This window comes from Felis catus, chromosome X (assembly GCF_018350175.1).
Source record: "Felis catus isolate Fca126 chromosome X, F.catus_Fca126_mat1.0, whole genome shotgun sequence".
In the NCBI taxonomy this organism is placed as follows: domain Eukaryota; kingdom Metazoa; phylum Chordata; class Mammalia; order Carnivora; family Felidae; genus Felis; species Felis catus.
This window is the reverse complement of record NC_058386.1, coordinates 97,268,743-97,390,638: the sequence shown is the minus strand read 5'-3', so window position 1 is coordinate 97,390,638 and position 121,896 is coordinate 97,268,743. Positions and strand designations below refer to the sequence as shown.

Sequence of the window (121,896 nt, the reverse complement as noted above, 5' to 3'; positions counted from 1 at the left end):
CCGCTCACCCACTCTGCCCACCCCTCCCCCCCTTACAGGGTCTCTCTCAAAATATTAAAAAAAATAATCAAGTTTATGGTTAAGAACCACAGGATTAGGAAAGATGGCTACATAGTAACCACAGGAAAGATGGCTACATAGTAACCACAAGATTAGGAAAGATGGCTACATAGTACTTTTTGGAGAAAGTGCATTCAGTTAGCACCATCCACAGGCAAGGGACCAGTGGTGTTTGGATACAGTGTGCCTGAATTTCATTTTGCTACTGGCTTGGGAAAATGGATGGGTTACACCACACCAAGCTGCTCTGAGAAGTGAATGGCCAGCCGCTGCCTGGAAAAGAAAACTCATCTCAAGAGATCCTGTAGCATTTATGAAACACGGAACATGTGCTCAAACGTAGCATTTCCTAAAGTACGAGAAGTCACAAACAAAAATATGTTTCGGATAGTGTTTATTTCTTCAAATTTATTTATCAGGAGTGACTGAAATAAAAAATATAATTGAGTCCCGTCATCGTGGAAATAGCTTTGAGAGAAAACTGGTCAGATGAACATTATTGCTTCCCATTTTCAACCAGTCAATAGTTGCCGTTGATAAATAGACAGCCAACAGTCTGTCGAGAATGCTCAAGATGTGTTATATAATACAACATGCCTGTTCCCAGGGGAAGAAACTAGGAAATAACTTATGTGAACTTCTTGATTTCATCATACAAGACAAGCACGAAGGCACCACCCATGCCTCTGAGAACATTGGACCACGCCCCCTTGAAAAAAGCTTTGGCCCCTTCGTCACGAGCAATCTTCCTCCAGCAGTCAAGCGTGCCTGTGTACATGATGTCGGCTGCAAAGAATAAAGACATGGAGTTGGTGGCCAAAGTCCTCCCCGAGACTTACGACACTAAACCAGGGGCGCCCGAGGGGCTCTGTCAGTTGAGCGTCCGGACTCAGGTCATGATCTCACGGTTCGGGAGTTGGAGCCCCACATCGGGCTCCGAGCTGCCTGTGTGGAGAGCCTGCTTTGGACTCTGTCCCTCCCCTGCTCGCAGTCCCACCTCTAAGAGCTAATCGCACTTTTGGAATATCCAAGGGTTACACGCTTGTGTGGGCGATACTGAAATATTAATGCCGTGACTAAGACAACAGGGATAGGTACACTACCCATTGGTCTTAACCTCTAATACCATTTAAGCGCCCTCACTCATAGGCATGCAAAGGGCCCGCTCAAAGGCAGATACAATCAACCCCATCCCTTGACCAGAACAGACTGCATTCCTCATTTTAGAGAATCTTAAGCAGGCTTCACGCTTAGCACGGAGCCTGACTCGGGTCTCCGTCCCACGACCCTGGGATCATGACCCGAGCCGGAATCAAGAGTCGCACGCTCAGCTGCCTGAGCCCCCCAGGCGCCCCTCGACTGCATTTGTAAAGTCGGGCATCGCTGGCTTGTGGCCACACGTTGTCCCGTGCCCGCATCTCTTTCTCTTTTGCTCAAGTGGAACTTACTTCCTTTGCGCCCCGACTGCATCATCATTCGGCGACGAACAGTGTCAAAGGGATAGGAAGTCAACCCGGCAACCGCTGTGACGGACTGTGCGATCATCCAGCTGATGAAGATGTGAGTGTTCTTGGGATCCGGAAGCATGCCTGGTAACAGGAAAGGGACACTTTGACCAGAGAGCAGAGTTTTAGTGGCTTGTTGTTTTCTACACCCCACCCCCAGCCCCTCGCGCGTCCAGTTTGTACTAGACACCCACGGCTTCCTCTAGCAATCACAGCCAATCTCGGGCTCCGGAAAATTAGGGTGGCATTACTGATCTTTTAGATGAAAAGAACACAGCTTCAAAGCACACAGCGGACTTACCCTTTGCGGTATCATAGATACCGAAGTAGGCAGCTCGGTAGATGATAATGCCCTGCACAGACACATTAAAGCCTTGGTACAGGCCCTTAATCCCATCAGATTTGTAGATCTTAACCAGGCAGTCACCAAGGCCTCGGAATTCCCTTTCCGCTCCGGCTTTGCCCACATCGGCCGCTAGACGGGTACGGGCAAAATCCAGAGGATACACAAAACACAAGGATGTGGCCCCAGCGGCGCCACCCGATGCCAGATTCCCTGCAAAGTAGCGCCAAAACTGGGTTCTCTTGTCCACGCCACCCAGGAAGATCTGCTTGTATTTATCTTTGAAGGCGAAGTTGAGGGCCTGGGTGGGGAAGTATCTGATGACATTGGCCAGGTTACCGCGCCAGAAGGACAGGACTCCCTGCTCCTTGGGGATACGAACCACGCAGTCTATGATGCCCTTGTATTGCTTATCTGCGGTGATTTGCTTGCTGGCATGCTGCACCTGATAGACAAGGAGGCCAACAGGGAGAGTTACAACCGCGGAGGAGGGAAAAAGGAAGACAATACACGCTCCCGATCACTGAGGGCGCTGTAAGGTTAGTTACTTCCTAAATCTAGTCTTCTAGGTCACACAGGATGGACCCTCCTAACCCTGAGGTTGTCACCAGCGGAAGGGAGGTCGGCACCCTCAGAAGGCACTAAGCCTCCACCCCTTTGGGTGGGGAGGGGGCGCCCTCAGGTGGACCCGTGCCCTTTAGACCCGGGAGAAAGGTCACTCACTACCTCAGATCCAGGTTCGGAGGCATTAGGTAGGGCCTGTCCTACGCAGGGCGCGGTCACCTTGGTGACCGTGGCCTCCGCCTCAGGTCTCCGGGGCTGCTTCCCTCTCCCGCTCCGCCCCCACTCCTCTCCTAGAGGTGACCCGCGGGCCACCACCCCTATGCCCGACCGGGAGCGCCCTCTAGAGCCGCAGCGGGAGAGCGCGGCGCGAGGAGGCAGGCGGCGGGGACACGCCGGCGGCTGCGCGGGGGCGGACGCAGTAGTCACACGCGCTTCCCGGCGCCGGCTTCCGGCCCGGCGAGGCGAGAGCGCGTCCGCGGGCGGCGCGGTCCCTCGACCTGCCGCGTGGCCTCCGCAAGGCTGTTATCTCCTTGCCGCGACCTTGAGGCCCTCGCCACGGCCACGCGTTCCTGCGTCCAGCGCCGGCTTCCAGGCTTCGCCCTTGACCTCCAGGCCCCGGGGAGACTGCCACTCCCGGAAAGCCCCCTCCGAGCTCGCCGCCTCCGGGATGCCAAGGCCCTGGTCTCCCTCGCCTCCCTCCGCCCCGACCCCTTCCTAGATCCACAACTTCAGGTCACTAAAGCACCTCCCTCGAGTTTGCCTGTGGGTCGGCCGCTGCGGCCACCCCAGCCCGCACGCGGCCACTTCCCCCGACCGGCCTGAAGAGTTGGCTCCCCTCCACCCCTGGCGCAAGGCTTTCCGCGCCTCCCCCGCCCCCCACCCGCCGCCACTTCCTGGTCGGGTTCTCCAACCCCCGGACCTACCTGCAGCAGCAGCTTGACCCGCTCGATGGGCGCGACCGCGGTCTTGGAGATGGCCGCCGCCACTCCACCCGCCAGGAAGTCCTTGGCGAAGGACACAGCGGCATCTGTCATTTTGAAAGGAAAGAGGAGCCGGGCGACTGCGGGACTGCGGTAGGAACCGGCTGGGACTCCGGGAGTGCGGGGCGGAGCGAGGCAAATGGCCGATTTATATAGGGCGAGCCGGAGCCCGGGCGGCCGGCGTCGGGGGCGGGCCTTGGGCGGGCACTGAGCCCCGGCGCGCGGGCCCGCGGGGCGGCTGAGTGGCTCAGCGCGCGGGGGGCGGAGCCGCGGAGTGGGGCCCGGGGCCGCCCCCCGCGCCTCGCCGCTCTCCCGCCGCACCTGCCCTGGCGGGAGGAAGGGGCGACCCCAGGGAATACCTAGGCCCGGGGCCGCTGGACTCTTGGGAAAAGCGCGCGAGTGGGGAGGGCGAGTGAGCTCACGGAGTGCCTGGTTAGAAACTTCCCGAGTATCAAAAAAAAAAAAAAAAAAAAAAAATCCCTATAATCAAGATAAATATTCAGTGCAATATTAAAAAAAAAAGTAATACGGGCAAACTACGGCCCGTTGGCCCGGTCGCCTGTTTTTGTAAATAAAGTTGAATCGGAGCCCCAGGGTTGGGATTAGGGGAAGCAGGATGAGGCAGGGTCATGGAAGTGCAGGGTGGAATCCTGTCTTTATTCTAAGTTTGGATAATTTGTTCATCATAGACTTTTGCATTACTTTGGCCTTTTTAAAAATAGTGCATTACAGATCGTTGGTCTTGATTACTGAGTTGTTTGGCGCCCCTTAAGCGAGGGCGGGTGCCTCGTTCCTCGCAGCTAGGCCTGGCTCTGCTCTGGAGCTGCCCGGGTGAAGCCAGAGGAAATTGGGGGAACAGCAGAGTCGGGACACTGTCAGCGTGCCCCGGACTCTGGTTTGCAAAACCGACTTAACAAAGATCTTGCTGGGAATTGGCAGAAGAGACTCCAAAGAACTCGGCTGGGGGTAGGGAAATTAGTTTAGCCAGGGGTCAAATAAAGAGGTTGTACCAGGAAGGTTGAGAGGCTGTGTGAACTAGGTTGGCATTTGGCTCCTCGGATGCAAAGTAAAGTACTCTTGGATTGAGTAGATTCCTCACTCCAGAAGCTTTCAGAGGAATCAATTGAGTTAGGTTGACAGCCATTGTGTCAATGGACAAGTGCTTACTGAGTCCCTTAATCCCTGCTCTGGGTAAGCATTTGCCAGACAAGTCCTTAAAAACCTACTTGCTAGCTTGAGTGGGCTCTCGGGTTCAGAACGGGACAGGAGAGTATGAAAACATATCATACGTCTAAGTAATCACAGGAATGTTGACAAAAATGATCATTGTAAATTGTAACTGCTGCTGATCCAAAGCTCCCAGCACACTGAAGGGCCCAATTCTCGGGGTTCCTCCAGGATTGTCAGGTCCTTCATTTAAGTATACTTTGCAATCCATTAAGTCTTCCCAGGAAGAGGTGTTCCTGGGACACCTTAGAGGTGTTCAAAGAAGAGCAGGTTTTTTGTTGTTGTTGTTGTTGTTTTCAAATGTATGTCTTTATTTTGAGAGAGAGCGCGCGCACGTGCGTGAGAGAACGTGAGTGGGGGAGGGGCAGAGACAGAATCCCAAGCAGGCCCCACGCTGTCAGTGCAGAGCCCAACTCCAGGCTTGATTTCCACCAAGCGGGAGATCATGACCTCAGCTGAAATCAAGAATCAGAGGCATAACCGCCCGAGCCACCCCGGTGCCCCCAAAGAAGAGAAGTTTTGAATCCAGCTTTGTTGATCCTGGGTGACAGCTCTGACCTGTGTTCTTGGAAGCTGCTCCACTTCTCATTAGTTGATTATAACAGTGACGCAGCTGGATACCGAAATGACCTTACTGTAGAGTTTAAGTGATGAAGTATATTCTCTGAAAGCGATGGCCACTCCTCTCACCTTTACTGGTGAGAGAATTAACAGCTAAAACAAAAATCTACGGAGCATTTTATTTAGAGGGAGGTGGTTTTTAGAGTGCATTTCAAAATAATATACAGGGGGCGGGCGCCTGGGTGGCTCGGTCGGTTGAGCGTCCGACTCTTGATTTCAGTTCAGGTCTGTGATTTCGAGCCCTGCATCGGGCTCTGCATTGACAGTGCAGAGCCTGCTTGGGATTCCCTCTCTCCCTCTCTCTCTCTGCCCCTTGCCTGAGTGCTCGTTCTTTCACTCTCTCTCAAATAAACTTTAAGACTAAATAAATTATAGTAAAAAAAAAAAAAGACAAAAAACCAGGGGCGCCTGGGTGGCTCTGTCGGTTGAGCATCCTACTTCGGCTCAGGTCATGATCTCAGGGTTTGTGAGTTTCAGCCCCGCTCTGGGCTCTACGCTTCCTCTCCCTCTCTCTCCCCCTTTCTCTCTGCACTTCCTGGGATTCTCTCTCTCTCCCTGTCTCTGCCCCTTACTCACTTGTGCTCTCTCTCAAAAATAAATAATAAAGAAAAATAAAACAACAACAACAACAACAACAAAACACACAAAAACTAATTCATCCAGTGAAGCCTTAGTGGGGGCTCTGTGTTAGTAACTACTGTGAGTTCTGGAAGCTCTTTACAATACACGTATAATTAAGAAAAAGGAGCTAAAGCTAAGGCCGTGCCTAGTAATTCTCAAGAAAAAACTAGGAAGAAGGTCAGAAATGATACTTAAGGCCTCAGTTACCTATGTCCCAACACACCCAGAATCTAGGTCATAAAGTGAATGTAAAATGCTGATACAAGCAAGAAAACTCAAGTTTGCAGGCATTGTTCAAACTTGGTAGAGTAGGACTTCTGACTGTCATTTGGAAAAGGAAGGGGAAACCTGGTTCACAGAGATACTATGTAGAAGGACAGCCGAGTAGTAACAATGCAGCAACAATGTATCAGTAATTCATTGGCTGGAGGGTGAAAATGAAATGAAAGGGAGAAATGAAAGTGATTGTAGTTGTGGAAGGATACAAGGAACTGCCTGGTTAGATAACAGCTGTGAATAATACTTCATAAAACCATCACATAGGTGAGAGATGGTGACCAGAGGCATAAACCATCTGAACACCTGCTGGTAGTCTCATTATTCTGATAGCAACACATTGGATACATTCTTGACTCTCTGGTTGGTAATTACAGTTCTCAGAAGTCTAAAGAATCAGTGAGGTAAATTGCTAAATGGGGCTTCATCCTGGTAAGAAATAAGGAAGATCTGGTTAGCAAAGTGAAAGTGACAAGAATATTGGGGAAACTGACCATGCCAGTGCCACCTGGATCTGTTCAGCAAAAGAATGCTGGGCATGGTCAGATAGGTTAACTAATGTGTGTGTGTGTGTGTGTGTGTGTGTGTGTGTGTGTGTGTGTGTAGGGGATAGACTTCACAGGGAAAAGATTAATAGATGTCCTGGCAAAATACCAAAAGAGAAAGATCGCTCCAGGGGGCAAAAGATTCCAAAGATAAAGTTCAAACCTGTACAATTTACAAAAATTCCAATGTGAAACTATAAAGGGAGAGATACTTATAAATGTAAATGTCCTTCCAGATTATTCTCTGATAAGCTCAGATTTTAGAAGTGCATATATAGACGACAGGAGGGCTGGACTTCCGAGGACAAAGACCAAAGAGCATCACAGACCTCTAGGAGCTGAGTCAGAAGGGCTGAAGTCCAGAATAAACCCGGCTTATAAAATGGGATGGACCACAATGTAGGGTTCCAATGTTCTATTTATTGGAGGACATTTAAGGATGAGGAGTTAGAGTGGGCAGCAGGTTGGCTCGGTTGGTTAAGCGTCTGACTCTTGGTTTCAACTCAGGTCATGATCTTAGGACTCGTGAGTTCAAGCCCTGCATCAGGCTCTGCGCTGACAGCCCAGAGTCTGCTTGGGATTCTCTGTCTCCCTCTCTTTCTGCCCCCCACTCTCAAAGATAAATAAACATTTTTTAAAAAAAGGATGAGGAGTTAAACGGCAGCATGTATGATAAAGAACTGGGGGGTCCTCACTGTGCGTTGGCAATGCAAAACAGGGCCAATGAGTCTTTATGAGCTTTATGCTCACTTCTGGATGCCATGTTTAAGAGGAAATTGACAAACTGGAACATATTCAAAGAAGGCATCAGGAAGGTGAAGTTCCCGTAAATCATGTCATTTGAGAAATGGCTGAATGAATGAGAGATACTAGGGAAGAGCTTTGGGTGAAGGAGGGACATCATAACTGTGTTCATGGGGGTGCCCGGCTGGCTCAGTCCGAGGGGCATGAAACTCTTGATGTCAGGTTTGGGAGTTCAAGCCCCACATTGGGCATGGAGCTTGCATTAAAAAAAAAAAAAAAAAAAAAAAAAGGTAAAAAGTATCCGAAGGCAAATATTAGGTTACATTGACCAACTCTTGAGTTTTAATGGACAAATCACTCCGCCCTTACTTAAGCAAGGTGGTAAGCCAGTTCTCAGCACCAGGTTGAGGACCCTACCTATAATCTGGCAACCCTATCAGTGACCACTGAACCTGGATTTGAGTGTCTAAGAGGTACCCAGGAAAAGCACTCTGTGTGCCGACCTGGCGTGCACCACGGAAGACTGTAACATCACACCAGGGTTTGTCCTGCAGCTACTGAGGAGAAAACAATGCTGATCTTAGGCGGCAATCTTCTTGTCTCTAGTCTCCCATTACCCCTTCAGCTTCTGGAACAGTCTTGCTTACCTCCAGTTTTCACCACGGTCCCTTGGGTTGCTCAAGAAACAAGTGATCCCTCCCTCTTTGCTTGGTTGGTCAAACTAAAACTCCTCAGCTTAGCATTTGAAGCCCTTTTTTCTCCCATCCCCACCAAGGATTTTATTTCTGGCCCCTCCGGGTGTGTTTAGAAAGCATTTGATGGATTCCAGCCCGGGAGCCGCTGCCTTTAAAACAAAAAGCAAAAAACAATCTTATTGAGGTTTAATTATCATACAATCAAACTGTAAGTATGTAAAGTTTACAATTTGGTAAGTTTTTTATGTATGTATAACATCTGTGAAGCCATCACAATTAAGATAGGGAATATTTCCATCACCACACTAAATGTTCTCCCTCTTGCCCCAAACAACCACTGACCGGCTTTCTGTCACCTTAGTTCCCATTTTCTTAGAATTTTGTGTCAGTGGAATTCTACAGGGGTGCCTGGCTGGCTCTGTCAGAAGAGCATGCGACTCTTGATCTTGGGGTTGTGGGTTCAAGCCCCCTGTTGGGGGTAGAGATCACTAAATAAAATAAACTTAAAAAAAATAAATGAAACCATACAACATGTTACCCTTTTGGGGGGGTTTCCTTCTCTCACTTGATATATATATCTATGTAAATCAATATATCAGTATCTATCACTTTTGGCCTATTATGAGTGATGCTGCTCTAAACATTCCTGTGCAAGTCTTTGTGTGGGCCTGTTTTCATTTCTCTGGTTTTTTTTTTTTTTTTCAACGTTTATTTATTTTTTGGGACAGAGAGAGACAGAGCATGAACGGGGGAGGGGCAGAGAGAGAGGGAGACACAGAATCAGAAACAGGCTCCAGGCTCCGAGCCATCAGCCCAGAGCCCGACGCGGGGCTCGAACTCCCGGACCGCGAGATCGTGACCTGGCTGAAGTCGGACGCTTAACTGACTGCGCCACCCAGGCGCCCCTTTTCTCTGGGGTTTAAACCTAGAAAGTGGCATTATCAGACTGTTTTCCCAAATGATTATACCTTTTCACATCCCCAACGGGAGAGTCCAACATTTCCAGTCTGAGCCACCCAGGAGCCCCCCAGTCTCTTGGCTTTAAAAGCCGTCTATTTGCTGATAACACCCAGATTTCTGTCTCCAGCCATCACTCTCCCCTGAACTCCAGACTTGTCCGGGTTCGCCCAGGACAGTCCTGATTTCTGTGTATTATTCGGACATAATTCTTAGCAGCGTTCCGGTGTGTGACTTTCCTGTCGTAGCTGTAACAAATGACCGCAAACTCAGTGGCTTAAGCAGCACAAATTTATTACCTCACAGTTCTGTGGGTCAGAAGTCTGACACGGTACTCCACTGAGCTATTCTCAGCTTCTAGGGGCCACCTACCCCTTGGCTCGCGGGCACCTTTGTCGTCAAAGTCAGCAAAAATGAGTTAAGTCCTTCTCATGCCCCATTTCTTCTGCCTCTTGTTCCATTCTTGAGTGTCTGTGACCCACTCTTCCACTTGTAAGGACTCCTGTCATTAGATTGGCCCTCCCTGGATAGGCTATGATAACCTGTCCATCTCGACGTCCTTAACCTTAATCACATCTGCGAAGTCCCCTTTGCCATATAAGGTAGAGTCACAGGTTCTAGGGATAAGGGTGTGGATACCCTTGGGGGTGGGGGGATCATTATTCTGTCCATCGCAACCGGTTTGGACAGTTACATGGCCAGGTTATGCTTCGGTATTTCATGTGCACTTCGAATTTAAACATGTCCAAAAGAGAACTTTTAATTCCTTCCCCACCAAAAGTCTTTTTTTTTTTTTAAGATTTTATTTTAGGGGTGCCTGGGTGGCTCAGTCAGTTAAGCAACTGACTCTTGATATCGGCTCAGGTCATGATCTCGAGGCTGTGGGATCGAGCCCCGAGACAGGCTCCACACTCAGCGTGCGTATGCTTGCTCCCTCTCAAAATAAATAAATAAACATTGAAAGATTTTATTTTGTTTGATATTTTTAATTTTGTCATGTTTATCTATTTTGAGAGAGAGAGAATGAGTGGGGAGGGGCAGAGAGTGAGGAGAGAGAACGAACCTCAAGCATTGGGCTCCTTGCTGTCAGAACAGAGCCTGACTCAGGGCTTGAACTCATGAACTAGGAGATCGTGACCTGAACAGCAATCAAGAGTCAGACACTCAACCAACTGAGCCACCCACGCACCCCTAAAGATTTTATTTTTAAGTAATCTCTACACCTAACATGGGGCTCGAACTTACTACCTGATATCAAGAGTCACATACTCTACCGACTGAGCCAGCCAGGGGCCCCATTCCCTACCAAAAGTCTGCTCTACGTCATCAAATGGCAACATTATCTACCTTGTTATTCAAATCAAAAGTGAAAAACCTAGGCACCGTCTTTGATTGCATCGTTTTCTTTTTTATTGTATTTATTTTTCTAATGTTTATGTTTATTTGAGAGAGTGACAGAGCACGGAAGGGGAGGGGCAAGAGAGCGAGGGAGACACAGAACCGGAAGCAGGCTCCGGGCTCGGAGCTGTCAGCACAGAGCCCGACGTGGGGCTCGAACTCACCAGCCGTGAGATCATGAGTTGAGCCGAAGTTGAATGCTCAAGCAACTGAGCCACCCACGTGCCCTCGATTCCACCCTTTTGTTGCCTACATTCAATTGTTCAGCACATCCTGCTGGGTTCAACTCCAAAATTTGTCTTGAACCCATTCTGTCCTCTCCATCACAGCCTTGCGGCCCTCTAATCTATTATCCACGTAGCAAACAGAGGAATATATTTTTTTATAAGTGTTTATTTATTTATTTTGAGAGAGAGAGAGAGTGTGTGCGTGTGTGCACGCACGAGTGGGGGAGGGACAGAGGGAGAGGGAGACCGAGAATCCCAAGCAGGCTGCACGGGGTCAGTGCAGGGCCCGACTTGGGGCTCAAACTCGCGCACCGTGAGATGGTGACCTGAGCTGATGTCAGGAGTCGGACCCTTGACTGACTGAGCCACCCAGGCATCCCCAGAGGGATATTTTAAAAAGAAAATCAGATTATATCGTTTGTGTACATAAAAACCTTCAATGGCCTCCACCTGCATTTAGAATAAAAGCCAACTGAGGGGCACCCGCGTGGCCCAGTTGGTTGAGCGTCCTCCTCCTGATTTTGGCTCTGGTCATGATCTCACGGTTTGCTTTGTGGGTTGGAGCCCCGCATCGGAGCCCGCTTGGGATCCTCTCTCTCCCTCTCTCTGCCCCTCTCTCTCTCTTTCAACATAAATAAAACATAAAAAAAAAAAAGTATAAAATCTAACTTCTCATTATGGCCCCAACGGCCACATATCCGGCCCTCTGTCCAACCTCAGCTCTTAACGCTCTCGCTCACACAGCCCACTCAGGCCACGCTCACCTCTCCGCGGTTCGCCAGTCTTTTTCCACTACCGCTTTAGCACCTTCTGTTCCCTCTGCCAGAATGCTCTTCCTTCAGGCCTCATCTCAAATGTCAGCTCTCAGAGCAGCCTTCCCTGAGTCTGTGATGCAACATTATTTCCCTGGCCCCCTCATAATTCTCTGATGAAGCTCCCTGTTTATCCCCTTCATAACATTACAATCTGTAATTACCTGACTTGCAGGTTACTTTTTTATGGCCTGTGACCCTTACTAGAAAGCCCCAGAGGGCAAGGACCTTGTCCGCCTTGCGTTACCGCTGTGGCCAGGGGGTCCGACGGCCGTTGCATCGACGTGTGGAAGTCAGTCTTCCTACTCTACCCCACTGTTTGCTTACTTCCATTCTTTGCGATACCACATGGGCCTCCCCTTCCGCCGGTAACCTATCCTTGACCTACCTCCAACCTGTTCTTCACCCCCCAATGTCCTCTCCCTTCCTTCAAGACTCATTACTGGCTCCTCTCATCTATGATGATTCCTTTAATCATTGATTCGGTGGCTATACAGGGAGCCCCCTGGCAGTCTTATACACGGCTGCTACCACATTAATTTTTAAAAATCTTTTATTTACTTTTGAGAGGGAGAGAGACAGGGACAGAGCATGGGCGGGGGAGGGGCAGAGAGAGGGAGACACAGAATCCGAAGCAGACTCCGGGCTCGGAGCTGTCGGCACAGAGCCCGACGCGGGACTCGAACTCACGAACCACGAGATCATGACCTGAGCTGAAGTCGGACGTTTAACCAACCCAGTTTGGTGCACCCTGCCAGCCATAAAGCAGAAAAGCAGAATGCTCCCTTCACACCCCTGAGAAAATGAAAATAAGCTGGAAGTTTCTTTTAGGACAAAACTAGGGGGATTTACAAAAATGTATTTTTAGCAGTCTCTGCGTCCAGCAAGGGGCTCGTACTCATGATCTCGAGATCAAGAGTCACATGCTCTTCTGACTGAGCCAGCCAGGCGCCCGGCCCCCAAACTAGAGTTTTAAGAGTGGTCCCGAAATTAGAAAAATGAGGCATTCCTTTTCCCCACGTAACTTTATTGAAAAAGTCAACCCTATGGAAAAATACACAGAGGATATTAACATGATGTAAGTACCCTGAGGTTAGGATTTTAGATCGAGTAAAAAAAATAATTTCTTTTTGTAGATTTTACAGCTGAAAACAAAATTGTTCACCTCCAGGAAAACGAAGAGTAATAAATGTGACGCCTCACGGTGGGGAAAGAATTTGCCACCCTCCAAACTGTAACAAACAGACCGGGCTACAGTTACAACTCACATTAGTAACAAATGACCACACATTTTTCTTTGGGAAATAAATTTAACAGGGTAAAATACTTTTTATTTATTTATTTTTTAATGTTTATTTATTTTTGAGACAGAGACAGACAGAGCATGAGCGGGGGAGGGTCAGAGAGAGAGGGAGACACAGAATCCGAAACAGGCTCCGAGCTGTCGGCACGGAGCCTGACGCGGGGCTCGAACTCACGGACCGCGAGATCATGACCTGGGCCGAAGTCGGACGCTTAACCAATGGAGCCATCCAGGCGCCCCCCCCCCCCCAAATACTTTCAACATACCAAAAGCCTGTGTGTGTGTGTGTGTGTGTGTGTGTGTGTGTGTGTGTTTATGCATGTGTAAATTAACAATTTTACTGTTTTTTAATGCATACATAGGCACTATTGGAAAGTACAGCTATAGAAACTTGACATGGAGTCCTTCAGGTGGAATAATCTGAAATGTGATTTTTAAAAAATCTAGTAGAGATGATTAGCCTGAAGCATTTTTGTTCAGTTATGTATGTATTTCTGATATGTGTGTCAAATGTTCTATTTGATCCTTTTTAGGCAACGGGGACATCTTGTGAGAATAACGTGACTAATTTATTTCCAGGGTAAGCTTGCAAGTTAAAGCAAGTTAAAAAGGTGGAGAATTCAGGCCCCTTCACCGGCACATGACTTCAACTGGAAGAAGCTTTTTTGGGGTATAATTAAGCGGTCACAGTAAAAACTGCCTTCTTGAAACAAGATTCCTGAAATTCCTCAGCTTGAGATACTTTAAATTAAAAAAAAAATTTTTAGTGTTTTTTTTTTTTTAACATTTATTTATTATTGAGAGACAGAGCATAAGCATGAGCATGGGAGGGGCAGAGAGAGGAGGAGACACAGAATCCAAAGCAGGCGCTGGGTTCCGAGCCGTCAGCACAGAGCCCCACGTGGGGCTCAAACTCACAAACCGTGAGATCATGACCTGAGCCTAAGTCGGACGCTTAACCAACGGAGCCACCCAGGTGCCCCTAAAAAATTTTTTTTAATGTTTATTTTTGAGAGAGACAGAGAGAGACAGAGTGCGAGCAGGGGAGGGGCAGAGAGAGAGGGAGACACAGAATCCGAAGCAGGCTCCGGGCTCTGAGCTGTCAGCACAGAGCCCGACGTGGGGCTTGAACTCGTGAACTGCAAGATCATGACCTGGGCCGAAGTCAGATGCTCAAGCGATTGAGCCACCCGGGCGCCCCGAGATACTTCAAATTTAAATAGAGAAGGATGCTTCTACTACAGCAGTGATAATTTTTAAATGTTAAACGTTTTAATTTAGTTTCTGAGAAGGTGTAATTTACGCTATAGCGTGTGCGCTCCGGAGTCAGCAAGGATTAGGAGTTTCAGAGCAGCTATGTTGGGAAGTCTCGGGTCAAATGGAGCAAAGCTAGGCCAGTGTGGCTTAGTGCAAGCTGTGACCCTGCGGCTGTGACCCTGCGGCTAAGCTCACGGTGTGGTATGTATCCGCTCAGCCACTCCAACTACACGTCGCTTTGAGGTCGCGGCGGTGCCATTTCTTTGGTGTCGTGTAAGTTGCACGTGTACGTTGCACATTTCGCTACAGCCACGTTTTGTTATGAAATCGGGTGGAATGCTGCCACAAAACAGTCACGTTGGGAAACTTCCCCTGGCACAGGTGTTCACCAGGACATCAGATCGGATCTCGGAGGTGATACGCGGCTCAACCTTCTCATTTCCGAGAGCAGCAGACAGGAGGCCTGCTTGTCGCTCCACGCACACGCAATTCCGAGGCTACCTCTTTTCTGTGATTGTAACACGCCTTCAGTCAGTGCCCTTCTTGCTCCATTCGGTTTTAAAGAGTTGGCTTCTTAGACTTCAGCTGTCTGGTTTTGAAGAACTTTTTAAATTCCCGTAATTCCTGGGGCTTCAAACTCTGATCCACCCCTGGGGTCAGCTGATAGCTCAGAGGAGACACAGTGTAACCGTTTTGGTAGAGACAGATTCTCTTGCAGAACTCAAAGGTGCCAAACATAACTCCAAAATACGGAACTATCTGTGTAAAAAGAAATGGAAAGCATGTTCAAATTTTAAGCGGAAAACAGCCAGTGTGTCTGCGGTCAACCTGACGCGATTCTCGGAATCAGGGAAGATGACGGAATGAAAGCTGGCGACGTATGCTGGTCTTGGTTGGAATCATTTAAGTGTCAGCTCACGCAAGATCAGTCCGGAGTTCTTTGCCTTCTTCGGTGGTGGTGGTGGTGGGGAGGGTCATGAGCTACTTTGGGAATACGATGAACGCTTGGGATCCTCTCCCCAGAGAGATGCACGCGGGCACATCGTACGCTTTTTTGCAAACGATGTTAGGCGGGGGGGGGGGGGGGGGGGGGGGGGGGGGGGGGGGGGGGGGGGGGGGGGGGGGGGGGGGGGGGTTAGGTTCCCCTTAGGAGGCCATGAGCCCCCATGGGAGGAGCCTCTACACTCAGTGCTCAGCTGCTTGGGGGTGGGGTGTCAGATGCCCCAACGCCGCACAGGGTCCCCTCTCTCGGGGCTGACTGCCAGCCTCCACGCCTGGGTCTCGTGCGACCGTCGGCACAAGACAGGGTGTCTCCATACATCCTGTCGGGCAGCGGCAAGGGAACGGGCTAGAATTGGAAGAGGTGGGGAAGAAGAGACTGACCGCCCTTCTCACCTTTAGCAAGTTGGGTGTCAGTCCGTTCCAGAGCGCCAGGACCCCTTGGGCCTTGACTATCTGCCGGAAGCAGTCCACCGCTCCTGAGAAATGGACGTCCACTCCTCCACGGTGCGGAAGGCACGGGCTCTGAGCCTGGCGGGAAATCGAGAAGATGGGATGAGGTGACGCCAGAGAAGCCAGCGTCTCCAGTCCGGGCCCCGGTTGCTATGCTCCTGGCCAAGAGGCTGGCCAAGAACGGCTGTCACAGGCCTCTTGTTCGACGGGCTCAGGATGAACATCAACACGCAGTAAAGTCACGACGCCCCGTTCACATTTTTTGCGGCTTGTTTTGCTCGGAAGGAAGCAACCATTCAGGACAAAGGAAACGTCATACTTAACCTGGCTTCCCTACCTATGCCCTCTGGACGTGATTAACATTCTCCCAGGCCCTTAACCTTTAAATGCCTCCCTCCTCTGGCTCCCTGTCTTTTTTTTTTTCTTTATGTTTATTTTTGAGAGAGAGAGAGGGGGGCCAGAATCCGAAGCAGTCAGCACAGAGCCCGATGCGGGGCTCGAACCCACGAGCCGTGAGGTCGTGACCTGAGCCGAAGTTGGACGCTCAACTGCCTGAGCCACCCAGGCGCCCCTCCGTCTCCCTGTCTTAACTGAGGCCTCCCTTGTGAAGCTCTCAATTTCTCCACGTCACAGACGTCCCCGGTTGAGGAGCAGATCCGTCTCGCCGTCCCCGGACCCTGACTCCTTGGCTCTAAGGCCACAAGTTCTCGGCCGGGGCTCGTGTCCCTGAACCACACTCCTTGCTGCTGCTCCCGTCTCTTGACCTCCTGAAGGTCTGCCATGTTCACTGAAGACCGTGCCCCCTGGGGGCTCCCCCTCTTCCAGATTCAACACCATCTCAGGGAACTTCGGCATCCGTAAGACAACCCCTCCCGCACCCAGTTTCTGGACCTCGACTTCGGCCATCCTTACTTTTACACCACTTTTGGCCACGTTCACGGACTTCACCACTACTCCGAGGACTGTCCGGGCCGATCACCAAAATGCTCCCTCCCTGCAAGTCACATTTTTGTCCTTTAGTAAAACAGTTTCAGGGACCAGATGAAAGGACTTCTCAGTATACCATCTGCATACGCACGTGACAGCTCTGGGCCACCGTGAGGGGGACGGCCCCTTACAGCTGGCGTTCAGAAATGGTGTCAGGGTCACGCTGAGCGTCGCGCATACTTTGGTTTGTTTCCGAAATGTCTCGTTGAGGCTAGCATGGCATTCTTGTGAAGTGCAATCCAGATCTGCCAGGCGGGAGGGGCGCGCCCCGCTGGCTCGGTCAGAAGAGCACGTGCCTCTTGATCTCAGGGTCATGAGTTCGAGCCCCAACTTGGCTGTAGGGATTACTTAAAAATAAATAAGCAAATAGATAAACACACAACAAAAACGATCTTCCACGCGGGCGAGGCAATAGAGTCTCACAGTCAGAAGAGCAGAACCTCCGGAGTCAGACAAGTCAGGTTCTATCCCGGCCGCCTCACCTGCTGGCCATGTGACCCTGGGCACTTACCTAGCCCCCCCCGAGCCTTGGCTTCCTTATTCATAGTACCCACTTCATGGGACTTTCGTGAGAATTAAACGAGGGGTGCATGGAAGGCACTCAGCAGCGTCCTGCACATGGGAAGGGTCAATAAATATGGGCCAGCGTTGCTATTTACTATTACATAGAAAGTTCGCTTCAGGGCGCCTGGGTGGCTCGGTGGGTTAAGCGTCTGACTCTCGCTTTCGCTCAGGTCATGATCTCGCGGTTCACGGGTTTGAGCCCTGTGTTGGGCTTTGTGCTGTCAGCGCGGAGCCTGCTTTGGGTGCTCTCTCTCTCTCCCTCTCTCCCTCTCTCCCTCTCAACCTGTCTCTGCCCCTCCCCCACTCATGCTGCCTCTCTCTCTCTCAGAAATAAATCAACATTAAAAAAAGAAAAAAACGTTCTCTTAAGGAAAAAAGACAACAACTCCTTCCTCCGTAGAGCTTCGTGTGACCATCAGCACCGTCAGGCCACAGAAGTGCCCCTCTGCCCCCGCGATGCTCTTGCGCTGCCCCTTTCCCGTCAGGGCCTCCCCGATTCCCAGTCCTGGGCGGCCGCCCATCTTTTCTCTGGCCTTCTAGTTTTGCCTTTTGAGCATGTCACATACATGGAAGCGTCCAGCCGGTAACCTTTTGAGACGGGCTTCTTCCACTGGCCCTGATGCTTCTGAGATCCATCCCTGTTCTGGTGTTCCTCGGTACTTTGTTCTTTTTATTGCTGAGTCGTGTTTTCCGTTGTGCGGCCCCACCACAGGGTTTACCCACTCGTCTGTTAACGGACGTCCCTTTCCCTTTTCATTTGTACTTTTTTTGCAAGTTTATTTACTTTGTATGAGAGAGAGAGGGAGCACGCAGAGGAGGGCAAACACAGGGAGAGAGATTCCCAAGCAGACTTTGCACCATCAGTGTGAACCCTGATGCGGGGTTTGAACCCATGACCTCACGTGATATCATGAAGCGTGATATGACCTGAGCCAAACTCTAGAGTCGGACACTTAACCGACCGAGCCACCCAGGCGTCCCTTATTTCTTTTCTTATTTGTCTGTTCCTCTCAACTAGAATTTTAGTTCTGGGGCAAAGGGGATTTTTGCCTGTTTGGTTCACCATGGTATCTTCTGTATCCTTGACACAGAGCAAATGTTCAAGAAATATTTGAATAAATGAATATATTCACTTAGGGCCTCCTCACTGCCAAATTCAGTAGGATTTTTAAAAATATCTTTTTAAGTTTATTTTGAGAGAGAGAGAGAGAGAGAGAGAGAGCTGGGGAAGGGCAGAGAGAGAATCCTAAGCAGGTTCCTCGAAGCGTGGAGCTCAAGAACCATGAGATCATGACCTGAGATGAAACCAAGAGTCAAACACTTAACTGACTGAGCCACCCGGGCACCCTTGGTATTTTCTTACTGGATTTTGGAGCAGTATTTGGCATTAATAACCAGTAACGTTTTGCCCTCCTCAATTTATACGACTTCTCTAGGAAATTCTACCATAGCCATGGCTTTAAACACCATCTACAGCTATATGACTTTCAAATTTTTCTCTTTGGCTCTGACCTCCCACCCTGAGCTCCCAAACCAAGCACTCAGCTGCCTACTGGACATCTCCACCTGGACAGCACACAGGTTTTCAAAACTTGACACTCTTAGAACCCATTATTGCCTTTCACCTTGACCACATGAAATTTATTTTCTTTTTTTAAGTTTATTTATTTATTTTGACAGAGAGAGAGAGAGAGAGAGAGAGGTTGAGCGCAGGGGAGGGGCAGAGAGAGAGGGAGAGAGAACATTCTAAGCAGGCTCCGTACACGGTCAGGGCAGAGCCCAAAACGTGGGGCTTGATTTTCACCAACCGTGAGATCATGACCTGAGCCAAAATCAAGAGTTGGATGCTTAACTGACTGAGCCACCCAGGTGCCCCATGAAATTTATTCTCTCTTCTGTATTTCTTTTTAATTAATTAATTAATTAATTTTGAGAGACAGAGAGAGAGAAAACGCATGCGTAAGTTGGGGAGGGGCAGAGAAAGAGGGAGAGACAGAATCCCAAGCAGGGTCTGCACTCTCACCACAAAGCCCGATGTGGGGCTCGATCTCACGAACTGTGAGTTCATGACGTGAGCCGAACTCAAGAGTCCGACACTCAACTGCCTGAACCACTCAGCCACTCTTGTATTTCTTTTTTGTTTTTTTTAATTTATTTTTGAGAGAGAGAGAGAGAGAGAGAGAGAGAGAGAGAGAGAACAAGCATGCTAGTGGGGGAGGGGCAGAGAGGGAGAGAGGGAGACAGAGGATCCAAAGCAGGCTCTGTGCTGACAGCAGGCAGCCTGATGTGGGGCTCAAACTCATGAACCGCAAGCCCATTACCTGAGCCAAAGTCAGATGCTTCACTGACTGAACCACCCAGGCGCCCGGCCTCTTCTGTATTTCTTAACTCCGTGAATGTCACCACCATTCAACCTGCTGCCCCAAGTCAGGAACCTGGGATTCCTGGGAAATCCAAGCTCCTTAGAATGACGTACAAGGCCCTTAAATAACAATTTTCCTGGCATTAAAAGCATCATTCAACCCCTGCACTCCTCAGCAATATTTCTGTGCTTCCATTAGCTCTCATTATCCCCTCTGAAGACTTTTCATTTATTCAGATGCTTATTTCATACCCACTAGGTGCCAGGTGCTGAGGATACAGCAGTGAACAAACAGATGAAAGTCCCTGTTCCCACAGAGCTGAAATTCTAGTTGGGGGAGGGGAATAGACAAAGAAGGTAAATAATTATACCAAATATTAAAAGGCACGGGATGCTCTGAAGAAAATAGGGGCAGGGAAAAGATACAGGGAGTGCCTAGAGGGTGTTGAAGTCTTATTTGGGTGGTCAAGGGAGACTCACCAAGCAAGACCTTTGAGGAAAGATCTGAAGGACTTGAATTGTGCAGCTATCTGCAAAGGCCCTGGGGCAGGAGCATGCCTAGGGCGTTAGAGAGACAAAAAGGAGGCCAATGTGGTGAGAATGGAATGAACAAGACAGTAACAATGGCTGGTAGGCCATTGTAAGTATTTTGGCTTTTACTGAGTGAGAATGGGAGTCGCTGGGGGGGTTCTCAATAGGAGAGTGACATAAAAATGTTTATTTTGAGAGGGGGGGAGTGGGAAAGGGCAGAGAGAGGGGGAGAGAATCCCAAGCAGGCTCCACACCGTCAATGCAGAGCCCGACGTGGGACCCGATCCCACGAACTGTGAGATCATGACCTGAGCCGAAACCAAGAGCTGGCCACACAAGTCTGGAGCTCAGGAGAGAGGGTCAGGGCTGGAGATAGAATTTGGGAGTCCTCAACACCTGGATGGTATTTAAAGCCAGGAGACCGGATGAGATCACTTAGGGCCCGAGTCCGGGGACACCCCCGCATTTAGAAGTCACGCAAAGAAGACCGAGAAGGGGCTGTCGGTGTTGAGAAGGGACAGCAGGCCAGGGTGGCGTCTCAGAAGCCAAGTGCAGGCAGTGAGCAAATCAGAGGGAGCCGAGAAGATGAGGCCTGAGTACCGACCGCTGGATTTAGAGACACGGAGGTCACTGCTTGCCTTAAGAAGTTTGTGTTGGGTGGCGAGGGCCAAAGTCTGGTGGGCATCATTCAAGAGAGATGGGAAGAGAAAGACTGGAGACAGTGAATACAAACAACTCTTTCGCATGTCCGTTTTTCGGAGGGGGCTGTGCACTCCGTAGGGACTGGCCTTGTTCAGTTCTGTATCACATGGCCGGGGCTCGGTGAACGGTTTGCTGAACAAATGCCTGAAATGCTCAGGACGGGAGTGGTCTGGAGTTTTTAAAGCGTTTTGGCATAACGTTAGGCACGAGTTACAAAGACGGTGGCTAAAAAACTGTCCAATATGATACGGAGAAAACCAGGATCAACTTTCACGCGGTTTCATTTCTCCCTTTGCAACACTGTGAAGATAGTTCTATTTTGCTAAGCACACCCGTCGCCCATAATAATAGTCGTAGTCCTATTACCAATCCACAGGCATTTGTTGACCGCGTAGGCACCTGTTTCAGGTGAGGAAACTGAGGCCTGGGGACAGGTTCAGTGATTTGATCGAGGTCACACGGCTAGTCAATAAGACATTTTATTCTATTTTCTGTTCGTTCGTTGTTTCGTGTTCTTCCCCCGGAGACCGTAATTCCTGATGGCTGAGACCACGTCTTACTCTCCTCTTTCCGCCATCCTCCATAAATCTCCGTAGAATGTACGAGCAAATTACAGCCAGAGAAGCAGCGCTCAAACTCAAGTTTAATCACTGAAACAAACTACCAAGAAGGTCAGGCCTCGGGGACTGTAGATTTCTGTTGTCTCTGACCACAAAGCCTGGCCCTGTCTTGCTCTCTTGCTGGTTCCCAGATCTTCATTACTCTGGGCCCCGATAACCCCGAATCCCCAAACCACAGACTCAGATCTGAAAGGGACTTTAAGATATTCTAGTCCAACGGAGGCGCCCGGCTGGCTCATTCAGTGGAACGTGTGACTCTTGATCTTGGGGTTGTGAGTTGGAGCCCCACCTTGGGTGGAGAGATGACTTAAAAATAAAATCTTCAGAAAATGATATTCCGGGGCGCCCGGGTGGCTCGATTGGTTAAGCGTCTGACTCCTGATCTTGGCTCACGTCATGATCTCGCGGTTCGTGAGATCGAGCCCCGCATCGGGCTCTGCGCTGTCAATGCTTGGGATTCTCTCTCCCCCCTCTCTCTGCCTTCCCCAAATAAATAAACTTAAAAAAAATGATATTCCTCTCCAATGACTTCATTTGACAGATGAAAACTCAAGATCTTGAACGGAAGAGTGACCACGACGAAAGCCAGGTGCTCTGCCTCCTGGGTCACTGTGGCCTGCCCTCCAGGACCTGCCTCCCAGGGACTCCCTGACCTTGGCCTCTAAGTTCCAAGACATGGGGGCACCTGGGCGGCTCAGTCGGCTAAGCGTCCGACTTCGGCTCAGGTCATGATCTCGTGGCTTGTGGGTTTGAGCCCCGCATCAGGCTCGAAGCTGTCTCGTGGAGCCCGCTTTGGATCCTCTGTCCCCCTCTCTCTGCCCCTGCCCTGCTCGCGCTCTCTCTCAAAAATAAATAAAGCATTAAGTTCCAAGACATAAAATGACAACGTGTGCTGCACCCAACATGTACCTCACTTGTGTCCTTGCAGGGCACCCCACCCCGTTCCTTGTCGCAACCCCCCTGGCGATGGCAGCAGTCCTCTATATCATTAGACTTTAGCCTCTCTCGTGAACCCCCACCACAAGGGCATATAATACACAATACAGAAAAACGTCACTAATTCCGACGTGTTACGTGTGTGTGTGGCGGGCGGGGGGGGGGGAGTGGGGGGGTTCGTTTAAATTAGTGACACCTAAATTACGAAATTTTAGAAGGATATTCTGTTTTATTATATATGACTGAAAGTAGGTTAACGAAGGACAGCCTAGTAGAGAAACTTTCCGGGCCCTACAATCGCAGACAGCTGAGCCGTTTGGGGAAGTCCAAGTGGGGCACAAAGGTCACGTGCATGGGTTTTACCGTCACACAGACCTGGATTCCAACCCTTCTCTCTGCCGGTCACCAGCTGTGTGATCGCAAGCAAGTTCCTTAATTTCTCTGAACTTCAATTTCCTCATTTCAAAAATGGGATTTATTTATTTTTTTTAAGTTTATTTGGGGGGAGACAGAGAGAGTGTGAGTGTGAGCAGGGGAGGGGCAGAGAGAGAGAGAGGGAGAATCCCAAGCAGTCTTTGCACTGTCAACGCGGAACCCAACACGGGGCTCGAATCCACAAGACTTGTGGGATCACGACCTGAGCTGAGATCAAGAGCCAGGCACTTAACGGACTGCACCACCCGGGCGCCCTATGCTATTTATATTATTATTTTCCTTACCGAGTCCTGGGTTGTTAGTATAATTTGAATGCCATGCAAATTAATAAGGTTCCATAGTTCTTCATTTTATATGAGACATCGTTGTCTCTTTCCTCTTTAATCCAGCCTGATCAACTTTTTAAAAAAGATTTTATTGTTTTTTAAAGTTTATTTATTTATTTTGAAAGAGAGAGAGAGAGAGAGAGAGAGAGAGAGAGAGAGAGAGAGTCAGTCCCAGGCAGGTTCCACACTGCCAGAAAAGAGCCCCATGAGGGGCTTGAACCCACAGATCATGAGATTGTGACACGAGCTGAAGTCTGATGCTTAACCGACTGAGCCACCCAGGCGCCCCAAAGATTTTAAGTAATCTCTACATCCAACGTCGCTGGGGCACCTGGGTGGCTCCGTCGGTGGAGCGTCCGACTTCAGCTCAGGTCACGATCTCATAGTTCGTGAGTTCAGGCCCCACACTGGGCTCTGTGCTGTCAGGGAAGAGCCTGCTTCGGGTCCCCTGTCTCCCTGTCTCTCCATCCCTCCCCTGCTTGTGCTCTCTTTCTCTCTCAAAAATAAACGTTAAAAAAAAAAAAAAAAAAGGACTCTTGCTAGATACTAAAAGACTCCTTTCCCCGGGGGTGCCTGGGTGGCTTAGTCGGTTGAGCATCTGACTCCTGATTTCGGCTCAGGTCAAGATCTCACAGGTTTGTGAGACTGAGCCGCGCAGTGGGCTCTGGGCTGACAGCACGGAGCCTGCTTGGGATTCTGTCAGTCCCTCCCCCACTTGTGCTCTCTCTCTCTCTCTCAAAATAAATAAATGAACTTAATTTAAAAAATTGTAAATTCCCTAATTGGAACTGTTTCCCAGCTCCTTCTTCCCTCTCTCTCTTCTTTTCTTAAACTTTACCTTTCTTTTTTTTTTTGAGGATTAAAAAAAATTTATTTATTTAAGTAATCTCTACGCCCAATGTGGGACTTGAACTCACAACCCTGAGATCAAGAGTCATATGCTGTGGGGGCGCCTGGGTGGCTCCGTCGGTTGAGCGTCCGCCTTCGGCTCAGGTCATGATCTCGTGGTCCGTGAGTTCAAGCCCCGCGTCGGGCTCTGGGCTGACTGCTCAGAGCCTGGAGCCTGTTCCAGATTCTGTGTCTCCCTCTCTCTCTGACCCTCCCCCGTTCATGCTCTGTCTCTCTCTCTCTCTCTCTCTCTCTGTCAAAAATAAATAAACATTAAAAAAAATTAAAAAAAAAAAAGAGTCGTATGCTCTCCTGACTGAGCCAGCCAGGCACCCCTACCTGTCTTTTTAAAAAACGTTGGGGGCGCCTGGGTGGCTCAGTTGGTTAAGCATCCGACTCTTGATTTAGACTCAGCTCATGATCTCATGGTCATGGGATCAAGTCCTGAGTCGGGCTCAGTGCTGAGCACGGAGCCTGCTTGGGATTCTCTCTCTCTCTCTCTCTCTCTCTCTCTCTCTGTCTCTCTCTCTGTCTCTCTCTGTCTCTCTCTGTCTCAAAAATAAATAAATAAACATTAAAAAACCCCACAACCTTGTATTGTAGAGGTGGGATCTTGATTTCAGGGTGAGGAGTTGAAGCCCCACGTTGGGCCTCGAGCTTACTTAAACACACACACACACACACACACACACACACACACACACACACACACACCCATCTCTGCCACTGTTCAGGCTGCTGCTTTCGCCCGCAGAGACCTCCCCCTCCCCCGCTTTTACTGCCAGGTAAACTCCTGGTGACCCTTCAGGACCCAGCTGAAATGTGTCCTCTCCGGCACCTTCCCAGGTGCCAACCCACCTCCCTCACCTCCCGCTCCAATATATGACCCTCTGGAGACTGTAAAAAGATCAGTGCTTGCAGGAGTTTGGGGGGGGGGGGGTAGCAATGAATAGGCAGAGCCCAGAGGATTTTTAGGGTAGTGCAAATACTCTGGATACTATAATGATACATCATTATACATTTGTCCAAACCCATAGGATGTACCACAGCGAGAGTGAGCCCTAAGGTAAAGTCCAAACTTTGGGTGATTATGATGTCCCCGCAGAGTTCCATCGATTGTAACAAGTGTATCATTCGGGTGGGGGTGGTGAGAATGGGAGAGACGGGCATGTGTGGGGGCGGGGGACGTGTGGGAAAACTCTGTACCTTTCTTTCAACTTTGCTCTGAACCTAAGACTGCTCTAAAAAAATAAATTCTTGGTTTAAAAAAAGAATATTTAAATGAGGTGCCTGGGTGGCTCAGTCAGTTGAGCGGCCCGACTCTTGATTTCAGCTCAGATCGTGATCCCCGGGTCGTGGCATCGAGCCCCGGGTCGGACTCTGCACTGAGCGTGGGGTCTGCTTAAGATTCTCACTCTCTCTCTTGGGGCGCCTGGGTGGCTCAGTCGGTTGAGCGTCCGACTTCGGCTCAGGTCATGATCTCGCGGTTCGTGAGTTCAAGCCCCGCGTCGGGCTCTGTGCTGACAGATCAGAGCCTGGAACCTGCTTCAGATTCTGTGTCTCCCTCTCTCTCTGACGCTCCCCCATTCATGCTCTGTCTCTCTCTGTCTCAAAAATAAATGTTAAAAAAAAAAAAACCTTAAAAAAAAAAAAAGATTCTCACTCTCCCTCTGCCTCTCGCCCCTGCTCACGCACACACACTCTCTCTCTCAAATAAAATTTTAAAAAAATTATAAAAAAGAGGGGCACCTGGGTGGCTCAGTTGGTTAAGCATCCAACTCTTGATTTCAGTTCAGGTCGTGATGTCACGGTTTGTGAGTCTGAGCCCCACGTGGGGCTCTGTGCTAACAGTGTGGAGCCTGCCTGGGATTCTCTCTCTCGCTCTCGCTCTCGCTCTCTCTGCCCCTCCCCCACGTGTGCGAGGGCCCTCTCTCTCTCTCTCTCTCTCTCTCTCAAAAATAAATCAACTTTTAAAAAACTATAAAAAAAAGAGTACGTAAAAGGAGGGACAAAAGAAAGAAAAGGAAGAAAGAAGAAGGGTCTTGTACTTGGAGCAAACGGGAGCTCAGAACCTTTGGCCTGTTACTGGAAACAACTTTTATCTTCCGTGGACACGTTAAGACACGACCTGAAGACCAAGCCGTCCCGTCCCCACACCGTCTGAGGACGGATAGACGCGGAAGGCAGTCGTGGTAGGAAGCTTTTGTCTTCTGGCCCGTCTCCAATAACCGAGCGACAAAAGAAGCCCACCGTATGGGCGTAAAAGGACCTTCGTGGTCCTGTGAACCACGTGGCCCAGGTTGCTCTTGGCAGACCTTGACCCCCAAGGGCCGTCCACATACGGCTGGGGAACGCCCGGCTCTGCCGTGGGGAGGTCCGCACAGTGGGTGTGGGCAGCTGGCCTCATCACGGCCGCCGACAAGCTACCCTCCACCCCTACCCGCACGCCTCGCCTCTCAGCAGACCAGGGGGGCCACTAGCAGTCCAGAAAGCCCGAGGTAACGGGAATGGCGGGGAAGCCGGCAAAGGGACCGCAGGTTAGTATTGTGCTTGGCAAGAGAGAAGAGAAACCGTGAGTTCCTGGGTGCGGGGTCGGGAGGGGGGGGTGGGGAAACCAGAGGTGCGGCTGGGCCCGACTCGCGGGGACTCGAGGAAGCAGCGACTGAGATGCAGGGGGGTGGAGCCGGCTGAGGCCTTGGGAGCAGCGCCCGGAGCAGCCGTGGCCCCGAAGAGCCAAATTTGGCGTCACCCCGATGGGGCTGAGGGGAAAGATCAAGAAAGCAGTTTTTCGGAGGGCTGGGAGTATACGGATTTGTGCCCTGCTGGCTCACGGTGGCCTCTAGGTAAATGCCTGTCAAGCTCACCCAACCCGATGAATCATTAACCCTCCTACCGTCCCCGCTCCCCATTCTCTCTCGAGATCGAGGGTCCTTTCCTTTGAGGTTTTGTGAGGCTAGCTGGCCCTTTTGTGCGTGTATGACAATCACAGAGCACACGGAAACACACCTGGACAGGCTTTTACAGCTCGAATCGGGCCTCCAACGCCACGCATAGGTTCTGAAGAGATGCTTCAAGAACAATAACAAATAGCCCCTCAGTTTTATTGAGGATCTGTCGCGTGCCCGGCTCTGTATCTGCATTAACCCAATTCTGTGTTCTCTGCGGGTGTATGAGTCAGGCACTACGCTTATCCCCATGTTTTACGGACGAGGAAGACGAGGCTCAGAGAGGCCGCAGGCCTTACGCAAGTTCACAGAGGGGTAAGGGGCAGGGCCGGCATCCAGACCCCACGCTCTGAATTTTTTTTTTTTAATTTTAATATTTGAGAGAGAGAGAGTGCGTGAGCAGGGGAGGGGCGGAGAGAGGGGGAGACGGAGGACCCCAAGCGAGCTCTGTGCTGACAGCAGACAGCCCAATGCGGGGCTCGAACTCTCAGACCACGAGGTCACGCCCTGAGCCGACGTCAGGTGCTTAACTGACTGAGCCACCCAGGTGCCCCCAAAGCCCATACTCTTGACCACTGAGCGAGTCTGCCCATTACGGCTTTAAGAGGAACGTAGCTGTCAAAGCCAAACAAGCAACAGCTCCGTGGGGGGAGGGGGTGACCACCAGGGGTGTGTGCGTTTCCCAGCTGGCTGGAGCCCAGCAGAGGGGTCAGCAAGCTGTGGTCTTGGTCTCCTCCTGACAGCAGGGGCTGCGGTCTTTCCTGGCTGAGAGCAGGCCTTCTCTGGGACCTCTCTTTCTCTCTCTCTCCCCTACCTCCTTCTTCACCCCTGCGGTGGAGATGGGGACCTCGCTCTCTCCCCTACCTCCTCCTTCACCCCTTTTGTGGAGGGGGGGGGTCAGCGCCTATCAGAGCCGCTGTTACTGTTGAGCTGGAGCTCAGAGAAGCCTGCTTAGCACAGGGCGGCCATTTTGATTCCCAGAGTAAGCCAGCTCTAGGGCCAGTCTTGTTTCCATGACCAACAACTGCCATCCCTAAAGTATTTAGGGCACTCTACACCTTTTGGGAAAACCCAGGGGAGAGTTCTCCTTCCCCTACACCGGCACAACTGATGCTCAACCAAAGCCATCTTGCCTAAGGGATGTCCGGACATCCACCTGGATCCGAAAAGTGTCTTCTTCTTTTTTTTTTTTGGGCAGACTGCCAAGGTAACGCTACTGACTTAGGCAGAAGTTACTCCCCAAAGGGGCCAGACCCCAGAGTAAGCCGGGCACACAGCCAGGAGCGGAAAAAGGCAACAGAGTAAAGGCTACGTTCGCGTCCTCTCCCACTACCCGGAGAGCTTTAGAACTCAGCAGTGTTTGCACCGCTGGATAGGTGAGGTGGCTCTACCGAGCTCTGTTCCAGCTCTGTTCCTGCTGGGAAGAGACGCTATGTCAAGCAAGGAGTGTTGAACTAGACAGAAGACCCGAAACCCTGCTCGCCTGTGCCTGCCTGGTCAGTTTGTGGCCCGCCAGAGGTCTTGGCTACTGAACCATCTGTGTTCCTCATTCCGATCTGCTGGCTTCAAGCCTTCCATTGTCAGGCTGCCAGGGACTAAAAGAGAGCCTTTGGGCAGCCCGGTTTTTCTAAAGACTCCCCTCCCGCCCTTTTAACTTGAGTTAACCATTCCCTGGCCCAAACCACGCTCTTGTCTGTCCGTTTCTGAGCGTGTACGTTATTGTTTTTTTGTTTGTTGGTTTCAACTGCTCTGGCACTGAGACCGTGAGCTCCCAGTTGTCAAGGTCAGGTCTCCGCCCTCATCCTCTACTCCTGCCTCCAGGGCAAGGGAACGCAAAGACACAGACAGATTACCTGGTGTCTAGGCACAAGCGCCCCGTACTCCGTCCTGGAAGATAGAGCACGGGCCGGAGGAAGGAGAGGCCTGCGTTCAATCCCAGCCCCACCACTTGCTGGCTGTGTGACTGTTGGGCAAGTAACTTACCCTCTCTGCACCTCCTTTCCTCAGCTAGAAAACAGGACTAGTACCCAGCACTTATTTCAAAGGGTCGAGAAGGAGGATGGAGTGGGATAATAAACTGCCTCGTCCCTGCTGCATGACCAATAAATGGTAGTTCTTATCAGATTATAATTTATTAATCCCAGGCAAGACTCTCCTCTCATTCCCTCCTCCTGACCTACTTTTGTCCCCACCCTTGCCCCTGACAAAAGCCCCCCCCCCCCCGTCACGAGCACAGATTGAGACCCCCCCGTTCGTTCACCTTGGGCCACAGTTACTGAAATCAACAAACTAACAAATACAAATTCTCCGACGCTGGCCTTTCAGCATATTCACCTGTCTTCAGATGGGAACAGCTGGGGAGGGACGGGCACAGGACTTGGAGCTCCCCCCATGGCAGCTAAGGCTCAATTCTGTGTGCTCGCGGGCAGTGAGATCTCATAAACCGGCCCTGAACTTCATTCATTTTTCAGCAAGTATCGAGTGCCTGCCACATGAGGCCACGTGCGGTGGGGACACACAAATGTGTGAGCCCTACTTCCCGAAGGCAAAGAGCTTGCAGTCTCGAGGGGATGGAGGGGCTCGTGACACGGAAGGTTATAACACAAGGAAGCAGGGGACTTCGAGCCAGGAGAGAGCCATAAGGAGAGTTGAGCTATGGGGTGACAGAAGGCTTGAGGAGGTGGCCCTGAGAGGGGGGAGGCGGAGACACAGACGTGGGAGAGGGTGGGGCATGTAGAGAAACGCTACGGAAATTCAACTGGCTGGCTCAGAGGGCACATACAGACTAACGGCGTCATTTAAAAGGGATCACTTGGCGGGGGGGACGCCTGGGTGGCTCAGTGGGTTGAGCGTGCGACTTGGGCTCAGGTCATGACCTCATGGTTCGTGGGTTCGAGCCTGGTATCAGGCTCTCTGCTGTCAGCACAGAGCCTGTTTGGAATTCTCTGTCTCCCTCTCCCTCTCTCTGACCCTCCCTTGCTTGATCGCACTCTCGCTCAAAAATAATAACATTAAAAAAACGGAGCGGGGGGAGGTGTTACCCACTAAGCTCTTGAAACAAATAAGTATGCCCTCAGGGGTGGGGTGGGGGTGAAAATGAAAACATAGTATCTGCAATTGTTTTTTTTTTTTTAATGTTTATTCTTTTTTTTTTTTAATTTTTTTTTTAATGTTTATTTATTTTTGAGACAGAGAGAGACAGAGCATGAAGGGGGGAGGGGCAGAGAGAGAAGGAGACACAGAATCCGAAGCAGGCTCCAGGCTCTGAGCCATCAGCCCAGAGCCTGACGCGGGGCTCGAACTCACGGACCGCGAGATCGTGACCTGAGCTGAAGTCGGACGCTTAACCGACTGCGCCACCCAGGCGCCCCTAATATTTATTCTTGAGAGAGGGCGAGAGAAAGAGCATGAGCAGGGGTGGGACAGAGAGAGAGAGAGAGAGAGAGAGAGAGAGACAGGAGACACAGAATCTGAAGCAGGCCCCAGGCTCTGAGCCATCAGCACAGAACCCGACGTGGGGCTTGAACTCACGAACCGTGAGATCATGACCTGAGCCGAAGTCGGACGCTTAACCGACTGAGCCACCCAAGCAACCTTGGCTTCCAGTGCTTTCCAATCTGCAATTGTTGGTAAAGCACATTGTTCGTGAACTCTGCCTCTCCTGCCCCACAATCCCCTCCTCGTGGTGGTCTGGAACACCCTCATTGTGAGGTGAAACACCTCAGTTGAGCCTTCAAGAGGCAGGTAGATGGTCCAGGCAGAGGTGACAGGAATGTGAAATACATTCATTCATTCTCTAGGGGGCCCGGGGGGCGGGGACTAAGATCATTCTGACGGAACTGGAGGCTTGAATAGAGCAGAGGTTATAAAAAGGCAGGGCTTATTTAGCCCACGCAAGATTCAACCGTTTTTATTTGCCAACATTGGAACACTGGGAGATTTTGACATAAAAATCTGGAGTGTAGCCTCCCCTGAAAAACTGGGCCCACGTTTCAAAATGGCATCCAACCCTTGGAGAAGGGGAACTCGCCTTGGCCTCCACCGGCTTCCTTTATTCCCTCCCGCGACCCGTATTGAGATGCTAATCACGTTTTGTGAGCACAGAACCAGTTAGCTCTCCAAAATGCTTGCAAGCCAAAAAGACTGTGATGGCTCAGAAAGCCTTTGAAAGCCGTCTTTAGTGGGTGAGTGCCTGTTATCTGGGTTTCCCTGCGTCGGTTTTTTTTTTTTTTTTTTTTTCCTCCATGTTACTTCCAAGTTGCTGCTGGCATTTGATTTTGCAACTCCGAATATAGGACCTCTGTGTAATGCGGTGGCAAAGTGGGTACAGGCAGCAGGCCAGGCCAAGGGGCTCAACTTCAGCTTGTGTTCTCTACGGGCAATAAAGAAGGACAGAACACAGGCAGATCTTAAGGAAATGGGGCTGGCAGGAGCCAGGGGCTGGGCTGGGCTGGAGGGACTGAAATGAGTACTGACCCTGGAGACAAGCTACCTCTACCTGGTCTTTTTTTGAGGGGTGGGGGGGTGCGCAAGTGAGCCAGGGGCGGAGAGAGAGAGAGAGAGAGAGAGAGAGAGAGAGGAAGAGGGAAGTAGGGCTTGTGGTTTTTTTTTTTTTTTTCCCCCAAAGCGGGGAGTGAACCGTGAGATCATGACCTGAGCGAAAGTCAGGTGCTTCACGACTGAGCCACTCCAGGCTACCTGGTCTTCAATCACAGCTCAGTTACTTGGGCAGGCTGCAGGACCTTTCTTTCTTTCTTTTTTTTAAAAGTTTATTTATTTTGAGAGAGAGAGAGAGAGAGAGAGAGAACATGCAGGGGAGGGGCAGAGAGAGAAGGGGACAGAGGATCTGAAGCAGGCTCTGTGTGGACAGCAGAGAGCCCAATGCGGAGCTTGAACTCATGAACTGAACCGTGAGATCATGACCGCAGCCAAAGTCGGACGCTTAACCAACTGAGCCACCCAGGTGCCCTGGGACCTTTCAGTGCCTCTGTTTTCTCATCTGTCAAATGGGCTTCATATGAACAGTACCCACCTCGTAGGGTCGTTGTTAAGGATGAAATGAGATAATGAGCATGAAGTACTTTTGGCACAGTGCCTGCTACGTTAGTGTTCGATGCTTATGATCATTTTTAGATTAAACATTTTTTTAATGTTTATTTTTGAGAGAGAGAGAGAGAGAGAGAGAGCGTGAGCAGCGGAGGGGCAGAGGGAGGAGATACAGAATCTGAAGCAGGCTCCAGGCCGTCAGCACAGAGCCCGACTCGGGGCTCGAACTCATGAGCTACGAGATCATGACCTGAGCCAAAGTCAGCCGCCCAACCGACCGAGCCACCCAGGCGCGCTCCCATGTTTGGATTTAATCCTGGAGCCCAGTTAGAGGATTTACTGCCATAGCCTGGGCAGGAGCTGACAAGGTCCTAGGTTAGGGCAGGGACCGCGACAAAAAGACCAGGGTGGGAGCAGCAGGCACGAAGAACCAACTGGACTCAAGGTTGCCTGGGGGAGGGGAAGAGGAAGCGTGAACAGCAACTTCTGGAATTCCAGTCTGGGTGACTGGGGGTGGGGGGTGGGGGGACAAAATGGAAAGCCCTGGGCACAAAGTTGCAGGGGAAGGAGAGGTCGGTCTGATACAGATTACATTAGAGGCGACAGTGTATACAGGTGATAACCACGCGCAGCGGGCAGCGAGGAGCGTGGGTCGGGGCTGAACACGTGGAGTTGGGTGTGAGACCCAGGAGGACAGGGCTGTGCCGGGAGGGGACGGACCAAGTGACAGCGCGCCCCGTTTGGTAAAGGCAGCCTGAGGTGCTAAGCATCTCGGGTGGGTTCAGCGTCTCTGTTTGAACAGCCCGGGGCCTCTCTTCGCTCAGGGACCCTGTGTATTCTGCTCGGTCAGCTGTGCCGCTCGGATACCACCTTTGTCCTTCAGTTTATGTACTTGCAGTTCAAATGCTGACCTGGCCCAATCCTGCTTGCCTTGTGAGCCTTGATGGGGTCAAAGTCCCCTGGGGTACAGAGCAACAGGCAGGCACTCGGTTTTATATTTGATGAAATGGAGACACCTAACATGGGCCGCGGGGGAGGGCGTCAGAGATTCTGGGCTGGGTGTGGGGCGGGAGGGGAGGGGGGGCGACACCAAGCTGGTGCCCGGTGCCTCCCACCTGACCCTCTCAGAGGGCCCGCCAGGTTCCAAGGCTCCCATGTTCTCAGCTGCTCCCTCGAGTGTCAGGGCAGCGGTCTCCCTCTCTCTTCCACATGCACCTGTCCAGAGAACCTTTTGCTTAGGACTCCGTCCCCGGCCTTTATTAAGGGCCCACAGATTAATTAGACGGATTAGTCTCCGTCAATATCTTCCCTGTGCCACTTATTCTCTCAGTACACTCAGTGCTGCCTTGAAATACACATTTCAGGCCCACGTTCTGGGCCACGTGAGGGAGGATGAAGATGAAAAGGACAGGCTGTGCCTGCAAGAGCTTGAGCCATGATGCACTGAAGGGCGGCCAAGGCGATTTCAGGCGGCACACCGGGTGGGGGACACCTCCTGCCATTTGTGCACAGGGCTGACCCACCCCCCGCTCCCCACCGGAAACCACTGCATCAAAACATGCACATTCATAATTTATTTACCTCCCCATTTCCCTAGCATGCCAGCCAGGAGCCAGGGCGAGAAAAAGAGAAAGGAATAAAAATGAGTGGAAGCATGGTGAAGGAAGGGTCCAGCTGGTTAAATGAGACTTCTGATCATTCTCATTAATGTTCGAGAGCGTTCCAACCTGATATGGCATTAGATGGGCAGACTGTGTGTGTGTGTGTGTGTCTGTGCGCGTGTATCTGGACAAAAGCATATTAGGAGAACGAGACATTCAGATAAAGTGGCCAGTCAGTGTGGGAGTTGAGAAAATTCCCCGCCCAGCTGGTTATCTAACAGACACCTGACGTGGATTCGCTTCCTGACAGGCAGCCCGAGGAGAAAAGCCAGCGGAATGCAAACATTGCCATTAAGTGTCCTCAGTTCAGGGCAGCCTGGCTCCCAGGCAAAGTCCCCTGGTTACAAATTCCACTGGCAAAACTGGCAGGCTCCCGCGGGGTGGGGGGGGGGGGGGCTGCTACCGAAGCTTCGTCTTGGAGAATGTGGATCGTGTGCCTTGCAGGAAAAAAACCCACCACAACAGAGTTTCGAGTTAGCCTGTTGTTCCTAGGCTCCCTACCCTCCAAACTGAAGGTGGATTTCAAGCAGGGATTAGGAGGTTGTTAACTGGACGGAGATCGCTACCTGCAAGGCTAAGATCCTGAGTGCTCAGAAATGCCCCGTTTACTGCAGCGACATCTAATGGCCAGAGGAAGCAATGCATGTTGCCATGGAACAGCAGCCTGTGGTTCTGTCTCGGGAGTGAATTTTTTTTTTTAAGTAGGGTGGACCGGGTATTATTATGTTTATTAATGCCTGTAAAATAAAACTTTGACCGCAACCCTAAGAATTCACTTCCTATATCTTTGGGTGATATTTATGATGTTATTCATAACTGGATGCTGATCATACTTTATGAAACCCATGCAATTACCTCTTTGGGATTTTTTTTTTTTTTTCCAATAACCATCATGACTTTGCGTATATTTTAAAGCTTCTTGTTGAAGCTCTGTGCATCTGTTATCAAGAAGGTTTCCATACCAGGGAAAAAGATAATCAGGTTTACCCCCGAATACCTACTTCTAGTGCATCTTACCCTGATTTATAGTATAAAAAAATAAAAATAATTTTAAAAATAAAATAAATAAACAAACAAACTTAAAAGGGGGGGCACCTGGGTGGCTCAGTTGGTTAAACATCTGACTCTTGGTTTCAGCTCAGGTCATGATCTCATAGTTCGTCAGTTCAAGCCCCACATAAGGCTCCTCTGGCCGTGTGGAGCCCGCTTAGGATGCTCCCTCCCCGTCTTCCCCCCCCCCCCACAATAAACAAACTAACAAACTTAAAAAAGCAAAAGAGCCTTACAATTATTTTTATCGTGAGACCTGTAAGTCGATTTGTAGGAATAGAGCTGAAGGGTGTCATCACGGATGTGAAAAAAAATACAAAGGTTTTCACTGTAACGTTATCACCCGGAAAAATTAGAAATAGCCTAAATATTTAAAAACCAAGAAATTGTTATTTATGGCACAATGGAGGCAGAGATTGAATCATGCAGCCACAGACCAAGGAATAAGCGACCAGAGGCTGGAAGAGACAAGGAAGGATCCACCCCAAAGCCTTCAAATGGGGCCTGGCCCTGGCATCAACCTGATATTAAAATTCTAGCCTCAAGAACTTTGCAAGAATAAGCCATCATTAAAAAAAAAAAAATCTATGGCACATCCACATGATGGAATATTTTTACATTTTATTTACTTTTGAGAGAGAGAGAGAGAGCGAGAGCACAAGTGGGGGGGGGGGCAGAGAGAGGAAAACACAGAATCCAAAGCGGGCTCCAGGCTCTGAGCTGTCAGCACAGAGCCTGATGCGGGGCTCGAACCCATGAAACATGAGATCATGACCTGAGCCGAAGTCCGACGCTCAACCGACTGAGCCACCCAGGCGCTCCCATATAATGGAATATTATGTGAAAATTTAAAAAGGCATTTTCAATAGCTGATGGCCTGGGGCAATATCCATTATATAATAAGTGAACAAAGTAGGATATTAATTTTTATATGTGGTAGGGACACAAGTTTGTAAAAAAAACCCAACTTTCCATATACATGTATCATATACATTTATGCATACGCACACATGTATACATGCACACACACAAACATGCAGGAAAACTATTAATCATAGTGCATAGGTGCTGGGTTTATAGGTAATTATTGTTTTCTTTTTTATACTTTTCTGTATTTCCCAAATTTTCTTTTTTTTTTAAGTTTATTTATTTATTCTGAGAGAGAGAGAGAGAGAGAGAGAGCAGAGAGTGAGTGCAAGAGAATCCCAAACCATGAGATCATGACCTGAGCCAAAGTTGGATGCTTAACCAACTGAACCACCCAGGCGCCCCTCCCAAATTTTCTATAATCCATGTGCATTATTATAGATAAACGAAACTAAACTGATTTTGTTCTTTCCAGTCTCCCTCACTGAGGCAGCTTTGAGGAAGAGAGGAAAGAAAAGTGGGCCTCATCTGGAGGCTTTGACCAGGACCTACAAAAGCAGAGTATGGGAACAGGGAGGTGACCTGGCTCGGGCCACTAGCCCTGAGGTTAGTAGCAGAAATGCCGGGAGGAGGGTGCGTGGGGTTGCACAGGATTTTCGTGAGTGGTCACGAGCGCCCTGGAGACCCGGCATCACTCAGGGTCAGTGTTCTTTGCAGCCCACGTCAAGGCGCCCCTTCGTACGCGACGCGCCCCCAACATCACCCCTCACCTGCATGTTTCTCTTCACTGTGTCGAAAGGAAAGGAGAGGGTCTGGGTTACTGCAGCGGCCAGGCAGACATTGGCAAAGTTCTGGAGGAGAGAGAACCGATCTCGGGGTCCATTCCAGATTCTCTCCAGGTTCATGTAAACGAGAAGGGAGCCGGCAGAGAACGGGAGAGCACCTGCAACACGAGGCCAGGAAGAGGCTGCTTCTGTCTCTGGCAACACTGGGCTTGTTAAAATCCCTCCCACCAGGGGCGCCTGGCTGGCTCGGTTGGTTAAGTGTCCGACTTTCAGCTCAGATGACGGAGGAGGATCTCAAGGTTCGTGCGTTCCAGCCCCATGTCGGGTTCGGTGCTGACAGCAGGCCTGGAGCCTGCTTCGGATTGTGTGTCTCCCCCTCTCTCTGCCCCACTTGCCCTCTCTCTCTCTCTCTCTCTCAAAAATGAACATTAAAAATTTTTTTTAAATAAACAAATAAAATCCCTTCCACCAGAGCAATAGGAAGGAACTTTTCTTGGGTGGTTGATAATGTGCTACATTTTGATAGGGGCTGTGTTATTTGTCAAAACACAGGGGATGGTTCACTAAAGGTTTGCGCCCTTTACGTAAATTTTACGTTACGAGGAACCACAAACGAATATTGAACTCTAGATAATGATTACACAATGTTGAACGGGTTGAGGGGTGAAGTGCCTCGATGTTTGGAAATTACATGGAAATCATCAGAAATTATGGAAGATGGACTGGTGAATGGCCAGAGGGATGGACAGATAGATGATAAAGCAAAAAAGTTAATTGTAGCATCTGGATGGTTGGGTGTTAGAAATGTTTAAAAATAAAATCTTGGGGGAAAAAAAATCACTCCCATAAAGAAAAAGTCAGTGAGTGGCACTTAATCAGGTTTTGGAAGTGGTTAGGAGGGACTGGTCTTCCAGAAACTTTGGGAGCTATCTTAAGTTTACAGAGGTACTACATTTCCTTCAAATGAGATTTAAAAGAGGGGATAGCATCAGTGGGGTTGCTTGCCTTTAGGAAGATGCAATAATATTTATTTAATAAACACATTAAACATGAAGCACCAACCCCGCATTTACCTTCATTCAGAAAATATTTGTGGACTTTATGTCATATGCTGGGCCCTGTGTCAGCTGCTGGGAATACAAAGAGGAGTAAACACAAAGAGTAGGCTAATTCCTAGAGATACTCACCCTCTAGTGGAGGGGACAGGCAGCGGATATGTGCCATAATTGGATGGGGCGGGGGGGGGGTGGGCTATACAAAGTTCTTTAGGCACATGACGATCCTCGTAATTTTGCCTAGGGGGATCAGGAAGGATTTCACAGAAGAGAGAACTTTTCCACTGGGTCTTGAGGATTGAGTAGGAGTTCGCCAGACATCGGGAGAGAGGACAGGCAGTCCGGGCAGAAGGAACAGCAGGTACAGAGGGAGTGGGGTCTCCAGGAAACTGCAGGTTTTTCTGTATGGTTGGAGAGTGAGTGCAGGTGGAGGTGGGGCAGGAGAGGAGGTGGGATGGGCCGTGGGGGCCACGTGTGTGAAGGATCTGATGGTGTGCCATAAGGAATTTGGGCTTTCCCCTGTAGCTCAGAAGTCAGTGAAGGCTTTATCTGTTTATTTGAGAGGGGGTGGGGCGCAAGTGAGCGAGGGGCAGAGAGAGACAGACAGAGAAGCAGGGCTCACCTGAAGTGGGGTTCGAGCTCACCCGATGTGCTACTCGAACCCACGAACTGTGAGATGGTGACCTGAGCCGAAGTCAGGTGCTTAACGACTGAGCCACCCAGGGGCCCATCAGTGAAGGCTCTAAAGGAGGACAGCGGCATGGGGGTGGTGAAAGGGCTAATTTTAGTGTAGGCAGGAGAGACCGGGGCCTGGGACCAGGTGGGAGCATCTTGCTCATGTCTGCGGGGAAGGGAGGATGAGCGCAGTGGGTGCAGGGAAGGAGGGGGCGACAGACTGAGAGTGGAGGGGTCGAGTGGACGGTATGCGCTGACTGAAGCCACAGCGGTGAGAGGAGCGGAGCTGAGGCGATTGTAAATTTCTTCGATTGTAAATTTCTTCCCGCTTGAGCCACAGGAAGCAGCAGGGGAACCGTTAGTTTCTGTTATTACAGAGGTGACATTGGGGGGTCATTAGAGTATCATGATGCCTGTTTAAGCCACTGGCTTAGCTGAGGCCACCCGGGGAGGGGATGGAGGGTGGAAAGAAAGGTAAGGAAGGAGCCCCGGGGAGAGTGTCAGGTGAGCCAGAAAGATGGGGAAGACACCCAGAAGCCGGTAGGGTCCTAGAAGCCAAGTTTCCGGAAGAAGGGGTGGCCAGTCTCCTCGAATGCTGCAACAAAGGTCACATAATGGGTGAAAGTCCGCTGCGTCTGGCAACTGGGGGACACTGGTGACTCGTGCGTCTGTAGCCCTGGCAAAGGTTCCCAAGACCACAGAAGCTCCAGGTGTTGCCCTGGTTGTGCGCGCCCATGGGTGCAGGCTGAGACGCCTCCCTGCAGTCAGATGGGGTCCGTGGGGTTGCCTTCCTATCAGTTTGGGCTGAGCCACCTCCACTGTCTCCTCCTTCCCGCCCTGGGGTGTGACAGGCCAAAGTTGCAAGTGGGGCGTATGGCTATGGAATAGAACCAAGCTAACTGGCTCTACATGGATTGGATCCATGTGACCACGACCTCAAAAAGCTGCATTTAACTGGTTACGAGCAACGGTATACGGTACGTTCATACATATCACAGAACGCAGCCTTTTCTTGGACAAGGTGAAAAGTTCCATCTTACCTAGAACAGTAAGGGAAACCCCTCGGTAAAGGGCTAGGAACCCTTCTTGTTGATAGACAGTAGAAAAAGCATGGAAGATCCCTCGGTAAGATGGTTCCAGCAGGTTCTGCACAGTCAGCCGGGTTTTGATGAGGTCTGTAGGGTAGGTCACAACAGTGGAAACCATGCCTGCGAGACTCCCGGCCATGATAGATCTCCACTGGGAAATATGGCCCAGGTCATCCGTGAACAGCATGACAAACCTAGGAGACAATTTCTTGCATTATCTCCCAGCATTTGGAAAGGTTTTCCAAAGTGAAAAGTACTATACTAATGTATTAGGGTGAATGAATAGCACATTCGCTTCTACTATATCTGTGGAATTCTAGTTAGCTGCGAGCAGCCGTCCAAACTTCTTCTTGATGTCTACCCTAAGTTCTTCTCACTTCATTTTTTAAAAAAACATTTTATGTTTTGAAAGTTTCTTTCTTTATTTGGCAAGAGAGAGCCCGAGTTGGGACAGGGGCGGGGAGTGGGGAGGGAGGGAGAGGCACAGAGAATCCCAAGCAGACTCTGTGCTGTCAGCACCAAGCCCCGATGAGGGGCTCGGACTCACCAACTGCGAGATCATGACCTGAGCTGAAATCAAGAGTCAGATGCTCAACTGACTGAGCCCCCCCCCCCCCAGGTGCCCCTCTTCCCACTTGATTTTAAGCATTTCCCCCCTGTTATCTGCCTGTCAACCCCGGGTGTAAATGAATAGGAGTATTTGGTAAATACTGGAATGTGCCCCTTTGGTTCTGTTGCAACTTAAACGAATCCCTTGAAATGATAACTTGGGGCATCCCCAGTGGTTGATTTTTTTTTTTTTTTTAACTAAGCTCTGAGCCCAATGTGGGGCTTGAACTTCCAATGCCGAGATCAGGAGTCACACGCTCTACCGACTGAGCCTGCCAGGCGCCACCCCTGCGCCCCCTGTAGTTGAGTTTTAAAAATGTATTGGTTGAACAATTAGATGTGTTACCCCACTCACTGTCTGGGAAACGACAAGTAAAAACAAGGTACCATTTCTCCCCTCGCAGATTGGCAAAGATGAAATAGTCTGAGAATATGAAGTGATGGTGAGGACCTGGGGAAACAGGAATGTTCACCCACTGCTGGTAGAAATGTAAATTGGGGGGGGGGGGCGCCTGGGTGGCTCAGTCGGTTGAGCATCCCACTTCGGCTCAGGTCATGATCTGACGGTTCATGGGATCAAGCCCCACATCAGGCTCTGTGCTGACAGTGCAGAGCCTGCTTGGGATTCTCTTTGTCCCTCCTGGTGCCCCTCTCCCTCTTCTCTCTTGGAAAATAAATAAACATTTTTTAAAAAGGAATGTAAATTTGGTACGGCCCCTTTGTAGTATCTAGCACAACTGAAAGAAAGCCTTTCGCCCCAGAAATTCCGTTTCTAGGCGCATCCCCTGGGGAAACTCCTGCACATGTACATGTGAGGACACATACGACACTGTTGCTGTGAAAAGTCAGACAACCTACAAGTCCATTCATAGGGAGATAAATTGTAGCACGCTCATACAATGGATACTGTAGTTAAAATGACTTTGCAACTATGTATTCACGTGGATAATCCTGAAAGCATAAAGTTGAGTGCAGAAAGCCAGTCTCAGGCTGACTTCCAGTGTATGACAATTAAGAAACTATTTACACTGAAAAACACACCCATGAAAATCATACCTTGTATCATTCATTGAGAGGCGTAGATACATCTAAAAATGTGTAAAATAGACCTCCAGGAAGGTGGAGGGGGGGGAAGGGGCTGGGAATGAGAATGAACAGGACTCCAGCTTTCTCTGTAATAGTGTATTTTCTTGTATAAAAACAAAGAAGATACCTGAAGTATCTTTTATACTTTCATACTGTCGCTCGTACTGTTACTTCTGCGCGGCGGCGGGCACACGGGGTTTGTGTTTCTCTACAGTTTTATAATGGAGTCCAAAATGGCTTTGGGTGGACTTTTCCAAATGCCAACCAGAAAGCCACTGTGTTACAGTCTCTCTTTCTCTCCCCCCCCTTTATTTACTTGTTTGTTATTTAACTTCTTAAAGCTTATTTATTTATTTTGAGAGAGAGGAAGACAGCAGGAGGGAGAGAGAGAGAATCCCAAGCGCTGTCAGCACAGAGCCCGACGCGGGGCTTGAACCCACGAACCGCGAGATCACGACCCGAGCTGCAACCAAGAGGCAGAGACGCTCAACCGCCCGAGCCGCCCAGGTGCCCCTTTTTGGAAGCAGTGCATCCCCTAGTCATGAGGGCCTACCTTGGCAGAAATGGTTATAAAGGGACTTTCACACAGTACCCATTCCCTGGCCAGGAAGCAAAGGAATTTTATTCCTTGCTGATGAGGACAAAATCAAAAAGCGCTTGGAGACCAGGAAAAACAATATTCTCTGCCAGAGAATGGGGTAGGGGAGAGGGAGAGAAATATCAAGGGTTTGACTGAAAGGAAAGTGAACGGGGCTTGGCTAAAATAAAATTATTGTTATCTTTTTAACAACGAGAGCATCCTCAGTACTTTGGCTTTTAAATCTCCCGCAAAGAGGCATGTCCTGAAGTCACTGAAGAGGTTCCAGGAAGGTTTCCTTGGCGCCCAGGTAAACACTCATCGATTAAAAGCATCTCCTTCAAACTGTAGGAAAGTCTTAACTTCATTTTGTCAACCTGCCTTAACCGCACTAATGGAAAACGTAAAAAAGAAACACTCGTGAGTTAACCAGCTGCTTTTGTATAAAAAAATTTTTTTTAATGTTTATTCATTTTTGAGAGACAGAGAGAGACAGAGCATGAGCGGAGAAGGGGCAGACAGAGACGGAGACGCAGAATCCGAAGCAGGCTCCAGGCTCCGAGCTGTCAGCACAGAGCCCGACGCGGGGCTCGAACTCATGAACTGTGAGATCATGACCTGAGCCGAAGTCGGGTGCTCAACCGACGGAGCCACCCAGGCGCCCCAACCAGCTGCTTTTGAAAGTCGCAGTAACTACAGCAGGCATTCGCCAAGGGACCATTGACTTGTTTCATGGCGTGGACACTTCCTTGTTCCTCCCTTTTTTTTTTCCTCCCCAGGCTAGTCAGGTTGGAGGGGACCCTGAGGAGGGGCAGGGGGGACAGAGGAAATGAAAATGTTCGACCGGAAGGGCGGCCCACGGCAAGCTGGAACGGATCTAGACGAAGGTGGGAGTTTGAAATGCCAAAAGAAACACCATTCATTCTCATCGCCTCACTGTTTTCCCTATCCCACTTGGCCACGTCCGGGGCCTGAATTCATTCATTCCCCATTTATTGAACATCTACAACGTGCCAGACACGGTGCTAGCGCCCAGCATAGGTCCTAACAGAGCTCAAGAGTCCTGCCAAAGCAGTGACCCATGGGGCAACAGGAGGGGAAACAGGCCGTTGGTTCGCTGAATACCTTGATGGCCTAGGAATAGGAACCTTGTCTTTGATCAGTCTGGTTTACAAAGGAGGGTCTTCCTCTCAAATCTCCCAAATTAAAAGGAACCAGAGGAAGGAGTCCTTTCTTCTCAGGCTCTAACCATCTGAACAGGCAATGGCCACCAATCCTTCCCCTTTAGAATTGCAGGGTCAAGGCAGGCAACCCTGATAGGCCATCGATGACATCAGCTCAAGCTCTTGTCTGATTGCCTGGGGCGGCAATGGCCCCCTTTCTGCTCTCCTCCCCCAGCTCGCTTCCCACGCAAGCACAGAAGCTTTTCCCAGGGAGACTGGGTAAGCTAGTGAACAGCAGTGACCCTTGCCTTTCAGCCGCAATGATATTTCACACACCCTGGACATATGTAGGTAGAACTTCAACCTAACGTAGCTTAGCAGCCAGACCCAAGCTCATGACGTGGTTATACAATAAAGGGGTGGTGTTGGTTATGAACTATTTCAGTGTTGCAGGGACCCAGGCCAATGTTTATACAGCTAGGCGAGGAGTCGTGGCGTAAAGTTGGATGAGCATCTACTATTTGATGTATTTGAAAGCCATCTACTGTGTTACGTACTATTTATTGCAAGGACCTAGCTCCTAAAAGACTATGGAGTGGACTTTTGATCAGAAATCCAAGTGAGCAGACAGATGACGGTGGGCAGAGCCCTGGACTAAGGAGCCAGAAGACCCGGGTTCAAGCTCCAACTCTGCCATTAATTCTCTCTGGGGGCAAGTCAATTAACCACTCCATTTCCTGAACATTCTGGATGCTTACGCTTTGTTCAAACCCACGATCCTAGGCTATACCATTAACCTCCGCCAACTGTTTTCACAAACTCATGGCCAGGAAAGAGTAGAGATGAGTCAGTAGGATGCTGGGCCAAAGGTATCATCTTTATGTAGGAAGGATGGCACCATGATTAATCAACCACTTGGCTTTCTATGCCTAGCCACTCACTGAAACACTTCCTTTTAGTTCCCAGAAAGAAAATAATCGCGCAGGAAAAATTATTAGCAAACTTAGCCCGGGTAACTATCTCTTTCTTCCTCTCCCAGTCACCAGCCTGTCTCAGGTGCCCTCAGCGGCTACACGAACTAGTGCAACAGGTCCCTAACTGGTCCTGCCACCAGATGACAGTAATTCCCGTGGAGTTGCTTTCATCATCACACCCACCCCCCACCTCCTCAAACATCTCCCACGCCTAACCTTGGCCGTGTGGAACCAGACTTCTTAACCTGGCACTCTGAGGTCTCATTCTAACCTGTTTTTCTGGCTGTACTTCCCATTACTGCTGCAGACCCACCTTGTGTCCCAGCCATGCTACATGCCTCCCCGCCTCTGTGCCTTTGTTCTTGACATTACCTGCAACCTCCTTCTCCCCGTCTTTGCCAGCAGATTCCTCCTCGTTCTCCCAAGGCCAAACTCAGATGGCTTTCTTCCTCTGTGAAGTCTTCACATCTTCTCCTCATCAGAAGTGTGAATTTCTTTTTCTTTTTTCTACACCCCACGTGAGGCTGGAACTCACAACTCGGAGATCAAGAGTTGCACGCTCTACCGACTGCGCCAGCCAGGCGCCCCAGAAGCGTGAATTTCTATAGCATTTCAGCCACACGCTACAGACACACTAGTCTTACTCTTCTATCACTCTGTAAGCTCTGGTGCACAGGGACCGCGCCCCGTTCATCTTTGCGTGGCCCCAGCATTAGGCACACAGCGGGTACTTAATGAAGCCTGGCTAAATTAATGTCAGATGAATGCAGACAGAAAGGCAGCATGATGTAATACAGTAATAGATCTGGAGGCAGAAGGTCAGGCATAATGCTTCCCACCTTATGGACCTTACAGGGCAGGAGGCAGGAATTGCAGAAATCCAATGTGTGCGTCTACACGCACACACACAATGTAGAGGTGATGGATATATTGGTTAGCTTGATTGCGATCATTTCACAACGTCCATCAAAACATCAAGTCGTACACCTTAAACATACACACTTTTTATAGGTCAATATCTCAATGGTGCTGTTAAAAAAAATCCAATGATGTCTATACATACTAGGTGGTGCCAAGGCCAAGGGCAGGCTTCGTCATCTTCAGGAGCCTGCTTCAGGTTCTGTTCTCTCTCTGCCTCGCCCCCTCATGCTCTGTCGCTCAAAAATAAATAAATGCATAAAAAACTTTAAAAATAATAAAAAAAATTCCTAAGTCCCCTTGTTTCTGAGTGGCCCAGCAAACACTTGTTCACCAAACATTTTACTCTTAGTCCCAGACCCCTACACCTCCTTCTCCTTAGTTCGGAGTGACATCTCTACCTCATTTAGCCAGTCTTTGCAATCTGGTGTGTGTGTGTGTGTGTGTGTGTGTGTGTGTGTGTACTCCCGAACATACATAGGAAATTAAGTTTGGCTTTCTCCCCTTAATCTGTTTCACGTCAATTTCTTAGTTCAGCTAGAAGAACCTCCCACAGAGGAAAAGGTCTTCCTCTCAGAGGAAGGCTGTCCCCAGAACAGCTGACAATACTTCAACCAGCCTTCAAAGTTCCACCCCCTTCTCCTTGGTACACATTCCAAAGTAAGATTTCCATACCACTTTGTGGAGAATGGAGGGAAGTAGGGAGGACTGGAGTCATTAAAACTCTGATAACTGGGGCGCCTGGGTGGCTCAGTCAGTTGAGTGTCTGACTTCCGCTCAGGTCATGATCTCCAGCTTCCTGAGTTCGAGTCCTGTGTCGGGCTTTGCACTGACAGTAGGGAGCCTGCTTGGGATTCTCTCCCCCGCTTTCGCACTCTCTCTCAGGATAAATAAAACTTACAAAAAAAAAAAAAAAACCCTCAGAGAACTGTTTACAGACATCAGGCCAGATGTCGCAAGAGAGCCTTGAGAGAAATGCCCCAGGATCTCACTACCTTTCCTCCCCAGGGGAAGAGAAGGTAACTTCTCCCAAGCCTAGGTCATGCACGCTAGAGACTCAATGAGAAGAATGATTCCATCTGGCTTGTCAGCTGCCAGGTAAGCCGGGCCTCCCAGAAAAAAGGCAAAAATCCCGGCTGTTCGCCTCCAAGGCTTCAACTGTGTGGTCAAGACTGTGAGCTGTTTGTCTAATTCAGAGCCAAGGCCAGTCTTCGGAGTTGGCACTGTGCGCCACGGAATGAGGAACACAGGGACCATCCCAACCCAAGTACAGAAACATCCCCTCTTCCTGAAATTCCATCAGTACCATTTCATTCTTTTAAGCTTGTTTTCAGTTAAAATGCAGATATCTCTGAGCTCTGAGGAAGCTTTGAAGACTCATCTGGTATTTACATGTTTCGATAAGTTTCCTTAAGAAGCAGCTGTTGAGGGCGCCTGGGTGGCTCAGTGGGTTAAGCCTCCGACTTCAGCTCAGGTCACGATCAGCTCGGGAGTTCGAGCCCCGCCTCCAGCTCTGTGCTGACAAGCTCAGAGCCTGGAGCGTGCTTCACATTCTAGGTCTCCTCCGGCTCTCTCTATCCCTCCCCGAGTCGCCCTCTCTCTGTTTCAAAAACAAACATTAAAAAAAAAAAAAAAAAAAAACAAAAAACAGCTCTTGTTGGAGAAGGTGAAAAAAAGCCCAAAGGAGGAGGCCGGTGGGCAGAGGGTGCGGCGAGACAGTTAAGTTGAGGGGCCCGTTTGCAGCCTCTGGTGAGCCCAAAAGGCAAGCTTGGGGGGGGGGGCCCGGGCAGAAATCTGTGGCCTTTTGTGGCACCTCCCCCTAACCAAGCACTTTCTTCGGCGGGCTTTGCTCACAACTGCGCCACCGCGCAGACACCCCTTCGCGCAGACACCCCTTCCGCGGGGTCTGTCTCTCCTGAGGCAGCCCAAGGCGAACTTTGCAAGTCGGTGCACGGAACTTTCCAAGTCGGTGGACGGTGGGAATGGTTTGGAGCCACCTCTCTGGAGATGCTTTTGCCCCATTCCACGTCCTCGCCCGTCCGACACCGGTGAGCCTCTCCGGGCGGGGGCCGCGCCCCCACAAAACGGCGCCTGGCGGGGCAGGGAGCCCCAGAGTGCGCCCCGGGGGCCCGCGTCCCGGCCGAAGTGTCCCGAGGGGCTCGCACGCGATCCGGAAGGCGGCTGCGCCCCCTCCCCCCGCTCCCCGAGCGCGCCGCCGCCCCGCCCCGAGCGCGGGCCCCGGCAGCAGGGCGGCGTCGGGCCGCGGCGGCCTCCCGGCTCCGGCTCCCGGGCCCGCCCCGCCCCTACCCTACCCCGGCTTACTTGCGGTAGGCGGCGAGCTGCACGGCGCTGCAGGGGAAGAGGCGCAGGCACGCCACCGCGTTCCCCTTCCACAGGGCCCGGGGCCCCTCGGCGCGCCACACCCGGAGCCCCTCGGCCCACGGCCCCCGGGCCCGGCCCCGCCGGGCGCCGACCTGGGCCAGCACGGTGGCGAGCTCGAGCGGCGCGGTGAGGCTCAGGCTGAGCGCCCCCGCCACGCCGGCGCACAGCAGCCGCTGGCCGCCCGTCAGCCGGCCGTCCCGCCGCCACGTCGCCATCGCGCCCCGGCCGCCCGGCCCGGCCCGTGGGGACCGCGTGGCGCGGGGCTGCGGCTCCCGGCGCGGCGGGCGGGTCGGGCCCCGCCCGGCAACGGGGCGGGCCGCGGCCGGGACGGGAAGCCGGGTCCTCGCCCGCGCCGGCCTCGGGGCCGGGACTGGGCGGGGAGGCCGCCCCGGGCTGAGGCCTCGCCCCTGCACGGCGCGCGCTGCGGAGGGCCCGGTTCTGTTTGCCGTTGAGAGTCCCCAGGGCCCCGCCGCCCCCACTTCTCGGTTCCTAAGTCGTCAGCGCTCCCCCCACCGCCTCGTCTCTCGTGTTTACCTCTCCTCCCCCGCCCCCCTCCCCTTTCCACATTCCACCTCGGCCGCTTCCTCCCCTTCCTCCCCGGGCCGGGGCTCTCCTTCCGACCTCTGCTTTTCTGCTCCAAGAAGAAGGCGGGCCAGTTTCGCAACGCAGAAGGGGAAAAGAAACCGATTACACACAGCTGCCACCCGTCGCCCTTGTCAAACATCGGGTTCCCTCCCGCACATGATCTCATTTAATCCTCAAATCATCCTTGAACAGGTACGTCCTCGTTTACTGCCCTCCTTTGGAGAGGCTGTACGTGGTGGCGGCTAGAGTTTGGACTCTGGAACCTGCCTTAGCATCTCGGCTCCGCAGTTTACCAGCCGTGTGACCTGGGGGAAGTCCAACCTCTCCGTGCCTCAGTTGCTCGATCTGTAGTTACTATCTCTAGGAGTTGTTGTAAAGATTAAATGAACAATGACACAGGTAAGCACCTCCGGGCAGCAAGAATTTCCTGTCCCCTTCAAGGTCCTTCTAGATAAAGAATCAAATTGACCCGAGGGGCGCCTGGGTGGCTCAGTCCGTTTAGCGCCGAACTCTGGATTTCAGCCCCGGTCATGATCTCACGGTTCCTGAGTTCGAGCTCCCTGCCCTCCGCCCCCCCCCCCCCCCACCCCAGTGCAGCTCGGGCTGACTTTGTACAGCCTGCTTGGGATTCTCTGCCCCTTCCCTGCTGGTGCTTGCTCTATGTCTCTCTCTCTCTCTCTCTCTCTCTCTCTCTCTCTCTGTCAGAAAGAAATAAGTATACTTAAACAACAGAATCAAATTGACATAAGACAGATTAATAGATCAAATTTAATTTTGTACACACAGGGAACCGCACACACGTGGAAATTCCAAAGACAGGCAAAACAAGGGATATATGTCATCCTGAACTCAGAAGGGGGGTAGGGTCTGGGACTTGAAAGGAAAGGAATGCAGCTCACGGGCAGTAAGAGCAGATGTTTGGTAATTAGATGTTTGTCCTGCCAGACAGATGCGTCACTCAGATAAAATTTATCTCTGGTAATAGCCCTTATTCAGGAAAAGACCCTCAATTTAAATTCTTTTGTGTCGTTAAGGGAGGGGCAAAAGTTTCTTTTGAGCTCACGGGGTCTCGATTGCCTCAGCTCCAAAGGGTTGGCCTGCCGAAGTGGTCCATCTTGGGACCGCCTGTCCACGGCCCCCGAAGGCACTGTGTGTGCTACGATTGGGTATTATTTTGGAGAAGGGGAAACCGAGACGGGGAGGTTGACCTGCTCTAGGTCACAGCTGCTGGAGGCAGGCGGGATTCAAATCTAGGTCAGTCTTCTGCCACCTAATAGCTACACTACACGTCCGCTATGACTGCAGGGTGTACCTCAAATAGGGACATTTTCAGTGGTTTTGTAAGCTTCAGAGGGCAAGGAATGGAGGCTAAGAGTGATTTGGCCAGAACCCAAGAAGAATTTTCTTTTTTTGTTTTTAAGAAGAATTATCTTAAGTTAAAAAGAACTCCCAATTTCTCCCTGTCTCTCTTTTTAAAAAGCCACATTGATAGTAACAGTGAAAAGGAAAGGGGCGGTCAGCAGTCTCTTAGGGTAAAACATCCCAGGTACACAGTTGCTTTTAGGCTCATTCAGTTCTTTTTTTCTTCTTTTTACTTCTTAAAAAAACATTTTTTTTTAGTGTTTATTTTTGAGAGAGAGAGGGGAGACACAATCCGAAGCAGGCTCCGAGCTGTCAGCACAGAGCCCAACGCGGGGCTTGAACCCATGAACTGTGAGATCATGATCTGAGCTAAAGTCGCGTGCTTAACCGACTGAGCTACCCAGGGACCCCTCTTTTTTATTTTTGAGAGAGAGAGAAAGAGCATGAGTAGGAGAGGAGCAGAGACAGAGAGAGAGACACACACGCACACACAGAATCCGAAGCAGGCTCCAGGCCCTGAGCTGTCAGCACAGAGCCCGATGGAGGGCTCGAACCCACAAACTGTGAGATCACGACCTGAGCCCAAATCAGATGCTTAAACTGACTGAGCCACCCAGGCGCCCTTCATACAGTTATTTTCTACAAGTTACCGACACACAGGACAATAAAGAAACCTTTTCTAAAAGGCATCTAAATAACCCGAGCCGAAGTCGGACGCTTAACCGACTGAGCCACCCAGGCGCTCCTGTTTTTCATTTTGTTTTAAGGCAGCTTGCGTGAGCGTCACACGTGCACCCGTCCTGACGACAGGGTACATACATGCTCTTGTCTCCAGCGCTGCTGTTCTTTTTGTCCCCAGCACGAATAAGATGCTCCAGTGAGCCAGAGGCAGGAACAAGCGTTTCACTTTTCAGAGCTGGGAGCTGGGAGAAATCACCAGCTGACGGTTTATTTTAACCCAGAAAGTAAAAAAGTGTATGTTTCTTTTTACTGCAGGTGCGTTAAACGGTAACATGACGAACAGGAATATGTATTGCCTGTCCTTCTGTCCTTTCGCGATAGGGTGCTAACACAATGAGGTGTGTTCTTTTTGCTCTGCCACGGCCCATTCATTCGCTAGGATTGACAACCTGGTGTGCGTTGATCTTAACCATACATCGGTTTCTGACGGTGTCTTGGATGTGCACTGTGCCTCGTAGACTCAAGCTAACGTTACTGCTTCTGTTGCACCCTCGTTGAAACGTCTGTGAAGAAGCACTAGCAGGTTAAGGATCCCCAACTTGGGAAAAGGAACGTGACGTGAAACTAGAATTCTCTGTTAAAAAGGTACGGTTACTTTTTAAAGAGGAGGCGGGACTCGGTCGGCGGAGCGGGCGACTCCTGATCTCGTGGTTGCAAGTTCGAGCCCCACGTTGGGTGTAGAGATTACTTTAAAATAAAAATAAAAATTGGGGCGTGTGAGGGGCTCAGTCGGTTAAGCCTCTGACTTGGGCCCAGGTCATGATCTTCCGGTTCGTGAGTTCGGGCCCCGCATAGGGCTCTGTGCTGACCGTTTAGAGCCTGGAGCCTCCTTGGGATTGTTATTAGCAAAAGAAAAGAAAGGATTGCTGTGGGCCAGGACATCTGCTTTGGAGGGGTGGGCAGTGCCGGAAGGGAATGGCAGGGTATTTATCATGTAGGTTACATGACAAGTGCTGAGGGAAACATTTCAGGTTGACTGTTAGAAAGTCACATTCCTGGGAGAGGTGGAAACTAAATCTCGGCTTGCCGTCCTAGGTGGGGGCAAGTGACTCCAGTTTGGGCTTTTTTTTAAAAACAATAAATTACTTTAGTTGACTTGCTGATGTTTCTCAGATTATAGTGTACCTTGCTATGATTAAAAAAATTTTTTTTAATGTTTATTTGAGAGAGAGAGAGAGAGAGAGAGAGAATATGAGCGGGGGACGGGCAGAGAGAAAGGGACCCACGGAATCCGAAGCAGGCTTCAGGCTCTGAGCTATCAGCACAGAGCCTGACGTGGGACGCGAACTCACCAACCGCGAGATCATGACCTGAGCCGAAGTCGGACGCTCAACCGACCGAGCCACCCAGGCACCCCTATCTTGCTATGATTATACCAAAGTTAGTTGATGCCTGCTCTCTTAATTTGTCTTCTATTCTTTAGCCTTGTGGAATTTTGCAAATTACAGAAGTAGTACATGCCTGTCAGAAGCTGGGACAAACAGTACAGAAGTGTGTTAAAGAGAGTTAGGCGCCCCCTGCACATGCTTCGAGGCGCGCAGGGGTAAGAGCTTGGCAGGCATCTGTGCACCTTTCCTTGCATTTTTTTTTCACGCTCAGATACTCCTTTATGTGGGTTCCCCCCCCCTTTGTTCCCTCCTTCTGTTAAAAATGGAGTCACTTACGTTAAACCCCACCAAAACTTAGTACCCAGGCTAATTGCAGCTTCCCAGCTTCTCCCAGAAATGTGGTCCTTAACCAACCTGGGACTTTTCTGGTCAGCATTTATTTGGAGGTAACGCTGCTGGACCCTCCCGTTCCCCTTAGGGGGGTGACCTTGCCTAAAACAACGCATTCTTTGCTAAGAATACCGGCCCACCCACCCCCACCTTTAAAACCCTCGGCTGCAGCTCAGTGGAGCTCCTTACTATCTACTAGATGGAGTGCTGGCAATTTGATCTTTACATTTAGTTGAATTTTTTCTTTTTTTCTCGTTTTTAAGTGTTTATTTATTATCGAGAGACAGAGCACGAGCAGGGGAGGGGCAGAGAGAGAGAGGAGAGAGCGAGAATCCCAAGCCGGCTCCTCACCGCCAGCACAGAGCCGGACACAGAGTTCAAACTCATGAACTGGGAGATCATGACCTGAGCCACCCAGGCGCCCCATGCCAGGCTTTCTTTTAAAAAAAGCGAGATAATTCCTCTGCAGAGACATCCAAAAAGCTATTCAACAGGTTCCCTCAAGGAAGGGAAACGTGAAACTTGGGAACAGAGGTGCAAGGGAGATTGAGTTTTGACTGTGCCCTTTTGTGTTGTAGGGGCCAAGGCCGACTGCCCCCAAGATGTGTCACTTTGGTCACGCAGATCATGCCGAGCTGAAAACAATCCAGGCCCAGAAGACGCAGGGAGAAATTTTGACCTTGCCCCCAAAACTGCCTCAAAGAAATGAGATTGGGGACGTGCTCCGGGAAGGGAGCCATTGCCACATTTACCTACATTATAATGTGAAGTAGGTATGGTGGAGAGCGAGGAATTCAGCAAAGTCTGGTTGATCAAAATCTTCCCTGTGTCCCATTGTTTCTGGATGACCCAGTCAACATTTATTTACCACGTTCGCTCTTTTTCATTCTTCCTGTGAGCATTGCTTCCCTTTGTAGTCTCAGACTCCTTCCTCCTCCTTAGTTCAGGGTGACTTCGCACTGCCTGGCTGTCTTTGGAATCTTACGCGTGTGTGGATTCCCTATGCCCCTGAAATTAAATTTGATTTTCTCCTGTTAATTTGTCTCCGGTCCATTTGCTTCTTACTCCAACTAGAAGGATCCTGGAGGGCAGAGGTAATTTTTCCTTCCTCACAGTAGTGTTTCCCTCCCCCGCTCTTTTTGCCAATTTAACAACAAAAAAATCTCTACCACTTAAAAAAATGCTCTCATCCGCCATCAATTTCCTCTGAAGCATTCCCGTTCGATACAGTGTTTTCTGTGACATTGGCTTTACCCTCAGGAGGGGTCGGTTTCAAAATGTTGACCGGCTCTTGGTGAAGGTCCGAATGCAACAAAATACGACCTACCTTCCACTTAGGTGTTAGTTGCATTCCTGGGAAATTTCATGCACAGGAAACCGTGCAAAAGCCGGTTCGTCTTTGAGTTGAGCAGAGTTAAGCTCTCCACTCGGATGATTATTATTAACACGAGTGTCTGGTAGGATCTATGGAAGTCATGAAGGAGGCAGGACATTCCCCTGCATCGCAGAGGCCTGGCCTTTGCCCATTGATTGCCAGTAGAGCACCGCAATCGCTGAGGCGCCCCCCCCCCAATTTTCAAAACGCCCCCCTAGAAGCCAGCACCGTTCCTTTTGAGAACCACGTGCTCTCGCCGCTGCTCCCTCGGCCTGGAAAGTTCTTTCCTCAGACGTTTGAGGAGCTGGTTCCTTCGGCTCGTTCAAAGCTCAGCCGAAACTGTTACCTCCCAGAGCGCTGGCCTTTCTTCGTTTTTTTTTTTTTTTTTTTTTTTTTTTAACGTTTATTTATTTTTGAGACAGGGAGAGACAGAGATGAACGGGGGAGGGGCAGAGAGAGAGGGAGACACAGAATCTGAAACAGGCTGCAGGCTCTGAGCCGTCAGCACAGAGCCCGACGCAGGGCTCGAACTCATGGACCGTGAGATCGTGACCTGAGCCGAAGTCGGACGCTTAACCGACCAAGCCACCCAGGCGCCCCAGAGCGCTGGCCTTTCTACCCATTCCACGGAGGCCCTGTTCACTCTACCACATTTTGCCGCCTTCCAATTCTCCCTATAGCATCTGTCCCGATCTGCCACTTTTCTTTCTCGGTTGGTCGCCTGTGTTTTCACCTACCAAAGTGTAAGATTCACGAGGGCAGGGATCTTGTCGCTTGTTCACAGCTGTGTCCCCCGCCGTGCCCGGAGCGCTGGTTGACGCACGTCACTCTGCCATCGTTAGTTACAGGCAGGAAAAAAAAAAAGGAAGGGAGGAAGGAAATCTCTTTTGCCACCGTACGATTGGGCAAAGATGAACGAAACACAACGTCTTCATGAAAGTTTCTAGGTCATGTGTGATAAATAGCAGAAGATTAGCTGAATTCACAAGATCCGTGGATTCAATTTGCACTGGATGATATTCGGCCTGGTCAGAATTGGATATTTGCCATTTTACGTTCATAGCCGCATCTGGAATTCTAAAGTGAACTGATACTTGACAGGGACACTTGGCTTTAGCCCCAGTCCTCACCGTCACCCTGTCTTCCGTGGCAATTTTTTTGGCAGACGTGTCAACAATGACTTCAGGGGGCGCCTGGGTGGCTCAGTCAGTTGAGGATCCGATTTCGACTCAGGTCGTGATCTTCCTGTTCGTGGGTTCGAGCCCCACGGCGGGCTCCGTGCTGACAGCTCAGAGCCCGGAGCCTGCTTCGGAATCTGTGTCTCCCTTTCTGTGACCCTCCCCTGCTCACATCCTGTCTCTCTCTCTCTCTCAAAAATAAATAAACATTAAGAAAATTAAAAAAACAAAACCTTCGCAGTGAAATACAAACACCATAAAATGTGGCTTCCATGGCTTTGGCATTTTTATCCCTTGGTACGCGGTATTTAACTTTAAGCGATGCTTGGACATCCATCAGCTCTGCTTCAGAAGTTTCGATGATGTTTGACGCAGGAAGCCTTCGCGTGAAAACTAGGTGAGGTTTTCATTCATTCATTCAATCACTCATTTATTCATTCCACAAATATTTAACGAATACTTGCTCTATATCAGGAACTATGCTGTCACCTCATGGAATTTAATTAGCTCCCGTGACCAGGCCACAGTAATCCAAATTTCAATTTTTTTTTTTTATGGTAGTCACATGATACTTTTAGTTTCTTGGCTGCTGGTAGGTTACAACTCTGAGAGATGGTCCAGGTTGATAGAGTGATACATCTGTAGTACTGTGTCGGCGTAAAACGCACTGTTTTTAATTTTTTTTTTTTTTAAGTTTTTTAGAGAGAGAGAGAGAACAGGCGAGGGGCAGAAGATCCAAAGCGGGCTCTGCGCTGACAGCAGGGAGCCCAATGCAGGGCTCGGATTCACGAGCCATGAGCTCGGGACGGGGGCCGAAGTTAGACGCTTCAGGGACCGAGCCACCCAGGCGCCCCAGTGCAAAAAGCATTGTGCTCTTAGCAGGGACACAATAAGGGATTAGAGCCCGGGCGCCCAAAGTGAACGCAGAAAGCAGCTTTGTTAGGGACAGTACACTTAAGGTGGGACAGCTGGCAGGCCCCGAGGCGGCAACTGCCCTGAGGGTACAGGGTCCTTTCCTTTTCTGTGAGGGAGGCGGTCTAGGACCTGGGACAGGGTCCTCTCTCTTGGAGGCTGCTTCCAATCATTCGGGGGCACTCCTCCCACAGGTCGCGAGGGGGAGTGTTTGATCCTACAAGGTTTGCAGAGAACCCTTGAGATCGTGACCTGAGCTGAAACCCAGAGTCTGATGCTTAACCGACCGAGCCACTGCCCCTCTGCCCCCGCGATGCTCCTACGCTGCCCCTTTCCCGTCAGGGCCTCCCCGATTCCCAGTCCTGGGCGGCCGCCCATCTTTTCTCTGGCCTTCTAGTTTTGCCTTTTGAGCATGTCACATACATGGAAGCGTCCAGCCGGTAACCTTTCGAGACGGGCTTCTTCCACTGGCCCTGATGCTTCTGAGATCCATCCCTGTTCTGGTGTTCCTCGGTACTTTGTTCTTTTTATTGCTGAGTCGTGTTTTCCGTTGTGCGGCCCCACCACAGGGTTTACCCACTTATCCATTGGTGGACATTTGGGCTGATTGCAGTTTGGGGCTATTATGAATAAAGCAGCCATGAACATTTCTGTACAGGCATTGGTCTGAAAATATCTCCTTTAGCGGCACCTGCGTGGCTCAGTCGGTTGAGCGTCCGACTTGGGCTCAGGTCGTATCTCACAGTTTGTGAGTTCGAGCCCCGCGTCGGGCTCTGGGCTGACAGCTTGGAGCCTGGAGCCTGCTTCGGATTCCGTGTCTCCCTCTCTCTCTGCCGCTGCCCTGCTCGCGCTCTGTCTCTCTCTCAAAAATAAATAAACATTAAAAAAAGTAAAAAAAGAAAGTATCTCCTTTTGTTACATAAAAGGTAGCATTCTGTGGATGCAGCCTTTGGCACTTGGCTTTTTACACTGGACACGATATCTAAGGAGTCACTCCGACTCAGTTCATAGACATTTTTCTCACTTTTTTTTTTAATTTTTTTCAATGTTTATTTATTTTTGGGACAGAGAGAGACAGAGCATGAACGGGGGAGGGGCAGAGAGAGAGGGAGACACAGAATCGGAAACAGGCTCCAGGCTCTGAGCCATCAGCCCAGAGCCCGACGCGGGGCTCGAACTCATGGACCGCGAGATCGTGACCTGGCTGAAGTCGGACGCTTAACCGACTGCGCCACCCAGGCGCCCCTTTCTCACTTTTTTTTAATGGCCACATAGTATTCTATTGTATAGATGTATCTGTTTATTCAACCACACTCCCAAGTATGGACATTTCACACTTATATTGCAATATTTTGCAATTATAAACACTGTTATAGGGGCGCCTCGGTGGCTCAGTCGGTTAAGCGTCTGACTTCAGCTCAGGTCACTATCTTACAGTTCATGAGTTTGAGCCCCAAATCAGGCTCTGTGCTAACAGCTTCCAGAGCCTGGAACCTGCTTCGGATTCTGTGTCTCCCTCGCTCTCTGCCCCTCCCCTGCTCTCCCTCTGTCTCTCTCAAAAATGAATACACACACACACACAAAGCAATGTTACAATGAATAACTTTGGGAATATGTATTTTGGTGTTGCTGGGGTTGATCTTCATCTGCTGTTAAACTTTAAAATCCCAGTTGTAACCACTGATCCATGTTGAGTTCAATAGAAAACAAAACAGAATTGGGAATGCAAGCTGGTGCAGCCACTCTGGAAAACAGTACGGACGTTCCTCAAGAAACTAAAAATAGACCTACCCTATGACCCAGCTATCGCACTACTAGGCGTTTATCCACGGGATACAGGGGTGCTGTTTCGAAGGGACACATGCACCCCCATATTTATAGCAGCACCATCGACAATAGCCAAAGTATGGAAAGAGCCCAAATGTCCATCGATGGATGAATGGATAAAGCAGATGTGGCGTATATATATACAACGGAGTATTACTCGGCCATCAAAAAGAAGGAAATCTTGCCATTTGCAACTACGTGGATGGAACTGGAGGGTATTATGTGAAGGGAAATTAGTCAGAGAAAGACAACAGTCCTATGACTTCACTCATATGAGGACCTTAAGAGACAAAACAGATGAACATAAGGGAAAGGAAACGAAAATAACATAAAAACAGGGAGGGGGACAAATCAGAAGAGACTCGTAAATACGGAGAACAAACTGAGGGTTGCAGGAGGGGTTGGGGGAGGGGGGACGGGCTAAACGGGTCAGGGGCACTAAGGAATCTGCTCCTGAAATCATGGCTGCCCTATATGCTAATTTGGCTGTCAATTTTAAAAAATAAAAACATTACAAAAAAAAAAAAAAAAAAAGAAAACAAAGCAGAAGAATGAAGCACTGGCCTAATTCCTCATAAAAATTATACACGCCTTTTCCTCCTTCCTGTACGAAGGGTTGGGTTGTCAGCTTCCGGCAATGGCGTCTTGAGGTCTGTGGACCCTCAAGATACAAGGCCCCACGCTAGTGCTCCAGCCTGGGCTTGTGAAGTGCTTCCCCACACGGCAGTGGTCGTTGGCCAAGAGCTGAGGAGGCCTTGGGGAGCAGGGGGAGCCCCCCCTCCACTCCGTGCACCCTTTCAGGCATCTCAATGCCTCCGAGACAGAGAAGAGACAGCCTGGTCTTTCAGAGGGGTCAGCGGACCGCCAAGGTTTCAGTTACAGCGGGATGTGGAGGGAACGTCCTGAGGAGAGGTTCGAGGCTGGAGGGACTTGGCCCATCACAGCCTGGCAGTTCTAACCTTAACCTAGCCCCTAACCCTGACTTCACCCTCACCCTCACCCTCACCCTCACCCTTGCCTTCTGGCTACAATGAGCCATGTTGGCCCTTCGCTATTGGGGCACTGGGAATGGTTTCCAGCGTCTCTTCTGGGTGTTCCCCAAGATCGGGCCCAAGGACCTAGTCGGCGTGGGGGAGGTCACAGGGCCGAGCCCCCCCTGCAAGTGTGACATGCATGGTGCTGCTGTTCTCCCTAGGATTTGCGTGAGGTTTGTTGCGCTGAAAAGAAGTCCAAGAGAAAGGCTGCCCGGCTACTGAGTCAGACTTCACAGGACGGCAATACCTTGGTGGGGGTCCCCGGTATCTATGCCTTAGCTTTGTGGATCCAGAAATTCCGCTCTAGGAGCGTACCCAGCAGTGAACTGGTGCAGTGAGTCAACTCTTGATAACTGTTGGTCACGCCTCAGTCTCCTTTGCTGCTTCTTCCTTATCTCTTTCTTTAAAAGTTTTTTTAAAGTTTCTTTATTTACTTAGAGACAGAGAGAGAGAGAGAGAGAGAGAGCGCGAGCGAGAGCACAAGCCGGGGAGGAGGAGAGAGGAGACACGGAATCCCAGACAGGCTCCACTCCATCAGCACGTGGCCCAGTGCAGGGCTCAAAGTCACAAGCCGAGAGATCATGACCTGAGCCGAGATCAAGAGTTGGAGGCTTAATCCACTGAGCCACCCAGGCGCCCCTGGTTTCTCCTTATCTAAATATTGAAGTCCTCCAGGCTCAATCCTTGAACCTCTTCTCTATTTACACCGAATTCCATGGGGATCTCATCTAGCCTAATGGCTTTAAGTACCATCTATGTCCTGACGGCTCTCAAATGTGTATCCCCAGCTTTGAATTCTCCCCGAACTCCAGATTCTCATACCCGGATGCCTCTTTAACAGCTCCTCTTGGACATCTAATGGGCATTTCAAACCTAATGTGTCTCAAACCAAACCCCTGGTCTTCCCCATCTTCGTGAATGGAAACTTCGTTCTTTTGGTAACTCAGGCCAAAACACTTGTAGTCTGCCTGACACCCAGTTTTATCTTTTTAAAAAATTATATTTAATTTTTTAAAAGTAGGCTCCATGCCCAATATGGGGCTTGAACTCACAACCCTGAGATCAAGAGTCACATGTTCTGACTGAGCCAGCCCGGTGCCCCTATCTTTTTTTCTTTTAAAAAAAAGTTGTTTTTAATGTTTATTTATTCTTTGAGAGAGAGAGAGAGAGAGAGGGAGGGAGCATGAGCAGGGGAGGGGCAGAGAGAGGGAGACACAGAATCTGAAGCAGGCTCCAGGTTCTGAGCTGTCAGCACAGAATGCAACACGGGGCTCGAACCCACAGACCATGAGATCATGACCTGAGCCAAAGTCGGACGCTTCAACTGACTGAGCCATCCAGGCGCTCCTCTTTTTTTCTTTTTGAAAAAATGTTTATTTATTTATTTTTGACAGAGAGAGAGAGAGAGAGAGAGAGAGAGAGAGAGAGAGAGGCTCTGAGCTGTTAGCACTGAGCCCGACGCGAGGCTTGAACTCACAAACCTTGAGATCATGACCTGAGCCACAAAGTCAGGCACTTAGCTGACCGAGCCACCCAGGCACCCCCAGGTGCTCCTGTCTTTAAAATGTATCATCTCTCACCTATGTTATTGGAATTTCCTCCTAACCGGTCTTTCTGCTTCCACCGTTGCCCCCTTCCCTGCTTTCTTTTTCTCTATAGAATGTATCACTGTCTGCTGTACCATATGTTTTCCTTAAAAAAAAAACAAAACCTCTCTTTAGCCTGCTAGACTGAAGACTCCGTGAGGAGTCTGTTTTTGTCTGTTTTGTATACACTTGACCCTTGAACAACGTGGGGTTAAGGGTGTGGACCCCCTGTGCAGTCAGAAATCCACATACAACTTTTTACTCCCCCCAAACTTAAATACTAATAGCTTGCTATTGACCAGAAGCCTTACCAATAACAGAAACAGTTGGCTAACACATACTTTGTATGTTATGTGTATTAAATACTGTATTCTTACAATAAAGTAAGCTAGAGAAGAGAAAATATTAGGAAAATCCTAAGATAAAATACATTTACTGTACCGTACTGTGTTTATTGAAAAGAATCTGCATATAAGTGGACCCATGCAGTTCAAACCCGTGTTGTTCAAGGGTCAACTGTACTTCCATATTTTTAGAACTTAGAACACTGCTGTGGAACATAGTAGGCTAGTAGGCACTCGATAAATATTTGTTGAATATATGTATATGTATAATATACATATACATATACATATATACATTATATATATGCATTATACATTATATACATAAATATTTGTTGAATATATATATATATTAGAATGATCCTACTTTAAGATACTGATATATAAATCAGAATGTCTTTTTTTTTATGTTTATTTTTGAGAGAGAGAGACACACACACAGCATGAGCAGAGAGAGAGGGAGACACAGAATCCGAAGCAGGCTCCAGGCTCTGAGCTGTCAGCACAGAGCCCAACACAGGGCTGGAACTCATGAACCGCGAGATCATGGCCAGAGCCAAAGTCGGACGCTTAACCGACTGAGCCACCCAGGTGCCCCAGAGTGTCTGTTTTTTTAAGAATGTTTATTTATTTTGAGAGAGCATGTGTGAGAGAGAGTATGCGTGAGTGGGGGAGGGGGCAGAGAGAGAGAGAGAGAGAGAGAGAGAGAGAGAGAGAATACCCAGCAGGCCCTGGGCTGTCAGCACCTGGAGATCATGATCTGAGCTGAAATGAAGAGTTGGACACTTAACTGAGCCACCCAGGCTCCCCTAGCATGTCTGTTTATTAACTTACTGTGAGAAATATGACGGCTAAGCGGACCTGAATACTCACATTGTATATTCAGGGCACCCTCTTTCCTTTAGGGGAGTCTTAGTGCGCTTTTCCGCTACAATGAGAAGTTAGGGAAATATTAGGATACTCTTTACAGGTAATGCTACCGACCCATCTTTATTGCGGGAATACGCCTTCCTATTGGACTGTAATATTTATGGAAGTTTTTCTGGAATCGCCCTCGCACTGGGCTCCTTGGCTCTCTCGTGTTTTGTTTCCGTGTAGAGGAAAGAACGTCTAAAGTTTGGACTTGACTCACTGGGTGGGGGTGGTGCTGCAAGTAACTGAGATAGGGAAGGACTTTAAGCTCACTGATGATTTCGTGAGAATAATTTATAAACTTTTTTTTTTTTTCTAAATTTTTTTTTTCAACGTTTATTTATTTTTGGGACAGAGAGAGACAGAGCATGAACGGGGGAGGGGCAGAGAGAGAGACACACACAGAATCAGAAACAGGCTCCAGGCTCCGAGCCATCAGCCCAGAGCCTGACGCGGGGCTCGAACTCACGGATCGCGAGATCGTGACCTGAGCTGAAGTCGGACGCTTAACCGACTGCGCCACCCAGGCGCCCCATCGTGAGAATAATTTAGGCTGAAGGTGATGTGTCAAGATAAAGGATGAAGCACGTTCAAGCTATGGTAAATCCAACTTGAGGGCTCGTTCCATATATTCAAGCGGTTACGCCAAAAGCAAAGTCTGTTATGGCCGAGACTACGCCAACACCTGTGTACTCGTATTTCCCGACTTTCCTTTTAGCCAAGTGAAGCCATGTGGTTTTGTTTCAGGCAGTGGAATGCCGACGGGATTGATAAGTGCCATTAAGCGATGGACTCTAAAAGGGCTTCGTGCAATTCAAGGAACCTGGACCCTCGAGCCTACCGCTTTGAGGAAACCTACCTGGGAGAGTTGTTCAGACTGGAACCATCTCGTGGGACTTTGTGCGAGTGAGAAATCCGCCTTTGTGTTAAGCCACTGACATTTTGGGGGTGGATCTGTTACCACAGCAGAGTCTCATCTACCCTGACGAACATGTCTCCCCATGGTCGTCCACAGAGAAGCCCTCTCCGCCTGAGTTGCAACGAAGATAGGAGAGAAGCGCTTAATACTTGCCAGTTATGTCAACAATTTTTCCCCTCAGCTTTATGAAGAGATGGGCAAGGACTATAAATAACTACTTTTGCGCTGGTCTTCACGAGGAGAAGTCATCACCTGACTATTTGAACTTTACAAAAAATCTGTGTCTTTCTGGGCGCGGCGGGGGGGGGGGGGGACATCTTCAATCCGAACGATCATAAGCACGAGTAGGATTGACTTGGAACAACCCAAATTCATGACAGGCTTCATCAGTGCACGAGAAACCCAACGACACGGTCGCAAAAACTGTAGCTGTAACACGTATACGCCTTGATGGAGATTGTGGAGTTTGGGGTATTCAATGGTTTTCGTGGTCGGAATTACCTGGTTTTGAATTCGACAGAGAAGCCTGCTGCCAACATTTTGATTATAATGAAGAGACTCTTGAAATGCTTGATTAAGGGTCTTTTGCAGAATCTCTCCAAAGTGGATGGCAGTGGTGAGTGGCTAATTGTGCCAATTTGGGTCCTCCAGGAAGCAGATGCTAATATGGAGCTGGGAATGCAAGCCGTTGACTGGGGACGATGCCAGTGAAAGGTACAAGAGTGGGCGGGGAAAGCCCTTACATCATCACGCAGCTCTGACGCTCGTGAAAGGGAGGGGAAGGACGGGTAGCGGGCAGAATTGCCTTAGACTGCCAGGCAGATGTGACCAAGTTTTGGCCAACCCAGTGGGGAGCTCCGGAGGAAAGACTTCCTGCTAGAAGAGTCCCGTGTTGGGCCGAAGGGGCTAGGCCCTCGTACTGCTGCTGCGCTTGGTCATTGGCTAGACTCTTCCCAAAGAAAACATGGCCTTGTTGAGGGTGCTGCAGCTGATCTCCCAAGGTGCTGCGGTGGGAGGCTGTGGGCTAACCGCGCTCCTCAGAGACACGTGGCAAATTCTTTCCCGAAGGGAGATCGAGCGTGCACCTCCATTGCCGTCGGGGTCCACCCTTGGCGCCGCGGGGACCCCCTTCTCTGAGCCTGTTCAGTGCTCCCGTGGGCTTCTCTCCCTGAGGAGAGACAGAGAAGAAGAGGTGAGTGAGAAGCACCACACCTCTCCGCAGCTGCTCTCCGGGCTTGCGACTGTCGGTCCTCACCTTTCTGTTCTCCAATATGCATTCTAGACTCGTACTGATTTTCTGTCCACTCCATCTATCAATTGCCAACCAAAGGGTGTGTTGGAGACAATCTCCAGTTATAATAGTGGATGTTTTTGGGAGAGAGTGAGAAGCGAGTCGGGGAGAGGGACAGGGAGAGAGAGAGAGAGAGAGAGAGAGAGAGAGAGAGAGAGAGAGAGAATCTTAAGCAGGCTCCACGCTCAGCATGGGAGTCCGACTCGGGGCTCGATCTTACGACCATGAGTTTAGGGCCCGAGCTAAAACCAAGAGTCAGGTGCTCAGCTGACTGGGCTACCCAGGCACCCCTGAAGATTTTATTTTTAAGTAATCTCCACCCCCAATGTGGGGCTGGAACCTACAACCCTGAGATCCAAAGTCACATGCTTCACCCACTCAGCCAGTCAGGTGCCCCTCTTTTTTGTTTTCCGAGTGTTCCTAAGGGTGTTTCTGGATGAAGTTAAATTTTGTTTTTGTTCTTTCCAGTTTTTGTTTAAATTGCAATTAGTTAAGATGCAGGGTTGTATTAGTTTCAGGTGTACGATATAGGGATCCAACAATTCCATACATCACCTGGCGCTTATCACGGCAACTGCCCTCTTTAATCCCCATCACCTATTTCACCCATCCCCCACCCACCTCCCCTCTGGTAACCATTAGTTCGTTCTCTATAGTTAAGAGTCCGGGGCACCTGGGTGTCTCAGTTGGTTGAGCATCCGACTCTTGATTTCAGCTCGGGTCATGATCTCACGGTTAGTCAGTTCAAGCCCCTGCATCGGGCTCTGTGCTCCCAGCTCAGAGCCTGCTTGGAATTATCTCTCTCCTCTCTCTCTCTCTGCCCGTCCCCTGCTCGCTGTCTCTCTCTGTCTCTCAAAGTAAATAAATAAACATAAAAAAAAAAAAAAGAAAAATGTTGTTAGGGCCAGTGTCAGAAATATCCCTGCCGGTGCTCTCTTCTAGGATTTTCACGGTGTTACCCTCAGCCTCTTTCCTCTTGCTGCTTCGTAAAAAAAATTTTTTTCATCTTTATTTATTCTTGAGAGAGAGACAGGATGTGAGCAGGGGAGGGGCCGAGAGAGAGGGAGACACAGAATCCGAAGCAGGCTCCAGGCTGTCAGCACAGAGCCTGACGCGGGGCTCGAACTCACGGACCGCAAGATCATGACCTGAGCTAAAGTCGGACGCTCAGGCGCCCCTCTATTGCTGCTTTAAAAAAACAATGATATAATTAAACAATATCCTTGTTGGCTGTCCATCTATTTGCCCCTGGGGACACCATACTCTCTTAATCTTCTTGACTCCATGAGGGGCAAGCCCCCTTGGCTGCCCCTCGGCCCTTGCCAGCCAGTATGGTTACCGTAGCCTCCTGGCTTCGGGCAGTTAAACCCAGCTGCCTAATCCTTGTTGCTTTGGTCTCTATTAACGAACCCAACTCCGTGGTTGCCTCTCCTACCGTTCCCACTGGCCTGCACTGGTGTGTATCCCTCAGCTCTGGTAAACGGCGTTTCCAGAACCTTCCCATGCAACGTCACTCTCTGGCGGGTCTTCTGAGGGGTTTAATTCTTTTCTTTACCATCTGCTGTGGCAATTCAGGCATTTTAACCTCACCCGGTATGGGTCGTCACTTTCTCCAGGCTTCTAGAAGCCACCATAACAGTGGGTTTGCACCTACCCCTAGGGTCCTTGCCAGGGTTTTGAGTCCTGTATCTCAAGAGAGCACCCCCACGTCAACAAACTCTCCGTTACCTAGTCTTATGTTCTAGCCCCACTGATCACACAGTCGGCCAGGGCTTACAGCCCCTTGGCACATAGAACCTTTTCTTTCTCACCAAGCCCAGCACATCCCTAGCTGGGTTATACCCTGACTTAATCCGAGTTAATGGCCTAGCACCCAGGAGAACAGGTCGAGGCAGATTTTACTGCCTTACAAGGGAGAGACCTTTCCAGTGTCTTCCCTTAAGGGGTGGGGTGGATGCTAGCCTTTAATAGGAAAGGGTGGGTTATCATTGCAGGCTCTGAGGGTCCAGCAGTCGGGGGAGCCAAAGCTCTTTGGACGCATCCACTTAGATGTCCCCATGCCATTTGCCAGGCTCCTGGGTTTCCCCAACTGGGGCCCTGACTTTGGTGGAACAGAGCTGCCTTGGATAAGCAGTCATCTCTGAAGCTTGATGACTCTGGTCATCAAGTTCTGAGTTTGGCTTTTAGGATTTTCTGCTCTCCCACCGAAGGGGATAAGGACCTCTTCATGAGCTACCAAATAGGTGCTCCGGCCATTACACCTTTTAAAAAAAAAGTTTATTTTTGAGAGAGAGGGAGAGAGAGCGCGTGCAGGAGGGGCAGAGAGAGAGAGAGAGAGAGAGAGGATCCAGAAGCGGGATCCGTGCTGACAGCAGAGAGCCCAACGCGGGGCTCGAGCTCATGAACTGTGAGATCATGACCTGACCTGAAGTCTGACGCTCAACGGACCGAGCCACCCAGGCGCCCATTTCTATTCTCCGTTGCCCTCAGCGGTTTCATTCTCTCCGTGGGGTGTCAATGCCGATTAGTAACAGCCAGCCGATTCCGCTGTCCTTGTAAGTAATGTTGTCTACCCCCACTTTTCATTTCAGCTGCCTCTGAGCATCATGCTTTCACCACGACCTTTTCCCACCTCGCTGCCAGTGCAAGTTTTAGCCACTGGGCCACCACCTTGTACGAAGGACTATTCTTGGCCTCCTGTATCACCTGAGATGAAGTCCTCATGTCAGTTCAGGTGGTAAGTGATCCGGTCCCACAGCCCCACCTTAGCTCTGCTTTCTCAGACCAATCCTAGGACGAATGGTGTCACTTTAGGTCCTCTCGGGAGCAGATACCGAAACAGCTCGGAGTTCGGGAGTTTTGCCTGTGAAATACAAAGGGGGAGGGGGACCTCTGGGGGGCTTAATTGGTTAAGTTGGTTAAGCGTCCATGGGATCGAGCCCTGTGTCGGGCTCTGCGTTGGCAGTGTGGAGCCTGCTTGGGATTCTCTCTCCGCCCCCCCCATCTCTGCCCCTCCCTCAGCTCGTATGCCTCCTCTTTCTCTCTCCAAATAAAAAAATGAACGTTAAAAAAAAACCAAAAAAAACTAGGGGAGCCTGGGTGGCTCAGTCGGTTAAGTGTCCGACTTCGGCCGGGGTCATGATCTCACGGTCCGTGAGTTCGAGCCCCGTGTCGGGCTCTGGGCTGACCGCTAGGAGCCTGGAGCCCGCTTCGGGTTCTGTGTCTCCCTCTCGCTCTGCCCCTCCCCCGCTCACACTCTGTCTCTCAAAAATAAATTAAAATGTTAAGGAAAAAAATGTAAAAAAAAAAAAAAAAGAAAGAAAACCCCAAAACAACAAAGGGGGAGGAAGCAGGAGTGGGCAGGAAATGCCTCAGGCCAGACCACAGACCTGTCACTTGTGAACAGGGAGGGAATAGGCCGCAGAGTCGGGAAGGGAGAGTCTTCAGACTGTAATGCTGATCTGACAAAATCTAATCTCTAAATGTCAGATGCTCCAGGACTGGGTCCTTGGCCCTTTTCCCTTCTCTACGTACACTTACTCCCTGGACAATCCCTCGTAATCCCATGGCTTTCAATATCACGGATACTGATGACTCAAAAGAAAAAAGGCCAACCCACACCTCTCCCCTGAGCTCCAAACTTACATATTCAGTTGCCCACTTGACACCCCCACTTGAAGACTGACTAGAGTTTTGAAAAGGTTTCATTTATTTTTGAGGGGGAGGGGCAGAGGATCTGAAGTGATGCGGGGCTCAAACTCACGAACCATGAGTTCAAGACCTGAGCTGCCGTCAGCTGTCCGCCTAACGGACTGAGCCACCCGGAAGCCCCTGTTTGACATTCGTTGAACGAAGGCGTGAGTGAAAAATATCTTCAACAATTTATTGCTCTCTATCATCGAATAAAAGCGTATTAGAGGGGCACCTGGCCGGCTCAGCCGGTAGAGCATGTGACTCTTGATCTTGGAGTTGTGAGTTCAAGCCCCACGTCGGGTGTAGAGATTACTTAAAAAAAAAATAAAAAGGGGCGCCTGGGTGGCGCAGTCGGTTAAGCGTCTGACTTCAGCCAGGTCACGATCTCGCGGTCCGTGAGTTCAAGCCCCGCGTCGGGCTCTGGGCTGATGGCTTGGAGCCTGGAGCCTGTTTCCGATTCTGTGTCTCCCTCTCTCTCTGCCCCTCCCCCGTTCATGCTCTGTCTCTCTCTGTCCCAAAAATAAATAAAAACATGGGAAAAAAATTTAAAAAAAAAAAATAAAAAAAAATAAAAAATAAAAATATTAAAAAACAATGGGGCGGCTGAGTGGCTCAGCCAGTTGAGCATCCAACTTCGGCTCAGGTCATGATCTCACAGTTCGTGAGCTCGAGCCCCACATGGAGCACGCTGCTGTCAGCACGGAGCCCACTTCAGACCCTTGTTCCCTGCCTCTCTCTGCCCCTTCCCCGGTCGCACTTTGTCTCTCTCTCTCAAAAATAAATAAACATTAAAGAAGAAAGACCAGTGCTTCGCAACGACATCAGTAACACTAATATTAATACTAATTGATTTTTTATTTTTATTAAAAAAATTTTTTTTTAGTGTTCATTTGTTTTTGAGAGAGAGAGAGACAGAGTGTGAGTGGGGGAGGAGCAGAGCGAGAGGGAGACACAGAATCCAAAGCAGGGTCCAGGCTCTGAGCGGTCAGCCCGGAGCCCGACGCGGGGCTCGAACTCACGAACCACGAGATCATGACCTGAGCCGAAGTCGGACGCTTAACTGGCTGAGCCACCCAGGTGCCCCTAACTTTATTTTTTTAAAGTATTCATTTTGACAGAGAGAGAGAGAGAGAGAGAGAGACAGAGAGAGAGCAAGCACACATGCACGTGAATGGGGGAGGGGCAGGGAGAGAGAAAGAGAAAGAGAATCCCAAGCAGGCTCTGTGCTGTCAGCACAGAGTCCGATGCGGGGTTCGATCTTACAAAGCATCAGATCATGACCTGAGCCGAAGCCAAGAGTCGGATGCTTAACCGACTGAGCCACCCAGGTGCCCCAGATTTCCCCTCTTTAAAGAATGCCAGTTATATTGGATTAGGGCCCAGCCTGATGACCTCATTTTAGCCTGATTACCTCTGTAAAGACTCTCTCTCCAAGCAAGGTCATATCCTGAGTTATAGGGCTAGGACTTCAACATATCTTTGTGGGAGGTGTGTGTAAAATTCAACCCATAACACTAATCCTTTTTAGGAGGGGTATCAAAATGTTAGAATATATATTCATTTTTTTAAACCAGAAAGTAAGATATTAATATTTAATACATATATTGACATCAAGTAAGATATTAATATTTAGGACATATATTGACACCTTATTGTGATGGTTGGTGGCAGAGGCAGGATGCCTCTGAAAGAAGTATCCTGAAAGAAGTACACATTTACTGGGGCGCCTGGGGGGCTCAGTCGGTTGAGCTTCCGACTTCAGCTCAGGTCACGGTCTCGCAGTTCGTCCGTTCGAGCCCCGCGTTGGGCTCTGTGCTAACAAACGGCTCAGAGCCAGGAGCCTTCTTCGGATTCTGTATCTCTCTCTCTTTCTCTCTCCTCCTCCCCTGCTCATGCTCTGCCTCTCTCTGTCTCTCAAAAATAAATAAATGTTAAAAAAAAAAAAAAAGAAATACACGTTTACTGTGCTGAGTCAAGTGAATTCATGGATAATATGATCTTGTTTCAGTTAAACTAACACGTACAAAATGTACATGTGGATTAAAAAGATTCCTGTAAAAACAAAGACTCCTCTGCTCCACGTCCCAGTGCCATAGATTGAAGATAACACTAATACCACAAGCACCAAGAAATAGCAAACAAAGGAAAAAAAGAAAAGTAGGGTAAGCAGAAAGCACAAGTCAAGGTGGTAGGAAGAAATGCAACAAACTCGCAGTGAAAGCGTAAACACATGAAACTTACAAGTTCCACCACATATACTGACAAATTGTATTTTTTTTCAAGTTTGTTTAGCTTGAGAGAAAAGCACATGCGGGGGTGCACCTGGGGAAGGGGCAGGGAGAGCGAGGGAAAGAGAGAATTCCAAAGGGGCTCCTCGCTCTCAGCAAAGAGCCCGATGCGGGGCTTGACCTCACGAACCGGGAGATCATGACCTGAGCTGAAGTCAAGAGTCGGTCGCTTCACTGACGGAGCCACCCAGGCGCCCTCGAAATGATTCATTTTATACGAAACTACAATTTAGCAAAACCGACTGAAGAAGAAATGGGAGAGCTGAGCTGACTTATGATTGTTAATGAAATTGAAGCAGTGGGTACAATCTACCAACCAACCGACAAGCAAATATGCAACTCACCATGGATCCCCTAGAGAGCTGGCTGTACAGATGAGTTCATCAAACATTCAGGGAACAGATAATCTCAATACTATATAAACTGTTGCAGTAAATCCCTTTCAACTTGTTTTATCAAGGCTAACGTAACTGTCATGCCAAACCAAGCGAAACGAGCCAGAAACGATAACGTATAAGAATACATTAGGGCCAAGTTGTATGTATCTCTGTAATAGGAATGTTTTAACATTAGAAAAATCTATTAGGGGCGCCTGAGGGGCTCAGTCGGTCGAGCGTCCGACTTCAGCTCAGGTCATGATCTCGCGGTCTGTGAGTTCGAGCCCCGCGTCGGGCTCTGTGCTGACAGCTCAGAGCCTGGAGCCTGTTTCGGATTCTGTGCCTCCCCCTCTCTCTGCCCCTCCCCCGCTCATGCTCTGTCTCTCTCTCTCTCTGTCAAAAATAAACATTAAAAAAAATTTTGAAAAAAGAAAAATCTATTAAATCACCACAATAATCAAGGAACGAAACGATCACGTCTCTTCAGCGTTGCACTAGAAGTCACCATCAGTATAGTAAAGAAAGGAGAGTAAATAAAAAGTCAGGATTGAGAAGGGAGAAACAGAGGGGGCTCTTAGCAGATGGCATGCTTGCCTACATACAAGAGAATATACAAATACTGAAAAATTCGGAACGGTTAGCAATGTTTGAGGATGTAAGAGCTGCACGAAAAAGTCAGTAGGGCAATACTCAGAGCTTACAGTAGGAGCCAACGCTGAAAGTCCCCCAAGGACAAGTCTAACAACAGATGTGTGAGACCTGTATGCAGAAGAGCGTAAATCTTTATTGAATGACATTAGAGAAAGCCTGAGTGAATGGACGGATGAGACATGCTCATGTGGAGGGAAACTTAATAAGTAATCATACCAAGTCTCTGTGAATAGGACCGAGAATAGCCAAGGCGATATTGAAGCAGCACACTATACCCTAGCGGATGTCAACATGTTTCAGAAGTGGTAGTAATTAAGACAGTGCAGAGGAAAAGAAATAGACCAGTGTCACCACACAGCAAGCCCAGAAACAGACCCACACATAAATGGAAACTTGATACATGACCAGGGTGGAGAGGAGGAATTATTTAATACACGTTGCTGGAACCGTTGGTTATCTATGTGGAAAAACAAAACCCAAACCAGAATTACACCCTGACCCCACGCGGTACCTTTATGATCTTGTGGGAAGGAAGGATGTCTTAAACAAAATGTCAATAGATGAACCGTAAGCGTCAGCTGGATAAGTGTTACTACACTGAAAATGTACAATTTGCGTACAAGTAAATAAATCATGAGCAAAATGAAAAAACAGACCACAGACCAGGGAAAGGTATTTGTGATGTCCTGGCTCCTACCTTCAGACCCTTGGCAATCTGGTCTTCCTCTGCCTGGAACAGTCTTCATTCAAACGCACGTTTGGCTCTTTCTTTCAATTCAGTCGTGTCTCCGTCCAGGTGTCTCCTCCTCAGAGAGGACTTCCTGACCTCCTTTTTGAAAATAACACCTCCATCACTTCATCATCTGTTTTGCCTACGTACCACTTACTACGACCTGATATTCGACATCTATTTGCTCATTTATTTACTACCCACCTCTCCGCTCGAATTCAAGCTCCTTGAGCACAGGGACTTTGTTCTGTTGGCTGCCATATTTCTTGGCCCTCAACCAATGTCTAGCACATGGCATACCCTAGTAAATATTTATCAAATGAATATAAATGATGAAGGACTAGTATCCAGGGTATGTAAAGAACTACAGATCAATTAGAAATATTTGAATAAATGAGGTGCCTGGGTGGCTCAGTCGGTTGAGCGCCCCACTCTCGATTTCAGCTCAGGTCATGATCTCACTCACGGTTTGTGGGATGGAACCTTGCGTCGAGCTCCACGCTCACGGTGTGGAGTCTGCTTGGGATTCTGTTTCTCCCTCTCTTTCTCTGCCCTTTCCCCACTCGTGCACGCTCTCTCTCTCTTTCAAAATAAATAAACATTCAAAAAGAGAAATATTTGAACAAATGGCTCAATAGGAAAATCGATCAGGGCTATGAATGGGCAGTTCACAAAAGCGAAAACCTGAAGGGACAATAAAAATATGGAAAAATATTTAATACCATCTGCAATCAAGAAATTGCAAAATTAAACAATAAGGAAGCACCACTTCACACTCGAGAGATTGGCAAAAATTAAAAGTCTGATAATGCCAGTTGTTGGGAAGGATGGAGGAAAAAGGAGCTCTGTTCACTGTTGGTTGGAGTATAAGTTGGCACAACCATTTTGGAGGAGAATTTGGTAATATCCAATAAATAAAAGCATGCACATACCCCAAGACCCAGAACCTCTACTCCCAGGTGGACACACAAGAGCCGAATTTTCATATTTGAGCCAAGAGGCTCCTCGAGGATATTCAGAGCAGCATCGTTTTAATAGCAAACAGCCGGGTATAACGCAAATGTAGATCACCAGTCGAACAGACAAATAAACCACGGCATGTTCATACAATGGAATACTACAGAGCAGTAAAAATGAATACGTTATAACTACACACATCAATGTGGATGAGTCTCATAAATACACAGAGCAAAAGATCCAAATTGCGGAATACGTGGCGTATAGTTCCATTTATGGGAAGCTGAAGACGTGATAAACTGGGCCATATGTTGTCGATGGAACAGGTGGTCACAGGGCAGCGGTTAGCCTCTGGAGCGGAAGGGAGTAGCATGGGATTAGAGAAGGGTGCAATGGGGGCTTCGACTGCGTCTGTTTTGCTGCTTAGAAATTTTTATTAAAAAAAATTATTTTATGGTTTGTCTGTTTTTAAGTTTATTTACTTTGGGGGAGAGAGAGAGAGCACAGGAGGGACAGAGAGAAAGGGCGATAGAGAGAGAATCCCAAGCAGGCTCCGTGCCGTCGGCCCGGCGAGATCATGACCTGAGCTGAAATCGAGTTGAATGCTTAGCCGACTGAGCCCCCCCCCCCAGGCACCCTGATTTTTGAGTTTTTCCCAATTATTTAAATATGTAAAAACCATTCTCGGGGATCAAAGGTACAGCACAGGGAATATGGTCAATGGTATTGGAATAACATTGTATGGGGACAGGTGGTAGTTACACTTGTGGTGAGCACAGCAAAACATAGAGTTTTTTTGCATCACGACGTTGTCCACCTGATACTAATGTAACATGGTGTGTCGACTATACTTCAACAAAGAATAAAATATCAAAAAATTAGAGAGGTACCTGGCTGGCTTAGTCGGTAGAGCATGTGACTCTTGGTCTCAGGGTTGTGACTTTGAGCCCCACGTTGGGCATAGAGTTGGCTTAATTAAAAAAATATATATATATATATTTATATATAATTAAAAAATATATATATATATTTTCAAAAATTAGAGTATCTAAAAAAATTTTTTTTTAAAGTGTTTATTTATTTTGAGAAGGAGAGGGATAGAGAGTGAGCAGAGGAGGGGCAGAGAGAGACGGAGAGAGAGAGAGAATCCCAAGCAGGCTCTACCCTGTCAGCACAGAACCCAACACGGGGCTCAATACCATGAACCATGGGATCATGACTTGAGCTGAAACCGAGTCAGATGTTCAACCGACTGAGCCACCCAGGTGCCCCTGAAGAAACCATTCTTAACTCATGGGCTGAAACCAGTGGTGGGATGGATTTGGCTTGTGGGTTATATAGTTGGCAAGCCCTGATCTAGGAATTGGTGCATTTGTAAAAAAAAATTTTTAAATATCTTTATTTATTTGTTTTGAAGAGAGAGAGACAGAGCATGAGCGGGGGAGGAGCAGAGAGAGGGAGACACAGAATCTGAAGCAGGCTCCAGGCTCCGAGCTGTCAGCACAGAGCCTGACGCGGGGCCCGAACTCACGGACTGTGAGATCATGACCCGAGCCGAAGTCGGACGCTTAACCGACCGAGCCACCCAGGCACCCCTGCATTGGTGCATTTTTAAATCAAGCTCTCTGAACTTTGGAGAATTTTTCAGGTCTTATAAGAATATGGAAATGAGTCTCTAAAACATTCTTCAAGATTTGAAATGAGTTACAGTTGATTTTGTTCACATAACGTCACAAGCCTCATGGCATTTTTCAAACGCACGGTACGTTTTCAAACAATTTTCTCTAATGGCCTGAGTCCCTTCTAAATATCAAATCTAAACCATAAAACCATTTCATTTATACATCAATTTCTAACACTCAAATAGGTTCCAAGGAACATTGCCAACTACCTAATGAAAATATTGTAGTTATTTATTTATTTTATGTCCCCGAGGAAGTACTCTTTATTCTTCTAATTAGTTGCTAAACATGCATGGCCTTTCTTAAGACATGATAATTAGTATGGATGTTGCTATAACAATCTTCTAGCAATTTACATTTTCTGAATATCGGGTATATCGTGCATTAATTTCTATCATTTAATGAAATTACTAAATCAGGAATTTAGAATGCAGTGCGGAGGCTTTCTTTAATTGGAAATGGAGATACGGAAACAGCCAGGACCCTCAGAAATCACAGTTTGATAGCAGAAGATAGACATGACTTGGAGAAAACTTTCTGAATTAGTTTCGCAGGGCTGCTGTGACAAATACAACTAGCTGGGTGGCTGAAAGCAACGGAAATTTATTCTCTTAGGTTTTGGAGGCTGGAAGTCTGACATTAAGGTGTCAGCAGGGCCTTGCTTCCTTGAAAACCTTTAGGGAAGAAACCTTCCTTTCTCTCTCTCTCTCTCTCTCTCTCTCTGCTTCCATTGTTTGCTCGTAGTGGCTGGTGTTCCTTGGCTTGTAGATGCATTGCTTCCATATTTTCTTGTATCATCACATGGCTATCTTCCCCCGTGTCTGTCTTTCTTTCTTTCTTTCTTTCTTTCTTTCTTTCTTTCTTTCTTTCTTTTCTTTTTTATTAAATACATATACATATTAAAGATTTTATTTTATTTTATTTTTTAATTTTTAAGCATATTCATTATTATTTGTTTTTGAGAGAGAGTATGGGCAGGGGATGGGCTGAGAGAGAGGGAGAGAGAGAGAGACAGAGTGTGAACGGGGAAGGGGCAGAGAGTGGGGAGACACAGAATCCGAAGCAGGCTCCAGGCTCTGAGCTGTTAGCACGGAGCCTGACGCGGGGCTCGAACTCACGGACTGTGAGATCATGACCTGAGCTGAAGTCGGACGCTTAACTGACTGAACCACCCAGGCGTCCCAACAAAGGCATATATATTAAGTCATTTTATTGGAAACATTAAAATTTAAGGCACTCTAAACTTTATGGTTTCCTTGGGGTTACAATTTTTGGTTGCTGTTAGTACTATGTCAGAAAAAAGCATATGGACTAAGCCTGCCTCCCAGATACCCTGGTGTGGGTTCAGTATTGCACGAAAGGATTAAATGCACTATATTTACCAGCTGGTAGCTTTACTTTGAGCTCATCAATCGAAATTCGAGAAACAGCATGATTTTATATACATACTACTGTTTAAATACAAAATTCATTAGCGTCTATTAGAAAGTTTCTTTTATGAATAAAGAGTAGAAGTTAAATTTTGCAGGCTGCTATAAAACACTTAGGAATGTCTCATAAGGCTTTAAATTGCTGCCGTTGCCCCGGAAGTCAGAAAAAAAAGACTAGAGAGTCTGTTATAGGGTATTTTCTCGGTTTGGGAAAATTTCAGGGTAGAGATGTTACTTCATGGTACAGATATGCATAGTTTGAAAGGTATATCAAGTTCTTTTGGTGCTTTTTTTAAATTTTATTTTTTATTTTTAAAGATTTACATCCAAATTAGTCAGCATATAGTGCAACAATGATTTCATGAGTAGATTACTTAGTGCCCCTTACCCACGTAGCCCATCCCCCCTCCCACACCCCCTCCAGCAACCCTCAGTTTGTTCTCCATATTTAAGAGTCTCTTCTGTTTTGTCCCCCTCCCTGTTTTTATATTATTTTTGTTTCCCTTCCCTTATGTTCATCTGTTTTGTCTCTTGAAGTCCTCATATGAGTGAAGTCGTATGATTTTTGTCTTTCTCTGACTGACTAATTTCACTTAGCATAATACCCTCCAGTTCCATCCACGTAGTTGCAAATGGCAAGATTTCATTCTTTTTGAATGCCGAATAATACTTCATTGTGTGTGTGTGTGTGTGTGTGTGTACACACACACATATATACCACATCTTCTTTATCCATCCATCCATCGATGGACATTTGGGCTCTTTCCATACTGTGGTTATTGTCGATAGTGCTGCTATAAACATGGGGGTGCATGCACCCCTTTGAAACAGCACACCTGTATCCCGTGGATAAATGCCTAGTAGTGCAATTGCTGGGTCGTAGGGTAGTTCTATTTTTAGTTGATGATATTTAAAAGTATTTTTGGTCACCCTATCTGCACGTGAACACTATTTGATGCTTAAGACAGTTGTTTCTAGAAGCATGATTATGAGTGTAAAAATGGAATGCGGCACTTAGTTTATGTGCCTGTTGACCTATTTTCCACGGCTAAATGTTTCCCTGTGTGTTTCTGTCTGTCTTCTACTCTTTTTATAAGGACACTGCTCCTATTAGATTAGGGCCAGCCCTGATGACCTCCTCTTAACGTGATTCCATCTGTAATTATTTTCAAATGAGGTCACGTTCACAGGTACCGGGCATTAGGTCTTCAACACATCTTTTCGGGGGATACAATTCAACCCATAACACTTGCCCAGAGAGAAAGGCAAGAGCATAAAATAGAACCAGAATGTTAAAGTATGGGCGACCGTAACATTTTCCGACAATAGCCGTTTAGTTTTCCATTTGGAGAAACTGAAGCCCAGAATAATCAGGAGACTGGCCCAAGGTCATGCAACTAGACAAGGAGAGAGTTGGGGCTGGAAATCAGCAATGACGGGGTAATGTACAAAGCAAGCAAAAGTGTTTCTGCATACGTGCCTAAAACGCTCAAGGTTGGCCTTAGGGCAAAAGTGAGAATTAATTAGGCCAAGTCTATTTGAGCCTTTGTCACCTCTCTTTCATTTCTCTTTTCCTCCCTGTCGGAACCTCCTTAGCCTTACTCTCTCCTCTAGAAACAGGAGACATTTACTCAGTGCTCCCTCTGTGCGAGCCACTGTGCTATGTTTTCCGTGGTACTACCCGTTCCATTCGCATAATGTAGCCATAAGTGCTACTGTGATCCCGTTTTTTTTTTTTTTAACGTTTATTTATTTTTGAGACAGAGAGAGACAGCGCATGAACGGGGGAGGGTCAGAGAGAGAGGGACACACAGAATCGGAAGCAGGCTCCAGGCTCCGAGCCACCAGCCCAGAGCCCGATGCGGGGCTCGAACTCACGGACTGTGAGATCATGACCTGAGCTGAAGTCGGACGCCCCCGTGATCCCGTTTTACAAATGAGGAAACTGAGCCTCAGAGAGGCTAATGAACTTGCCCGAGTCTCGCCGTTTCTAAGTGGCCGGGCTGAGACACAAACGCAGGCAGAACCCACAGTCTTAACTACTTTGCCACCCTGCATCTTCCAACGGCCCCTCCTCACTGCCATATGCTTGCACACCCTTTATTCTGCGGCACACCCAGCGGCTCTCCCGGAGGCCCTCCTTAAGCCTGCCTTCCCAGAAAGGGTCCTACGTGTCAGGATCATCCCTGGGACTCTGCCTGTGGCTATGATGAGGTGGTAAAGAAAGAAACCAGCTGGCTGTATGAACAGGGCCTCCCAGGGGCCTAGGGTCTGTTTCTGAAATGGTCTGGCGTCTGTTTCTCAGATTTGAAGATTCAGAGACTTTGTCTTGTTGGCTTCCCCAGGGGCGTTTGGGTCTAGGGTCAGAATTGCCCTATCTACACTTGCAGGCGATTGATTGCTGGTCCAGAACACCAAGCTGAGAATTTGCACTGAAAAACATACCTGCCAAGTGTCGCAAGTATTGCCAAGGGTCCTTTAAGTGAGGTCCTCATGCCCGTATCTGGGTCCTGGTCTCCCCCCACCATAGGGACGAGGACCAAGTGGGGCGGGGGAGTGCTGGCCATAGGCTTGGCTTCTGGGTAGCAGGGTTCCAGGGGCTGGGTTGTGTCAGGACTTTCCGGCAGCCTGGGGCCGAGAGCCAGGCGCTATGGGCAGAAGAGCCGAGGTTTTAATAGGAAAAAGCCAACATCACACGTTGAGTCCAAAGGATGTGGGAGGACAGAAAGGGCAACGTGAGGAGGGCATTCAGTAGCTCAGAGAGACGGGGGCAGGCAAACTGAGAGGAGACACAGCACCAAATTCTTGGCTCAGCCTGGATCTTGCCTCGGGTTCTTGGGATCTGGTAGGGCCCCAGATCAACTCGTCCGTCTCGTTCACACCTACACTTCCTCCTGAGGGCTTTGACTTGACCTGCTATTCAGGTTCTTGGCAGCCTACGCTGCTTTCTTGGATTTTTCCAATGTGGCTTGCTCTTTTATTTAACATTTACCTATTTTTGAGAGACAGAGAGAGACAGAGTGTGAGTGGGGGAGGGGTGGAGAGAGAGGGAGACACAGAATCCGGAGCAGGCTCTAGGCTCTGAGCTGTCAGCGCAGAGCCCGACGCGGGGCTCGAACTCGTCAACTGCGAGATCATGACCTGAGCTGAAGTCGGACGCTCAACTGACTGAGCCACCCAGGTGCCCCATCATTAGATTCAAAAGTTCTCTTTCTGGGGACGCCCGCCAGGCTCAGTCGGTGGAGTATGTGGCTTTTGATCTCAGGGGTCGTGAGTTCGAGCCCCACGTTGGGTGTAGAGATTACTTGAATACATTAAAAATAAAATTTAAAAAACTGAAAAAAATGTCTGCTTCTGTCCTGTTCTCTTCTACTTTGGGACATTCTTGGGACAGGCATTCACTTCCTGTTTTGTTCATGGCGGTTAATGATGCACAATTGATTCGGGCCGTATCAGCTGCTCCTGTGGTTCAGTCACTTCAGGCTGCAACTGGTGGCTTTAGCAACCCCCCGGGTGAGTGAGCTGCCTCGGAGCACTGTCTGTCCATCACCAAGGGCATCTTGGTGTATCCGGTGCCTAGCGCGAACTTGAGACATATTTGCTGCATGAAGGGAGAAATGAACATGTGACCGACTGAATGAATCACTGACGACTCTTTTGTAAACTGCTTGTGGTCCACTTTGTCCAAACGTTTACAGGAAAGCAGGTTGTGGGGCACCCGGGGGGCTCAGTCCGTTAAGCGCCCGACTCTTGGTTTCGGCTCAGGTCGTGATCTCACGGTTCGTGAGATCGAAGCCCGCTTTTGGCCCCGCGCTGAGCTTGGAGCCTGCTTGGGGTTCTCTGTCTCCCTTTCTCTCTGCCCCACCCCCCCGCCGTGCTCATGTTCCCTCTCTCAAAATCAATAAACATTTAAAAAAACAAATACAAATTACTACCAAATTAAGAAATGTCTGTTGTAGGGGCGTCTGGGTGGCTCGGTTGGTTAAGCATCCGACTCCCGATTTTGGCTCAGGTCATGATCTCATGAGTTCGAGTCTCGTCGGGCTCTACATTGGCAGTGACGAGCCTGCTTGGGATTCTCTCTCTCCTTGTCTCTGTGCGCCTCCCGGACTTGCGCTGTCTCTGTCTCTCTCAAATAAATAAATAAGTAAAAACTTAAAAAAAAAATAAAGACATGTCTGTTGTAGAAACTAAGTCACTTAGAACTGCATAGAGTAAAAATTAGAAGCCTTCTGACCCCCTTTCCTGCCCCATTCCCACCGCCCTTAGGAAACCGCTGTCATCGGGTCATGATACTTTAATATCCTCCCTCCCGCGTCTTAAAAAAAAAAAAAAAAAAAAGATCAGGGGACGACGTCTGTAGGCATTCAGAATGGTCCAGCATTTGGCAACCTGTCGTAGGCTGTCGTACGCTACAGCCCTTAACAAAACGAGGCTGTCCCAAACCCCTGGTAACAGAATCGTCTACCTTTATACCAAGAAGGGTGAGAAAGCACCAAAAAGCATGTGGTATGTGCCCAGGCTGGCTTCGAGCAGTTCGTGCTGGGAGACCTGAGGTTCTTATGAGGTTGCCTACGACGAAAACACACGTCAGCAGGACCTATGGTGGTTCTGCGCGTGCTAAGTGTGTTCGTGACAGGATCAAACATGCTTTCCTTACTGAGGAGCAGAAAATCGTGGTGAAAGTGTCGAAGGCAAAAGCACAGAGTCAGAAAGTGAAATAAAAAAAAAAAAACCACGAAGGGTTTTTGAGTGGTAAACAAATCAAAAGCCTTGTTCTGTTAAAACAACAGCATCATCTTTTTCATGTGATTCGCAGCTTGCTGTTTCCACTTAAAGTATCCGCCTGAAAGTATCGCCTGAGTAACTTTTTGGAAAAGGTTTATTTATTTTTGGGAGAGAGAGAGAGAAAGAGGGAGAGGGAGAGAAAGACAGCACAAGAGTAGGGGAGGGGCAGAGAGAGGGGGAGGCAGAGGATCCGAAGCGGGCTGTGTGCTGACAGCAGAGAGCCCGATGCAGGGCTCGAACTCACGAACCGCGAGATCATGACCTGAGCCTCTCTTGAACGCTTGACCGACTGAGCCAGCCAGTATTTAAAAAAAAAAAAAAAAAAAATCAACGTGATAGATATTTGGGTGCGTCCAAATCCTACTACTTAGAAACCATTTGAATACATCCGTATTCAGGTTCCCCCCACTGTCTGAAAGCGTAGTGTTGCCTTGAAACCTGTTGTAAACCGAAGCGGCCTAAAGCAAAAGGTATCCCCCGCTTTCCAGAAGTTGGCGTGAGACCACGTCGCTTTGCTGAAGGACCCTACGGTATAGTTCGGTAGCAGCTCTTTTCATAAAAGCCAAACACCTCTTCGCATTTCTGGCGGTAGTACCTGCCTCCTCTGTGTGCGCGTTCGATTCCACCCCCTTCTACGCAGGGACCTCACTCCCGCAGGGCCCCCCTCCCTCCTGCCCCTCCCTTTACTGTGTCTCTCCTAGAGGCCTGCCAAGATGTTACTTCTAGACCCCCCTCTGGAATCTTTCTCTTGAACTCACTCCCTCCTCTGGTTACTTTCTCTTCCTCGGCTAAAACGAGGCTCCCCCCCACCCTGGAGAAGTCGAAGTCGCCCTGGCTATTCCGCTAAAACCGCCCGCCGTTATCAAGGTGACTAATTACTTCCCTTGTGCTAAATCCGGTGACCTGTGCGTGACGTTTGACATAATCGATTACTCCCGCTTCCTTGAGGCATTTTCTCCTCTCGGCTTCCAGGACGCACACGCGAGGCTGGTTTTCATTCATTTCTCTCGACTTGTCCGTTCAGTTTCCTCTGCCAGCTCCTCCCCGCTCCCCCTTGACCTCTTGGCGTTGGTCTGTCCCGGGGCTCAGTCCTTAGATCTTTTTCCGTCTGAATTTACTAACCTCCCCCCCCCCCTATTTTTTGGGAAGATTTTAGTTTCAAGTAATCTCTACATCCAATGTGGGGCTCCAACTCACAACCCCAAGATCAAGAGTCGCATATGCTCTACCAACGGAGCCAGCCAAGCGCCCCTGTGTGAGTTTACCCCTATGGTGATCTCATTTGCTCTCAAGGCTTTAAATACCACCCATCTGCTAATGACCTCAAATGTATATTTCCAGCCCTGACCTCTCTTACCCAATTCAGAGCCACATATCCACTGACCACCTCCCCTCCACTCTGATGGACAGAAGGTCACTGGGGTTCAACGTGTCCCAAACCCAACTCCCAATCTTCTCTTAAAGTTTGCAAGCCCTGGGGTGCCTGGCTGGCTCAGTCGGCGGATCATGTGACCTTTGATCTCCGGGTTGTGAGTTCAAACCCCGCACTGGGTGTAGCGATGACGTAAAAATAAAATCTGTGTTCATTTATTTGGATATCCTACAGGCGTTTTTATTGCTGCGTATAAAGCAGTGCTTTATACGTCTGTTTCTTCTAGAAGGCTGGAAAAAAAAGAAAATCTTTTGGAAAACTTGCAAGCGCCGAGGTTTTCTCCCAAACAGTAAATGTCAACTCCGTGTCTCAGGCTAAAATCTTGGAGATGATTCTCGTGCCAACCTTTCGTTCTCATCTGTCAGCAAAGCCTGTCGACTCTACCATCAAAACATATCTAGAATGCACCATTTCTCCCCACGTCCACTGCTATCACCCTAGGCCAAGCCTTTTGGAACTCACCACCACCTCTTCTCTGGCTTATCAGGATAATCAGTATCCTAGAATCTTCCCTTGTGCCCTAGAATATGTGCTTGACACAGCAGAGTGAGTGGTTCTTTGCAAATATAAAACATCAAGCCGCTTAAAAAAAATTTTTTTTAAGCTTATGTATTTACTTAGAGAGAGAGAGAGAGAGAGAGAGAGTGCACACGTGCAAGAACTGGGGAGGGGCAGAGACAGAGGGAGAGAGAATCCCAAGCAGGCTCCACTCTGTCAGCACGGAGCCCAACGCGGGGCTTGAACTCATGCACCGTGAGATCATGACTGAGCCCAGATCAAGAGTCGGACACTTAACCGACGGAGCCACCCAGGAGCCCCAAACATCAAATCATTTCTTGGCACAAAATCTCTCCGATGGCTTTTTCGTCTCATCCCGCGTAAGAGATTCAGTCATCACCGTGCCTTACAAGACCCTGTGCCATCTGCCATAGACTGCTCCCTCGGAAATGTTACCTCGTATTCTACTGGCTCTCCTCCCGGCATCCCTCCCCACCTGGATCCCCGACCCATGTTCACTCCACTCCTGTCACAGTGGCTCCCTAGCTGTTGCTTTAACATGCCAGCCACTCAAAACCTTTGCCCTCACTGTTCCCTCCAACGCAGACGCTCTCACTCAGGGGCCATTTTGCTCCCCAGGTGACATTTGGGGATGTTTGGAGACACGTTTTTAAATTTTATTTTATTTTGTAAGTAGGCTCTCTGCCCAACATGGGGCTCGAACTCACGACCCCGAGATCAAGAGTCACGCGCTCCACCGACTGAGCCAGCCAGGCGCCCCTGGAGACGGTGTTGGTTGTCACACCCTGGGGGAGCGTGCAGTGGGTCGAGGCCAGGCGGTGCTGCGAAACATTGTACACTTCACACCACAGCCTCCCCTACAACGAAGAATTATCTTGCCAACCGTCAATATTGCCCAGGTTGAAAAATCCTGGTCTGCTCTTTCCCCAGATGTCTACATGGCCCGTGCCTTCACCTCCTGGTCTGTGCTGAAATGTCACCTTCTCAGAGATGACCACTCTGTTTAAAATCACAATCCCTCCAACTCCCATCACCGTTTCCCGCCTGAGTTTTCTCAATAGCACTGATCACTGCTGTCCTACAGATTTTATTTATTGTGGGTTTTTTTTCTCCATGAGAATTTCAGCTCCACTCAAGACGGAAATTTTGAGTGTTGCATGTCTGCATCACATATGGCTCGATAAGTATGTGTTGAATGAATGCATATCAACTTTATCATATAGTACTATGTTCTCCTCCCATATATTTGAGTCTGTTTCTACACTCCATTCTGATCCTTTAAATCGCCAATTCTTGTCAATTTCTGCATCACGCTTCTTGAATTCGTGTGGCTTAATCCCTACTTATTACCGTCCTTTTCTAAGTTTTAATGTATTTTTATGATCATTTTGTCGAGTTCCCCATCTCTCCCTTCTGTGAATTTCTTTCCAGAATTTTCATTGTGTGCGTGTTAGATTTCTAGATTAATTTATGGGGAACTGACAATGTTAAAATGTTGAGTCTTCCTGTTAAAGTCTTATTTTACGTCCCATAGAAGTTTTATAGTTTCTTTCTTATAGAGGTCCTCCTGGTCATTTTTTTTTTTTTTGCTTAATCCTAGATATTTTATGGGTTTTATTACTATTGTGGGACAATGTCTTCTATTATAAATTCTGATTATCGATTTTATATGATAATCTCATCAGCAGCTGTCTCTGATAGGTATGAGGAAAACATTTAAAATAGAGAGTATTCTTTCTCCGGCTTGTGCTTCCCTAACAGGAGTGCTTGGAGTATCTGTTTCTGCATTCTGATATTTTAACAACGTCACAGTTTCTGGTGGTCTGAAAGATTTTGTCAACTTTTTTTTTTTTGGAGTGATTGAAGTCCGCATGCTCCATTTAGTTTCCCTGACTCTGGACACTTCCTGAATTCAAAATTTACCTCTCACTTTGGGCTACCTTGGGAAAGAAACAAGATCGAGGGCTCTTTATTCTCTGTGTAGCTGACAGCGCTTTTTTGAGCTGCCTGTCAAGCATTAAGAAAATTGTTATAATAATTTAGTTCATGCCGAAACTCTTTTTCGTCAGCTTTCGGGTGTAAAGAAAGTTCAACTTGCTAAAAATAGAACTACTCTACCCCCCCAGCAATTGCGCTGGTAGGTATGTCTCCAAAGGATGCAAAAATGCTGATTCGAAGGGGCATATGCACCCCAATGTTTATAGCGGTGCTATGGACAAGAGCCAAACTATGGAAAGAGCCCAAATGTCCGTCGACTGATGAATGGGTAAAGAAGTGGTACATGAATGCACAATGGAATATTACTTGGCCGTTAAAAAGAAGGAAATCTTGCCATTTGCAACGACGTGGATGGGACTAGAGGGTAGTATGGTAAGGGAAATCAGTCAGTCCGAGAAAAACAAATACCACATGATTCCACTCCTATGTGGAATTCAAGAAACAAGACAGATGAACATAGAGGAAGGAAGAAAATCAAAACGGAGAGGGAGGCCAACCATAAGAGACTCTGAACTACAGAGAACACACTAAGGGGAGGTGGGTGGGGGATGGGCTAAATGGGTGATGGGCATTAAGGAGGGCACACGTGATGAGCACCGGGTGTCATCTGTAAGTGATCGATCACTGAATTCTACTCCGGAAACCAATAGTACACCATATGTTAACTAACTGGAATTTAAAGAAAAACTCGACACTAAATGAAATGAAAATATTCACGTATGTGGAAACCACATTTAATGGACCAGTGGTGGTTTCTAACCCATGCAAGGCAAAAACGTGTCACCTAAAGAGCTTTAAAGATAACTCACGCCTAAAAAAAAAAATATTTTGTAATGGCATTATTTTATCTCAAGTCTGCTTTATAAATGGAATGAACTGAAATGCATTCAAACCTAGAAAACCACATTATTGCCATTTTATGTAATTTGCACGCTGCAAATGTTATATTTTACAAAAGGGCTGTCTTACTCATGTCTGTTCTCGTGTTTGTTAGCGAAAGCACATGGTCCTCTTAGCCCCTGGGCATTGTGAGGCCAAATACACAGACATTCATTGAATACGCAGAAGTCTCAATTAGGCAGTAGTTTTTGCCAATAATATAAAGAGAAACGTCTTGATTGAGGTTGGGGGTGGGGAGGGGCAATTTTGTCCCCATTGCAGATGTCTGATTAGCTATGAAAAGAGAACGTGTTCTCTCTAAGCCTTGGGTTAATAATCTTAAAATCTATTTCTGTGGCTCTTGTTAGAAAACAATCAGCTGTGATATGGAAAGCAGCAACCATTAAAAGAAAACAGTGACAGCTTAGACCATGTAGGAAAAAACCAAACTCTATAAAACCACCGTAAATAACGTTGCAAGTCAAACAACATTTGGGGGAAAATACTTGCAACATATATGACGCATTTCTGACAAAATGATTAGAATAAAAAGAGGACAGATGCTCAAAGAGAAACACGGACAGAGGCCTCGGTTGTCGCACAAAAGAAGAAATACAAATGGAAATAAACATGAAAAGCTCTTCTCCATTACTGGTGATCAAAGGCATGCAAAATAAAATAACGCTGCTATTTTAAAAACCTATCAGAGCAGCAAAGATGGAAACATTATTAGTATCCGATGCTTTTAAAGGTGTGGGGAAAGGGCAGTTCTCATATATGACTGATGAGAAAGTCAATCAAGGGCAATTTGGCAATATGCATCAAAACTGAAAATGTGCATACTCTTTATTTAGCCATTTCAGAATTCAGAAATCTATTTTAGAGGCATATTTTGCACGTGCAGAAAAAAGTATGTGCAAAGATATTCATCGAGGCATTATTTATAATCGCCAAGATTAACAGCCTAACTGCCCATCAAAGGCGAGCTGGACAAATATAGGAATCCTTACACTAAACAACTTTTTTTTTTTTTTTTAAGATTTAAAAAAAGAAATGATTTCTAAGTAATCGCTACACCCAACGTGGGGCTCGAACTTACAACCTCAAGATCAAGAGTCGCACGCTCCACTGACTGAGCCAGCCAGGCTCTCCTGCACTAAATAACTTAAAAAAATAATAAAGTAGGGGGGTGGGGGGAGAGGGGAAAATGGGTGACGGGCGTTGAGGAGGGCACTTGTTGGGAGGAGCTCTGGGTGTTGTATGGAAGCGATGAACCATGGGAATCTACCCCCCAAACCAAGAGCACAGTATACATTTGTATGTGAGCCAATTTGACAATAAATTATATTAAAAATAACAATACAGTAGATCTGTGTGGGCTGATAGGGAGTAATGCCAAGAGCTTTTACTGAGAGAAGCAGGTCTTCAAACACCAAGTGTGATGAACGTCTGATTCTGCTCCTTCCTTTTTCTTGTCTCACTCTAGACAACTCATGGTAAGTTCTCCATCATCACTGACGCGGACGTTCAATCCTGGCTGAAATGGTTCATTCTCGGTGCTCACGTTACTTGAAAGATTTGAACACTCCTGCTTCGAAACACTTTTTTCACTTGGTTTCCAGGACCCCGCACTCTCTTAGGGTTTTTTTTTGGCCCCCATTGGCTTCTTAGCTTCCTTATTCGCCAAATTCCCCACCGAGAGCGTTTCCCAGGGCCCCATCCTGGTCCACCTCGTTCCTGCCTCTCTTTCCTTACTCCAGATCCGATCTCACAGCTTCAGATACAGTCCCTGGGCTGTTGTCTCCCTGATGGCCCCCTCCCACGAACTCCAGACTCATATGTCTGCCTACCTGCTAGCTCCTCTTAGCTAACAGACATCTTAAGCTTCTCCTCTTCCAAACCAAACTTCCGGATTTCACCCCCAAAACTTCTCTTCACCTTCTGTATCTCAGTAAATGGTAACTCCGTTCATCCTGTTGCTCAGGCCAAACACCCGGGCGCCAAGTCCAGCTTCTTTCTTTCTTTCTTTCTTTCTTTCTTTCTTTCTTTCTTTCTTTCTTTCTTTCTTTCTTTCTTTCTTTCTTTCTGTCACGCTCCACGTCTAGCACCAAGTTCACGGTGAAGTTCACGAAGCTTAAACGTCAGAGGCTCCGCGTTTGCGGCCCCTTCTTCCGAGGCCCTAACGGCGGGATCACGTGACCACGTGCCTTTTGTAAAATTTGCCGTAGACAAACATTTTTAGTTTCATAGTAATTAATAAGTAATTGCAGTCCGTTCGGACAGCTGTCTCCTCCCCCTCCAACTTCCCCTCCGTCATTCTTGCTCTTGTGGCGGGGTTGGCATTGGGCGGCTGTGGGCATTTTGAGTCCTACAAAGGGGAGGTTGAACTAGGTTTACATTTATTTTGGGTTTGATCAGGCGTATTTACGCGGCTTGCCCTCACTTCTAGCGCAGAGAGAGAGAGAGGGAGACCCAGGACCCGAAGCAGGCTCCAGGCTCCGAGCTGTCAGCACGGAGTCAGTCGCAGGGCTTGAACTCACGCACCTCGAACCTTGAACTCACCAGCGGAAGTCAGATGCCTAACGGACTGGAGCTCTACCCTCCTAATAAAGTCTTAAGCGTGCAACACATTATTGTTGACTACGGGCACTGTGTCGTACAGGAGGTCTCTAGAATTAATCCCTCCTGTACAACTGCAACTTTATCCCCATTGAACGGTAACTCCCCATTACCCCCCCCCCCTCAGTCCCTGGCAGTCACCCTTCCACCCTGCTTCTGAGTTTGATTATTTTAGATGGCCTCATGTAAGTTGGAACATGCAGTATTTGCCTTTCTGTGATTGACTCATTTCACTTGGCATCATGTCAAGGTTCTTCCATGTTGTAGCCCATGAAAGGGTTTCCTTCTCTTTTTTAAGGTGTATTTATTTTTGAGAGAGCGTCCACGTGCGCGCGCCAGTGCACCTGTGTGCTAGTGGGGGAGGGGCAGAGAGAGAGGGCGAGAGAGAATCCCTAGCACACTCCGCCTCATGCTTGTCAGCAAAGAGCCCAACGTGGGGCTCGAACTCACGAACTGTGAGATCACGACCCGAGCCAGAGTCAGGCGCTCAACGGACCAAGCCGCCCCGGCGCCCAGGATTTCCTTCTTTAAGGCTGAATAATGTTCCACTGTGTGCACATATCACATTTTGTTTATCCACCCATCCGTGGACATTTACGTGTTTCCATATCTTGGCTGTGGTGAATGAGGCTGCTTTGAGATCCTGATTTCAGTTCTTTTGGATGTACTCCTAGAAGTGGGATCGCTAGATCGTGTGGTAGTTCTTCTCTCGAGTGTTCGAGGAAACGCCATACCGTTTTCCACAGTGGCTATCGCACATTTTTTTACGTGAATCCTGTGGGCTAGAATCTATCGAAAACCCTATGTTTGCAGAGCACAAGTCTGTCGCAGTAGTGCAAATTGTGAGTTTCTCTATGTGTGAATTTGCATGTTTTATGCACCGTAACATACGGGATCATATTCTAGTGGATCTGACTCAACTTGCTCCGATGGAGCCTGGCACTCGCAAACGAAATGGGACACCAGGGGCGCCTGGGTGGCGCAGTCGGTTAAGCGTCCGACTTCAGCCAGGTCACGATCTCGCGGTCCGTGGGTTCAAGCCCCGCGTCGGGCTCTGGGCTGATGGCTCAGAGCCTGGAGCCTGTTTCCGATTCTGTGTCTCCCTCTCTCTCTGCCCCTCCCCCGTTCATGCTCTGTCTCTCTCTGTCCCAAAAATAAATAAAAACGTGGAAAAAAATTAAAAAAAAAAAAAAAAGAAAAGAAATGGGACACCAAAGTGTCACGGGCACAGCGGACTAGCCCGAGGAAACAGTGTTCCAGTCACAGAAAGCCTAAACATATGAGTCAATAAATCAGTGTATGCAATATTAAGAGTATCTGAGTATGCAACTACATAGCTCACTACAATGCAGTGTCAATTTGTAAATGCATTCTAATTGCCTGTATAAATGCTTTATTTTCCTGTTTCTCATGCAAACAAATTTTAATGTTTATTCTTGAGAGGAAGAGACAGAGCACGAGCGGGGGAGGGGCCGAGAGAGAGGGAGACACAGATTCCGAAGCAGGCTCCGGGGGCCGAGCTGTCAGCACAGAGCCCGGGGCGGGGCTCGAACTTGTGAACCGCGAGATCATGACCTGAGCTGAAGTCGGATGCTTAACCGACTGAGCCAGCCAGGCGCCCCTAAATGCTTTATTTTCAGATCAATTTTGTGGTTTTGGCAATTCTTAAAAATTATTTATGTATTTATTTGTTAATTTTTTTTTTTTTTTGAGAGAGCGCGCAAGCAGGAGAGGGGGAGAGGGAGAGGGAGAGGGAGGGAGCATCTTAAGCAGGCTCCGTGCCCAGGGCAGAGCCCAACGTGGGGCTCGATCTCTTGATTTTGACCTGAGCCAAGATAAGAGTTGGATGCTCAACCAACGGAGCCACCCAGATGCCCCTGTTTTGGGCAAGTTTTTAATGAACAAGAATTTAAATATGATAGGGAGGAAGCGAAGTATGTAAACCGAGAGAAAAGCTAGCCTGTCAAAACCTGTCTTGTTGTGACAATGGCAATTAAATACTCCACCAGCAATAAAAATGAAATTGAAGGGGCGCCTGGGTGGCGCAGTCGGTTAAGCGTCCGACTTCAGCCAGGTCACGATCTCGCGGTCCGTGAGTTCAAGCCCCGCGTCAGGCTCTGGGCTGATGGCTCGGAGCCTGGAGCCTGTTTCTGTGTTTCGGATTCTGTGTCTCCCTCTCTTTCTGCCCCTCCCCCGTTCATGCTCTGTCTCTCTCTGTCCCAAAAAAAATAAATAAACGTTGAAAAAAAATTAAAAAAAAAAGAAATTGAAGTATCAATCATAAAACACAAATTCCGGTCAGCCATGCTAGAGGAGAGAATTATCTTTCTATTCTTTTGTAGACAATATTGTAAAATCATCGTACGGACAGGTGAATAAATGGCACGCAATCGGCAAGATAGGCAAAAGGCCTTGTAGGGGCGTGTCGGGAAGTTAATATTATTTTCCGAATTTCTGATGTGTGTTGAATCTGTCAGGTTTTATAAATTTGTAATACACTGTGACTTCTAGTCTCATTTGAAATAGATATTCGGAAACCAATTTGACAATAAACTTCATATATTGAAAAAAAATGAAATAGATAATCACCTTTGTAGCCAATTTTGGACCTTCTTTTTTTTTTTGAGTTTATTTATTTATTTATTTTGAGAGAGAGAGAGAGAGAGAGAGACTGGGGGCAGGGCAGAGCGAGAGGGAGAGAGAATCGCAGGGTGGCCCTGGGTTGTCAGTGCAGAACCTGAACCCGCAAAGGACGAGACCATGACCTAAGCCTAAACCAAGAGTTGGACGCTCAACCAACTGAGCCATTCAGGCAGTCCGTGTTTTGTTTCGTTTTTAAATTTTTAAGTGCATTTACTTATTTTGAGAAAGAGAGACAGAGAGAGGGGGAGGGTGAGAATGCATCAGCTAGGGAGGGGCAGAGAGAGAGAGAGAGAGAGAGAGAGAGGGAGAGAGAGAATCCCAAGCAGGCTCCACACTGTCAGTGCCCCACACAAGGCTTAGTCCCAGGAACCCTGAGGTTATGCCCTGAGCGGAAACCAAGAGCTGGACGCTTAACCCACTGAGCCACCCAGGTGCCCGTGTACCTTCTTCTTAATAGAGAGCCCCCCAAATTATATAAGCGTTAGGCCACACAAAGCGTAGATCTACCCCCGCCTATGTCTAGTCCTGCAAATGCCTTTGGCTGCGCCTTCCATATACGTACAGTCTGAGCCCTTCTCACGGTCTTCATGGCCACCCTGTTGGTCTCAGCCGCCATGACTTCCACCTGGATTATTGCAATAGCCTAATTTTCCTCCTTACTTCTTGCCTTGCCCTCTTTGACTCTAACCTCAACGCGGCAGCCAGACTGATTTTTTTTTTTTTTAACCTGAAATGGTGTCACGTTCCTCCTCTGCTCAAACTCTCGAGGGATTTCCATCCTCCCCCAGAGGAAACTTCAAAGCCCTGTAGGGTTCTTCTGAGGCCCACGTGATCTGTGCCCCTCCTCACCTCTCTGTGAGTTCCTTTCTTACTCCTCTATCCCTAATTGACTCTATTCCAGCCACCCGGGCTTTTTTGTTGTTCCAGGCAGCAGGAATAGCCAAGATCCCAAGGCAGAAGTAGGTTCGGCATGTCAATTAGGGATAGAGGAGTAAGAAAGGAACTCACAGAGAGGTGAGGAGGGGCACAGATCACGTGGGCCTCAGAAGAACCCTACAGGGCTTGTTGTTCTCTGTATCATTTACCACTATCTGACATAGTAATACTCCCCTGTTTGTTTTCTTCCTCCCCCGTTCGAAGTAAGCTCCACGGGGGGAAGGACGCCGTTTTGTCCATTAATATATTCTCAGCACTTAGACATATGCTCGGCGTATAGCAGGCATTCCATAAATATCTGTTGAGTGAATGAATCAATGGTGAGTGAATAATGAATATGCTAACCTACAACAGTGCATTAGGGGGTGATCTTCCCATTCTTATTTTTTTAAGTTTGTGTTTTCCTGTCAGTTAGTTTAACACACCGTGTTGTATTAGTTTCGGGTGGACGTGTAGTGATGCAACACTTCCATACATCACCCTGTGCTCATCACAACAAGTGCCCTCCTCATTATTTATCACCTATTTTAGCCGTCCCACCCCCCCCGACCCCGTAACCATCCCCCTTCTTTTTTTTTTAAATGTTTATTTATTTTCAAGAGACAGAGAGAGACAGAGCGCGAGCGGGGTAGGGGCAGAGAGAGAGGGAGACACAGACTCCGAAGCAGGCTCCAGGCTCCGAGCTGTCAGCGCAGAGCCCGACGCGGGGCTCGAACCCACGGACCGCGAGATCGTGACCTGAGCCGAAGTCAGACGCTTAACCGACTGAGCCCCCCAGGTGCCCCAACCATCCCCTTCTTTAAAAAAAAAAAAGGTTTATTTTTTAAATTGTAAAATATACGTAACATACAATTTGCCGTTTTAATTCTTCTTAAAAAAATGGTTTATTTTTTAAAGAGTAAAATATATATAACCCACAATTTGCCATTTTAGCTATTTTTAAGTGTACGGTTGATTGACATGAAGTACGTTCATATTGCTATGCACCTATCACCACCGTCCGTCCGCAGAACATTCTTCATCTTGCAAAGCTGGAACTCTGTCTCCCCTTTCTTCTTTATACACTAGGTTAGTGCCTGAATTTCCTATAACAAACATTCATTATTATAATGCTAAAAGGGTGTTTCCATTTCAGAAACAGACTAATCGGAAATTTATATTCATTTTATAAAACAATAATTGAGAAATGACTGCATTCCTCTTCCTTGAACAGATTAAGCGTGAAGCTGTCCAGCTTTAAAAATGATTCATTAATGGCTTCCTCTGGGAGCTTGAATATTCAGCACCAGCTGTTTTCCTCGTTAATATTTGAATTTAATACTCTACCTTAAGAAACCCAGTGCCCAAGGAACAGTAAATATTTGACGAGCTGGGATGGTTTTCATTGAACATTTTTCCTTTACCGAGACTTTAATCAGCAATACTGTTGCAGATACGCAACATCGTTGATACAGGGAAAGGAGAGGGCATCCCGGCCGGCGCAGGCGGTAGAGCACGCGACTCTTGATCCCGGGGGTCGTGAGTTCGAACCCCATGTTGGGTGTAGAGCTTACCTAAAAAAACTACGGGGAAAGGCGGGAGGAAAGTATCGAGAGCCTACGAGGCGTCGGGTGCTTTGCGGACACGTAGAGAGGCATCCGCTTCCTCAGACCCCCGCTCGTCACTTGTGCTGCAAGTGGACTTGTGACCGTCGCCATTTCGTGGAAATGCTCTTGACAAGGTTGCCAGCTCTTTCTCTGTCACTAAGTCCAACAGATGCTTTGCAGTCCTGGCAACAGTCAGCACAGATGACCACGGTCCTCTCATCAAAAGCCCTTCTCCCTTTGGCTCATCGTCAGAGCTTTCCGAGTCTACGTCCCACATAAAAGACCTTTCCACTCTCTCTCTCTCTCTCCACCTCCACCGTCACTGCCCAAATTAGTCTGAGACCCTCGCCTCTTGCCTGGACCGCTCCCAAAGACTCTCAACTGGTGTCTCTGCCTCCAGTCCTCAACCCTCACCCCCGCTCCCACCCCACCACCACCCTGATCCATTTCCCATAGAACGGCCAATGATGACGCAAAAAACAAAAAACAAAAAACAAAAAACAAAAAACTATGATCACACCTCTCCCTTGGTGTGAGTAGCCCTTCAGTGGATTTTCCTGGCTCTGAGGTGCCATATCCTTTTTCTGGACTACAGGGTCCTTCGCCCCCTGCTTCCCGTCTGCCTTGCCTGACTCCACTGGAGCCACTCTTCATCTTTCTCCTGAGGACTTCCTTGAGTTCCTTGAATAAGCCACACACATTTTCACCCCTGGACCTTTGCACATGCTGTTCCCTCTGGCTGGCATCCTCTTGATTCATTTATCCATTCATTCAACAAATATTTACTTATTTTTAAACTTTATTTATTTTGAGAGAGTGAGAGTGCATGTGTGAGTGGGGGAGGGGCAGAGAGAGAGGGAGAGAGAGAATCCCAAGCAGGGTCTGCCCTGTCAGCACAGAGCCACCCACCGTGAGATCGTGACCTGAGCCGAAACCAAAAGTCGGACGTTGAACCGACTGAGCCACCCAGGCGCCCGCCATTCAGCAAATATTTATTCGGTGCCTACTAGGTGCCAGGCATTTCTCTAAGTGCTGAGGATATAGCAGTGAGTAAAATAGGAGGAGAGAGGTGAGAATGATAAATACAATAAATAAGTCAACTGTCCAGCGTTTTAGAAAGTGATAAGCGCTAGGGAACATAAGGAGAAACAGTAGAGAGCAAAGTAAGAGGAACCAAGAGTGCAAAGAGGGTACAGAGGTGAAACGTTTAACGGGGAGGAGGTGAGCCTCGTTGAGAGGGTGGCAATTAAGCAGAGACTTGCAGGAGGGGAGAGAAACATCCACGGGGGGTGTCTGGAGGAAGAACTTTCTAGGGGGAGGAAGAAGCGCCAGGGGGAAATTCTGTGGGGGTGTGTTTGAGGAACAGCCAGGAGGACGTCGTGGCTGGAGTGGGGCGAGTGAGGGGAAGCATCGTAGAACTTGGCCCCTGGCGGCCCGATCACGAAGGGGTGGGTAGGCCACTTTTCACAGCTTGCTTTTCTCGGAGTTGGGATGTGAAGCTGTTGGAGGGGTTTGAGCAGAATACTCACATGATCTCATTAATGTCATCGAAGGATCTCTCCGCTGTGGTTGAGAATAGACTGCAGGGGGGCGGGGGGACGTGGGGCGATGGCGGGGGGGGGGACATAAGGAGACTGGTCGGGAGGCTAGTGTGGAGATCCGAGGGGGAGGTGACGGCAGCTTGAGCTGGAGTCGTAGCCGTCCGGGTGATGAGAACGGGTTGGAATATGAATGTATTTCGGAAGTAAAGCCATCAGGACTTGCTGGTTGGATATAGAGTGTGAGCAGGGCCGCACTCTACATGTAGAGCCTGAAGCTTATATGATTTGTGGGGCCTTCTTTTTTTATTTTTATGTATTTATTTTTTTAGGTTTATTTATTTTTGAGAGAGAGAGACAGAGCACGAGTGGGGGAGGGGCAGAGAAAGAGGGAGACACAGAATCCGAAGCGGGCTCCGGGCTCCGAGCTGTCAGCACAGAGCCCGGCGCCCGGCTCGAACCCAAGAACCGTGAGATCATGACCTGAGCCGAAGCCAGATGCTTAACCGACTGAGCCACCGGGCGCCCCAGGCCTCCTCCTTCTTTTTTTTTTTTTTTTTTTTTTAACATTGTAATGTGTATTTATTTTGAGAGAGAGACAGAAAGCAAACAGAGGAAAGGCAGAGAGAGAGGGAGACACAGAATCCGAAGCAGGCTCCAGGCTCTGAGCTGTTCACACACAGCCCAATGCGAGGCTCGAACCCACAAACTGCGAGATCATGACCTGACCGAAGTCGAATGCTTAACCGACTGAGCCACCCCGGTGCCCCAGGCTGCCTTCTCCTTCTCCTTCTCCTTCTTCTTCTTCCCCTTCTTCCTCCTCTTCTTCCACCTTATGCACAGTTTCACTTTCCAGTTTCAGTTACCCGCGGTCACCCGAGGTCCAAAATCAGATGCTCCCCTATCTAACATGGCGTCAGAAGGTCAGCAGTGGCCTAACACGTTGTCACAGGGGCCCACGTCGTTCCCCTCCCCTCATCTCGTCATGTAGGCATTTTGTCATCTCACATCATCACGAGAAGGCGGGGTGCGGTCCAGGAAGATATTTTAATTTTTTTTCAACGTTTTTTATTTATTTTTGGGACAGAGAGAGACAGAGCATGAACGGGGGAGGGGCAGAGAGAGAGGGAGACACAGAATCGGAAACAGGCTCCAGGCTCCGAGCCATCAGCCCAGAGCCTGACGCGGGGCTCGAACTCACGAACCGCGAGATCGTGACCTGGCTGAAGTCGGACGCTTAACCGACTGCGCCACCCAGGCACCCCATGGGAAGATATTTTGAGAGAGAGAGAACACATTCACGTAACCTTTATTCCAGTACATTCTTATAATTGCTCTATTTTAGTATTAGCCGCTGTTCGCCTCTTCCTGGGCCTGATTTGCAAATTAAACTTTGCTATAGGCGGGCATGTATAGGAGAGACAGAGGACATCTAAGGTTGAGTTCTATCTGTGGTTTCAGGCAGCCGCTGGGGCGGGGCGGGGGGGGGTGTCTTGGAACGCATCCCAAGGACAAAAGGGCCCCTATTGTAAGGACAGAAGCGCGTATGCATTTACAGGGAGAAAAAAAAAAATCACAATGACCCAGGCAGACTTTGTGAGGACGAGAAGGATCAGCTCTTTTGGGACATGATTTGGCATGCTGGGATTCGGCAAACAAACGTGTGACTTCACACGCACACGCTCAGCGCCTTAGCACAGCCACCGGTTTGTGCCCTGCAAACACAGGGATTCCGGTCAATTCTACCAAACGCGATTTCCGTCAAACAAGAAATAAAGAGTAGGCGGCACTTATAACCGTGGGTGCCACATCACCCAGTGTATTTTTAACGAGGGAGAAAGTTCTTTCTCCTTCAGGCGGCGATGAGAACCCAGTCCTCTGCGTGCAGTTCTAGGCTTTAGAGAGAATTTTCCGCAGAGTAGCATCCGGCCGTGTCCGCCTCGGCTCTCTCTGTACCTCGGTGCCAAGTACCACAGGACGGATTCCTATCACACGATGACTTCTGGACCTCCGCTCTTCTGTCACGACACCGGGAAGTGATGGCAAAGCACATGAGTGGATCTCGCCGAAGCTCAGCTAAGCGGACGCCCGACTCAATGTTACGTGAGCAAGATCCCCAGAATGTCCGCGGCCGCTCCGCGACCGCTCGGCCCAAGGGCAAATGCAATGGAAGGAAAGTTGGGGTGAACGTGTTCCTGGTGATTTTTCCAGGCCCTCGGAGCACGAGGGTCCCTGAAGCGAAAACTACACTAGCTTCGGGTAAAGCTGCCACCGCGTACTTGGGGGGGACAGGAAGAGAGTTTGGGGCCCGAGGAATCAGAAGGAAGAAGGGAGGGGAGCGTTCGGCTCGCCCGTGGTAAGTGGGAGATGCCCATTAGTCCAGAGGAGCTGGCAAACGGCGGTCATAATCTCACGGTCCGTGGGATCGAGCCCCACATCCGGCTCTGTGCTGATGGCACGGAGCCTGCTTGGGATTCTCTCTGCCCTTCCCCTGCTCACGCTCTCTCTCTCTGTCTCCAAAAATAAATACATAAATATTAAAAAAATAAAATCTGTTTAAAAAAAAAAACCCCAAACGCAAGCAAAACACACGTACAGAAAGGTATATAAAACACCAGTGAATTGCCCATTGAACACACATGTTAACAGCACTCAGTGTCTTCATGTTCCTCACGATTCCCCCTAAACCACCGCCCTCCTTCTTCCCCCAGAGTAACTAGCATCCTGATTTTTCTTGAGAGAAAGAGAGAGAGAGAGAGCAGGGGAGGGGCAGAGAGAGACAGAATCTTAAGCAGGCTCCAAGCCCAGTGTGGAGCCTGGTGTGGGGCTTGATCCCGCAACCCCGGGGTGGTGACCTGAGCCAAAACCAGGAGTTGGATGCTCAGTCGACTGAGCCACCCAGGGGCCCACGTCCTGATTTCTAACATCATCCATTAGCTTTTCCTGTTCTGGGACTTTATATAAATGGAATATACAGTATAAATGCTTTTGTGTCTGGCTTCTTTCGCTCTATGTCTGTGAAATTTGCTCCATTTCATTGCTATCTAGCGGTTCTCAAACTTTCTGTCTGAAGACTTTTTTTTTTTTAAGTTTTTTATTTTGAGAGAGAGAGAGAGAGCGCACACAAGCAGGGCAAGGGCAGAGAAAAGGAGAGACAGAATCCCCAGCAGGCTCCGTGCCATCAGCGCAGAGCCCTAAGGGGGACTCGAACCCACGAACCATGAGATCCTGACCAGAGCCGAGATCGAGGGTCAGACGCGACGGAGCCACCCAGGCACCTCGGGACTTCTTGACATGTATAAAAATTATAGGTATGGGAACCTAAAGAACTTTGGCTTAGGTGAGTTCTGTCTACTGATACTTACTGCAACTGGGAAACAGAAAAAATAACACGTGTATCACATGTTACTATGAATAACATACTTTAATGAAAATAATTGTATTTTCCAAAACAAAAAGGAATTAGTGAGAATCGCGGTATTGAGTGTGAACTCGAGTCTTGGCAAATGCGGCAGAACACCGACGCCGTATGCATTTGGGAGGGGCCTGACTCCCAGAGGTCTTGGCCACAGCCCGCAAGGCGCAGGCGTGATGGTGGGGAGGCTCGCTTTCAGCATCTTTGGGTTTCAGTTAGCAGCAAGCAATGGGGTGTAAAGGAGGCCGGTGAAGAGACGCCGCCCTGCTTTGCTGGGAGGCCCCCCCCCCCACCGCCAAGAGATTCGGCGGCTGTGTAAGTGCACGATTTCACCAATAAAGGTGCCAAGTTTGCGTAAGAGGTGAAGAGAACGGGAGGGCACCGCCCAGGCAAGTGGGGGTGAGAAGGGGGGCAGAAAGCAGTATCTGTTTGGGAGGCAGAAGATCCACTTTTCTTTCTTTTTCCCAAATGTTTTAATGTGTATTTATTTTTGAGAGACAGAGAGAGAGAGAGAGAGAGAGAGACAGAGCGTGAGTGGGGGGGAGGGGGGCAGAGAGAGAGGAAGACGCAGAATCCGAAGCAGGCTCCAGGCTCTGAGCTGTCAGCCCAGAGCCCGACGCGGGGCGCGAACCCACAGACCTCGAGATCGTGACCTGAGCCGAAGTCAGACGCTCAACCGACTGAGCCACCTGGGGGGCCCCGGAAGATCCACATTTCAGGGTAAAGGAAAAACCCCTTAAGGTGTGGTTTTCATGGCCCCAGTCTGCTGTGCTCTCCTCCAGCCATTTCATTTCATTCCCCGGGTAGGTACACACACACACACACACACACACACACACACACACCCATCTCTGCCACTGTTCAGGCTGCAGAGCTGAGGTCGCCCGCAGAGACCTCCCCCTCCCCCGCTTTACTGCCAGGTAAACTCCCGGTGACCCTTCAGGACCCAGCTGAAATGCGTCCTCTCCGGCACCTTCCCAGGTGCCAACCCACCTCCCTCACCTCCCCCTGCCCCTCTGATAATTCTCTCTCCCATGCCATAGCACAAAGTGCTCTCATGCCGTTGTAGAACTGGCCGTCTTGTGTCGTCATCATCCAAGGGTCTGTCTTCCCTTCTAGACCATGAACTGGGACAGGCCGTGGATCTCAAGCACCTGTGAGTCCCCACCCCCTAACACCACTCCAGGCAGGTAGTAGACCCTGAATCCACGCTCAGAGAAGGGCTGAATGACTAGGGGCTAGAGTGCTTGTCCTGCAGCTTCCAGTAGACAGCCCAGCTTCCCATGACCCGGGAACATGCGTGTGTGTCTCATAACGTGACATCTTTCCTTCCCTTCCCCTGTGAGAGGCTCTTTTTAAGTTTGTTTATTTATTGAGGTGGGGGAGGGGCAGAGAGAGAGGGAGGGAATCCCAGGCAGGCTAAGTGCTGTCAGCACAGAGCCTGAGGTGGAGCTCGATCCCACAAACCATGAGATCATGACCTGCCCCCCTGAAAGACTCTTTTTTTATTATTAAAATTAAAAAAAAATTTATTTATTTTTGAATTTTTTTTAAACGTTTTATTTATTTTTGAGACAGGGAGAGACAGAGCATGAACAGGGGAGAGTCAGAGAGAGGGAGACACAGAATCGGAAGCAGGCTCCGGGCTCTGAGCTATCAGCACAGAGCCCGACGCAGGGCTCGAACTCACGGACTGCGAGATCATGACCTGAGCCGAAGTCGGCCGCCTAACCGACTGAGCCACCCAGGCGCCCCACATTTATTTATTTTTGAGAGACAGAGTGAGACAAAGTGAAAATGGGGGAGAGGCAGAGAGAGAGGGAGACACAGGATCGGAAGCAGGCTCCAGGCTCTGGGCTCTCAGCACAGAGCCCGATGCGGGGCTCGAACCCACAGACCGTGAGATCATGACCTGAGTCGACGTCGGACGCTCAACCGACTGAGCCACCCAGGCGCCCCAAAATTAAAAAAATTTTTAATGTTTATTTTTGAGAGAGAGAGAGAGCGAGCATGAGTGGTGAAGAGGCAGAGAGAGGGAGACTCAGAATTCAAAGCAAGCTCCAGGCTCTGAACTGTCAGCACAGAGCCCATCGTGGGGCTCAAACTCATGAACCGTGAGATCATGACCTGAGCCCAAATGGGACGCTCAACCGACTGAGCCACCCAGGCGCCCCAAGAGACTCTTAGACCCAGAGAACAAACTGAGGGCTGCTGGAGGGGAGGTGGGTGGGTGGGGGGATGGGCTAGATGGGTGACGGGCATTAAGGAGGGCACTTGTTGGGATGAGCACGGGGTGCCGTATGTCAGTGATGAATGAATAATTCCACTCTTGAAGGCCTTATTACGCTGTGCGTTAACGAACTCGGATTTTCATTTTAAACAAAGTCGAAGAAAACGATGTGGTGTCTTCTCTGAAGTGAGTAGCGAAAGTCTTGTTGAAAGCTTCCATCTACCCGGGAGCTTTGTCTCTGCTATGTGACAGTGAAGGCAGCCCTGGTCATGGCACCTGGTAGGAAATGGGAGTGTCCTCTTCCGCGCCTTCCTCACCAGACGACTTTCATCACCCGAGAGGCCATCTAGGTCTGCCCTCTGGCCGGAAGCGACATCTGCTTCCTTTCCCTACCCCCAAGGCTCAGGCTTTTCTTAGAGCCAAGGACCCTCCGAGGTTGTGAGTGCATTTGAACAAGGGCCACGTGGAGACAATGTCCTGCCTTTACTGTCCTTCTCAGTCAGGGCATGATGCCCATCTTTTTTTCCTTTTCAAAAAAATATTTATGTGTTTATTTTGATAGAGAGAGAGAGAGAGCGAGCAGGGGAGGAGCAGAGAGAGAGAGAGAGAGAAAGAAAGAATCCCAAGCAGGATCCGCACTGTCAGCCTGGAGCCCTACTCGGGGCTTGAACTCATGGACTGTGAGATCATGACCCGAGCCGAAACCAAGTCGGATGCTCCACTGACTGAGCCCCCCCGCCCCGGGGCGCCCCTGGCTCCTCCATTTTCTATCAGGATCTTGGGCAAGCCAGCTGGGGCTCTTGGCCTCCGTTTTACCGGCTGAGAAAATACCGGGGGGTTGATGTGTCCGGAGCGAAGATGAGATAACGGGTCCCGGATTCACCCTCTTGCATGAAGCAATAAATACAAACAGACAAAAGTACACGAAACACCATTGTTTTTTCAGACACAGAACATTCGCCAAGGAAGGACAGTGATCCCAGCGAGACGGGAATCAGACAAGGTAGGCCCTAGAATCGCCTTAGCCTTACTTCCTCGTGAAAGCTTCAGGCTGCGACATACGGCAGAGAACCGAGGCGGAGCTTGGTACCCCCCCCCCCCCCCCCGAGTCAAGGAGACAGAGCGGAGAGTCCAGAGAGACGAAGGGGGGACAGGACGCCGGACAGGAAAGAGCTGCACTGAGACAGAATCTCCTGAGTAGCACATACGTGTGCGAAAACTGCCCGAGGCCGGGGAAAGAACCATCTGCAATGATTAGAGGGAGATCATGCTGGTTCCCACCAGGCAGACTGGAAAAACTCTTAATTCTTGGGGCATTGAGCAGAGTCCTCAGCAAGGTCTGCGCGCTGGTACATTTTGTTTTGTTTTAGTTTGTTTTCATGTTTTTATTTATTCTTGAAGGAGAGAGAGAGACAGAGCATGAGCAGGGGAGGGGCAGAGACAGGGGGAGACACGGAACCCGAAGCAGGTTCCAGGCTCTGAGCCGTCAGCCCAGAGCCCGACGCGGGGCTGGAACTCACGAACCCTGAGATCATGACCTGAGCCGAAGTCAGACGCTCAACCGACTGAACCCCCCAGGCGCCCCAGTTTTGTTTTGTTTTAAATAAATCGATAGTGGGGCGCCTGGGGGGCTCGGTCGGTTAAGCGTCCGACTTCGGCTCAGGTCATGATCTCACGGTCCGTGAGTTCGAGCCCCGTGTCGGGCTCTGTGCTGACGGCTCAGAGCCTGGAGCCTGTTTCAGATTCTGTGTCTCCCTCTCTCTCTGCCCCTCTCCTGTTCATGCTCTGTCTCTCTCTGTCTCAAAAATAATAAATAAACGTTAAAAAAAAATTTAAATAAATCGATAGTTGCTTATGGTAACAATCCAAGCAGTACAGAAGAGTTTAACGCGAAGGGTACCCGGGAACAAACACACTCCTATGTGTCCAAGGATGTTAGTTGTAGCTCAGTTTACAGCAGCGAAAAAGGGGAAAGAAAATCAATGCCCCTCAGTGCTTAATGGCATAGAAATGTGGCGTATCCACATCACTGAAAGTTAGCCATTAAAAAGGAAGAATTGGGTCCATACCAGCTGACTTAGAGAGATTCCTTAAAGTATTAGGTGGGGGGGGGGGGGGGCGCCTGGGCGGCTCAGTCCGTTGAGCGTCCTACTTCGGCTCAGGTCACGATCTCACGAGTTCGAGCCCCACGTCGGGCTCTGTGCTGACGGCTCGGAGCCTGGAGCCCGCTTCGGCTTCTGTGTCTCCCTCTCTCCCTGCCCCTAACCCACTCGCATTCTGTCTCTGTCTCTCTCAAAAATAAATAAACGTTAAAAAACATTAAAAAAAAGTATTAAGTAGGAAAAGATGGGTTGCTGAGAAATATTACGTAACGTGATCCCGTTTTTGTAAAACGAATAAAAACAGCCCGCGTGTGTATGTTAATTATACAGTTAATTATAGGCTGTTAATTATATTTAAGAATGGGGGCCAAAACAGTGTGAATAAAGGGGTCCGTGATAAAAACGGCATGTATAAAATCTCACTCTTGTAAGAGAGAGAGGAGAGAGAGTGAGAGTGCGTATCCATGAGGAAAGGGTGTGATTTGGTAGGGAGATATTTTTGTTGCTGATTTTTGGTTTGTTTTTTGTTTGCTTTTTTGTTTTACTTATCGCCAGACTCTTTTCTTTCTTCCTTCGTTTCTTTGCTTTTATTTATTTTTTTTAAATAGAATTTACTGTCAAGTTAGCTAACACACAGCGTTGACAGTGCGCTCTTGGCTTCGGGACTAGATTCCCGCGATTCGTGGCTTCCATACAACACCCAGTGCTCATCCCAACAGGCGCCCTCCTCCATGCCCGTCACCCATTTCCCCCTCCCCCCCGAGCCCCATTCCCCCTGAGTTTGTTCACTGTGTTTAAGAGTCTCTTACGGTTTGTCTCCCTTCTGTTTGAAAGTATTTTTCCCCCTTCCCTTCCCCCCACGGTCTTCTGTTGACTTTCTCACATTCCACATATGATTACTTATCACTAGAGTTTTTAAAGAATAAACATATGGGGGTGCCTGGCTGGCTCAGTGGATAGAGCAAGCGACTCTCTTTTCTTTTTTTAAAATTGTTATTTATTTATTTTGAGAGAGAGAGAGAGAGAGAGCAGGGGAGGGGCAGAGAGAAAAGAAGAGAGAATCCCAAGTAGGTTCTGCATTGGCAGCACAGAGCCTGATGCGGGGCTCGAACCCAGGAACCGTTAGATCATGACCTGAGGCAAAATCAAGAGTCCAACCAACACTCAACCGACAGCCACCCAGGAGCCCCGAGCATGGGACTCTTGATCTCAGGATTGCAAGTTCGAGCCCCACTTGGGGCGTAGAGTTTACTTTAAAAAAAAAAAAAAGAATAAACACACGGCACTGGACTTGGGCCACAGTGCACAAAAATGGATTTTTATTTATTTATTTATTTATTTATTTTATTTTTTTAAATTTTTTTTCAACGTTTATTTATTTTTGGGACAGAGACAGAGCATGAACGGCGAGGGGCAGAGAGAGAGGGAGACACAGAATCGGAAACAGGCTCCAGGCTCTGAGCCATCAGCCCAGAGCCCGACGCGGGGCTCGAACTCCCGGACCGTGAGATCGTGACCTGGCTGAAGTCGGACGCTTAACCGACTGTGCCACCCAGGCGCCCCAAAAATGGATTTTTAAATAAATGATTCTGGATGTATGGACTAGCCATGTGGAAAAACACAAAGTTAGATGCGACTTTCACACCATATACAGGAGTTAAACTCTCAACGAATCAAAGATCCAAACGTAAGATATGAAACCTTACGAATATGAAAAGAAGACGTGGTGGGGGGGCACCTGTGTGGCTCAGTCATTTCAGCATCTGACTTCGGCTCGGGTCATGCTCTCATGGTTTGTGAGTTTGAGCCCCAGGTTGGGGTCTCGGCTGTCATCAAGGAGCCGGATTCAGACTCTCTGCCCCCTCCCTTTCTGCCCCTCCCCCACTTTCCCCCTCTCTCTCAAAAGTAAATAATAAAAACATTAGAAAAAAGAAAGCAGGGGTACCTCCCCCCCCTTTAAAAATGATTTATTTATTTTAAGTAATCTCTATGCCTAGTGTGGGGCTCGAACTCACGACCCTGAGATCAAGAGTCAAATGTTCCCTCTGACTGAGCCAGACGGGTAACCTGAGCACATTCCCCTTTAACCTTGGTGCAGAGAAAGACTTTTTAAGCATAATTCAAAAGCTAGAGGCAGGTTGTCTGGGTGGCTCAGCTGGTTAAGCGTCCGGCTCTTGGTTTTGGCTCAGGTCATGATCTCACAGTCATGAGATCGAGCCCCAAGTTGGGCTCCCAATGCATTGGGGCATGGACCCTACTTGAGATTCTCATTCTCTATCTCTCTCTCTCTGCCTCTTCCCCCTTCCCCATGCCCGTGTGTGTGTGTGTGTGTGTGCGCGCGCGCGCGTGTGCCCGTGCGTGGGCTTACATGCTTTCTCTTGCAAAAAAAAAAAAAAAAAAAAAAAAGCTAGAGGCAATAGAGAAAACAATGGGTAAAATTGGCTGTGTAATCTCCCTCCCCCTTGGGCACATTGGCCCGAGTCTTAGTTCTGCAGCCTGACACGTCGCTCTGGGGCGGCCAGCAGGACAGGCTGGGGTGGGCGTTGGCACTCCAAACGTCATCCCCGTCCAGTGTTCCCTATCAGTGGGAGTCGCAGAGAGACCCACACTGTCCTGTTGTTCCCGGTATGCAATGGTTCTCAGCTGGACGAAACATAAATACCGCACATAAATCTCTTCCAGGCAAACCAGATTCTCCGAGACGGTGCAGCCTGCATCCATATGGGAGACAAGAATTTGCCTGACTTCCTTCCCCAGCTCACGGAGGAGACGGTGCTTGCATGATTATGCAGAGCACGGCCCTCTTCCCTCCCCCTTGTCAGGGCACGAGAAAGGGACACATAATGGAATAATACCGAGGGTGCCTGACATTTAGTGAGCACTTACTATGGGCCGGGCCGTACACGTTCTCACGTGAGCTCCGCAGCAACGCCGCGAGGTAAAGATTCTATCGCTCATCTCGAAGATGAGAAAACAAGCCATAAGGGCTGCCGGTCACTGGTGATCGGCCGGTGAGGGGGGAGAGTGGGGATTTAAAGCTGGGCAAAGCGTCCAGACCGTCTGTGTTTTCTGTGACGCCAGATGGCTTTTTTGTAGTTCAGTTGGGAAGTGATGGAGACAAGAGTTGAACCCAGACAGTTCGACTCAGGAGCCCGAGCTCCCAGTATCTTTTCTTTAAATTGAATGTAATGTTTTAAAAGGAAGCTCTGTGGGGGGCGCCCGGGCCGCTCAGTCGGTTGCGTGTCCTGTCATGACCTCACAGTTCGCGAGTTCGAGCCTTGCATAGGGCTCGGTGTGGTCAGTTGGCTTCAGATCTTCTGTCCTCCTCCCCCCCCATCTCTCTGCCCCTCCGCCAATCTCGCCATCGCTCTCTCTCTCTCAAAAATAAACATTAAAAAAATTTCAGGGCGCCTGGGTGGCTCAGTCAGTGAAGCATCCGACTCTTGGTTTTGGCTCAGGTCATGATCTCACGGTTCATGAGCTCGAGCCCCACATTGGACTTCCTTTCACTCCCTTGCCTGCTAAATGGGGTGGAGTAAGATGAGTACGAGAGGCAGTGGCTCGCTCCAAAATTTCCTATATTATGTCTCCGGGTTTCTAATTTTGTAACATTGGATCCTAAGGGTGGAGGGTGGAGGGTGGGGTGTTGGGTGGGGTTGAGGCCAGCTGGGTCTAGTAAGGCATGATGAAGGACGAGATGGATATGCACAGAAAGGGAGAAGCTAGATGTGAAGGTGGCAGGGTTCATAATCTCTGGGAAGGTGATTGGGCCCAGGGAGTGGCCCTAAATCTGTAATTGGGGCAGGTGAGCAGATTGTGTAGGAGAGCTACATACGATCGTTAGCAAGTGTAGATGTCCCCTGGGCCTTCCTGGGGTGACCTAGAATGCTTCCAGTTAGTGACGTAGCTCTTTTTTACTGTTGAATCTCTATAGGCCTGCTGTGTACAGTTGTGCAGGTTGCTCACTGCACAAAGGGAATCTGGCCAAGAGTGCCAAGAGGACCATGTCTTTTTTAGGAGAAGAGTCACCTGTTTATTGCTTACCCCACCCCTCCCCACAACGTGAGTTCTTTGAGGGCAGGAGGTTCTCTGAAAGTAAATTACCCCCAATATCCATTGTTAGTCATGCCACATTCTAGATTGTTTTATATGTGGATGGTGACTTTTTGAAGAAGTTCGTTTTCCTTCGAGTTTCTAATTATCCTTCTTTGTGTTGTTGTTGCCCAAAGATATCTGGTTCTCTGTCACCATATTGCTGCTGTCTTTCCGTTGTTTGATTAGATGGCTTGTCAAATGCACGGATATGTACTGACTCGAAGCCTCCCTCAATGGCTGCTCTCTTAGGAGTTTTTTTTTCATCGTGTTACTGGGTTAGTGTCTCTGCTTCTTGGATCCCATGACTTCCTTTTTCTTGGGCCTCTTTTTTTTTTAATTTTTTTTTTTAACGTTTATTTATTTTTGAGACAGAGAGAGACAGAGCATGAACGGGGGAGGGGCAGAGAGAGAGGGAGACACAGAATTGGAAACAGGCTCCAGGCTCTGAACCATCAGCCCAGAGCCCGACGCGGGGCTCGAACTCCCGGACCGCGAGATCGTGACCTGGCTGAAGTCGGATGCTTAACCGACTGCGCCACCCAGGCGCCCCAATGTGTATTTATTTTTGAGAGACAGAGGGAGAGAGACAGAGCGTGAGTGGGGGGGAGGGGGGCAGAGAGAGAGGAAGACGCAGAATCCGAAGCAGGCTCCAGGCTCCGAGCTGTCAGCCCAGAGCCCGACTGCGCCACCCAGGCGCCCCTACAACGGATGTTTGTACACAGAGAATTATCGTGCCTTGTGGCTTCCTCTTTTTTTTTTAAGTATTTATTTATTTTGAGAGAGAGAGAGGGAGAGAGAGGAAGCACGCAAACAGGGTGGGGGCGGGGGGGGGGCAGAGAGAGAATCCCAAGCAGGCTCTGCACTGTCAGCACAGAGCCTGATGTGGGGCTCGATCTCATGAACTAACCGAGAGATCACGACCTGAGCTGAAATCAAGAGTTGGACCCTCACCTGACGGAGCCACCCAGGCGCCCCTGTGCCTTGCAGCTTCTCGAGGAGGAAACATCCCTTACCGTCAGTTCTTAGCAGGTTAGATTTGGAAAGGAACACGCAAGGCCAATGACACATGCGGGAGGCTGGTATAGACCTGTAACAACGGCGTTCACAAGACTTAACACCACATAGTAAGGGCAACAGAAAGAGCTTTTCGTAAGTTAAGGGCTAGAAGACAATGGAGGAAAGCGTGCACTTGACAAAGACATAGTGATGGACGATAAAGACAGACCAGAGCTCCCCCCGCTCTCACTTTCTGTCAAGGAGAAATTTTCATACTGAAAGTCTAGCCCAGTGTTTTCCTTTCCTTTTTTTTTTTTTTTAATGGTTATTTATTTCTGAGGGAGAGAGAGAGAGAAACAGATTATGAGTGGGGAGGGGCAGAGAGAGAGAGGGAGACAGAATCCGAAGCGGGCTCCAGGCTCTGAGCTGTCAGCACAGAGCCGGATGCGGGGCTCGAACCCGCAGACCATGAGATCATGACCTGAGCCAAAGGCGGACGCTTAACCAACCGAGCCACCCAGGCGCCCCTGGAGATTCTTTAAAAAAAAAAAAAAAAAAAAAAGGACTGCTCCATGAATTTGCATGTCAGCCTTGCACTGGGCCACGCTAATCTTCTCTGCATCGATCCCAACTTCAGCGTCTTGCCAACGCGGTCACTTAAAATGGAAATTGTGATTTGGTCGGTGTGGGTGGGGCCCAGGAACGTGCATTTCTAACAAGATCCCAGGCGACGCTTCGGGGCTGAGGAAAGAGAAGCCCAGGGTGGAGAAAGCGGTTCAAGTGGTCTTGCAGAGTATTTCATTGTTGTAACCAGGTTCAAGTCTCTGGTCTGGACAAATTGCCTCTCTCAGAGCCCTGGGAGTGCCTGCAAATGAGACCTTGAGACCACTCTTGGGGATACTTTTGTTTTCATCCGTGTGGAGAGTAGGAGAGGTGACAGAAGCCTGAAGACAGGCAAGTGCGATCGTGGGTTTTTAAAACCGGAAAGAAGTGGCCGTGGACAGATCAGTAAGCTTGACGTTGATTCCAGGAGACAATCTAAAACGGATTCTGTTTGAAGCATGGTTTCTGTTCACTGGACCCAGTGCGAGTTCCCTGAGAACAAACCCTGTCAGACTAGTTTCGTTACCTTTGATCGGTTTCCTAGAAGGCTAGGTCTGGGCAGCGGCAGTAGGGAGCAAGTGAAATCTGGCAAAATGTTAGCTGAGGACTTTCAAGATGTTATTTGTGGGAATCGGAGCGACACAATAGCGACTGGTCTCGAAGACGAGGAGGGGGGATTAGTAACTGGTTAACCCAGTCTGCCCAGGGGGCCCTGATTAATGATTAATAGTTCCCAAAGGATAGTCTCCGGGCCTATTATAAGGCTTCATCCTCGGCCTGGTCTGTTTCAGCAATATTATCGCTGGCTCAGATCAGTGGTTCTCAAATATGAGGGTACATCAGGCTCTCTTGGGGACAAGGGATGCTGGTTAAAATATAGGTGCCAAGTCTCCAGTCCTGGGCTCGGATTCAGCAGGTCTGAATGCATTTTTTTATTAAGCATCTCAAGGTGACTCTGAGGAAGATGTTCTGGGGAGCTTGATTTGGAAAAAAAAAAAAAACCCGACGAAAGAGAACAAACCTACGCAGCACAAAAATGCTTTTACACACGTGTATTTGGGGTTTCCCAGCTGGGTAAGGGGTAGTGAAGCCGAGGCTCATATTTCCTTAGCGAGCCATCGTTAAGCCCTCAGGCCCATTTTCTTGATTCTGAATGAGACTGACAGTGGGGAAGTATTTTCCACCTTTGGCCTATATTGTTTGAATTCATTATTATTATTTTTTTTTCAACGTTTATTTATTTTTGGGACAGAGAGAGACAGAGCATGAACGGGGGAGGGGCAGAGAGAGAGGGAGACACAGAATCGGAACCAAGCTCCAGGCTCCGAGCCATCACCCCAGAGCCCGACGCGGGGCTCAAACTCACGGACCGTGAGATCGTGACCTGGCTGAAGTCGGACGCTTAACCGACTGCGCCACCCAGGCGCCCCTGAATTAATTATTTTATCTTTTCTTATTTTTTAAAGTTTGTTTGTTTTGACAGGCAGAGAGCGTGTGAGCGAGGGAGGGGCAGAGAGAGAGAGGGAGAGAGAGAGAATTCCAAATAGGCTCAGTGCTGTCAGCACAGAGCCTGATGTGGGGCTCAAACTCACAAAGCGGGAGATCATGACCTGAGCCGACATCAAGAGTCAGACGCTTAACCTACTGAGCCACCTGGGCACCCCAGAATTCATTATTTATTTATTTATTTATTTTATTTATTATTTTGGGGATATATATATGTATTTTAAAATTTATTTATTTATATTGAGAGAGAGAGAGCACTTGTGTGCACAGGGGAGAAGCAGAGAGAGAACAGGAGAGAGAGAATCCCAAGCAGGTCCATACTGTCAGCATGGCGCCCAATGTGGGGCTCGAACTCATGAATTGTGAGATCATGATTCAAGCCGAAGTTGGACGCTTAACCAATTGAACCACCCAGGTGCCCCCAGAATTAATTATTAAAAAATTTTTTTAATGTTTTTATTTATTTTTGAGAGAGAGACAGAGGCAGAGCATGAGTGGGGGAGGGCAGAGACAGAAGGAGTCACAGAATCCAAAGCAGGCTCCAGGCTCCGAGCTGTCCCCACAGAGCCCGACCCAGGGCTCAAACCCACAAACCATTAGATCATGACCTGAGCTGAAGTCAGATGCCCAACTGACTGAGCCACTCAGGCACGCCAAATGTTTATTTATTTTTGAGAGAGTGCCAGTTGGGTAGGGGCAGAGAGAGACAGAGACAGAGGATCCAAAGCGAGCTCTGCACTGAGAGAAGCAAGCCGATGTGGGGCTTGAACTCACGAACCGCGAGATCATGACCTGAGCCAAAGTAGGACGCTCAACCGACTGAGCCACCCAGGTGCCCCCCAAATCACCTCCTTTTATAAGAATACCAATCATATTTCATTATTACCCACGCTAATGACCTCATCTTAACCTAATTACATCTGCAAAGACCCTATTTCCAAATAAGGGCACATTTACGGTAATAGGGAGTGAGGACATCAACACACAGCTTTGTGTTTCAGGGATACAATTCAACCTATAAGAGTTGCCAACACTGAGATGGCAGAAATGTTAGAGTTCTCTGACAATTTTCTTTTTTTTTTTTTGAGAGAGAGAGAGAGAAAGAATGAGAGCAGAAACGGGGGAGGGGCAGAGGGAGAGAGAGAGAATCTTAAGCAGGCTTCATACCCGGCACCGAGCCTGACTTGGGCTTGATCTCCTGACCGTGAGATCATGACCTGAGCCGAGATCAAGAGTCAGATGTTTAACCAACTGAGCTACACAGGCACCCCTCTCTGACAAATATTTTAAAGCTGCTGTGATAAAAATGCTTCAACAAGCAGTTATGAACACACTTGAAACAAATGAAATAGAACATATAGAATAGAAACAAATGAGAATTGGAGAATATAAAGAAGTACAAAATGGGCATTTTAAGATTGAAAACGACAATCATTGAGATATAAAACTTAGTGGATGAGCTCAACATCAGAATGGAGGTGACAGAGGAAGGAATCAATAAACTAGAAGATGATACAATAAAAACGACCCAATCGCGGGGCGCCTGGGTGGCGCAGTCGGTTAAGCGGCCGACTTCAGCCAGGTCACGATCTCGCGGTCCGTGAGTTCGAGCCCCGCATCGGGCTCTGGGCTGATGGCTCGGAGCCTGGAGCCTGTTTCCGATTCTGTGTCTCCCTCTCTCTCTGCCCCTCCCCCGTTCATGCTCTGTCTCTCTCTGTCCCAAAAATAAATAAAAACGTTGAAAAAAAAATTAAAAAAACAAACAAACAAAAAAAACCGACCCAATCGGAGCAAAATAGATTTTAAAAAACGAACAGAGACTCAGGGACCTAAGGGAGTATAACAAAAGATCTAACATTGTGTTGTCGGAGTCTCGGAAGGAGAGGAGAAAGAGGGTAGAGCTTAAAAAGTACTCAAAGAGGGGCGCCTAGCTGTCTCAGTCAGGAGCATGTGACTCACGATCTTGGGATCGTGAGTTCAAGCCCTATGTTGGGCGTAGAGATGACTTAAGACAAAAAAGTACTCAGAGAAATAATGACCCAAATTTCCCCAAATATGGCAAGATACATACAGCCACAGATCCATGAAGCTAAGCAAATCTCAAACAGGATATACTCAAAGAAATCCATGCCAAAGCACATCGTAATTAAACTTCTGAAAACTAGAGACAAAGAAAAAGATCTTGAAAGCAGCCAGAAAAAAAAATGGCATCTTGAGAGAAATAACAATTTGAATGATGGCAGATTTCACATCAGAAGTCACGAAAGCCAGAAGGAGTTGGCACAAGTTTTTAAACGATGAAAAGAAGGAATTGTCCACCTGGAATCCTATATCTAGTGAGAACGTCCTTCAGGAATGAAAGGAAAATCAAGACTTTCTCAGATGAGGAGAAACAAAGAGAATTTGTCGCCACCGGACCAACCATAAAGATCAGCTAATGGAATTGCTCTAAACAGAAAGGATATGACAAAAGAAGAAATCTTGAATCATCAAGAAGGAAGAAAGAAGAACACAGTGAACAAAAACATGGGCAAATAAAATAATCTTTGTCTCTCCTTTTGAGTTTTCTAAATTATGTTTCATGGTTGAAGCCATCATTAGAACACTTTCTGAGGTGGTTCTAAATGTGTGGAGAAAAAAGAATACATAAAAACAAGAATGTTTTTTTTAATTTTTTTTTTTAACATTTATTTATTTTTGAGACACAGAGAGACAGAGAATGAACAGGGGAGGGGCAGAGAGAGAGGGAGACACAGAATCGGAAACAGGCTCCAGGCTCTGAGCTGTCAGCACAGAGCCCGACGCGGGGCTCGAACTCACGGACTGTGAGATCATGACCTGAGCCGAAGTCGGACGCTTAACCAACCAAGCCACCCAGGCGCCCCAAGAATTTTTTTTTTTCAACGTTTATTTATTTTTGGGACAGAGAGAGACAGAGCATGAACGGGGGAGGGGCAGAGAAAGAGGGAGACACAGAATCAGAAACAGGCTCCAGGCTCCGAGCCATCAGCCCAGAGCCTGACGCGGGGCTCAAACTCACGGACCGCGAGATCGTGACCTGGCTGAAGTCAGACGCTTAACCGACTGCGCCACCCAGGCGCCCCCAAGAATTTTTTTTTAATGTTTATTTGTTTTTGAGACAGAGGGAGACAGAGCGTGAGTGGGGGATGGGCAGAGAGAGAGCGAGACACAGAATCCGAAACAGGCTCCAGGTTCTGAGCTGTCAGCACAGAGCCCGACGTGGCCTCCAACCCACGAACCGTGAGGTCATGACCTGAGCCAAAGTCGGACGCTCAACCGACTGAGCCACCCAGGCGCCCCTAAAAACAAGAATTTTAAAGAAAAGTTAGCAAGGCTGCTAGATAAATTTCGATATATGAATACCACCTGCATTTTGTATATTGTCCATCAGAAAATTTAAATTAAAATGTATGAGATACGTGTGTGATAAAATTATAGTAAGAAAATTTTAAATGCTTAAGAATAAATCTAATATCATGCAAAGAAAAATAGATGTGCGTAGAGGAGGCATTTAGGACAATTATATTATAAATAGGGGAAGGAAAAGGAATATAAAGGGAGGGAAGATTTCTATACTTGAGTCAAGCTGGTAAATTTATGACACCGGTAGCTTGTCATGAGTCATGTGTCTATATAATGTAATACCTAGAGAAACCACTAAAGCACCTTTGCAAAGAAATATACTCAAAAACGTCACAGGTAAATTAAAATGGATTTCTAAAAAAGGTCTATGTAACCCACAGAAAAGCAGTAAAAAGAAAGTCGGAAATGAAAAACAGAACAAACAGAAAGCAAAAAAATTAAATGGCAAGCTCAAGCTGTAATATAGCAATAATTACTTTAAGTGTAACACTCTATTTTTTTTTAACGTTTTATTTATTTTTGAAACAGAGAGAGACAGAGCATGGACAGGGGAGGGTCAGCGAGAGGGAGACACAGAATCTGAAACAGGCTCCAGGCTCTGAGCTGTCAGCACAGAGCCCGACGTCGGGGCTCGAACTCACGGACCGAGAGATCATGACCTGAACCGAAGTCGGCCGCTCAACCGACTGAGCCACCCAGGCGCCCCAAGTGTAACACTCGAAATACAACAATTAAGAGACAGATTGGCAGAGTGGATTAAGAAACAAAACCAACTAGGGGCACCTGGCTGGCTCAGCTGGTGGAGCATGTGACTCTTGGTCTCAGGGTTGTGCGTTCAAACCGCACGTTGGGTGTATGTAGCAATTACTAAAAAAACAAAAACAAAAACAAGAAAACTTAAAAAAAAAAGTTATTGGGGCACCTGGGTGGCTCAGTCGGTTAAGCATCTGCCTCTTGGTTTTGGCTCAAGTCGTGATCTCATGGCTCATGAGTTCAAGGCCCGCGTTGGGCTCTGAACTGACAGCTCGGAGCCTGGAGCCTGCTTTGGATTCTGTATCTCCCTCTCTCTCTGTCCCTCCCCTGCTTGTGCTCTCTTTCTCTGTCAAAAAATAAATTAAAATAAACTTAAAAAAAAAAAGAAAGTTACTAAAAAAAAACCCAGGGCCAACTACATACTGTCTATAAGGAGCTCATTTCAAATAAAATGATAAAAAAAAAAAAAAACAGGGTGAAAATAAAAAGATATAGAGAGATCTATTATGCAAACATTAACCAAAAGAAAGCAGAAGTGGTTCTATTAATATCACATAAAATAGACTTCAGAGTAAAGAAAATGACCAGTAACAGAGAGGGATATTATATGATGACAAAAACGTCAAAATTCGCCAAAAGACATAGCAATTCTGAATCTATATACAGAAAACAAAAAACTACAAAATATGTGAAACAAAAGCTAGAGACAGATAAATGCCACAACCGTAGCTGGAGACTTTTTCTCAACAACTCACAGAAAAACCAGACAGAAAATAAGCAAGGATGTAGAACTCAACAACATCAACCGACAACATGTAATAGACATTTCTAGAACACTCCACCTAACAACAGCCGAATACGCATTCTTTTCAAGTGCCCACAAAACATCCACAAAGATAGAGCATATTCTGGACCACAAAACAAATCCAGAAAATTTTAAAATAATTGTGTTCTCTGATCCCAATGCAATCAGAGTAGAAATCCATAAACAAGAAGGTAACAGGAAACTCTCCAGCAGTGGGAAATTAAAAACATACTTCTAGGGGTACCTGGGGGGCTCAGTCGGTTGGGCGTCCAACTTTGGCTCGGGTCATGACCTCGCGGTTTGTGGGTTTGAGCCCCGCGTCCGGCTCTGTGCTGAAGGTTCGAAGCCTGGAGCCTGCTTCAGATTCTGTGTCTCATTCTCTCTCTGCCCCTCCCCCACTTGTGCTCCGTCTCTCCCTGTCTCCCAAAAATAAATAAATGTAAAAACAAATTTTTTTTTAACCCATACTTGTAAATAATCCACCGGTCAAAGAGAAAAAGTCTCAAGGGAAATAAAAAAGAATACATTAAATTGAGAATGAAAATTCAACATGTCAAAATCTGAGGCGTGCTGCTAAAGCAGTATCAAGAGGAAAATTTATAGTACTCGATGCACCCATTAGAAAAGAGGAAAAGTGTCAAATCAATAATCACAGCTTCCACCTCAAGAACCTAGAAAAACAAGAGCAAAATAAACCCAAAGTAAGCAGAAGAAGGAAGAAAACGATAATGACAAAGACAGAAATCAAAGAAATCAGAAACAAAAACAATAGAGAAAAACAATGAAACAAAGAATTGGTTCCTGGAAAAGATCAATGACCAAACCTCTACTACCACTGACAAAGAAAACAGAGAGAGAGGCACACATTAGCAACAGCCAGACTCAAACAGGGGCTAGTGCCATAGACCCTGTAGACATCAAAAGGATAAAGAAGAATACAATGAAAATTTCCACACACGTTATTTTGACAACTGAGACGGAATGGACCAACTCCTTGAAAAACACGAGCTGCCGCAACTTGCCAGATATGAAATAGCTTATTTGAATCATCTTCTGACTTCAAGAAATTAAATTTATAACTTAAAAATTCTCGAAAAAGAAATCTCCACGCCCAGACAGCTGTACTGGAGAATGATACGAAACACGTGAAAAAGGATGTATACCAATTCTACCAAACTCTTCCAGAAAATACAAGAGGAGGAAATACAGTTGACCCTTAACACTGGAGTTAGGGGTGCTGACCCACACAGTTGAAACTCCATGTATAACTTTAAACTCCCCTCCAAACTTAACTGCTAATAGCCTACTGTTGACCAGAAGCCTTACTGATAACATCAATAGTCGATTAACACATATTTTGTATGTTGTATGTATTATACAATATATTCTTACAATAAAGTAAGCTAGAGGAAGGAAAATGTTATTAAGAAAATCTTTTTATAATGTTTATTTATTTTTGAAAGGGAGAGAGAGAGAGAGAGAGAGAGAGAGAGAGAGAGAAGGACAGAGAGAGAGGGAGACACAGAATCCGAAGCAGGCTCCAGGTTCTGAGCTGTCAGCACAGAGCCCGACGTGGGGCTCGAACTCACGGACCGCGAGATCATGACCTGAGCCAAAGTCGGATGCTTAACCGACTGAGCCACCCAGGTGTCCCATTATTAAGAAAATCTTAAGGAAGAGAAAATACATTTACAGTACTGTACTGGAAAATATCCACATGTAAGTGGACCCACGCAGTTCAAACCCATGTTGTTCAAGGATTTACTATACTTCCCAATTCACTTTATGAACTGTTATTAACCTGATATCAAAACCAGACAGACATCACACAATAAAGAAAACTATATACCAATAACCCTCATGGATACAGTGGCAAAAATCCTTAACAAGATATTAGCAAATAGGGAGCGCCTGGCTGGCTCAGTCGGAAGGGCATATGACTCTTGATCTTGGGGTCACGAGTTTGCACCCCAAGTTGGGTGCAGAGATAACTTAAATCAATTAATTAAAAATAAAAAGACTGGGGTGCCTGGGTGGCTCAGGCGGTTAAGCGTCCAACTCTTGATTTCGGCTCAGGTCTCGATCTTGTGGTTTGTGGGTTCGAGCCCCGCATTGAAGCCTGCTTGGAATTTTCTCTCTCTCCCTCTCTCTCTGCCCCTCCCCCACTTGCATGCATTCCCCCCCCCTTCTCTCTCAAAATAAATAAATAAAACTTAAAAAAAATAAAAATAAAAAGGCTCTCTGGCAAAACTCTTGGCTCCTGTCTGGCTTATTGATTCCTGGAAGACGGAGTGATGCAGATGTGAATTCATAACATATTTTCTATATGGTCCTTGTGGTTCTTAACATGGGCTTCTCTGTGTTAATGTAACGTAACGTTATACTCCTATTAGACGTGTGTTACTTGGGGGCAAGTTGAGTCAGTACATCAGTACTCTGTCTAACCGGGAGGCAGTGACAATGCTTTACAATTGAATAATCTGTTGGCGCTTCTAAAAGGTTTTCACGTATGACACAAGCGTCAACATAAATTGAAAATATGAGGGCAGGGATCACAGGAGGTCTCCAGAGGAGGCTGTCAAAGCGCCACTGAGCGAAGAGGAGAGGAAGAGAGACAATTGCCAGGGAAAGGTAATGAGCCCTCCTCCCCCCTAGAGAAATTGGTGAAGGCCTGCAACCTTTAAGTCTTAGCTGGCAAGACACCGCCATCTTTGGGGGCCATTATTCTGTCTACCATGACTTCCCGTCTCCCTACTCTGTAGGGACCATTTCTCTCAGTCGTCCACAGACGTCTTTCCCTGTGGCGTCTCCCATAGGTTTTCTGTTAATATTCACTGTTCATAGAAGAAACTTGTGGCATTTGGCTTTGTTGTTTTCCTATTTTGTTTTTGGTCAGATGCGCCTCAGGATGAAAGGGACTGTCTCTGTCTTCACTGGTGGGGTTCTCTAGCTCTGAACGGAAACCCAGGAGGGCTGCTTTCAGTCTGGAGATCTCTGGGTCTAATTCACAGGGAATTTAAGGAAAGAAGCCGGTGGGAGTTTTGAAGTGGCCCGTCACTGGGAGCGCACACAAGTCAACCGGGCCCTTGGTCTCCACCACCCCTGGCTTGCCCCTCCACAACCCGCCCCCCACCCCCAATCTCAGCAAATAGCAAACCCAATTTTCCAGTTTCTCATGCAAAAACTCTCCTCTCGGGGCGCCTGGGTGGCTCATTTGGTGGAGCGTTGGACTTCCGCTCAGGTCATGATCTCACAGTTCCTGAGTTCGAACCCCAGATCGGGCTCTCTACTGTCAACACAGAGCCCTTTTCCAATCGTGTCTCCCCCCTTTTTGTTTTCTCCTCCGCCACCTGCGCTCTTTCTCTCAAAAAAAAAAATCAACATATAAAAAACAAAAATCTCACGTTTCCTCTCACATCCAACGTTTAAAACATCAGCGATCCCTGTTGATTATCTGCTATGTATGTTCAGAACTTGACCACTTCTTACACCTTTACTGCTGACACCCTGGTCTGAGCCACTGTCACCTTTCTCCCTAGTCATGGCATTAGTTTCCTATGTGGTCTTCCTCCTCCTGTCCTGCCTCCCTCTGGTTTCTTTTCTTTTCTTTAAGTCATCTCTATACCCAGCGTGTGGCTTGAACTCACCACCCGAGATCAAGAGTCCCAGGCTCCACCAAGTGAGCCAGCCAGGCGCCCCGCCCCCCCTCCAGTTTATTTTCAACACAGCAGCCACAGTGGCCTTCTCGAAATGGACTCCAGATCATGTCTCTCCTCTTATAATTCTCCAATGGCTCTCAATCTTGTTCTGAGGATAAGGTAAAGTCATGGCCCACAAGTGCCTGGGTGCCCCAGTAGGTTAAGCGTCAGACTCTCGATTTCAGCTCACGTCATGATCTTAGGGTTTGTGAGTTTCCAGCCTCCCCATTGGGCTCTGCCCTGGCAGAGCAGAGCCTGCTTGGGGTTCTCTCTCCCTCTCTCTCTCCCCCTCTCCTGCTTTGCACGCTCTCTCTCAAATTAAACACTAAAAAAAAAATTTTTTTTAATGCTTCCTTCTCAGTGAGTCTTTCTGGCCACCCTTTCGAAATACAATGCCTCCCCCAACACCTCGCCTCCCTTTCCTGCTTAATTTCCTCCCTGGCTCTATTTGTCATCTCACATTATTTATATATATATATATATATATATATATATATATATATATATACAGTGCAGTTTGTTAACTGCCTGCCTTACCCCTCCAATATAAATTCCCAAGGGCAAAGATTTTTCTCTGTTTTATTCATTGATGAAACCCCCAGTGCTATAAACAGTGCCTGTCACATAGTAAATGCCAATAAACATTTGTTGGATGGATGAATAAACAAACTTTACATGTTCCTCCCCACCCAGTCCCACGCTAACTATTCCCTCACCCAATTTCAGCATCACAAACTTGCACCCTTCCCCTGAGACCTGAGTTCACTTTGCGTCTTAAAAATGATGTCCCAGGGACACCTGGGTGGCTGAGTCGGTTAAGCCTCCGACTTCGACTCGGGTCATGATCTCACAGCTCAGCTGGGGGGTTCGAGCCCCGCATGGGGTTCTGTGGTGACAGTTCAGAGCCTCAGCCTCTTTCGGGTTCTGTCTCCCCCTCTCTCTGCCCCTCCCTCACTCACACGCGCTCTCTCTCTCTCTCTCAAAAATAAACATTAAAAAAATTTTAAAACACGATGTCCCAAGGTTCGAGGCTGACCACGCCCACTCTGCCAAAAGGTCCCTGTGGGGACACCGGCCCGGCCCTGGCAGTGCGGGAGGACAGGGTTCCAGCCCACCACGAGGTCTAGAGATCAGGGAAGGCTTCTCGGAGGAGGTGACAACCGAGTGGAGGCTGAGGGGCCAGTGGAGTCAGAGTGAAGAAGTGCTATTCCGACAGACCACCATCGGTGCCAAAGTTTGGACCGCCCAGAGAAGTCAAAGCTCAGAGGGGACCGTTGGGAGCTTGTGGGAGGAGGCACTGGCGGCTGGTGGGAGCCATCGCTGCTGGGATCCTGGGTGACCGGGACTCCGGGGGCAGGGTGGGTGCACATGCGATCCAAGCCGCTGCGAACATTGAGCTCACCCACGACGCCCGTATAGAGGGGCCCGGCCAGGGTGGCCTTGCCCCTTGTGACCGCGGCTGCATTGTCCCAGATGGTGCAGCCGCTGACCCTGGAGCTGCTGGAGGAAACCGGGCAGGCCACGGAGGTGGGGTGAAGTAGGATGCTTAGAGCTTGGAACAAGGGGGAAATGAACCTAAGAAATACAAAAACACCTGGGGGGGGGAAGATGTCCCCAAAGATTAGCCCCAACCCCACGGAGGGAGTTTCAGGTATTCTAACCAGAAAGGTGTTATTCTTGGAGAGTGAGAAGGTTATCTGCAATCACAGCATTCTTGGGAAGCCCGCAAGTATTTATTTTTTTATGCCTGGAGCGATCCCCGGCACAAAGATAAGGTCACGCCACGTAGACTGCTCTGTCCTTTGCAATCCCTGCAGAAGTCAGTGCGGTCCCTATAGCCTCACATACCGGTCCTATGATCTCTGTGGGATAGATTTCCAAAGCGGGGTCACCGCTGGCTCCGGCGGCCTGGGCTTCAAAAACGTAAAAAACGGTGTCAGATGATTATCCAGAGAAGGTTGTAAACAGTCATACTCCTGCCAACTATGTAAGAGAATGCCTGTTTCCCCACATGCTTACTAGTACCAGATGTTATTGATCTTTTTCATTTTTGCCCATCCGATGGAGGGAAATGGTATCTCGTTGTGTGGATTTCCATTTCCTTTATTGCTTGGTGAAGTTGAACATCTTTTCATTGGTACCTTATTCATTCTCGCACGTCTTCGTATGTGATTATCTTTCCTTCGTCCAGCTGTCTTTCGGGTCATTTGTTATTTTTCTCTCTCTTTTTTTTTTTTTAACTTTTTTTTTTTTTGAGACAGAGAGAGACAGAGCATGAACGGGGGAGGGTCAGAGAGAGAGGGAGACACAGAATCGGAAGCAGGCTCCAGGCTCTGAGCCATCAGCCCAGAGCCCGATGCGGGGCTCGAACTCACGGACCGCGAGATCGTGACCTGAGCTGAAGTCGGCCGCTTAACTGACTGAGCCACCCAGGCGCCCCTTCTCTCTCTCGTTTTTTTTAATATTTTACTTTTGGGGCACCTGGGTGGCTCAGTCGGTTAAGCGTCTGACTTCAGCTTAGGTCACGATCTTGCGGTCGTGAGTTTGAGCCCCGCATCGGGCTCTGGGCTGTCAACACAGAGCCCGCTTGGGATCCTCTGCCCGCCTCTTTCTCTGCCCCTTCCCTGCTGATTCTCTCTCTCTCAAAATAAATAAATGAACTAAAAAAAGAGAGAGAGAAAAGAGAAGTTTTATTTTTAAGTAATCTTTACACACACCGTGGGGCTCAAACTCGCAATCCCGAAGTCAAGAGTCGCATGCTCTACAGACCAAGCCAGCCAGGCGCCCTTCGTTTGTATTTCCTTATCAATTTATACTTTGGGGGTATAGAGAGCCATGGATAGGTACAAGGTTCTGTTTTGGAGTGATGAAAATGTTCTAATATTAGATTACTATGATAATTCCAACAACTCTGTAAATACACTAAAAAGCTGTGAATTTACACTTGAAATCAGTGAACTTTATGGTAATAAATTGTATCTCAGTAAAGCTGTTAAAAATGAAAGATATATTGGGAAAGCAAATTTTTTAATGTTTATTTAAGAGAGAGAGAGAGCCGAGGAGGGGCAGAAAGAGAGGGAGAGCGAGAATTCCAAGCTGGCTCCTCTCTGTCCAGGCAGAGCCTGACGTGGGGCTCGAACTCACGAACTGTGAGATCATGACCTGAGTTGAGATCAAGAGTCGGAATCCTAACCGACTCAGCCACCCAAGCACCTAATGGAAAATGAATTTTAATGGCTGTATAAAATTCCTTTTAATGGAATAATCATATTTTATTTAACACCTCCAATTACTCCTAATTATTTCCAGTATTTCATTCATAAAGAAATCGTGATGAATATCTTTGTGCATAAATCTCTGCTTTTTCTTAGGATACATTCTTAAAATAGGAGTTCCTTGGGGGGGGCATAGATTTTTTAAGAGGGAAGTATGATTTCTAATAAAAAATATGAAACTAGTTGACAGTGAGCCCATCTTAATCTGAACATTTTATTTTTTATATAATGTTTTTTTATTTATTTTTGAGAAAGGTAGAGTGTGGGCGGGGCAGGGACAGAGAGAGAGGGAGACACAGAATCCGAAACGGGCTCCAGGCTCCGAGCTGTCAGCACAGAGCCCGACGCAGGGCTCAAACTCATGGACCATGAGATCATGATCTGAGCCAAAGTAGGATGCTTAACCGACTGAGCCACCCAGGTGCCCCTTATTTTATTTTATTTTTTATAAGACTTGCAGTTTGTTCTTTTAAAAAAAATTTTTTTATTCTTTTAAAAAATTTTTTTTAATGTTTATTGTTTATTTTTGAGAGAGACACAGAGTGCAAGCAGGGGAGGGACTGAGAGAGAGGGAGACACAGAATCCAAAGCAGGCCTCAGGCTCTGACCTGTCAGCACAGAGCTCAATACGGGACTCGAACTCACGAACCGTGTGATCCTGACCCGAGCCGAAGTCGGATGCTTAACTGACTGAGCCACCCAAGTGCCCCTTAATCTGAACACTTTAGAGTCTTCTCATTAAGTTCAGAATGCCACATTTAGTACCTCAAAACTATTGTGGGTGCCTGGCTGGCTCAATCTGTAGAGCATGTGACTCTTGATCTTGGGGTTGTAAGTTCGAGCCCCATGTCGGGTGTTGAGATTACTTAAAAATAAAATCTAAAAAACAGGGGCGCTTGGGTGGCTCAGTCAGTTGAGCGTCCGACTTCGGCTCAGGTCATGATCTCACGGCTCGTGAGTTGGAGTCCCGCGTCGCGTCGGGCTCTGGGCTGACAGCTCAGAGCCTGGAGCCTGCTTTGGATTCTGTGTCTCCTTCTCTCTCTGCCCCTAACCCACTTGCATTCCGTCTCTGTCTCCCTCAAAAATAAACATTAAAAAAAATCTAAAAAGCAAAACAAAATGATTATTGTGGTACCTGGGTGGCTTAGTCAGTTGAGTGTCCGACTTCGACTCAGGTCATGATCTCACGGTTTGTGAGTTCGAGACCCGCATCGAGCTCTCTGCTGTCAGCACAGAGCCTGCTTTGGATCCTCTGTCCCCTTCTCTCTATTCCCCTCCCCCCCAATCTCTCAAAAATAAATAAACATAAAACCAACCCAAGCTACCATTGGCCTGGGCTCTCCTACTATGGTGACATCAAGCGTCATTATAACTGCCCACAGAGATCATTTTCAGTTTTGGTCACTCAAAAATATAAAGTGAACTTCTCTATCACCAAGTGTTTAATTGCTATAGACCGATGGCTAGAAAAACAATATGAGAAAGTAAGTTGCTTTCCCTGGCTCAAATCCCTGGGGAATAGAGGCTAATTTTAGCACAATTTGTGGCAAAAGCAGGAAGTAGTGTTTATGCGTTTCATCTGCTACCATTTCTGTCAGCAAGATAGGAGAAAATGTAGCAATAGTAAAAGTTACAATAACAAGGATAGACACTTCTGACTGCTAACTATAAGGTCCCACTCTGGA

General features: G+C 48.5%; 2 protein-coding genes, 1 long non-coding RNA gene, 2 other non-coding genes and 1 pseudogene across 9 annotated transcripts; 2 read left to right on the top strand and 4 right to left on the bottom strand.

The window, feature by feature from the left end:
* Positions 1-437: 437 nt before the first annotated feature.
* On the bottom strand, positions 438-3,616 carry SLC25A5 (solute carrier family 25 member 5). The gene is made up of 4 exons (XM_011279441.3): positions 3,396-3,616; positions 1,867-2,353; positions 1,509-1,649; positions 438-846 (listed from the first exon to the last, which is right to left on the bottom strand). Exons 1-4 carry the CDS (start codon positions 3,504-3,506, stop codon positions 689-691), a joined length of 897 nt encoding a protein of 298 aa, XP_011277743.1. The 5' UTR covers positions 3,507-3,616; the 3' UTR covers positions 438-688.
* A 10,512-nt stretch (positions 3,617-14,128) lies between these two features.
* On the bottom strand, positions 14,129-47,398 carry SLC25A43 (solute carrier family 25 member 43). 2 transcript variants are annotated; one of them, XM_023248805.2, is made up of 5 exons: positions 46,760-47,393; positions 39,063-39,304; positions 36,278-36,450; positions 15,531-15,665; positions 14,129-14,894 (listed from the first exon to the last, which is right to left on the bottom strand). In XM_023248805.2, the coding sequence occupies exons 1-5, from the start codon at positions 47,032-47,034 to the stop codon at positions 14,694-14,696; spliced, it is 1,026 nt and encodes a 341-aa protein (XP_023104573.1). In that variant the 5' UTR covers positions 47,035-47,393; the 3' UTR covers positions 14,129-14,693. The 2 variants fall into 2 exon arrangements, with proteins under 2 accessions (XP_023104573.1, XP_044906485.1); XM_045050550.1 differs by lacking the exons at positions 14,129-14,894; positions 15,531-15,665 and adding an exon at positions 30,372-31,255 and having other exon boundaries at positions 46,760-47,398.
* LOC102901539 lies at positions 46,171-52,263 on the top strand. Of its 4 annotated transcripts, none has more exons than XR_006592909.1 (4): positions 46,171-46,186; positions 47,597-47,803; positions 49,763-50,092; positions 51,804-52,263. It is a non-coding gene; the product is annotated as an uncharacterized LOC102901539 (long non-coding RNA). The 4 variants fall into 4 exon arrangements; XR_442487.5 differs by lacking the exon at positions 46,171-46,186 and adding an exon at positions 46,231-46,485; XR_889852.3 differs by lacking the exons at positions 46,171-46,186; positions 47,597-47,803 and adding exons at positions 46,236-46,485; positions 47,464-47,596.
* A 26,478-nt stretch (positions 52,264-78,741) lies between these two features.
* LOC111558682 lies at positions 78,742-79,327 on the top strand (annotated as a pseudogene).
* Positions 79,328-81,832: 2,505 nt separating this feature from the next.
* On the bottom strand, positions 81,833-81,905 carry TRNAK-CUU. Its single transcript has one exon. It is a non-coding gene; the product is annotated as a tRNA-Lys (tRNA).
* Positions 81,906-106,741: 24,836 nt separating this feature from the next.
* LOC111558841 lies at positions 106,742-106,845 on the bottom strand. The gene has a single exon (XR_002739968.1). It is a non-coding gene; the product is annotated as a U6 spliceosomal RNA (small nuclear RNA).
* Positions 106,846-121,896: the final 15,051 nt, after the last annotated feature.

Bases quoted from the DNA above. Each gene is read 5' to 3' on its own strand.
- SLC25A43 (XM_023248805.2), bottom strand. From the start codon at position 47,034: ATGGCGACGTGGCGGCGGGACGGCCGGCTGACGGGCGGCCAGCGGCTG. The intron at 36,451-39,062 runs GTAAGATGGAAC...CTCGTGTTGCAG, and splicing joins GGTTTCCCTTACTGTTCTAG to GTGCTCTCCCGTTCTCTGCC. The intron at 15,666-36,277 runs GTGAGGGGTGAT...ATTTCCCGCCAG, and splicing joins CAGTGAAGAGAAACATGCAG to GCTCAGAGCCCGTGCCTTCC.
- SLC25A5 (XM_011279441.3), bottom strand. From the start codon at position 3,506: ATGACAGATGCCGCTGTGTCCTTCGCCAAGGACTTCCTGGCGGGTGGA. The intron at 2,354-3,395 runs GTAGGTCCGGGG...CTTGTCTATCAG, and splicing joins GGGTCAAGCTGCTGCTGCAG to GTGCAGCATGCCAGCAAGCA. The intron at 1,650-1,866 runs GTAAGTCCGCTG...TCCTGTTACCAG, and splicing joins TATCTATGATACCGCAAAGG to GCATGCTTCCGGATCCCAAG.